A 144,179-nucleotide genomic window follows, 5' to 3' on the forward strand; every position below is an offset into this window, starting at 1 on the left:
TACGCAACATTCTACGAAGAGAATATGAAAAGAATACATACGGTGAATAAATACATACTAATAAATACGTAGTTAAATATATTTTTTTTGAAATATAGGAATAATAAATACCTCCAAAACCGTTTTCAAAAAAAAAAAAAAAAAAAACCTCCAAAACCACCAACCCTAATTCTACTACATCCCAGCGACTATTGTAAAACCTTAGTAATAAACCTGTAAACCTATCGCAACGACAATCAGCGAGCATTGCGTCACCACTCACCACCCACTGCGCTGCCACAAGTGAGTGTTTAAAAAAAAAAAAAATTCTTTTGGATTTTTGTTTTGAAATATGATGAAATTTGTTTTTAGGTTTTTGTTTTAAAGAATGAATTTGCATTAACACTAAGCAGAAAAAATTTAGTTGCTTGTTGTTAAATCTATTTTATTTGTTTCCTTCTTTGCTACATATATTATGCATGTTGTAAAAGTCCTCATCAATCATCATGACGTGAAATCTTGAATGACTTGAAGAAACTTCTCAACTTAGAATGCACTTTGAACTCATAGTACACTGTACAGAAAATCTATCATGATAATGTAGGGGGCAAATTAAAGTTATGATTAAGGATTTAATGAGGAACAATACGATTTTTTTTCCACTTATACGTATATACTATATTTTTTTTCCTTTTAACTACAATACTGTACTCATAAACATATAATACCATAATTTTGTACCTTTTAACTAATTTTTTTGAGAAAAGCTAACATGCATTCTCAGAATGCATTTTTTGCTAATCAAACGTGCATTCCGTGGAAGTACTTTTTCTATCTTTGTTCTCTTTTAAAAAGTGGCCCATTTTTGTATCCACCAAAAAAATTCACCCAACAGTGTTTATGACTCGGGAAATGAAACTCTTATTTCATTAGTGTATGAGTTTTCCAATTAATAGGGTATTCCAAACCCATAGTAATATTCTAAAAACCTATCAACCAAACAATAACAATCACTTTGATACTCATACCTTATGCCTAAACCCACCAACCAAACACACCCTAAGTATTATTGTTAGGGAATGAATTAACAAGCACTGCGGAAGCGGGTACGGTGATCGCGAATTGAGAATTATTGTAGGAAGTAATAATATGGGAGAAATATAAAATGACAAATAATGGAATATTAATTTTGGGGAGATTGGAAATATAACTCTCTATAATTATTGTAAAGGAAATATTACAATATATAAATTGCTAAGCTTAAATTGGAAATTAAAGAAAGCTAGCAAATGAAAGAAATCCTACGTGAGAATGAACTAGAGAGAAAGAAGAGAGAATTGATATGTTGGGGATGATTTGTTCTTGCAAAGGAGAGCCCTATTTATAGTTGCAGAAGAGGGCATCTGATGGTGGAATATATACTTAGAAATGGGTGTCCTTGTGATTGTGTGAGTTGGAAACCATGTGGAGTATGGGCAATAATCTGGGTAGCCATGTGAAGACCCATGTGCTGAGGAATGTGGTGAGTTGTGTTGTAAGGCAAATGATTTGGCCACATGTTATTGTTAACAATCTCCACCTTGGACAAATCCACCAGAAATTTAACAACTGGAACAACTAACTAAATTCAAGCAATGTTTGAATTTAGCAATAGGTAGTGGCTTGGTAAGCATGTCCGCTGGGTTCTCCAAAGTGTGAACTTTCTGAACAATGATATCTCCTGCAGCTACAACGTCGCGGATGAAATGGTATCTGACATCAATGTGTTTGGTTTTGGCGTGATATGTATCATTCTTGGTGAGATGAATAGCACTCTGACTATCAGAAAACACAGTAGTCTGACCCTGTGAAACACCAAGTTCCATGACCAAACCTCGTAGCCAAGTAGCTTCTTTGACACCCTCTGTTGCTGCAATATATTCCGCTTCAGTCGTGGATAAAGCAGCAATAGACTGAAGCGTAGCTTTCCAACTGATAGCACAATTACAGAGAGTGAAAATATAACTAGAAAGCGACCGGCGTCTGTCAAGATCACCACCATAATCAGAATCCACAAAGCCCATAATATTAGTAGATACAGAAGAATTCCTATCAAAAACCAAGCCCAAAGAAGATGTACCCTTCAAATACCGTAAAATCCATTTAACGACATTCCAATGTTCCTTACCAGGGTTATGCATATATCGGCTCACAACACTTACAGCATAAGCCAGATCAGGTCTAGTGCATACCATAGCATACATAAGACTTCCAACAGCACTTGAGTAAGGGACCTTTTTCATATAAGCCACATCAGCTTCTGACTTAGGGCATAATTCAGAAGACAACTTAAAGTGTGCACCAAATGGAGTAGACACAGGTTTACAATTTGACATATTAAATCGATCAAGCACCTTATCAACATACTTTTTCTGGGATAGAAAAAGTTTTCCAGCTTGACGATCCCTGTGTATCTCCATGCCAAGAATCTTCTTTGCTGCACCAAGGTCTTTCATCTCAAACTCATTGCTTAGTTGAGACTTCAACTTAGTAACAAGAGAAATGTCAGGAGAAGCAATGAGCATATCATCAACATAAAGTAATAGATAGATAAAAGACCCATTAGAAAATTCTTTAAAATAGACACAGCTGTCATATTGGCTTCTTGAGAAACCTTGCCCTAACATAAAAGCATCAAACCGCTTATACCATTGCCTTGGAGCTTGCTTCAACCCATAGAGTGATTTCTTCAAGCGACAGACACAATGTTCCTTTCCAGGAACTTCAAACCCCTCAGGTTGATACATGTAAAGTTCCTCATCAAGTTCTCCATGTAGGAATGCAGTCTTTACATCAATTTGCTCCAACTCCAAATCAAACAGAGCAACAAAAGCAAGTAATACACGTATAGAGGTATGACGAACAACTGGAGAAAAAATCTCATTAAAGTCAATACCTTCACGTTGATCGAAACCTCGAACAACCAACCGTGCTTTCCACCTTGCTTTCTCAACCCCAGGGATGCCTTCTTTCATCTTGTAAATCCACTTGCAACTCAATGAGCGTTTACCTTTAGGTAACTCTACCAGCTCCCATGTCTCATTCTTGTGAAGACTTTCAATCTCCTCTTGCATAGCAACCAACCACTTGGACAAGTTGGCACAGGAAATAGCCTCGGAATAGCAAGACGGATCACCATCAACCTCCTGTGCAACTGAAAGTGCATAAGCAACCAAGTGGGTTTCATCATCATACCTAGCAGGTTTTGTAATTATCCTCCTAGGTCGATCTTGAGCAATAGAATACTCCCGTTGTGGCTCGACGAGAGGTGCGGTACTAGTAGATGCATCATCATTGACAATAGTAATATTATCATTAAGCCTAAAATTGAACTCCACCTTCTCTCCAGTACCCTGCTTATCACCTGTGCTGGGTACAATAGAATCTTTTCCAGAAGAAAGTAATGCATTTTCATCAAAAGTGATATCTCGACTCAAAATGATCTTTTGAAAATCAGGAGACCATAGACGATACCCTTTTGACTCAGAAGCATAACCAAGAAAAATGCATTTGATAGCTCTCGGGTTTAATTTACCTGTACTAGAATGAGCATATGCAGGACATCCAAAAACTCTTAAGATAGAGTAATCAACAGGATTACCTGACCAAACTTCTTCTGGAATTCTGAAATCAAGAGAAGAGTGTGGAGATCTATTTACCAAGTAACATGCAGTAGAAACAGCCTCGGCCCAAAAATCACGCCGTTTCCATAACCCAGCATTAGAGAGCATACAACGAGCTCTCTCCAGAAGAGTCCTGTTCATACGTTCTGCAACACCATTCTGCTGGGGTTTACCAGGCAAAGTCTTATGCCTTGCAATTCCATTGATTGCACAGAACTCATTGAAATCTAACTCACAGAACTCCAGTCCATTATCTGTCCTGAGCTTTTTGACCTTTTTCCCTGTCTGAGTTTCAACAAGTATTTTCCATTTTTTGAAAGTAGAAAATGCTTGTTTTTTGTGTTTCAAGAAATAAACCCAGACCTTACGAGAAAAATCATCAATAATAGACATAAAATATCTACAGCCTCCTAGAGATTGGACCTTAGTCGGTCCCCATAAATCAAAATGAATATATTCCAATACATCTTTGGTACGGTGTGTAGCAGTAGAGAAACTAACCCTCTTTTGTTTCCCAAAAACACAATGCTCACAAAATTGTAACTTTTCCGTACCTGAATTTCCCAAGAGGCCTTGCTTGCTCAGGATATGCATGCCTTTCTCACTCATATGCCCCAGACGCATATGCCATAGTTGAGTGAGATCTGCGTCGTCCACCGATGATGAGACTGCTGCTGAACCTGTCACAGTACTGCCATGCAACACATACAAGCTTCCAGAACGAGAAGCTTTCATGAGAACAAGAGAGCCTTTTATCACCTTTAGAACTCCACCTTCAGCTATGTACTTACACCCCAGAGATTCCAAGGTGCCCAAAGATATCAGGTTCCGTTTTAAGTCAGGAATATACCGAACATTGGTAAGAGTCCTAACAACGTTATCATGAGTCCGGATCTGAACACTTCCAATTCCACTAACCTTACATTGGGTATTATTACCCATCAAGACAATTCCACTATCAACTGGTTCAAGAGAGATGAACCAGTCTCTATGAGGACACATGTGGAATGTACAACCAGAATCCAGAATCCACTCAGTTTCGCTCCGTTTGCTACCGGAACTAACAGATAACAAAACGTCACCCTCTGAATCACTAGCAACAACACTCGCTTCTGCGGATTTCTTTTCTCTCTCTTGTTTATTTTTCAACTTAAAGCATTCAGACACATCATGTCCATGCTTCTTACAGTACTTACAGGATTTGTTGGACTTACGACCTTTGGACTTAGATCTAGAATTTTTACTAGTTCCCCTTGTATCAAGTGAACGACCCCTAACAGTCAAACCCTCGCCTTTCTCCTCAGATTTAATTTCTAAGTCAAATTTTTCTTTGGACAACAGATTTGACTTAACATCATTAAAAGTAAGGGTTTCCCGTTTACCATATAACATAATTTCTTTGAAATGCTTATATGATTTAGGGAGAGAAACTAGTAACAAAACAGCCCGATCCTCATCATCAATCTCAATATCAATATTCTCCAAATCCAATAAAATTGAATTAAATTCATCTAAGTGAGAATTGATAGGAGTACCTTCCTCCATACGGATTGTGTACAACTGCTCCTTCAGGCGTAACGTATTTGCCAGACTTTTGGTCATATAAAGCGAATCCAACTTGGACCATAAATCTGACGTAGTCTTCTCACTTACTACCTCACGTAGAATTGCTTTAGATAGGCACAATTGAATTGTTGAACGTGCCTTGTCATCCAGATCTTCCCATTGCTCATCTGTCATTGTAGTCGGCTTCTTGTCTTTCCCGGCTATTGCTCGTTTCAAACCGTTCTGGGTTAGAACGGCTTCCATCTGAACCTTCCAAATGGAAAAGCTAATTTTCCCATCAAACTTCTCGACATCAAACTTGGTGAGAGTTGACATCTTTGAAAATAATTCTCAATTAAACCGCTCTGATACCACTTGTTAGGGAATGAATTAACAAGCACTGCGGAAGCGGGTACGGTGATCGCGAATTGAGAATTATTGTAGGAAGTAATAATATGGGAGAAATATAAAATGAAAAATAATGGAATATTAATTTTGGGGAGATTGGAAATATAACTCTCTATAATTATTGTAAAGGAAATATTACAATATATAAATTGCTAAGCTTAAATTGGAAATTAAAGAAAGCTAGCAAATGAAAGAAATCCTACGTGAGAATGAACTAGAGAGAAAGAAGAGAGAATTGATATGTTGGGGATGATTTGTTCTTGCAAAGGAGAGCCCTATTTATAGTTGTAGAAGAGGGCATCTGATGGTGGAATATATACTTAGAAATGGGTGTCCTTGTGATTGTGTGAGTTGGAAACCATGTGGAGTATGGGCAATAATCTGGGTAGCCATGTGAAGACCCATGTGCTGAGGAATGTGGTGAGTTGTGTTGTAAGGCAAATGATTTGGCCACATGTTATTGTTAACAATTATGAATAATTGAACTAAAATTAACTTCAATCTAGCCTTGGTTAATCGAATTAGACAAACAAAATGGGACAGAGGGACTACGATTGGTTTGGGATGCACAAAACAAAAGGGTTTGGGATGGTGTGGTTGTGAATCCAAGGGAGGTTGTGAGAACTGCTTTGGCATATCTTAGAAATCGGAAAAGGGTGCGTGGACAGCAGGATGAGGGGGCCGAGGGTGGAATAGGTGGTGGCAAAAATTAGAAATTTGATGGATTCTTCGTGACCACCATGGGAGATTCGTTGCAGCAGGGGCCAGTGGGCATGAGAGCGGTTTTGCCTACACAAGCTAAAGCGTTGACAGTGCGAGAGGCTCTAAGTTAGTTGAAGAATAAAATTGGGATGATATTATTATGGAGACGGATGTTCAAATGCTTATTACTTACTTAAGAAGTGACAACTTGTCACCTTATAGCTTGCTGTTATTACACTTCGGTCATTTCCATTAATTGTTTTTGGGGAGATTTTGGAATAGTAAAAATTAGGGAGGGGTTTTAACAAATGTGATGGAAGATTTTGAAGAAATTTTTCTCCTGCAATGTGCTGGATTTTGGTAGTGAGGGTGGGCCCCACTGTGGGAAGAAACCTGGGCGTAAATATATTTTTTTAATTTCTTTTTTTTTTTTTTCAGTTTGGTATTTTGATTTTTTTCCTTTTCTTTTTTTTCCTTACTCTCATTTTCTCTTTCTTAATCATTCCTACAAAATCTCCTAAAAATTCCACCACTATTGAGAAAGGCCTTAACATTTAAAATTTTGTTGTAACATAGTGACTAGATAAAAGGTTTAACAATGATTATTGTAACAAATATTTAGAATTTCTTTCAGCAATATGCCTTATTTTATTGATTGCTCTTATATTTAGTTTCATCAAACAGCTTATTATTGAAGGCAGAAGTTACATTTACAACACCACAACTCTACCAGATGACTTATTGAGTGGTCTCTCAGAGGACTGGACATATCTCCTCCAAGCTGCAGAATGCAAAATGAATCAGAATAATCGCTCTGCATTTCGTAGTTACAAGATTTCTATATAATCTAAAGAACTCTCACCTTTGTCCCAGGCACTCGATGATATCCCCAGTGAGTGTGGATCTCCTCTTGTTCTTGAATGCAAGGGCTGCCGCATTTCTCAGTAGCACAGAGCCAGCGATACACCCTAGTATTGTAGGATTCGTGACCGATTCTCCCTTAGCAGCAGCTTGCTGGCGTGCCCAACATAGAAATACAGCAACGCTGACAGCAATAGCAATGAAATATGTGTAAAACCAGCAAAGAGCAAAGTTTCAATTTGGCTATTTTCTTCTTCTCTCAAAATGTTGAATCCCCAACCCCAAGGGCCTCCCACACCCCGGTCCAACAAAGCATGTGAGAGGATGTTAATCACAGTAACTCAATGGCTCAGCACACAGGGCCAAATGACGGTGTGCATAGCCCCGGTCCGACGAAACATGTGAGAGGATGTAAATCACGGTAACTCAATGGCTTAGCAGATAGGGCCAAATGCTTGTGTGCACAAGGGATCTACCCACTTTGGGCATTATCCCCATACTGCCGCTGCCGAGTTTCGAACTTTGGTCTCTTCTCCCAAATATTGTCTACTAAACCAGTGAGCTAAACCCGTGCGGGCAATTTGACTATTTCTATGTTGGCTAAAGGGAAATGAGGATTGGACGTGAGAGTTGAGACGTCATATATGTCTCAGGACCGTATGCTAAGTTATACAATGGGGAAGAAGATGAAGATTACCAACCTTCCTGAAAGTATATCACCCTGGCCACCACAGCGTCGAGGGGAGCCATATATGCACACTGAACTAACTGCAAGAACCACAAGGAAATATATATGGGGGATGAATATTTTATGATAAGTTGCAGAATGCATAGTAGTATAGAAGATACCAGTCAACCAAATGAAACTTCACAAATTCACTACCTCACTAAGAGTTTAAAGCATGAAATACCTGTTTTACCATCGCTGATTAAATCAGATTTTCCTTTCCGTAAAATTGTCACGCCACCAATCCTGAAAAATGCAGCATGACATTGATAATCTATATGAAACTTTGGATAGAGATGAATCTGCACAAGCATCCAACTTAATAGGTGATTGGTCTGTCTCAAAACAGGGTTAAAAGATAACAAAGATTGCACAATGTCAATCGAAGATACTGTATCACTACTCTTTTCAAAGTGGAACAATGGTTTAGGCAGCAACAAGCCAACAAGGTTTTAACATCTTCAAATTACAATAGGAGGGGCGAGGGGAGAGGGCATAGTTCTTCTCCTGAAGTGGTACCTTAACCATATTACATTACTTGCAACTGATAATCCAGCATAAACATGCTTAGCTTCCGTAGGAGGAAAACAGTTTTTGCTCGGTTTTGATACAAAGATTTCATATAGGGATATCATACTATTAGGGAAACTGTTATTTCAGCAAACAAGGAAAGGGAGAACTTACCCATTAACAAGTGATTTTAATTGTTCAGTTCCATTTTCATCATTAACTTCAGAATTTAGCACACTTTGAACAAGACGTTTATACTCATTTATGTTGGGTGTCAGCACAGCCAAAGGATAGCCTCTAACCAGATCAAGACAATTTGTAACAAGAAAGAGTCCATCCTGAAAAAGAAATCGCATTCTGTAAGTAAATATCATCAGATGCAATACATTACAACATAATTAGGCTTTTGATAAAAAACGAATATGAAATATTTTCACTAAATTATTTCATACCCCATCTATAACCATTGGGACATCACAATCTCGTGCATGCTTTATGATGTTACTCACGCAGTCCTGAGAGAGGAAGTGAAAAATTCGAAGGAAGTCAACTCAACTACCCAACCGATGGAAAGATATCAATAAAACAGTGCATGGATAATGAGAAGAATCCTTTTGTAGGTACCAAACTAATAACACCATATGATTCCAAATTGAAACTTGCAGTGTGAGATTTCTCCTAATCACAAAAAAGTTCTAAGATTCCTGTCTAACTCAATCAGATGTGTCTGCTAGGGAAGATGAGATTAAATATCCTACTATCTGTTCCTTCTGTTCTATAAGAATTAGCAAACATATTAAAACAGAACTAGTCCTTTAAAACAGAATAATGGGCCTGCAAATTTATCTCCCTTAGATGCAAACATATTAAAACAGAACTAGTCCTTCAGGTTTATCTCCCTCTAATGTATACACACTAAAACACTACTAGTGCTTAATGTTCATTTCTTCAAATTTCATATTTTGATTAATACTCTGTATGTGCTTTTATGCCCAAATCTATTGGAAATTTCAGCTCCAATCACACTACATATGCCTTACTTTGAAGAACTTTAACTTAAAAGATAAATGGTAGATGTAGGGAACAACCAATAATCCAAGACTGTATTGGAATTACAATATCTAATTATGTTTGCAGCCAGATATGTATAGCAGAAAACTAAAGCATCAAGGTAAATGAATAGACCAACATCACATCATGAGAAATGGATCTCTTCCAAGACATGTACAGCAGAAAACTAAATCATTAAGATAAAAGAATAGACCGACAGCACACCAGGAGAAATGGATCCCTTCCGAGGCCTGGACCAATAACTAGGCAATCAAATCTCTCCATCCATTTATCCACCTCTGCAATCACTTTGGCTGATATAGAGCTTTTATCCTCATCCCTGGGAGAGTTCATTCAAAAATATCAGAACACTAACAAATCTTCTCCTTCTTCAGAGGTAATTGTGGAGTCAAAAAGGGAAAAGCACCAGGTTGGTATTAAAATCCTAAAACACATCAAAATTTGCAATCAGTTAGTAAGTATTTAAGACTCACCTAATGCTGTAAGATTCTTCTAGAATAGGATGTACAATTAACTCAGGACTGTAGCTTTTTATAACTGGAGCAGCATCTTTTGTGCAAAATACATGAGACAAATCTGCCCCCTGGTGAAACAAGTAATCAAAGCAAAGTAGCTCTCAGTTACAATTTGACAACCTTGTTGCAACAAAGTAAAAATAAAGAGTTTTGTGAGACATCTATAATACAGTTATCAAGAGAAAGGAGTGAGATGCTAGTGGGAGTGGACTAACAATTTTCAATGCTGAAATAGCAGAAAAGTATGGCGCCCCAGTGTACTCACGACACCCACCTACAACAGCTATCTTACCTAATTGGCAAACAGAGATAAGGCATTAATGATTGGCGGCACGAATCAACAATTGATCAAGTGCAATTGCAATGAAATAAAATGATGTCTCCTCTAAGTCTCTAACACATCAATGCCCATAACTTTCCAGTGTAATAAAAACATTATAAAACCATATCAATGATCTCAAATTTGATATATATTAAAAATATTTAAAAAAAAAAAAAAAAAAAAAAAACATGTTTCATACTTCAGTATAACCATATTCCTGATTCATGGAAATGAGATTTTAAAAAACCTTCACCCTAATTAGTTCATAATCCTATTGGCTTAATGTCATGCTTCTATCTAGACACCCTCCATCATAAAAAAAAACCCTAGGCAACTAGCTATCTGATTATTAAAGACCACGCAAATGCAAAACAGATAATTATGCAATATTCACTTATGAGATCAGAATTGTAGCTTAGAAGCCAATGCTTTCCACAAATCACAAACTCAGGAAACAACAATTCCATTTTAAAAAATAACATATCAATTTTCAAAGCATATATATGTAATTCCATGCCCGTGTCTCTCTTCTATTAAGAATCATAAAAAGGACTGCAAGAGAATTCACCAGCTTGGCCTTTGTACTTAGTTGACTCGAGATTTGGGGTTATTGATCTTAAAACGCTGACAGCATCGACCTCCAAGCTAGCCCCAATGCTCACTACAGACTGCATTCTAATAGTATTCTGATAGCCACAATTCTTAGCTTTCCCAGCGTAACCCCCCAAACACCTTAGCAAGAACTGCAGCCTTCTAGTTACAGCTGTTGAATTTGCCAGCGTTAAACTATTTCCAAATCAAAAGCTTCAGAAAATCAATGCAAGAACACAAAACAATGAGTGCACTACTTTACTAAATTCAGAATATATTCACGGATAGACATTATGAGTCGGCTCTGATCGAAAAACGAGCAAAGGGAGCTTACAGAATGCGGATTCCGGTGGCTGAAGAAAGAAAGGTGTGAGCTTTTCTTAAGTTCAAACTTCAAAGCGGTGGTTTTGTCTTCTCTGGAAATGCTCAACTGTTGATGGTTTTGGAATTTAGGGGTTTGGAGATATTATTATAATCAGCACCTTAGAAGTTCCAATTATTTAGAATTTATTTATTGAGTTAATAATAATGTTAGAGACTTTTTTTTTTTTTTTTTTTTTGTTACAAAGGCCACAGAATTCATGTAATAAAACAGTCCAGAGCAAGATTATTTATTACTGATGTAAATTGTTAGAGACTTTTAATATTGTCAAAGACCTTCTTCCCAATTGTAAGGTTGATGTAAATTTTTTTTAGTGATTACGTGTATTAATTCTAAAAAGGTAGAATTGCATTTGTTGTAATTTGTCTGTCAGAATTGCAAAAGTAATTCTAACGGCTTTTATATTTATTATTATTATTATATTATATTACTATTATTATTATTATTATTATATTATTATTATTATTAATACTTTGTTGATAAAAATAAAAATAAAAATTTTAATAAAAGTTGATGTGATAGTGGGGTTATTTTTGAAAGATAAGAGAAAGTTGCATGAGTGAAGAGTGAAGAGTGAAGAGTGAATAGTGAATAATTATAAATTTTGTGATGTGACATTTTGAAAAATATAGAAGATTGTTAAATACAGATAACATTGGCTCTGTTTGACAGAGCTTATTTTAAGCTACTAAGATAATGTTTTCAAAAAAAGCCAGTAGCTTAAAATAAGAGTGTATTTTGAAAAGCTACCTTATATAACTTTTCAAAAATAAGCTAGTGGTTTTTTAACTTTTTTTCATTTTTATTATTATTATTTTAAATAAATGACATCCTAAACCCCTCTCAATTAAAACACTTTTGGCATTTTCTCTTCAATAGGTTTGAATGTCACATCAAAAGGGAAAATATTATAGGTGAAATTTAGGAAGGAAATAAAGTATTTTTCTTGAGTTAACAAACAAAATATTCCTCAATTATGTCGTAATTATTAATTTAATACTCAACTATTATTTTTATAAGATTAAATTGTCAATTATGTAAATTTTTACCCATTTAGTTCTCTGTTAATTTCATTTTTTTAGTTTAAAAATAATATAAGAAATTTTTTTTTGAATATGAGAAATAAATACTGATAAACACACTTATTTATTCCTGTTTTTTTAATCATTTCTCTAATAGAAACAGAAAAATAAGAAAATAGAGGAAAAAAAAAAGAAATGAAAAAAAAAAGAGAAATGCACTAAATATGCCCTAAGTGCAAGATTTATAAAATGACAATCACATCCAACTGATCGATTGATGAGACTATCAGTAATTCATTAATTCAAACACAATGGAATAACATAGTCCTATATGACTATGGAGACACAAAACTCTCATGTACAATAGGAAGCTAAGTCAAGCTATTCTAGACCACACATATTAACTAAATACAAAATATAAATATTAACAAAAATATTATTCACACACCCCCTCAAGGGCAAGGTTGGCAGTCGACAACATTGAGCTTGTCCCGGAGAGTGCTAAACCTAGGAGCAGGCAAGGGCTTCGTGAAAATGGCTGCCAGTTGGTCTTTTGTAGACACGAAATTCACCTTGAACTCACCTGAGGCCACCTTGTCACGGACAAAATGATAGTCGATCTCAACGTGCTTCGTTCTCGCATGAAAAACTGGATTAGCAGCCAAATATGTAGCCCCGAGATTGTCGCACCACAGAGTCACAGAATTGCCCGAGTGAAGGCCCATTTATGTTAATAGCAAAATAATCCATGTTACCTCAGCTGCCACATCGGCGGGCCACAGTGTGTTGCTTGCGAGAGAGCCAGGAAATGAGATTCGTCCCGAGAAAAACTGCATATCCACTAGTTGACTTCCTGTCCACCGGACACCCGGCCCAGTCCGAGTCTGAAAAAGCATGAATGTTCGAGGATAACGACGTAGACAAGCGTAATCCGTAGTTCAAGGTACCCTTGACATAACACAACACACGCTTGAGCAGGCCCTAGTGATCATCGGTCGGCGAATGCATGAATTGACACAAACGGTTGGCTGCGTAGGATAAGTCAGGCCAAGTGATTGTTAGATATTGTAGGGCCCCAACTATTCGACGGTACTGTGTGGGGTTCTCAAACAGGTTTGAAGATGGCGAGATGGCCTGAGTGACCGCAACTCGAGTAGCTAAAGACTTGCAATCAGTCATACCTATGCGAGTCAGAATGTCAACCATATAACGACGTTGAGACAAGACAAACCCTTCATCCACACGCAAAGTTTCAATGACAAGGAAGAACGCTGGTGAGCCCAGGTCCCTAATCTTGAAAGTGGACAATAAGTGGCGCAACAGGCTATCAATCAACAGGGAATCATTGCCCATCATGATGATGTCATCCACATAGACTAATAGGAAAACTCTCGAGGTGCCATCGAAATAATGGAACAACGAAACATCAGTCTTTGACGCTAGGAAGCCTGTAGACAGCAAAAAATCATACAGGCGTTTAAACCAAGCCCGCGGTGCTTGCTTGAGCCCATATAGCGACCGCCGTAGGTGGCAAACATAGTCCGGGTGCATGGGGTCCTCATACCCGGGAGGTTATTTCATAAACACTATTTCTGGTAAGTGTCCGTTGAGAAATGCATTATAGGCATCCAACTGTCGAAGACTCCACCTATTTGAAACTGCAAGAGAAAATAACATGCGCACCGTAGTCAATTTGACCACGGGACTAAATGTGTCAAAGAAATCCTCACCAACCACCTAGTTAAACCCCTTGGCCACTAGGCGGGCTTTATAGTGCTCAATTGACCCATCGGCCTTACGTTTCATGCGATAAACCCACTTGCAACCAATGATGTTCATGTGAGGTTTGGCCGGTACTAGCTGCCAGGTGTTGTTATGAAGACGGGCATTGAACTCCTGGTCCATGGCCTTACGCCACTATGAGTGCCCTACTGCTTGAGAATAGCAGGTTGGGTCAACCGATGTAGTAAGGGCATAAAATGGTTCGCTCGTGCCACGAGTCATGTGACGTAACCGCATTGTATGTCCCCGTTCTTGCGGATTTGGTGGTACTCGGACCGTAAATCCAACTTCGTGAAAAAACGTGTCCCATGTAATTCATCTAACAGCTCGTCAATTACCAGAATAGGGAACTTGTCCTTCACCATTTTGGCGTTTAGTTCACGGTAGTCGATATAGAAACGCCAAGTGCAGTCGTGGTTGAGCACCAACAACACAGGTGAAGAATATGGCGATCGGCTGGGCCTGATTCCAAGGGCCATCATGGAATCGCATTGGCACTCGATTTCATCTTTTTGCGCCTGGGGATAGAGATAGGGGCGAACGGACACTGGGTCCGCGCTCGTAACCAACGTAATGCGGTGATCGCATTGGCTCCTAGGCGGTAGTGCCAAAGGTTCCTAAAAAAGGTTAGAGTAATCAGTCAGGATGTGCTTCAAGGCATTAGAAATGCTCACTTGGGGTTGTAGGGCATTGAGCAAACGACCGGAGGGAACTTGTTCCCCTTGCCATGTTACAGGCCGGTCGCCATACGTAAAGGTCATTGTTAAAGCGGTAAAATCCCACAGAATCGCACCCAAAGTGCAAAATCAATGCACACCTAATACAATTTCGAAACCTACTAATGGAATAACAAATAAATTAACAGGAAAAGAATTGGAGTCTTTCTGAAGTTGGACATCCTCGCAAATTCCAAGTCCCGTGACTCTTTCACCATTTGCCACCACCACCTGTAAAAATAGACATCTGTGAATAATTAACCCCAATCGCTTAGCCGTTGTAGAGTCCACAAAATTGTGGGTACTTCCAGAGTCAATTAAAGCAGTGATTGGTCTATTATTTAATAGTAGGTTCACACGCATAGTATTGCCATTTCCCGTGCCCGTGATCACGTGTAGGGATATCTCTGGTCGCTCCAAATCTGTCTGGTCCAACTTCGATTGGTCTAGAACGAAAAGGTCACCATCAGTAGAGGGAGGCGCGATGTCGTCAATCACCAACAAGAATAGGTGTCGGCAATTATGCGTTGGAGTCCACCTCTCGTCATAGTGGAAGCAGAACCCATTGGCGCGTCTCTACTGGTACTCGCTTCGAAGAAGTCGACGCTCAAGAAGCGGGTTGCTCGACGGGCCAACGCCTCTCGTTCCTCCAGAGAATCACGGTTGGGAGTGCGCAGGTCTGGGCGGCGTCGCGATGGAGTGGCTGCCGGCCGAACTCGAGACAGAAATCGCCGGCGACTACGACTACCTAGGTCGCGGAGCGTGGTGTGTGGACAGTTGTGACTGGGACTGGTGCGACCCACCTGCGAAAGAGGAAGGGGAGAAATAAGGGTTAGCAGCTCTTGAGGGCGAAAACCAGTGTTATCCACGCGAAAAGGATCAGGCAAGATTCATCACGACATCCAGGTTGATAGGATGCACGTTTTCGACGTCAATGCGCAACTATTCATCGAGACCCGCGGTGTAGAGGTCCACCTCTTGGTCTTGGCAAATCGTTGTGGTGTGGACGAGAGTCTCTTGAAACTCGTCGGAGTATTCCTCCACCGGACGGCCATGTTGACGAATGCTAGTGAGGGTGTTTCCCCGAAGACTAGGGCCAAAGCGAAGGTAGTATCTATGCTTGAACTGCTGCCACACCATGGCCGGTTCCTCCAACTCCAGGCGAAGATGCCACGATTGCACCACTCCGGTAAGATGGAACACAACCAAGCTCACGAACTCACCAACCGGGGTGCTCTGCGCCTTGAAGAACTGCTCGCAACGATGGAGCCAACCCGTCAGATCCTCACACCCATCGCAACGTGGGAACTCCAATCGGGCGAACTTCGGCGTCGTCGCGGAAGGAGTGGCCGGCGACCTTGTTGCTGGCGCATCCTCGGGTGGAGGACGACTCCTGTTTTGGCTGCCAGAGTCGTCAGTTGCTGGTCCTTTTCCGGCCAGCAGCTGCCGTAGCATCTACCGGATCTCACCCTGCTCCGTTTGCATAGCTACGACAGCAGCTTGTAGAGCTTGGACCGATTCGGCTGAGGCGTAATCACTCATGATGTCAGGCTCTGATACCAAATTTGTTGTGTGATTAGAGGCCTGGGAACGCGTCACTGGGCGATGTACAGGGCTGGAGGGCCTAGCCGGGGGGCGGGGGGAATGGGGGAAGTTTTAGAGCTTTTTCTACCTATGGTTGCTACTGTGAAAACAAGAATAAGAAAGCAAAGCTGAAGAAGTTTTGGAGTTCTTCCTCTCCCAGATTTCATTAATTCAAATCACAGTTGTCTCGTGAAAAACCTCTAAAACCTAAGCTTTAAATACTAAAAGGAGAACTGTAATAAACGGTAACAAGCATAAAAATAGGGGAAAGATAACAATAACGAATTCAAAAACAATTATAAATAGCTTATAAAGCAGGCTTATGAGTTGCCCTGTGTCGTTGGTATGTTTTCCCAACGAATGCATCATATTCATACAATTGAGTTTTCAGGAGTTTACTATAAACTTCTATATATTGTGTTAGAGAAGGATTGTTTAAGAATGTCAAAGTTAAGAACTCAAAATTTTTAATTAAATTGCAAAAGAGAAACATTGTTACTGCCTTATGTAATTTGTCAAGAATAATTATTTTTAAAGGTTATATTGGTAATCTCGCTTTTGTGAAATTACGCAATCAAGGAATTAAAATTTGGTTACATTTCATATTGAATAAATTTCACTTTTGATACTCCGACTATTTTACATGAATCACATTTGATTTTTCACTATTAAAATTTTATTATTAGATGCATGAACATGTAATTTGTATCATTTTTTGTCCTACCATTCAATTTCATTGCCAACTATTATCATATGTGCTCCTTCACGAAGAAGTAAATGCAGTGTTCTTTTAGACGAAGCAAATGTAGTGCTCCTTTTGAAATGAGCACTTTTGACAATAGTTGATATAAAAATTGAACGGCAAAATAAAATGTGGTATAAATTACATAAACATGAACCTAATTAAAAAATTTTAATAGTGAAGAACCAAATCTGTTCATGTATAATAGTAAGAATCAAAAGTGGAATTTTTTTCTTTCATAATACAAATGTATGATGTATGATAAAATGTACTCCGTATGATGTGTTAACATTACCAAACAGCCCATATATCCAACGATAAATTCACCTTCTACCGCCGCATCACAGTCTATTCTCTATAGTTCACTTCACACCATTAACTGTTGATCACAAACGAGAAGAAGCAGAGCATTAACCATGGCGACGGCTATGCTGAAACGGACGACGATGGTGAAGTCAATGGTCAACAGGTTGAGGTCATACGCATCGGTTGCAGTGGGTTCGGACCTGATCTCGGCCGCACCCAATGCCTCTCTCCAGAAAGCTCGCTCTTGGGACGAAGGCGTTTCCTCCAACTTCTCCACTACCCCTCTCAAAGACATCTTCAAGGTCTCTCCTCCCTTAAACGGAGTTTTATTTTACTACCTATATTGTGAATATCACTTCTTCTTCTGCTATCTAGGGTTTCTGATTTGGTTTGTTAATTTTTGTTTTCAGGGCAAAAATGTTGTTATCTTTGGACTTCCGGTACGTTTTCTTATAAGAATTTTGATCGTTTTTCTGCTATTGATATCGTGTAGTTGTCATTTCTAGATAATAATGTAATATATGCCATTTGTCCATTTCACGGTTTGGGTTGGCAAATGATCCATCTGGGATTTTTTTTGGTGACTAGGGAAACCCTCAGCCAGTTCATAAACCCGTCTTGTGACCTTAGCTTGCAAAACACCACAAATAGGTAAATGAGCCTAGGTTGTCATAGCTGAAGGTTTAGATTTGAACTCATGACCTTGTGGTTACAAGCTTGTATCCTTAGCTATCTTGTCTGGGTTACCCATTCACCTGGGATTTTTGGAATTATGAAAAAGGGGTGGGAAAACCAGAACAATGAAGAAGGATTATTGAAGAAGAAAGAAGAAGAAGAAGAAGAAGAAGAAGAAGAAGGGGAAGGAACACAAGTAGTGTTATTGTAATAGAAAATGACATCATCTTGCAGTAGGTTCTACTAATTCAAGATATTGCCACATGACTTAAGCTCAAGTACTATTTTAATATTCATCACTGGATGTTGTATTTTTGTACCCTTCATAGAGTACAACTTTCCAAAATGAAGGATCTTGATCAAAATTCACCACTTTTTGGGTTAGGAGGTTTTCAGTTTGTGCCCAATCATGGTTCCAGCGGGTAGGATGTAGGATTTACCTTCATGAACAGTGTCTTAGGGTTTTGCTAATGTTAGTTCTTTATTTCAAGTTTCAACTAAGAAGAAAAAGGCACACTTTACGTTGATTCTTTGTGGGAAATGATCGTGCTTAACGAAATTAAATTCTCTTGTAGCTGCAGTAGTATTTTGGATTTGTTTTAGTACCAGAAAGGGTGTGACCACTGGTTTTCTCATACTGTGATAAATTTGCAAATTTCAAAGTAAATGTTTTTGCACTAAAAAAGAACTGCACTTGTACCTTATTGGATTTTCTTATTCCATTCCTTATTAATTGTGGATTCTTAGTATGTGGATTGTAGGAGGTCTTGTTATGAAACTATCTGCATTATTAAGGCTCAAAAAGGGAAAAAGACATGCTACCTTTCACTTACCCCGCAAGCCCCTCCTCCTCCTTTCTTATGGATCAGAAACATTTAGTATGAAGTTGTATCATTTTCCAGGGTGCATACACCGGAGTTTGTTCAGCTCAACATGTGCCTAGCTACAAGAATAACATTGATAAGTTTAAGGCCAAAGGAATTGACTCGGTGGTCTGTGTAGCTGTCAATGACCCATATACGATGAATGGCTGGGCAGAGAAGCTTCAAGCAAAAGATGCTGTAAGTTACCTATTTGAGTTTCTGTCATGAATTGCTTCTAGAAAATATTATAAATTGTAATCCAATAAGTTCTGCTCTTCTACAGGAACTTGAGGCATTTAAGCTCTATAATATTTACCACATGTTAGAAATTATACATGGCTATTTCTTGACTCTAAATCCACAAGTTCAGTGCTAATAGCATTGAGTTTCCACTTAGTTTTTTTAGCAATGCTTTTTGAGTCCTAGTTCGGCAGGCACTCAATTGATTCGTTTCTTTCTTTAGGCCAAGAGTCTAAAGCTGTGATGTTAGGGTTGATAAGTGGTCCTTACCCACATATGTATCTGATCATACATGCATTATATATGTATTACAAGTAATTAAATTACAATACAATAAATTATACAACAATAAAATAAAAAAGGAGGGTTTCGATTCGAGATTTTAAAACATATCTCTCCATGGCACCAGTACTAAGTACACTATGTTCGGGGCTTTAGCAGCAGGTCTATTGATAGAGATTAATCGGTTTTTTCTGGATGCATTGACTTTCCCCCCCCCTTTTTTTTTTTCATTCTAGTTATTTATATGGGAAGAAAAGAAGACTAGAGATACAATCAAGTATCCTTGAGTAAAACTTCTCCCCTCTTTTCTCTTTTTTCCCTTTTTTGATAAGGGAAGAAGGAGAAAGAATAAAGGTGGAGTCAAGATTCGGGCTCAAGGTCGATTTCAATGAGTATTCTATTAGCTGAACACATTATTCAAATATTCTGTTACCAAGTGCTGTCAGTGTCACATCTTCTAGTAGTTTAGTTCTCCAGAAACTTTTCATTGAAGTAATTTATTTTCCATCAAAATAAGGCTTTATCTAATGTGCATCTATTTATCTGATCTAGTTTGAGTTGGAATATATATATGAATGATTGAACAACCTGAAGCAAACTAATTCACTTGACCCTGCCCATAAGTGAGAATGAAGATGTTTATTCATGTTGTGTAGTAATCACTAATCAGGTTTGATGATTTATGATATTGTTGTACAGATTGAGTTCTATGGTGATTTTGATGGGAGTTTCCACAAGAGCTTGGACTTAACAATTGACCTCTCTGGTGCTTTGCTCGGAATACGATCCCATAGGTATAAAATGAGTCTTTAAATATCATTTTGCATCGTCTGTCCTTGGACTAATTTGACAACTGCTTGCCGATGCACTCCAGCATTTATAATATATGAATGTATTCTACAGGGAATTAGCTCCCATAAATAAAATAAAATAAAATAAAAAGAGGACATTCTAACTCTTCTTTTCATTACTGAACAGGTGGTCTGCATACATAGTTGATGGACAGGTCAAGGTTCTCAATATTGAACAGGCTCCATCTGATTTCAAGGTATCTGGTGGAGATGTCATCTTGGGACAGATCTAGAGTCTGTTTTATTTGCAGTTTTAATTAATAATGAGCTTTTGTCTAGTCATACGGAAGGGCAAATACTGGTCTATTCTTCTCCCAAATTCCTAACTGTCCCTTGGCTTTGTAAATGCAATGCTTTGGTATTCTCTGCTAAAGCCTATAGGGTTCCCAACTTTGTTGCAAATAATCACCATTTATATGAAGAAAAACATTAGCTAGTTGAAACCAAATAACTTGATGCTTTGTACAACTGCATATTTAGGAAAAAAGGTGAAACTGTTCTAAAACTTTGGAGAAAAACCAGGCATCTCCAAGTTATTGAAATAACAACAATATGGAGGTTCTTCAAGATTTAAACAACTGGATATTTTTACTACAAAAAATTTGTATACCTGCCCCCCAGAACCTTCAGGGTTGACTTGGAATTATGTTGGAGTCTTGGAGAATAAAGGGGTTCTATTAGTCCTTGTAGATGACTACCAATTATAATTTATAAACATCATGCAACTTAGAAATTATACACTCTTGCTGAGGTTTTCCTTTCTGCCTAAAGTTTGAGGTTCCCTTCCCATTGCGTAGCATAGAGGACCTGAAACACCACTACCCTTATTTGAGCTAAGATCAAGTCGTTCAGCCATTTTGGCCAAACCAGCAATGCTTACACTCATCTCACGCTGCACTTCTCTGCCAAGTTCCTTGACAGAGTTATTATTAGCTTGTAATTTCCATTTGAACCTTTGCGTGTTTTTAGAGAATGATTCATTGTACCTGCGCAAATCACGAGACCTTTCAGTGAAAGAAGAAAAACAATATATTAAAAAGAAATAAAACCAAATTGGAACTCCTTTACCTGGGTGAAGCAGCAAACAATTTAGATTTTATAGACACTGGAAGGTGAAGAAACTCAGATGGGGTTTGTTTCTGGGGATTCTCAGGTGATGGTTTGCTGAAAAAGAAAAGATTATGGGGGTGTTTGGTAAATAGCTATTAGCTGATTGAGTTAGTGAGTTTCACTAGTTGATGACATTAGTTGATTGTAGAAAGATGTTTGGTAAATTGGTTGTAATCAACTATCAGATGCAAAATGACTTTTTCAAAGAGTTGATAAAAAGCTAATTTGAGCAGCTTTTTGAATTTTAGTGTTTTGGAGCAATAAGTTGTTACAAAAAGCTATATAATCAAACACTTATATTGGATGTTTAATCAAGTCAAACAACTAATAGTGATCAAATAAGCTAAAATTGGTTGATAAGCTAACTATGTTACCAAACGGAGCCAAACAACAAAAAGGGCAGAAATTTTGCAAAGGGAAACAGTTAAGAGAATGTCATCAAGATGAAAGCATGTGTATGGGTAAGACAGTCTGCAACATTCATAAATTATTGCATTTGATAACCTACCAAATATAGTATTAAGAGCATATGTGGAGTGATGAATGCAAGAGTGATATGTTAGTACAAAACAGAGTTGATGGGCTAGGTGGTTAGAGCATACCCGAGGCCAACTGAACCACCTTTGTAGACAGCAGCACCAGATGCTACATTTGCAACAGATGAAACACCTGAAGAAGATGTAGATGAAATCCCAGAAGCCGGTAGACCATTCCCAAATTCGTCAACTGGCCTTTGAGTCACTTGGTGCCTATCTGAACTAGCTCCAACAGGAAAAGATGCCTGACCAACTCTTGAAGATATCTGCCGTCTCCTACTGTTACCAGAACATGCTCTGTTGGTAACACCTGAGCCTGAGGGATGGTGCAGAATCCTATCTTGAAAATCAGAATCATCAATGTGAGAAGCACCCTGGAGAGGTAATTCAAGCTCAGTTGAAATGTTGCAAAAGTAATCAACAGATGCATAGATTTTTCTCTCAAATCTTACCACATCAACCAGATTGTTGGCTTCATATACTTCAGGAATTCTATGCACAATGTGCCTTGATGTTGCATTCCTCTCAAACTCCACTGCAGCTAACAGTTCTTGGCTGGAAAGTTAATTTAAAGAGAGAGTTTGAAAAGACATCAGCATGATATTGAAAGTGTGATGCACAATTTTGTTCACTCAAACAAGAATATGATTTGTTGGGCAAAGGCCAGTGAAGAGCCAAGTGGCTAGGGGGATTGTTGGGCGGAGGCCGGTAAAGGGTCAAGTCTGCCTCTTGAAAATGTGGTGGCGGTATATAAGGAAATAAAGTTGCGTCTTCGCTGTGAACTATAACTTTTGGTGCAGTGGTAAACACTAATATTAACTATAGCTTTTGATCCTAACATGATTGCCTCGAGTATCATGACATTTTTGCAGCAAAGCATTTCAAGTACCTGGCAGAATCCTTGAAGACAAGCTGCCTACAACAAATAGGGCATTCTTTGCTTCTTTGAGACCTGAACAGAAAAGAGACAAGTAAAATGAAATAACTATCACACTGAAATAATAGCTATCCGACTAGTTAGTTTAAGCTGCAATAGTCACAAAGCGAGTATACAAGGACTTGATGAGAATATTTGAGCACAACCTATGTTTACAATGATGGAGCCTACCATTCAAGTATACACTGCAAATGATAGCCATGCGTACATTCGGCGACCTGGAAAAGAAACCAGCATAATAGAGAGGTGAAGCTAACTCCAAATAATACAAAATTTATTTAATCACAGATTTCCTTGCAAATAAATACACAGGACAATTGATATTTAACCAATGTAGAAACATAATTAGACTTGATACAATGAAGTGAACATAAAAGATGATTCAGTACCACCTAGAAAATGATCTGTGCAACCTTTCTTCACCAGAGTTTGAGAATTTATTTCCCCCATTGATTTTCAGAAACAATTTAACAAAAATGAAAACTTAGATTTACGTACGGAATGTAGCTTCCATCGAGAAATGGAGAACGTACAGTGCGAGGATCGCGGCAGCTGAACGGCTCCAGACAAATACTGCAGTCGTCATCACCGGAGACAGCAGCGACGACGAATGACGCCGGCGGCGCGGCACATTCGGACGGAAGAATCAGATCATTTGTCATTGCTCACAGAAAGAATAGCAGAGACACAGGAGAGAGAGAGAGAGAGAGAGAGAATGATGGAGTAACGAAAGAAAGGCGCGGAGAGACGGATGCGGGTAAAAACGTGGAAGAAAGGATATCGGAAAGAAGAATTGAAGAAACAGGAGTAGAAGGCGCAGGAAACTAATCCGACTAAAATTGTATCAATATTTGATTATTTCATTAAGATTAAAAGTGTTTAATGAGAAAATAAATGAAGTTCTTTCAATAAATTTGATTAATTCTTTCAATGAAATTGTAGACCAGTTCAACTTTTCTTATTTATTAGCACTAGTTGAAAAACTGACTAAAATTGTATCAATATTTGAAACTATTAAATCATAACTATAACTTCATTAACTTTTCTTATTTATTCAGAGAAAGCATGAATCTCTCTGATAATGACTTTTTTATACGTAAACCAAAATTAATTGTTCCTTTAACATATCTCAAGACTCTTTTTAGTTACTCCCAATCCGAGGTTATAGGAGCATGCATGTGTTGACATAATAGATTTACTGCACGTCTGCAAAAGATAAATTTGGACGCATGATAATCAGATACTATAGTGCTCCTGTCAGACTTCTATATTGAGTAGGATTCTCATATAGATATGTACTAAATGGAATAGATTTCGAAACAGGAATATGAGTAGATAAAGCTTTACATTCTGTCATGCTAGCCCTTTTCAGAATATCAGTCATGTATCTTTGTTGTGATAACACTATACCATCGTCATTTTTAATTGTCTCAATACCAAGAAAGAAACTAGGTTTACCAAGATCCTTAATCTTAAATGCAACAGATAGCTTGGATAATAGATGAGTTATAAGATTAGGATTACTTCCCATGACAAGTATATCATACACATACACCAAAAGGTATACATAGGTAGAATCTCGAGAGAAATAAAATAGAGACACATCTGTTTTTTATGCTTGAAAGCCAACAGAGAGCAAAAACAAGTGCAAACGATTAAACCATGCTCTAGGAGCCTACTTTAAACCATATAAAGATCGTTTAAGTAGGCAAAGGTGTTAGCCCGGGCACATCTTGTCCACGAACCGCAAGAGAAGATGTTAAGTTACGGTACTCCGGACGTAAGCCCCGAAATATATATAAATTCATCTCGTCTAAACTGATTGGGCGACCGACCAAAGCAAGATCCTCCATTACTACACGGGCACGACCAAGATAATCGGTTACAGAAGAATTACCTTGTTGAAGAGATTGAAGTTCGCCAAGAAGATGAAGTGTCCTAACACGAGATGAGGATGTAAGAGACTGTTCTATCGACTCCAAAATTTTTTGTGATGTCTTGCGGCCAATCGCAAGGTGCATAACCTCTTCTAAAAGAGAGGAAATCAACATGGACATCAAAGCTTGGTCATGACGAAACCAAGCTGCATGAGCTGGATTGGCTTGTGGCACTGCATTAGTGTCAGTGGTTGAAAGTAAAGCATCCGGACATGAGTGAGTACCATCAATAAATCCCATCAACCCATGTCCCTGGAGGAAAGGCACAACTTGTGTCCTCCAAAACAAATAATTTCTGTGAGTTAGTTTAATACAGATAAAGTGGTGAGCAGTAGAAAGCGAATTAACACCCATAGAGACAGAGGATGTAACAACAACATTTGAGATAGTCCGTTTAGAGGAGGAATTAACAGATCTGTTGGCCATAGGAACAAAGGAAACGAAAGAAAAGGAAGAGGGAAGATGAACCCTGGTGATGAAATAATTATAAATGGACCCAGAGCGGGATAATACGGAACTAACCAAGTTCTAAAAACCAAGATCGGACCCAGCCGACCCGAATGGCCAAGCTCCGCGCTTGGCCATTGGGTTGGCCAAGGCGGACCACACCGCGGGGTCGGCCAAGGCGGACCTCCTTGCGGGGTTGGCCAAGGCGGACCTCCCCGCGGGGTTGGCCAAGGTGGACCTGCCCGCGGGGACGGCCAAGGTTGACCTCCCCGTGGGGTCGACCAAGGCGAACCTCCCCGCGGGGTTGGTCAAGGCGAACCTCCCCGCGGGGTTGGTCAAGGCGGACCTCCCCGCGGGGTCGGTCAAGGCGGACCTCCCCGTGGGGTCGGTCAAGGCTGACCTTCCCGCAGGGTCGGCCATCCTGGCTGGGGTTGACCACCTTGGCCAAGGTTGGCACTCGATCGAGCCCCGTGCTCGGCCAAGTGAAGGGTCTTCGCGTTGGTCCGAGTCTTGCGGCGTTTGTTGCGGTCCAAGGCGGTTGTAACTCCCCACCATCTTCTCCGGGGTAGTTAGGGTCGATTTAGAGTATAAAATCACTCCATTGGGTCTTGTTGAGGGGGTGACCTACACAATGTGTCTGAAAGATTACTCTTGTCTTGTTATTACACTAGTCTTACCATTGTAATAGCACTTTTTACCATTAATACAATATTATCTCCGTGATGTACCCTAATTGTCCAACCATTACAACATTCCTTGTTAATTCTTACCTTGTCTAGTCTTTAATCTTATCGGGTTTATTAATTCGGGCCACCCCGGGTTAATTAAATCCATCATTTGTGCTTTCTTTGAGAGCTTGACGTCAGGCTTGAGCGTGTAAATGATAGCCTTATTATTATTTATTATTATTATTGTTAATGTATTTAGTCAAAGTCTAATAACTAGTCTAGAGTCTTAATCTCTAACCTCCTTGTGATGTAGGTTAGGTTAGCTGCCTAACTCTATAGGACTCTGTATTGTTTTCTGAATTATTGATTGAATACAACTCACGTTACTTTCATCTGGTATTAGCTAGCCAAAAACTTAAGAGTTTTTTTTTTTTTACGATCCTTTTTTTCCTACCTTTCACCATGTCGACAAACTCCTCTGAAAGAACCATTAGTGCCGCCACCCCGGCTGCTCCGGCCGGCACAACCAACACCCTCAACGCCGCTCACCATTTTGTTTCGCTGAAACTCACCTCCAAGAACTACCTTTTCTGGCGAACACAGCTTGTTCCCTTCCTCTGCGGACAAGGACTCCTAGGATGCCATCATCGCTACTCCATCAGTCTCGGATGCCTCCGCCACCACTCCGCCAGAGATGACACCCAATCCGGCTCATGCCGCCTGGACGCAGCAGGACCAATCCATCCTCTCGCTGCTGATTTCATCCCTCTCCGCCGAGGTGATGTATTTGGCCGTCGGACGGCATACTTCTCGTGAAGTATGGGAATCCATCACCGTAGCGCTAGGTTCCTCCACCTAGGCGAGATGCCTCAACCTCCTTGGTCAGTTCCAGAGCCTCCGTCAGGGCGGCAGCACGACGGCGGAGTACGTTGGTCGTGCCCAGCTGCTCGTGGAAGATCTAGCGCTTGCCGGTCGACCCGTATCCTTGGATGAATAGAACTTATATGTCTTCCGAGGCTTCAGACCGGAGTTCCGGCCAATGGCATCATCTCTCACGGTATCTGGTAATCATGTCTCTATCCCGCAGCTTGCTGATTATTTGCAGGCTTAGGAGTTTATATATGCGGATGAGTTCACTCCCGAACCTACGGCAATGGTAGCAGGTCGCGGAAGACGTAACAATGGAGAAGGCCATTTTGGTGGTCGACAAGGCCAAAATGGCGGCCAATGGAGCGGACGTGGGCGGCAAGGGAGAGGCCGTTAGGGTCGTGGTCGCGGCAATGCACCCTGGTGCCAAATCTGCCGGTCGCACGGCCATACCGCGCTCTACTGTTACAAGCGGTATACCGCATCGCCGGTACCACAGGCGAATGTCGCATAGACCGTCGCTGACGCGCCGCCCGCCTCCATCGTTGATGGGTGGTGCCCGGACACTGGAGCCACCGCGCATGCCACGCCGGAATCCTCAATGATGGTGCAGTCTGAAACCTACGGTGGTGATGACTTCCTGCGCGTGGGAAACGGCTCAGGTTTGAATATTTCGCGAATAGGCCATGCAACAATTCCTGTTAAATCTAAATCCCTTAAATTGTCCAATATTTTACATGTGCCCGATTTGTCAGTTCCTCTGTTATCTGTTCAACGGTTTGCAACTGACAACAATGTCTACTTTGAGTTTCATAAGGATTTTTTCTGTGTGAAGGATTGCAATGGACCAAGAGTTCAATGCCGTACTTCACAACAACACCTGGCGACTCATACCGACAGAACCACACATGAACATCATAGGGTGCAAATGGGTATACCGCACCAAGCGGAAAGCAGATGGGTCAGTGGAACACTATAAAGCTCGCTTAGTCGCAAAGGGCTTTAATCAAGTAGCAGGAGAAGACTTCTTTGACACCTTTAGCCCAGTTGTCAAACCCACAACCGTTAGAATACTATTCTCCTTTGCCGTGTCAAAGAGGTGGGTTCTACGACAACTTGACGTACACAATGCGTTTCTAAACGGAAACTTAACTGAAACTGTTTACATGAAGCAACCACCGGGCTATGAAGATCCAAATCATCCTGGTCATGTGTGTCACTTACAGCGGTCACTGTATGGTCTTAAACAGGCGCCACGGGCATGGTTTCACCGGTTACAAGATTTCTTACTATCGGCTGGGTTCCAGGGCTCGAAGACAGACGTGTCACTTTTTCATTACACATCTGGCTTGTCACGGGTATTCTTGTTGGTTACTTGGTTTACGTCGACGACATTATCATGCTAGGTACTGATGCAGGTCTGGTTGACACTCTTGTACACCGCCTGTCTACCGTTTTTAAGATCCGAGACTTAGGGACTCCGGCTTTTTTCCTTGGGATTGAGACAATCCGCGACAACGACAGTATCATCTTATCACAGCGGCGATATATGGGGGAAATTCTTACTCGAGCTGGCATGGCTGAGTGTAAGTCATTGGCAACGCCGGCTGCCCTTTCTCACCCGGTCACAACATCAACTCAACCATTTGACAACCCTACTCAATATCGACGAATTGTAGGTGCACTCCAGTACTTAACCATCACTCGCCCCGATTTATCATATTCGGTGAATAGGTTGTGTCAGTTTATGCACTCGCCAACTGATGACCACTGGGGATTGCTAAAACGTGTGCTACGGTATATCAAGGGTACTCAGAATCTCGGCTTACGTCTGTCACCTTCTCAGTCATGTGATATTCAGGCCTACTTCGACTCAGACTGGGCCGGTTACCCGCTTGACAGGAAGTCGACTAGCGGCTATGCAGTGTTCCTCGGCTCTAATCTTGTCTCATGGGTGTCATGCAAACAGCGTACAATCACTAGGTCCTCCACCGAAGCAGAATACAAGGGGCTTGCCGATGTTTCAGCAGAAGTCACATGGGTTGTGTCGTTATTGCAAGAGTTAGGTCTCCACAGCGGCCATCCAGACACTCTCTGGTGTGACAATCTGGGTGCCACTTATCTTGCCGCAAACCCAATCTTTCACGCACGAACCAAGCATGTCGAGATTGATTACCACTTTGTCCGGGACAAGGTGGCCTCAGGGGACTTTATCGTTAACTTTGTTTTTACGAAGGACCAACTGGCGGACATATTTACCAAGCCGCTATCAGCGCCACGGTTCACCAGTTTGCGGGACAAGCTCAATGTCTGCCGCCCTTGCGCTTGAGGAGGAGTGTGAATAATAGCCTTATTATTATTTATTATTATTACTGTTAATGTATTTAGTCAAAGTCTAATAACTAGTCTAGAGTCTTAATCTCTAACCTCCCTGTGATGTAGGTGAGGTTAGCTGCCTAACTCTATAGGACTCTGTATTGTTTTCTGAATTATTGATTGAATACAAATCACGTTACTTTCATCGAGCGTGCTATTTTTCCACTAGCTATGGAAATGTCAGGATCTAACTCAAATGGGACGGCGAGTCGGCGAACAATCCCCTTAGGGCCGGCCGGAGACCTTAGGGGCCAACTCAACAACAACTGCCAAGTTCGGTCAAACACCCCTCCACCTCCACCTCCAGCCTCGGGCTTTCAAGAGGGGATGACCACGCTTCGACAACTTAAATGAGGGTATCACAATCTACCCCCCTTAAAAGATGTTTCGTCCCCGAAGCATATCCACCTCAAAATCAACAAGGAACTTAATAATTTTTTTTCCTAACACTTCCATACCAAGTCCTTAATAAAATCATTAAATTCAATACTTTCCTCAATCATAGGACTTCAAAAATAAATAATTAAATTCTACTAAAATCACCAAATCAAAATATCTAATTTTTAGTAAACATAAAATATTACCTCCAAATTTCACCAAATCATATAACATCACCTGCATGTATTAGAAATCAAAACAACGTGCAACAATAATACTATGTCACACATTCTCAACGCGATATTCAAAATTTCAATTTTCCTAGTCAAATTTATTTCCAATGTCCCAAATGTTCACAACCTAAGTTTTCAGAATTCCATAACTCAACTCCTTATATGCCCAAAACAAGGATCTCACACCCTAAGCTCTGATACTAACTTGTAACACCCCCATTTTTCAACACCAAATTTTGCTTCTTTTTTTTTTTTTCAATTTAAAACTCATCCAGAATGCGAAAGCTTATAAAACTTAAATGAGGATATCACACTCGACCGACCTCCTCGATTAAGGTCTTAGCTAACCTCACGAAATGAGCTCGGTCGACCTCACGATAAGGTCTCAGCCGAGCTCCCCACCACGGGCTTGGCCGACCTCCTCGATTAAGGTTTTGGCCGACCTCATGAAATTGGCTCGAGCGACCTCATGATTAAGGTCTTAGCCGACCTATTGGGTCAAAAGTTAAATGACTTCGACCTAAAACTACTAACACCCTATGCGTAGTACGAGGTCCGACCTCGCCTACCACCGAATGGGCCAACCTCTTGGTCAATATTTCTTAGCCAACCTCATTTAAACGGCTAATACCCTAGGGGCGGTACGAGGTCCGACCTCGCCTATCGTCGAATGGACAAGGTCTATAAGTTAGAAGCCAAAAGGCTTTAACTTAAAACGGCCAAACACCCTAAGTGCAATAGAAGGTCTAACCTTGCCTATTGCCGAATAGAAGAGTCCCAAGACATAAGGTCGAATGGTCTCGATTTAGGACGACTAAAAGCCTAAGGGGCGATACGGAGTCCCACCTCACCTATCGCCGAACGGAAGAGTCTCTAAGTGTAAGACCGAATGCATGGTCCTGACTTAGAACGACTGGCACCCTAAGGAGGGTACAAGGTTTGACCTTGCCTGCCATCGAACAGGTGTGCTAAGGACTAGGGGTTGAGGTACTTTGATCAAACGCCAATACGAAAAAGCAAACAACAATGACAAACGCAAAGAAAGAAAATACATAAAAAAAAAAAACTAAGACGACCTCCTTAGGTCAAAACTATGTCAAGCTTCGAGCTCGACCCGACTTCCTTAGGTCAAGCCTAAGCCGAGCTCCGAGCTCAACCCAACTTCCATAGGTCGAGGCTAAGCTCAAAGGTCGGTCCGACCCCTTAGGGTCCATGATCAAGTCGAACACAAGCTCAAAAAAACCTCAAGGTGGTCGGACACGCGAAACCAGGTAAGGTCCGACCTCCCTAATTAAGCTAATCTTGAGCTTATCCCAGGGAGCTCAAGTTAGAGAGTTTGTTCGAAGCGGAGCCCAAATCTTCGCATTTGTTTGAGGATTGGACCTCAAGTTTTAGAGGTCATCCGAAGCGAGGTTGGACCTCAAGCTCTAGAGATCATTCGAGGTGGAGTCCAAGTCTTTGTCTTTGTTGATGTTGGACCTCAAGCTCTAGAGGTCATCTGAAGTGAGGTTGGACCTCAAGCTCTAGAGGTCATCCAAAGCGAGGTTGGACCTAAAGCTCTAGAGGTCATCCGAAGTGAGGTTGGACCTCAAGCTCTAGAGGTCATTCGAGGTTGGACCTCAAGCTCTAGAGGTCATCCGAAGCGAAGTCCCAGTCTTCGTGTTTGTTGAGGTTGGACCTCAAGCTCTAGAGGTCATCCGAAGCAAGGTTGGACCTCAAGCCTTAGAGCTCATCCAAAGTGGAGTCCAAGTCTTCGCATTTGTTGAGGTTGGACCTCAAGCTATAGAGGTCATCTCAAGGAGCTCAAGTTGACGAGTTCCTCTCAATGTGCTCAAGTTATGGAGTCCGAATTAAAAGAGCCCATCACGGAGAGCTCAAGTCGAAGAGCTCGTCCAATAGCTCAAGATGAGGAACTCAAAGGGAAGAGCTCAAGGTGAAGAGTTCATGCTTAAGAAGGTCGGAGCAAGAGTACTCTCTTTCGCTGACGACTTCTCGAAGCTTAGAGAGTGGGAGACTGATGATCGAATAATTACCAATGGACCTGGAGCGGGATAATACAGAGCTAACCAAGTTCGGAACACCAAGACCGGACCCGATCGACCTGGATGGCCAAGCTCCGTGCTTGGCCACGGGGTCGGCCAAGGCAGACATCCCCGTGGGGTCGGCCAAGGCAGACCCCCCCACTGGGACGGCCAAAGATGACCTCCCCGCAGGGTCGGCCAAGGCTGACCTCCTCGTAGGGTTGGGCAAAGCGGACTTCCCCTCGGGGTCGGCCAAGGCGGACCTCCCCGCGGGGTCGGCCAAGGCTGACTTCCCCGCGGGGTCGGCTAGGGCGGACCTCCCTAGCCGAGGTCGGCCATCCCGGCTGCGGTTGACCACCTTGGCCGAGGTCGGCACTCGATTGAGCCCTATGCTTGGCCGAGTGAAGGGTCTTCGCGTTGGTGTGAGTCTTGCGGCGTTTGTTGCAGTCCAAGGCAGCTGTAACTCCCTACCATCTTCTCTGGGGTAGTTAGCGTCGATTTACAGTATAAAATCACTCCATTGTGTCTTTTTGAGGGGTAGGCCTAAACGATGTGTCTGAAAGCTAGATTACTCTTGTCTTGTTATTACACTAGTCTTACCTTTGTAATAACACTTTTTACCATTAATACAATATTATCTCTGTGATATACCCTAATTGTCCAACCATTACAACATTCCTTGTTAATTCTTACCTTGTCAAGTCCTTAATTTTATCGGGTTTATTAATTCGTGCTACCCCGGGTTAATTAAATCCATCACCTAGCTAACTGATGCTAGATGAGAACTGTAAATTGTATTGACAGAACTTGATTACAAGAGTACACGCATATATATATATATATATTGGTTCAGGTGCGGCCGTGCTCTCCCGTGCGGCCGTGTGGTCACACACCACTCAATGTTACGAAATACACCACTCAATGTTAAGAAACACACCACAATGTTAAGAAACACACCACAGTGCATATTTGTGTGGTGTATTTCTTAACATTGAGTGGTGTATTTCGTAATATTGAGTGGTGTGAACCGCACGGCCGCACCTAAACCTGACCCTATATATATATATATATATATATATATATATATATATATATATATATATATATAGGGTTGCACTCTCGTGCGAACTCTCGCCCAGGTAGGAAATGAGAACGCTCCACAACCGTCCATGTGTCCAGATCAATGAATCAGATGCAATTTTAAAAAAATGACGCGGTGGCATTTTCGTAAATAACTGGAACTTTGGTGCACCTAGTTTCACTTAAAAGTGCACCTAGTTTCACTTACAAGTGCACCTATTTTCGCACCTATTTTCACTTACAAGTGCGAATAATTTACCTTGTTAATATTCATGCACCTATTTTCGCAAATATTTTCACTTACAAATGCAAGTAAATTTACCTTGTTAATACTCATGCACTTGGGTGCAACCTAGGTGCACCTAGTTTTAACATAGGTTGCACCTAGTTATAACATTAGGTGCACCTAGTTATAACATTATGTGCACTTAGTATTGATGCTCACTGCACAATTCACTTGCACCTGTAATACATTTTACTTGCATCTGCAATACATTTTAGTTGAACTTGTGCAAGTAATTTACTTTGTTAACATTCATGCACCTAGGTGCAACCTATGTGCACCTAGTTATAACATTAGGTGCACCTAGTTATAACATTGGGCGCACTTAGTATTAATGCTCATTGTACAATTTACTTGCACTTGTAATACAGTTTACTTGCACGTGTGCACCTATTTTCACTTACAGGTGCAAATAATTTACTTTGTTAACATTTATGCACCTAGGTGCACCTAGTTATAACATTACGTGCACCTAGTTATAACGTTATATGCAACTACATTCCGGACACGTGGCGCGCTGTGGTTCGTCCGCAGTTCTCTCCTGGCGGCCAGTACGCACCTGAACGCGATCCTATATATATATATATATTGAAAAACTTAGACTTCCGTGTCCTAGGTCTAAGATTGAAAAAGAGTCTTCCAACTATTAAATCTAATTACTAGATTTGTTAGATGACCTTTAACTATTTGCTGATCTAGTGCCGCAAAACAAATATAGAGTATTAAGCAGTTAATGTGTAAAAAGATAGTAAAGCAGTAAAAACACCGAGAATTGGTAACCCAGTTCGGAATCTCAATTCCTACGTCTGGGGGGCATCACTCTGATTGCCCAACTCTTCATTTATCAATTCTGAAAATGTACCACAAGTTTACAACTCAGGGAGTTTCACAAATATTTTTCTTTTTAGTAATTTTAGTAACAATCTCCCCCTTTGTAGCAAGTTTCTTGGCAATTCACAACAATCTTCCTAAAACATCAGTGATAGTTAAAAACAGCGTTCATTCAAAACATAGTCCCAAAAAAAAAAAAAAAAAACAGAATCAAACAACCAACAAAATATGAAGATGATTATATCATCATACAAAACAAAAGGACCATAAACTAACATGAGACCCTATTACAAATAATCCATTGGCAGAGCAGGTGGGGTCTTCAGACTATCTTCTTCAACAAAAAATTACTCAGACTATCTTCTTCAGCAAAAAATTACCAAGTACTAAGTAACCGTAGAACCATAGTAGTAACCAATGTTTAGAAGGTTGTTCCTACTCCCCCTATTGCCAGGAACTTGTGAATCTGTAGCCACAAGACTCCTCAGCAGGACCAAGTAGAAAAGGCAACCCAGGTATTAAAAAAGAATCAATCAGATTCTGAGGACTCATCCTCCTGGCTGTTTGCAGTGGAATCAGCTTCAGGTGCAGTGGTTGGATTAGTGGGTGTTTCAGCGACAGTAGCAGTCATCTCTTGGTCTCTCAATCTCAATTGTTCACGTAACTGCATCTCAATTGTTCTCTTTTCAACAAGTATCTGTATGATCGTGTTAAGATCTCTGATGCTTTTATCAAGGTGTTGGGCTGTGAGTTTGTTGGTAAACGGTGCATTAAGGTTCAGAGCTGGGGCTGAGCTACTTGCATGTTCTGGGAAGATGTCAAGCACATGAGTTCCTTGTTTGAGTCTGGCATCAATTGTTCTAACTCGTGGGGCTTCCATAGGCTCATTTGGCTCAGGTTTGAATCCTTGTGAACGCAGTACACCGTAGATTGTGCAGGGGAAATGTAGTTTCACTTTGCTTTCCTTTGACTCTAGTTTCCTGAAAGAGGCCACATGTTTGAAGATTATATCGCGTAAATCAATAGGAATACCTCTTCCGATTTTGTAGATCAAGGTGGCCATAAGTAAGTTTAATCATGCTCTGTGTTCATTCGGCATCCAATTTGTCATGGCTATTTTGTGTAGGATTGCATACTTTGTTGTCAAGGATTTTGCAGGTAACATGTTGATTTCTGCAGGCCAATAGCTGTATGTTCCCCCTGTAATGACCTTTGTGATGGTGTTTGCTCCAATGACCGGGTCCTCAATATCACTTGCATCAATATCCAGATACATGTTGATGGTGCGAGTATCAAAACTGTACTCATTTCCTCTTAGCCAAACTCGTCCATATTGTAGTGATCCAGCCTCCTTGATGCTCTTCATTAGGTTGGCATAGAATTCCTTTATGGCTATAGGTGGGTAGCTCCTTTGGGTTGTGACAGACTTGACAAGATTCAGCTTTTCGAATACTGGCATGAGTTGACACTCAGACTTGAACTTTTCAACATCAAGATACCTTTCGCTCAAGATTTTCCTTTTGTTTGTGGAGTCCCATCTTGCTGCATACTCATCAGATATGAATTGAGGGGTGATTATTTCAAGGGGTGTTACAGCAGAGACATCCGGCTGGCTTTCAGGTTGTTGAGTTGGAGTGGTGTTCTTCTTTCTCTTCTTACTTGCAGTGGTTTTCAGGGGGACAGGTTGTTCTGCAATTGGCAGTTTTCTCTTTGTTTTTCGAGCTGGTGAGGGGGTTTCCTTTTCCTGTTGAGCTGTGGATGATCTGGTTTTTCGCCTTGTGGCAGGGGCAGGAAAGACTTGAATTTTTGCCACAGGATTTTTGTCAGCTAGGTCTTCTTGGATCTTCTTCTTTCCTTTAGCCTTTTCTTGGTTCTTCTTCACTCGTGACAAAGGCAGATTGTCTTCTTCATCAGTCGGTTCTGTAACTTGTATTTCTGGAGGATTTCCTGTTTCAAACTCAAAATCTAACGGAGAATCATCAATGGGGTTGGCAGGTGTTATTTCTGGATTTGGTTCAGATAGAGGTTCAGACCTAGTTTCGTCAGTATGTGAGTTTTCTGACTGGATGGGAAGAAGAGTTTCAGAATTTTGATGTTCAGGGTTATCTGTGTGTGTGGTTTGTGATGATGGTAGAGATAGAATTTGATCTTGTGAGGGTTTTGGATTCTGAGGGATGTTCAAGGGAATAGACAGTCTATTTGTGAGAGAAGTTGATCTTCGGTGTTCATCCATGATGTTAAACAGATTGAGTTTGGAGAATAGTGAAGCAGGAGGTTCAAGTTGATGGGGACCATATACTACGGCAGACTCTGGGACGACATTATCAGGCACAGGTGGATTTTTATCAAAAACAGACAGTTTATCAGGTTCATCATCTATTGGTTCTTGTTTTACAGAGACTAGAGGCAAAGGTTTTTCTACAGTGACATTTTCTGGGTTAGTTTCATCCTTAGTATCCGATAGAACAATTATATCCTGAAAAAATGTTAAAGACAGAAACTATGCTGTTCATGTATATTCATTTGTCGAATAAAACAGATAAAGAAGAAGGATGTTTCAGAATAAACCTCAAGATCCTTGGCCTTTGTTGTTTCTCCTTTCTCGAATGCAAGTGGTTTGAGAAATCCTTTCAAGTAGTCTAGTTGCTCTGCCCTCGAGTACCACGACTAGATTGGTTCTCCTCCCGGAGGCTTTATCTTGTTGTTGATTATCATGACCATCTCTCGGGATGCTTGATGTTGAATTTCAGAGGGATATTTGTTTGTGAGTCTGGAGAAATCAAAGTATTGGGTTTCATCTTGATCCATTGTAGAGCTTTGCTTCAATGTTCCTGGTTTCGTGTGAGGTTTGTGAGAGGGTTTGCAGCTTTGAGAGATTTGCAAGATCTTTTATTTCCCCTTAACGCAACTGGATTTTCAAAGGTCGAAGGACTCCATGATGACCTGCTTTTTCGGGTCACGTGATGAGGCATGAGGAGAGTGGGAGTCGTGCAGATTTGACAGTTGTCATTTCCGAAATTAATGCTATAGCCGTTTGGTCAGACGTGTGCACTGTTCTTCAGGGATTATATGCTTATCAAGACAGATATTAGTATAGTGCGTAGTAAAAGAAAATATAACTAAAAAATTAAAAGAAATAACCTAAGATGAGGACGAAAGGGTGTCCCACTTACTACACTAGTTCGGCGGACCATTACACAAACCAAGTTTTGATTTTAGGATGTTGAATCTGATTGGATCCAGTGCCTTTGTAAATATGTCTCCCAGTTGTTTGTCTGTTGGTATGTAGTGCAACTTAATGTCACCACTTTCCACAAGATCCCTGATGAAGTGATGTTTGATATCTATATGCTTAGTGCGGGAATGCTGGACTGGATTTTTTGCAATATTAATAGCGCTGGTGTTGTCACAGTGAAGATCAGCACTACTGAACTTTAGTCCATAATCGTTCAGCATCTGTTTCATCCATATGAGTAGAGTGCAGCAACTCCCAGCAGCTATGTATTCTGCTTCTGCAGTAGACAATGAGATGGAGTTTTGTTTCTTACTGAACCATGAGCCAAGGTTTTTGCCTAAGAAAAAACACCCTCCTGATGTACTTTTTCTGTCCTCCAGATTTCCTGCCTAGTCAGCATCACTGTATCCAAGTAGTTCAGTCCCTGAGTCACGCGAATACCATAGTCCATAATTTACAGTCCCCTTAACATATTTGATGATTCTTTTGACTGCATTTAAATGTGCTTCCCTTGGGTTTGCTTGAAAGCGTGCACACAAACCTACACTGAACATTATATCTGGTCTGCTTGCTGTTAGGTACAGTAGACTACCAATCATACTTCTATAGAGTTTCCCTTCAACAGGTTTTGAGTCGGAGTCTTTTGATAGTTTTACAGTGGTGGAAAGAGGTGTTTTAGCCTCCTTAGCAGAGTCAAGACCAAACCTTCTGACCAAGTTTTGGGCATATTTGGTCTGCGACAAAAACAGCCCTGTTTCCATCTGTTTTACCTGTAGACCCAAAAAGTATGTTAATTCCCCTATCATGCTCATCTCAAACTCCTTTTCCATGACTTGAATAAACTCCTTAACATTTGCAGGGGATGTTGAGCCGAAAACAATATCGTCTACATAAACCTAGGCCACAGTTATGTGACCAGTGGTCTTTTTGACAAACAGTGTTTTGTCTGCTCCACCGCGGATGTACCCATTTTTCAGAAGATATTGTGTGAGCCGTTCATACCATGCTCTTGGGGCCTGTTTCAGACCATAAAGGGTCTTTTTCAGTTTATAGACGTAATCAGGATAATGTGGATCCTCAAATCCTTTTGGTTGAGCTACGAAGATTTCCTCATTGAGAAGTCCATTCAAAAAAGCAGTTTTTACGTCCATCTGGTTCAGTTGAAAGTTCAAGATGCAGGAGACGGCCAGCAGTAATCTTACAGACTCAAGTCTAGCCACGGGTGCAAAAGTTTCTTCGCAAAAGTTTCTTCATAGTCAATCCCTTCAATTTGTGAGTAACCTTGTGCCACTAGTCTGGCCTTATTTCTGGCCACATTTCCCTATTCATCGGTTTTATTTCGAAAAATCCACTTTGTGCCGACTACATTTGCGTCTAAAGGGCATGGCACAAGATCCCATACCTCATTTCTCTCAAATTGAGCAAGTTCATCCTACATAGCCCTTATCCAGTCTTCGTCTTGGAGTGCTTCTTTGTAATTCTTGGGTTCAAATTTTCCAACCTTTTCTCTGTCATTTAAGATATAGCATCTGCTGCCAAAAATGCGAAAGTACTTCAAATTTGGTTTCCTTCCTCGCCACAGCTCATATGGTGTATGCGACATCCCAGGTCTAAGATACACTCTGTTGATTATATGACATGCAGTATGAACTGCCTCTGCCCAAAAGAACTGAGGAAGGTCTTTGCTGTTTATTAGGACTCGGGCCATTTCTTGGATGGTTCTGTTCTTTCGCTCAACTACTTCATTTTGCTGGGGAGTTTTCGGGGCTGAGAATTCATGACTGATTCCATTTTCGGAGCAGAAGTTCGATAAGTACTGATTTTCGAATTCCCTACCATGGTCCGACCTAATCCTCACAATTTTACCAATATGCAATCCCTTTTCTTTTTGCAGCTTCAAGCACAGTTTCTCAAATTGTTCAAAGGTTTCTGACTTGTTTCTGAGGAACATTACCCAGCAAAAACGAGAGTAATCATCAACACAGACAAAAATATACCTTTTACCTCCCAAACTTTCCACCTGTGTTGGTCCGATTAGGTCCATATGCAGAAGATCCAAATATGAAGAGGTTCCTATATGGTTGAAATGTTTTTGTGGGGTTCTGGTTTGCTTTCCTAGCTGACAAGGGCCACATACACCAGTTTCCTTAACTTTGAACTTTGGTACACCCCTTACACATTCATGACTTATGAGATGGTTCATATCTTGATAATTCATGTGCCTAAGTCTTTGATGCCAAAGATCTGTATTACTAGTGGTAGTGCTGCAACACAAAAGATTGGAAGACAGAATATAGCAATTGTCAGAGGATCTTATACCTTCCATAATAACTTTGTTCTGTTTGTCCTTAACAATGCATCGATCTTTCGTGAACCCTACATTCAACTTTTGGTCACACAACTGGCTGATGCTGATCAGATTTGCTTTAAGACCCTGTACCAGTAGTACCTTTGATAGTGAGGGTAGTCTAGCTACATTGAGGATCCCAATACCCATGATGTCACCCTTAATTCCATCACCAAAGGTTACTTGTCCAGTATATGGAATCACATTCTTGAGAAATTTTTTACTGCCGGTCATATGTCTAGAACAGCCACTGTCGAAATACCATTTTCCCTGCTCTTTTCTAAAAAACATAGAATAACAAACTAGATCAGATTTTCTTACCCAAACTTGACGACTGACTGGGGTGATCCATTTCTTCTGAAATTTGTCAGTTCTCTGGTCACTGTAGAATCTGTAACATTCCGGTCTTGTGTGTCCTTTCTTGCAGCAGTAATGACATGTTGGATTATATTTCCTCAAGATCTTCTGGTAGGTTTCAACATTTGTCCAAGTGCTAGTACCTGCAGGGACAAACTTAGTAGTAAAAGAATTTTGAGAGTTTCGAGTGTACCCCAGACCATTTCGAATGTTGGGTGCTCTTCCAGAGTCAAGGATTTGATTGAGAGTTGATGTTGTGTTCATCATTTGGATTTGTTTCTTGTAGGCTTCTAATTCTACTGAGAGCTTCATCACTTTGGAGTTGGACTCTGCTAGTTCAGCATTTGTATCAGCAACTTGTTTTTCAAGGATTCAATGTTCTTTTCCAGGAACTCATTTTTAGAATTTGTGGTTGTGTGAGTCTTTAAGAGAATATCTCATTTCTTGTATAGTTTGATGTAGGATTGTTCAAGTTTTTCATAAGGTATTTTATCTACATCTTCATGATCTGAACAATTATCCAAGTGCGAGTGAGATTCAGCCACAACTACAGTAAATGCTACGAAGTTTCCTGATATTTCTTCATCTTCATCTTGAGCTTCTTCAGAACAATCTTCATCACTCCAGGTTGTTGCCTTCATGGATTTCTTTCTTTTGAGGTAAGTGGCACATTCCACCTGAATGTGTCCAAAACCTTCACATTCTCTGCACTGAATTCCTTTGTTCTTATTTTTAACTTCCCCTTGCTGCCATTGATTTTGTCAAGTCAAGTTTTGGTTTTGACCGAACTGATTGATTTGACCAAAGTTCTTCTGTTGATTTGGATTTGATGATTTTCCGACGGTTCGAGATGAGTTAGACGAGGATGGAGCAGCACTGTTAGGTCTGTTTTGTTGATTCTTGCCTCCTCTGTTTCTTCGATTTATTTGTTTCAGAATCTTGGTGAAATTTCTTGTTATCATTGCCACAGATTCATCATCTAATTCTTCGCACTCTTCTTCTGAGTCACATTCTTCTGCAAAAAACGCAACATTTGATAAGACTTCAAGATACCCTTATTTCAGGCACATTTTAGGGTGTTTTATCGCATCTATAGCATCCTTACTTGGTAAATTATGTGCGTAAATGCTTGAAAATCACTAACTGATGCACAAAAGCTACTTTTAGCTTAAAAGAAGTAAAACAGGAGCCCTAGGAGCAAATTGGACCAAAAGTTGAGCTTAAAGAGCAAACCAGGCAAGAGCGGAGCCCCGGAGGACCAAGCTGGAAGGCCACACGCGTGTGAGCAGGCGTGAAAACTTTCCAGAAGCTTCCCACGCACGCTCACACGCATGTGAGAGGCGTGGAGACGGTGATGCGCGAATTTCAGCTAGGGTTGTCATTTCGGAGACTATTTAAACCCTTTTGATGAATTTCCAAAAGGAGGAGCCCAGAAATTTAGTTTTCCTTTTCTTAGTTTTTCCTTTGGAGAACTTTCTCCATTTTTCTTAGCTTTTTAGATAAGATCAATCTCCATTGTAGAAGACAACAAGCTTGGATTGAAGGTCTTCTTCTCTCTAGGTGATCTCTATTTCATTTCTATAATTTTAGCTATCTTGTTCCTGGATTAAATTAGCTTTTGCTTGCATTTCATATTATGAGTAGCTAATTTAGTCTAGGGATTTGGATTGTGTGATTGAATATTGCTTTTGTGATGATCTTATTTCTATATTTTGGATCTATGAGTTTGTGTTGATGGATTATCTATTCTTGTCTTTTGATTGTTGTTTTGATGAGATCTTGTTTGGATTTGGCCAATCTAGATGAGAGATTGAGCTCTTGACTCTTTCATGTCTTTGATTAGAGTTAGGATTTGAAGCTTGACACAATCAAAGTTCCTATGGACTTCTTAAGAATAGTAGGATAGTGTGTAGCTTAAGTGTTTGATAAAATTCCTCTTAGAACTTTGGATGCTTGAAGGCACTCCTAAGTCAAAGAAGCCTTAGTACACAAAGGTGGAAAAGGACTAAGACAACACACTCTTGAATAGACAATATCCTAGCAATCCTAATCCATGACCTTAGACACTCCACTATGCAATATTCATGAACACTACTTTACATATTCACAAAATCACTTTTACTTTACTACTCTCTTGCACTCAAACCAACCAAATGAACTACTCTCACTCACAAATCCACCCTTCACCACACTCGAATCCTATGCATGATCCAATCAAGTAAACTCTCGAACGTTTGACACACCTTGTAACACCCCAATTTTTCACATCTTGGATTTATTACAAAATCCTTAAAATATAATACGTTGCGGAAGCGTCTAACCAGCAGAAAACTGGGTGTTACCGCCACGCTTAGGTATCTCTCCTATACCCAAACGCACAGGCTAAACTTACAACATCAGAATACATCCAAAGTCCAACTTAATACAAGTGAACATAATTATTCCAAGGTGTCTATTCTAGGATCTCAACCTCAACCTCCATCCTATTCAGAGCTCATCGGCTACCTGAGCATACCCACGCTAGACTTCATCTAATAAGGTACACAATGAAGTGTAGTTAGCGCGACGGCTAAGTAAGGATATCCATGGTCACTTGAAAATAAACAAAGGTTTTCAAGAATAATTCTCAATAATAACAAGGCGAGATAACATTACCCATCAATCGCANAGCAGAAAACTGGGTGTTACCGCCACGCTTAGGTATCTCTCCTATACCCAAACGCACAGGCTAAACTTACAACATCAGAATACATCCAAAGTCCAACTTAATACAAGTGGACATAATTATTCCAAGGTGTCTATTCTAGGATCTCAACCTCAACCTCCATCCTATTCAGAGCTCATCGGCTACCTGAGCATACCCACGCTAGACTTCATCTAATAAGGTACACAATGAAGTGTAGTTAGCGCGACGGCTAAGTAAGGATATCCATGGTCACTTGAAAATAAACAAAGGTTTTCAAGAATAATTCTCAATAATAACAAGGCGAGATAACATTACCCATCAATCGCAACCGACCTGCAAACATTCTAACAACAAGCAGTTTCACTTATTCTCAGTAATTCAAACATATAACACATTCATTAATTCACCCGTGGGGTACACAACTCCCACCTCTAATGTTAGGACATCTTACGGTTAGCTCTCACACCTTGCCCGTGAAGTACACAACTCCCAACTTAAATTCACCCGTGGGGAACACATCACCCACCTTTAATTCGTACATGGGGAACACATCACCCATCTTTAAGTAACACGTGGGGAACACATCACCCACCTTTGATTCGTACATGGGGAACACATCACCCATCTTTAAGTAACACGTGGGGAACACATCACCCACCTTTGATTCGTACATGGGGAACACATCACCCATCTTTAAGTAACACGTGGGGAACACATCACCCACCTTTGATTCGTACATGGGGAACACATCACCCATCTTTAAGTAACACGTGGGGAACACATCACCCACCTTTGATTCGTACATGGGGAACACATCACCCATCTTTAAGTAACACGTGGGGAACACATCACCCACCTTTGATTCGTACATGGGGAACACATCACCCATCTTTAAGTAACACGTGGGGAACACATCACCCACCTTTGATTCGTACATGGGGAACACATCACCCATTTTTAAGTAACACGTGGGGAACACATCACCCACCTTGATTCGTACATGGGGAACACATCACCCATTTTTAAGTAACACGTGGGGAACACATCACCCACCTTTGATTCGTACATGGGGAACACATCACCCATCTTTAAGTAACACGTGGGGAACACATCACCCATCTTTGATTCGTACATGGGGAACACATCTCCCATCTTTAAGTAACCCGTGGGGAACACATCACCCACCTTTAAGTCACACGACTCCATAGCCAAAACTCACTCAAGTATATTTTCCCAACCCGCATACTTAGGTTAGTATTAGTCACATCACAGAAATCCAAGCATAGGAGTCATAATAATTTTCAAGTACAAATACTCTTCCAAATTAGTAGGATACCAAAATAATAATTTAATTTCCAAAAATATTCACCCGGATGCCCGTAGGCTTTCAAAATGTCACAACACTCAAGGTTAAAAACATCGGGGAAAAACCGGGTCGAAAACAAGTCGAAACGAGTCCGCGTCGCGCGGACTCGCGACTGGCCGCATCAGCGGACGCACGTCCGGACCGCGTCCGCTGGTTCGGCAGGCTGTGCCGAAGGCTGGGCGCCTACGGACGCGCGCGTCCGTGCCGCGTCCGGCCCTCTGCTGGGAGATTTCTGCTGGCGACACCCGAAAGATCGGGCCGTTAAAAATAGTTCCCGAACTCTTTTTCACTTGAAGTTTTTATGGTAGAACCCTAACTCATAGTACTTGATGTCCATAAAAAGTTTTGGTCATATAGGTCCACGAATTAACACAGAAAATTACCTTTTTGCCCTTGGTCCGAAATATTCTTCTCACTGGACCAGTTTTGGAGAAATGAGCAAAAACCATACTTACACTACTCCGATCATTATGAAATTTTATATGTAGGTTCTAAACGTGTTGATCTACATGTCTACAAAATTTGGAGTCAAAATGCCTTACCAATTTTTCCCAATAATTTTCGAAAGTCACTGCTGGAAACTAGTTTGGTTTTTACTCAATAATTTCACAAGTATAAATTTATATGGGCATGAATACAACCTATACATGCATAAAATAGCTGTAACATGTATATTAGAATTTACCAAAAATCAAAGTAAGGATTTTGAAGCCAATTTATAGATCCATAACATAACACATAATTATCACGTAAAAATTCCTAACCGTGTAATTTCCTAGCAATTGTTTATATTCAAGTGATTGAGCCAACTTAAGGGATTCCTTACCTTTGTAGAAACCTTTAAAAACCGTACTAGTTGATGGTGCCTTCCTTGGATTCCTTCACCAAAGATCCTAATAAAACACCATAATACAATGTTTTCATAAATCTTAAGTCTAAGCTTAAGTCTTAGGAGGGATTGAACCGAACAAAACCGAAGTTCTTACCTAGAGTAGAGTTCTTTGGAGTTGAAGAATTGCCTAAGGTGTTCTTAGATCACAAATAAGGAAGACTAATATTTTTCCTCCTCTTCTTCCTTGTGTTATGCTCGAAAAAGGGGGTGTGTAGGAGAGAGGATGATCATTAATTTTTGCTTGAAATGGAAGTAACAAGTGCAATGCCTCCATACCTCATTAATGCTAACATTAAATGATCCAATCTTGACTAAGATTTGGTTGCCACTTGTCATCACCCCATGGAGTCCTTAAGAAGATCACAATTAAATTGGCCAGTTTATGGTTAAATCAGATGAATGTTCGGAGGATTATAACTTAATTCGGGAAAATTCTAATACCAAAATTATCGTAAAAATATTCCCGTCGCAAATCACCAATTTTGGGAATTTTCCGGTAATCCGCCAAATTTAGGTTAAGAGTCCGTAACAATTTATCCCTTACAGTCCATTTAAGATTTCTCTTGAGCTAATCAAAAATTCAGGTTTAATCGTATAATACTTAAAAATCCAAATTCTAGAAAATTCGAACTGAATCTATATCCTTAAAATTTTCTCGATTCGTGACCGGTACGTAGTTCGCAGCTTATCGATAACCAATCCTAAAAAATTATTTCGAGCACCGAACAGTCTTCTCTTAAACGTCATAGCTTAAAAAATTTTACATCAATATTCTCGAACCTTAACTTTGTCGAAAAAACCGAGGGGTTACACACCTCCACGTCCCTCCTTCGAGACCGACACTCGGGGAGTCACAGACTTTCCGTTTTAACATAAATATCTTTTGACGAATCAACCCCTCACACAATACTCCAACCCTTGTCAACATTCTTACCCCTTTTTGAGTTACTGTCTTGCGATAGGATATCCATTTCGTATGTCCTTAGATTGCTCATTAATTCCGCAACAGATTTCGTTTCCCAACCTACGCTCTCTTGAATTGCAGTGACTTTCATCCTGAAGCATACAGGGAGGGATCGAAGAATCTTCCTGGCCAGTTTATCCGAGGAGAATGGTTCCCCCAATACGGCAGCTTCGTTCTTCAATTCTTGAACCCTAGTATTAAATTCAACAATGGTTTCTTCATCTTTCATCCGTAATTATTCAAATCTGGTGAGGACTTGTTGCATTTTGGTTTGTTTGACAGAGGAGTCTCCTTCATAAAGTTTTTCAAGAATTTCCCAGGCATCCTTTGCAGAACTGCATCCAGCAATTAACCCGAATTGATCCTCATCAAGCGATCCAGTAATTGTGTTCAGTGTCTTGTTGTTATTGTCACTATTACTAATTTCTTCGGCGCTCCACTGTTCAACAGGAGCAAGAATTTTTGACTTGTCTTCTTGAATCCTTTTGGGGTGAGTCCACCCATGAGTGACGGCCTTCCACACATTCACTCCTTGTGCCTGAAGATAGATCTTGGTTCTCGCCTTCCAGTAGGCATAATTTGTACAAATCAGTTGAGGAGGTCTTGTTTGCCCTTCCATATCTTCTTTAGGACACACAGCAGCTAATCTTGAGAAGAATGGTTAGTAACAAGGAAAACAGAGAGATTCAAAAGAGATTCAAAGGATCATTATCAAGGGAAAAACCTTGAGGTTGTGCTCTGATACCAAATGAAAAACTTAGACTTCCGTGTCCTAGGTCTAAGATTGAAAAAGAGTCTTCCAACTATTAAATCTAATTACTAGATTTGTTAGATGACCTTTAACTATTTACTGATCTAGTGCAGCAAAACGAAATAGAGTATTAAGCAGTTAATGTGTAAAAAGATAGTAAAGCAGTAAGAACACCGAGAATTGGTAACCCAGTTCGGAATCTCAATTCCTACGTCTGGGGGGCATCACTCTGATTGCCCAACTCTTCATTGATCAATTCTGAAAATGTACCACAAGTTTACAGTAGAGAATCACGCGGTAACTCTAGAAATCTTCATCATCACCATTCTAGAGTTCAACCTTGAAGAGTTGAAGAATACTTGATCTCCCGATCTTCTTGAATTGAGGCTCCCCCTCAATTATAGCACAACTGGCGTTCAGAGTGATTGCATGCCCAAAACTTCATGAGGAAGATGCATCTTGAATCAAAGGTAAGCTTTGCCAAGATTTATTGTTATCACATATGAGGAAACTTTCACACTCAGATCTTTGGTATACTCTGGAAGAATGACCAGTCATATCACTGGAAATTTTTCCTCATATATATCTTGCCCAGATTCGGTTAAGTTTGTTAAAGCCTTCGTAACTGACTCTGATTCCTCTTCTTGTCTTCCTTGTCTTGGTTCAGTGTCTTCTGAGTCTTCTGAGCCTTTTGCTGAACTACAGGAAACCTAATACATCACAAGAGAACCTGTTTTTGAACTATCAGCTGAACTAACAAAGTTGTCACAAGGACTTGTTACAACTCAAGGAGTTTCACAAATATTTTTCTTTTTAGTAATTTTATTAACAAGTATATATATATACATATATATATATATATATATACAAGGAGAATCATATGAAGACTAAGATAAGTAGTCATAATCTGACTCAAATACATAGAGTCCTAATACTCAGTACTCGACCTTTGCCACCCCTACGAGTGTGGTGTATGATCCTACACAGCACAGGTCATATTACTACCCAGTCCAACCTGTAACAATGAATGTCAAATCTCTTCCTACTTACAATTTCCTGTTTGAATACCACCCAATACAGGATTTTCAGGTGCATGAGTCTTCTAGTCAAGCTAGAATGACTAATCAATTTGGTGAGGAACAACATTATAATGCATCGATGATGTATGACTTTTTGGATGAGACAAAGCAACATGCTTTGCGTAGGTATGAATGAAATACATAGGGCAACTCGTTCGAGCATAAAATTTTGGATTAAGACATTTAATAGACTAAGTGGTAATTTTTTTAAGTTTTAATGCTTTTATGTTTATTGATTTATTAAGCAATTTATTTTTTGAGTGCATTGTATAGTTTATTATTAAAAAACGAAGTATACAATGCGTATATTTACAATAGTTGTGATTTTAAATTTATAATCCCGATGTTTCGTAACAATTGGGCAGGCGTGTTTCATAAAAATTGGGCAAAAATTGTCTGGTGGTACTATTGTGATTTTAAATTTATAATCTCGATTTTATAATCTCATTGCCTCGTAAAGTACATAGTAGGTATTAATATATTTTGATTTGACATCAAAGCTAATAAGTTTCTTCATTGTGGCAGCTCATAAAACTTCATGAAACAATTGTGCATGTTTTCTTTTAAAAAAAATTGTTGAGGCACAATCGAATTGAGAAATAAAATAATCTACTATTACATTCAATAGTAACAATCTTTTTAAAATAAAAGATAAAAGGACACGGTTATTCAAGATCACAATAGTTATCATATTACATATATCGTTATTTTATTACAGATCGTCGTCCACAAATACAGAATATGTAATATAATAAGAGAATAAATTTTTGCTCATTCGTTCGAATTCACAATAGTAAAAAAAATAAGCGTGTAAATTCTTCGAAGTTGACAATTAAAGAACACCAAATAGTTTTTCGTGGTAGCCTTGACACGATATTCAAACAAATGATTGAGAGCATGGAATGATTGTTTGTAGTTGGGGTCACAGTTATTGAAGTGCACAGTCAAATTTCCATGTATAACTTGTACTTTGTCATTATCCGAAGGTGTGTCGAAGATGAAGCAAATAAGGCTTATGGGTCCCAAAAAAATTCAACCACATCAATAAGTAATGCCCTGCATCCTGACAATTCATCTAATCCAACTTCTAGAGGAATACTCGACATTGTTGGAACGAAAATCAAATCTAAATCATAAAAGATTCAAATGAAGTGTTAATTGCGTATATGGATTATAACATAAGTAAGAATTTAAAGGTTCAAAATTGACTTACTAGTGTGGGAGGGCATGTGCTCACCACCATTGCCTTGAGCATCAGGGAGTTGAACATGTTCTTTATTTCGGAATACATAAAATTCAAATTTGAAAAAACCAACGTGTCGAAAAATAATTTGATCGCCTTACTGAATATTATTTTTGGAGAAAAAAAACTTGAATCTCGTTTGAGAAATTCATGGTTTGAACTTGTACCTCCTATGGCTCATTATTTGCATGAAAGAGTTGAGTCGTAGCATTGACATGCTGAATAAAGTGCTTGTGCATACATACTGGAATCATAATGCGGTCATCCATATTAACTGTTGTTATAAACCAAGCAATCGTAGATATACTTGGTTCATTATAATGCACCCATGATTTTGTGACCCAACAATCTAGTATCAAAACAAAATAATTAACAAATAATTAATATGTAATTCATGGGAAATGATTAGTATATGAAAATTGTTATACTGACTGCAAAAGTTAAAGTATTGGACTTTGAAATGAATTTTATATAAATCGATTATCTGCAATTTAAAAAGTGTTAGTTGAAACATGTTTTTTCAAGTACTAAAATATTAAATATAATTATATAAACAAAAGATTTTGATGTAACCATATGATATGTTGTAACAGAAATTAGTTGGCGCGTGCTTGAAAGTTTCGATGAAACGTTCAGTAGTACCCGGGTTAATGATGTCATTCGGGAATGTAAACTCAAATCCTATTACACCTATTAAAAGTATCCACACTTGACCAGGGAGTTGAAAACTCCAACTGCAACCATGCTCTCTAACATGGAAGGACATGCAATACTTCCGTCCATATATTGTATGAACATAAAATTCAAGTACTTCACGGTTGTCATCTGTGTAACGTTTCATTATAGAGAATGATTTAAAAATATCCATTTCTTTTTACTTGATGAATAATGATTGAGAAACCAAGATGGTGAGTTGGTGAAAATGTTTGTAGGAATTGTAGGGATTTGGAAAAACAAGTGTGTCATATATATAGAGGTCACATAGAGTGGTGTGTTCAAATATTATTTATTTTGAAAGCATCTATTTAAATTCTTCTATGATCGAATCAACTTTCATGTTGTGTTCATGATTTTCACGTGCTAACTCATCCTATACACGCCACAAAATCACCATGGCTTCATATGATTTTGAAGTATCTCTCACTGCATTTGAAGTGTGTGAACTGCAACTTGATGCACTAGCATTAAGCGACGAATCTATTTGATTTGCTACAAACTTGTCAAAAGCTCGAGCAGTTTCCTCTTTAGATGCTAATAACTTGTACAAATTATCACTAATTTGATGAACTGACCTTTTGGTTCATTCCAATTGCCATATACTCCTAGATGACGTCCAACGAAAATAATATATGTTTTCCCTTGTAAGACATAAAAATATGATTAGAAATATGCAAAAATGTTGAAACAAAATTCTATTAAATTATATTAAATGTAATTACCATATTGATGGTTTTGAAAATCATCGAAGAACAGTTTAGAATGAGATTTGAATTGATTGAAGTGCAAAATAATTAGATTGAGAGATGACAACTATGTCAGTTTATATATCAATGCTGTAGACTATGAAATTAGTAAATTACTAAACACTCCCTAGTAGATTACATGGAAAAACAAAATTAATAACAGTTGTATTTTCAACACCACTTCTCTATATATGTATGCAGTGAAACTTCATTTCACATTGCAAAATTAGATCAGGACATGCCTCTGAATTCCTGTGGGAAGTGTGTACGTGAAAAATATGATATTATTGACCAAGAGGGTGTGGTAATTTAAAAGTAACATACCTCCATGGGAAGCATGTTTGCTATAAATTCTAAATTTACTACAATTTCATATTTGATTTGATAGCATTTTCTATTTGATTTTAGCATTTTTATGATCAATATCCATGAAAATCAGTAATTTATATTTGATGATTTTATATGGATAATGGATTTGGAATCAAATGAAAGAATGAATCCATTTGTGTATGAACTGTCCATGTAAAACATATATGTTAGTTGCCATGTGCATATGTCCAACTTAAAGAAAAATATATTATTTGGGCTATGTACATGCTATTCAACTGTCCATGTATAATGCCCGAAGCGTGCTAACTGTTTTAGAAAAGAGCAATTCCAGCATACAAAACTCGCTAAAGAAATATATACACCATAATGTGTCATTAAAATACAAGAAATATAAGGCGAGTTGAGGGTTTTCCGTAGAGACCCAATATTGGTCATGGCATTATATTTCGCCTTTCATAAAACTAGCAGTAAATAAATCAGATATGTAGCCAATAGACATAATTATCACATATTTTATATGAATAGTTGGTTACTTATATGTAAAATTCCTGATGGATATTCGCAAAAATGTGATAAACAAAAATCACAAAAATAAGTAAGTTACTAACTATGATCTTTCCTACAGTCAATAAATTGACTAAAAGTATTTTCTCCCCAAGAAGAAAGGAATAAAATATATTCATATGCCTAGAAATGGTATATGTGATTGTGAAACTCAAATATTGTTTTCTAGAAGGATACCTATAAATCCCTCTTGAAAATATCTTAATCATATCCTCCAGTAGATTAATTGTCATCCAAATATCTCGAAGGAGATAAAAGATTCATTTAAACTTAAGAGGATACTTTAAGACTCGAAGTCCACTGCTTCAAAATTTAATTTTGGAGTTAATTCCATTTTTTGTTCTAGATTTATAGGGGCCAGTCCACTTCTATCCAGTTTTAGTCTTAGTATTATTGTGGTGTGACCATTTTTGGTCCTCTGTTAACAAAACAGTTTAAATATTGTTAAATACAAGGGCATTTTAGTCTTCAATTATGAATTTTTCCAAAAACAATAAACATAAAAATATAGCGGGTTAACTTACTTTGTATAAAAAAAGATCAAAATGTCATTGTATTTAACAATATTTCAATGATTTTGTTAACGGAGGACCAAAAATGGTCATGCCACAATAATACTAGGACTAAATGAGGATGTTTTAATAAAAAATGACTAAAAGTGGACTGTCACTTATAAATCTAGGATCAAAAATGGAATTAACTCTTAATTTTGTATACCTTTTGGACAAAAAATCCCTCAATTGCATTTGTAATGAGTTGACTAAGCAATATTTAATGATTCTCCTAGAATCCTTATAAAACCATATCTTGAATTGACATTCAATTTATATTGTGAACCAATTAAGGCTTTAAGCATTTTAAACAAAGTTGAAAAAATCGCTAGGCGCCTAGGGGGCGCCTAGCTCCTAGCCCGCCTTTTTATTTTATTAAGTTATTAATTATTAGTTATTACTTATTAGCCCGATTTCGGCCTTTCTCGACGCGGTCGGGCGCCGCCTAGCGCCTAGGCGCGATTTTTGCAACCATGAGTTTAAAGCCTAATGATAATACTTGTTCTAACAAGTATTATTGGTTCCATTAATTAAAATGTGTTTTATCATAGCAACTGATAAGTCAAGAACGAAATGAGAGATTATAGATTATACACTTAACTATATATATTAATTATTTTTTCATTATATTTTAGACCAAATACGTGCCAAGGCGATGCCCACTATCCCACCATCCTTGTCATTTAATAAACTACAAAGACGACACCGTTCTTGGTATATTGATTTCTTTTCACCTTCAGCAGTAAGAAACAATATACATTAACTTATGCATTCAACTTTACTCAAAAGGATATTTTTATTTATTACTAACTTCTTACAATACTCTAGCATGATATCTTGTGTACATTTTCTCAGCCATTTCGACGTGTTCAGTGAGACCCTAAAACTAATTGTTGGAAATCGAAAACTAGAGCTCTACTTCGATGCAACATTATTCACAGAACAATTGGAGGAAATAGCAACATATTTTCAAATTAATGTAATAGATGATGTTGTATTATATATTTATATTATTCAATATACAAGACAACGCTCTACTAATGATGTTGATTGGTAACTATAATGTTGAGAATATTTATCCATAGTCAGCTGAATATTACATTCATGACAACATGTATGGTAAACTTAACTTGTTAAATGAATAAGTATTATGAGCACAACAATTTATCAATTTCTTTTATTTGTAAGCATATTATTATTATTATTATTATTTTTATTTTTAATTTTTACGTAATAAGTAATATTATTTTATAAATATTTTGACTATAAATTGTTTATTATTACTAAAGTAATCATAAATTATTTTATCTTATTAAATTACAACTAAATAATACTCCCTTTGTCCCATTTTACCTGTCCTATTTACTATTCATTGGCCAAACCAACTTTTTCTTCATTGCTTATTTTCTTTAGTAACTTTTTATTATTTTTAAATTTAATTTTTTGTGTTTAATAGTACTTTTTTGTGGGTTTTAGTCTTAGTGGAGGTGATATTGACTCTTTAGGAATTGGGATACTACATTATAATAAAGTTAGCAGTATTAAAAAAAATATTTTGAATCAATTATTATTAAACACTAACTAGTATTTTCGCCCGTGCGTTGCACGGAATGTATTTGCTATATTATGTTAAGAATATTTAGATCGATATACAATTATGTAAATTATAATATCGAATATTATATAGTGCAATTGAAGAATTGAGTTTGATCGATTATATTTTCTAATGTTATCATTGCTTGACTTTGAGCAAATAATTGCCCAATTAATAGCTAATGTGTGTATATATGTATCCAGTACTGAAACTTTAGACATTTTATATATCAATGTTTATGATTTGTATTAATTGGGCTAATTATCTCGTTGTCCAGCAACTTATTTATAGAAATTATTTATACGGATGATATATTTTCTATGTAAATATATAGCAATTTTTTCATCTTTGTATAAAAAGAAAACATAATAGTATGTATATCAATGTATATATTTTGAATTACACATTATTGAAAACCTTTTTGTATACGACATTGGTAGTATATTATATATTGTTATTGTAAATTTGTATACTTATTTTACATCACTAATGAAGTAAATTATCTATAATTATAGTTTTTTAGGGCTTTATTTCAGAATTACTGGAATAAAATATCCAGAACCTTAATATTTCATGTATTATAAGATTCTAAAGCAGGTATGTATAGATTAATTCTGTTTTTTTTAAGTGTACAGATTAACCTTATTTCATGAATGTTTGATTTGTGGGCATGTTTTATTTGTTGTGTATTTTTGCGTAACAGTTGGGCTATATAATGTGTTAAAAGCTATAATTCTACCTAAACATGTCAAATTTTGGCTCTTTAGGTTATACTTTATTTATCCTTAGAGTTTTATCTGTGTAATTAATTTGATTAATTTTTTTAACGTGTTATAGTTAGACTTTTTAGAGTAAAATAATGATGTTTGCAAATAATATGTAATCGGATGAAAACTGTATAGCTTGGAATTAAAAAAAAAAATATCTACATTGGATAAGCTAATTTATTTATTAACATTTAAAAAATAAATTTAATTTTTTTTTTAAATTGTAAACATAGAGTTCTAAAATTATGAACATGAACCCGAGTCCACCTTGCAAGGTGGACCCGGCAAGGTGGACCCGGGTCCATAGTATAATTACCCACCTCTATCACTACCGTTCCTCCATCTCACTCAATCTGAAAAATCAATTTCGCTCCTCTCTCAATTTACCCGTGCAATGCACGAATAAAATTTTTTTTATTATATAATTAGATAATAAAATAAAAAATGAAATTATAAACAATTTTAATATTTGAAAGTGTACATTTATCTGATTATAAGATTAATGCAAAAGTATTACTCAATTAAAATGACTTGTTTGTCTGCAATTATCTTGAAATAATCTATGTGTAATTATATTATTACTAAAATAAATATGGTTAAAGAGAGAAATAATTTAATTGTAATTGTTATAAAACTAAATACAACAACTCATGTTTAACTTAATTACTATAATACGTAATTATTAACCAATTATTATTAGGTTAATTATACTTTTATACCGTAAGTATATTTCTTTTCACCATATTGCCTTTACTTTTTTTACTCATCCTCCATATCTAAATGAATTAATTTTAATTATTATAAAAATAAATTCAACAACCCATGTTAAATTATAATTATACTAACATTCACGTGCCAAAGGCCTTGTGGTCAACAGGCTCAATAGTATTCAAAAAAAAAAAACATTCACGTATTTATTAAATTAATATTAGTCAATTATGCTAATATCTATGAAATTAATTCCTTAATTACCATAATAATTATCAAATAATTAAATTAATATTGTACAATTATATTTTTATACCTTAAGTATAACAATATATATAGAGAGATTACCATAGTAAGAATATAAATGATTGTTTATTTTGTTCTCTCTCTCTCTCTCACACACATATATAATTAAACAATTAATTGTAATTATAAAATAAAATCCAACACCCATGTTTAATTGTAATTATAGTTTTATTCTTTAAGTATAAAAATATATATAGAGAGAGAGAAGCATAAAATTACCATAGTAATTACACAGAATAATAAGAATAATAATTTATTTTTTACATTCTTATAGTATTATAACTTAAGTATAAATAAATAAATAAAATATATATAACCATAAAAGTATCATAATAATTAAATGGAAGAATGTGGATATAATTTATTTTGTACTAATAATATTATACCTTAAATATAAAATAAGTATATTAGGCAATTTTGTTAATAGATAATTAATATTTAGGTACATTAATTTCATCAGTTATTTAGAAATTAATTTTTTGTAATAACTCTATATTTATTAGTATAATTTGTGTATATACTTTAGGAAAATATTCATAATTAAAAAGATGATATAATTTAAAAAATAAATTATTAATTAGATTGCCTAATATAATTGTCTTACTAATTGATTACCATGCTACTATAATTCATATATTTTAAGTCTTTTTATAACCAAGCTAAATACATATCCTTAATAATTAAGATAATTAAAAATAATGTGTCTATAGTACAAAAGATTTTATAATTGACTTAATAATTAAGTATTAGTTTTTATTGCCTAATACAAATCGACAATTATTAAATCAAAAATCAAATACAAAAATGTTCTAAGGAAACATTGGATTTTACAATTAAAAAGTGTGCTATTGTTTTATTGATTTCCAAAAACATCACCGGTCAAACCCCTCATTTCTTATGGTTGTCACCGACTTCTTTGCATATCTTCTTCTCCGGCTCTAGATGACCTTGTTTAGCAACTCCATCAACACCATGTGTTCATACTGCGACAAATATTTCATACACATACATAAATCAAAGTATAAACATTGAGACTAATATCAAAGTATTAAAACAAAAGCAATCTTGTGCTACAACAAATAATTATTATCATAAAATCGATATTGTAAAATGATATTGTAATCGATATTATAATGGATGCAACACCAATCCATTCTATTTACAGGACGGTAGAAGAAGAAAATGATAGAGCCGCCAAGATATGATTTCACAAAGAACAGGAAGAAGAGACAGACAGTGCAAAGAATTATGATTTTCAAAATCAACAATCCATTGTATTTATAGGTAGAAATGGTGAGAATTATAAATTTGTTAATTTTTCAAAAGGGAATATAATTAATTACTTAACAAATTTAATTATTAATTCTAAATGAAATATTTAATTAATATTAACAATATATTACCAATCACCGATTAATATTAACAAATCACCAATCACCAATTATATATCACTAAGTTTGGGCGGGAAAATTTGGGAGTAAGATATTATTTTTATATATAATATAGATTACAAATAATTGTTAATTACATATCACTTTTCAAATTATTATGTACTAATTAACTAACTATTATGTTTTATAAATTATTATATATTATTAGAATTTACATTTTCTATTGATTTCTAAGTAGAATTCTCTTAGTTATTATTCATATTCTTATAATTATAATAAATATGTAATACAATTAGGAATAAATCAACTTAATTATGTGAATTTTATCTATAAATTTATCTAAATATGTATATGAATAGAGATGATATTAACCATACGAAATTTTAATTTTATTTTTGTATGCTATAAAAATAGATACTTCACCAAATATATAAAAGTCTAACTATATTATTATATTGTATATTTTAACATTTTTTTATTTTTTTTCTATTTTTAAAAAATTTAAATTCATAATAACAAAAAAAAAATTTGTGCATCACACGGGTATAACACTAGTGAGTTTAACAACATCATTACTTTCAACCGCATATTACTACCTTTTTCCAATTATAAATATTATTGCTACAATACTATACAAATACTCGTATAATACCATATATAGTTTATTACATTTAACTAATTTTTCCTAAAAAAAAACTAACATGCACTTTGGGAGTCCGTTTTTCTCTTCATGAAAAACGCATTCCCTGATTTCTTTTTTCCCACTATGCACACTTTTCATCAAAAGCATCATATTTTTGTATCCAGAGAAAAAAAACACCCCAACCGTGTTTATGATTCGACTTGGATATGGGGTGGTTTTGGCAATTGGGGTTTTTTTTTGAGATACAAAAATGGGACACACTGTGTTGGAATACAACGAGAGGAAAAACAACACTTTGGGTGTGTTTTTTACTTTTTCAACATGCATCTCTTGAGAACATTTTGATATTTATTTTATTTTTCCTCAGGCATACTACGGTACCTCACGCGAGGACAATATGGTAAATATATACAAATTTATACATACAAGACTTACCTAAACCTATAGTAAATAACAGAAACCCTAAATGTTATTTTATTTCCATCCCATCTTATTTCTTCTCTCTATTTCCCATCTTCTTTTTTTCTTTCTATTTGTTTTTCCTTCTTGTTCTTTGTTCTTATTCGTTGTATTGTATTGCTCCCTTGTGGACGACGTTTTACAACAGCAGCAAAAGTCGTCAACAATGGAAAGCGACGAACGACAGACGGTGGCGGCTTGTGCACTTTTACACTTTTACATCTATTATATCTCTTTTATTTATCAATCACGTAACTCATTTTATACGGTAACATTTTTAAAAATTAATTTTTCATGTATAACTATGACTTTTTTTTACTCTTATTTTTAGCTTGCAATGATAAAAAAACATTTGTCCGATATTACTACACGCACTATCACATGGTTTAGTATTCAAATTATGTCGCGAATAACAATGGTAATTATATTAATCTAATTTTCTTATTATTATGTGTTTCTATATTTTAATACATTCAATGCAATTATCTTTTATACATTTAATACATTTTTTTTCTAGAAAATTCTAAATTGCATGGTGGATCAATAGGAATAGAAGTTACTGTTGAGAACATACACTTCACTACAGGAACTTTAGATTTCATGATATAAAATGATTTATATCTTAGAGATATTGTACTTTTTAAAGAGTTAATACCCAAAATGGTCCCTCGACTATAGGCAAATTCACAAATTGGTCCTCGACTATTGATTGAATCCAATTAAGTCCTTAACTTTTCAATTTTTACCCAATTAAGTCCTCTGTCTATTTGACCGTCTGTTGACCGTGATCTCCAAGGATATATGGGTAATTTCACAATCAAAAGCTCAAATGTCAATTCTTACCCAAAAAAAACAAAAGAAAAATATTTCTTCACGGCGCTTTCTTCCCTTTCTCTGCAAAAATTTCCCTTTCTTCCGTTAAACACTTCCCTTTCTTCATGCCGCTGTCTCCGATCATATCCAAAAACCTCTAGGGATCCGGCGGGTCATCAATCGCAACCCGCAACCCGCAACCCGCAACCCGACTGCGGCGACATCGGGTCTAAATCTCAGTGCATACAGAGCCCGAAATGTCGGTAGTGCCACAGCGACGCCATTGATGACTCCTGCTTCTCCAAGTATGAAGCTTCCCGATTTCCCTCCTAGGTCCTCTTTTGACCTAATTTCTTCCCATTTTTGTAAAATCATGTATCTGGTATTGCATGTTTGTGAAATTAGTTCCCCTATCAGATTACTTTTCAATGCTCTGGTAAATATTTTGAGTTCTATGCTTTACTGTGCAAGGATTACAAAGACAGAGAGAGAGAGAGAAAAAAAGAGAGAGAGAGAGAGGAAGAGATGGGGCAGAGAGTTAGAGCTGTGTATTTGTGAAACTGTATGACTCTAGCAAGGCGGTGTTGGTCGTCGTGTTCTGCGGCGCCAACACGACGTTCCTCTGTCTGGCGTGCAACGCCAAGATCCGCGCGGTCAACTAGCTTGCGTGTCTGGGTCTGCAAGGTTTGCTTGCAAGCATGCCTCGGTCAACGTCACTTGCTTGCAAGGTAGACGTCGCCACCCTCTACGTCACGTGCAACCGCGATATCCACTCTACGAACCCACTAACCAGTACTTCAGTAACGAGTCTGATAACCAAAATTCAGAAGAAACGAAGGTGGTGTCGTGGTTGATCCCTACTCCGAACAACGCCAAAGGAGTCGATTTGGAGGGATCCTTACCGGCGGTGGAGATTATAAACCACGCCACCGGATCTAAGCCGCCGTTCATGTACAACTTCGCCTCTCAATCCATCAGCTAAAGCATAGGTTCTTTGATTGTGAAATTACACATATATCCTTGGAGATCACGGTCAACAGACGGTCATATAGACAGAGGACTTAATTAGGTAAAAATTGAAAAGTTAAGGACTTAATTGGATTCAATCAATAGTCGAGGACCAATTTGTGAATTTCCCTATAGTCGAGGGACCATTTTGGGTATTAACTCCTTTTTAAACATACTAGTTTCTTCACTTCTGAAACTTTTTTATACTACGACTACAACATCGCTACCTACTTCAACAACGAAATGAAACTAGAGCCAAATCGTTATGGGGACTACATAACATCTCGGCATTATGACCATACACAATATATTATACATTTAACTACACATATTAATTCATTTTTCATTATATTGTCAAGGCGATGTCCGCTATCCCACCATCATTGTCATTTAATAAACTACAAAGACACACCGTTCTTGGTATATTGATTTCTCTACACCTTCAATGGTAAGAAACAATATACACTAACTTATACATTCAACTTTAGTCAAAACGATGTTTTTATTTACTAACTTCTTGTTACAATACTCTAGCATGATATCTTGTGTACATTTCTCAACCACTCTGACGTGTTCAATGAGACCCTAAAACTAATTGTTGAAAATCGATAACTAGAGCTCTACTTTGATGCAACATTATTCATGGAGCAACGGGAGGAAATAGCAACATATTTTTAAATTAATGCAATAGATGATGTTGTATTATTCAATGCCCCCCTTTTTTTTTAACTCCTCCAAATGTTATAAAATCTCATCCCAATTTTTGCGTATGAAAAGCTTCCCAAAAAATCACTCATACTCTTATCTCTGCCGTATGAGAACAAAGAAATTTGCAATAGTTATATCATGGACCCGGTCTACCTTGTAAGGTGGACCTATCACAATTTACATACTGAATATTCACAGTTAAGGGTGTCAAGATGGGTCGAAGCTCGCGGATAAGCCCTAAACTGCCCCCACGGTGGGAAAAGTTAGGGCCTATAAATTTTTGACCGCACGGGCTGCGGGCTGACCCGCAGACTTTTAAAAAATTAATATATATATTTTGAACATTTAGTTGTAAACATTTAAAATATAAATAAATTATATATTAAGCAATGTTGTAAAAAGTGTTAGGCGCCCGATTAGTTATTATATATATATATATATATATATATATATATATATATTTTAATTTCTTGCCTACCCATGTGGCATGCATTAAGGTGGATGACAGATAATGATCAGACTGATCCCACACTCCCACCAATTTGTCTCTAGTCTAATCACAAGTCACAAGGCATTAATTACTTTTGTCTACCAATTTACATTTGTCTCCATTCTTCTATTCCAAGGTCATTACTATTCATTTGTCTCCATTCTTCTATTCCCAAGGTCATTACTATTCATTTTCATCTGTTCTTGTTCATTATGCGAATGAGCGAATCTATTATTCTCCGTCTACGTCCTCACCGGAGACATCATCACCAGTTTGGCAGTTCATGCAGATATTGATCTTCCAGTTCTTCTCCGGAGACATCATCACCAGACGACTTACCATCAACTCTTGGTATTCCAGATCTGTGTTTCTTCTCCGTCGACTTTCGCCGTTAGTAGACAAGCAAAGACAGCCAGAGAGCATTTCTTCTCCGTCTGCGTCCTCACCATGCATCCATCGACTTCTTCTCTATCTATAGCTCTGTCCGTCTCCGTTCAAAAAAAAAAAAAAAAACTGAAACGGTGCGGCCTGCTCGGCGGTCTAGGCGGGTGGCCGCGGAGGCCGATTCCAGCCTTCCTCGACGCGGCTATGCGGCGACTAGCGCGATTTTTGCAACCCTGATATTAAGATGGCCCAAGTACACATAATAATATTCCTAGGAACTACCTGGACCGTTAAACGGACAGAGAAAAACTAGTGGATTTACCAAAAAAATGCGCAAATTTTATCGTGGACCACAGACCACCAAGAATTGTGGTTCAAGTGACAAAACGACGTCGTTTTGATTAATGAAAATAGACGGATGAAACTGCCTCCATTCCGCGCAACTACATTATCAGTTCAATACAATTGCAGTTCCAGACAGATGAAACGATCCCCGACAACTGTAGTATCAGTTCAACACAACTGTAGAATCATTTGAGATGAACTGTAGTATCAGTTACAGACACAACTACAGTATCAGTTAACACAAATTCAGTATCAGTTCAACACAACTACAATATCAGTTCAACACAACTGTAGTATCATTTGAGATGAACTGTAATATCAATTACGGAGATTTACAGAAAAACGACGTCGTTTTGTGACCTTGGTCAATCATTATTGAATGGACCAGGATCCACACAGCTGTGTGGACAAAAAATAAAAAGTACATTATTTTTGTACTGAAGGTACAGTATTTTTGTACTATAAGTACATTATTTTTGTACTGTAAGTACATTATTTTATGGTACATTATTTTTATACTGAAGGTACATATGTACCTTCAGTATAAAAATAATGTACCATAAAATAATGTACTTACAGTACAAAAATAATGTACTATTTATTTTTGGTCCACACAGCTGCGTGGACCATGGTCCATGCAATAATTTGCCCACCGTGGTCCTCAATGCATTGAGAACCCAAAAGTACTGAGGAACTTGACTGCGGTACGACCCAGGTTGAATATTGCCAATCATTATTGTGTGGACCATGGTCCACACAGCTGTGTGAACCATACTATCAAATAATGCACATTCAATATAAAAATAATGTACATTCAGTAAAAAAATAATGTACATTATATTCAAGGGATGTACATTATTTGTGTACTGAATATACATTATTTTTATAGTATAAAAATAATGTACATTTAGTACATTAAAAATGTACATTTTATCATGGTCCACACAGATGTGTGGACCATGGTCCATACAATAATTTGCCGAATATTGCATAAACGGGCTGATGTATGATGTACCCTAGCTACTTTAGTACTTCTTATACTCGGGTCGGATCTGTTTTAAAAATTAAAACCCTAAAAACCCTCTCTAGTTGTCCCTCGCGAAATTGAGCGACGTCGAAATGGGAAAGAAGAGAACCGAAAGAGAAGCCGAAGTAGAGCTGGCTCAAAATGCAGGCAATATCAATAAGAACGATCTTGAGCTCAAGCTTGTTAATGGCGACCGCGATGAGAAAAGAAGGGAGAAAAAGAAGAAGAAGAAGAAAGAGGAGAGAAGCGAACGAGTAGTGGAAGCACAGGATACAGAGAAAAGTAGACCTGAGATTGAATCAGAGGTTGTGAATAGTGATTCCAAAGACAAGAAGAAGAAAAAGGAAAAATTGAAGGAAAGGAATGACGCCGTTTCAAATGAACTGCCTACAGTCTCCATTGCCCTCCCTGGATCCATTATCGACAATGCACAGTCCTTGGAACTGGCCACCCGAGTATACTTCAAACTCCTCTTTCAATTCACAGCTTTAGTAGTATCTCAACGTAGAAATGAGAATATATATGCGCATATTCACACATTGACATCTTTATCAAGTATTAGAAGTTATTTGGTTGTTTGCCTCGGGGAGAATAGGAGACGAGTTTCTCTAAAATTTCCTCTTTTTGGTTCATTCTCGTCCTCATTTGTTTGGTTATGGAGTGTTTACGAATCAGCGCTTGATACTGCTACTTATTCATTGTTTCTTTTCTTTTTATTTTAATTCTTTTTTTTGTTTTTTATTTTTAAATCTGGGTTAATTTATGCAGCTGGCTGGCCAAATTGCTCGAGCTGTAACCATTTTCAGGATAGATGAGGTGATTTTCCAGTCTCCATGAATGCATTAAGTTCACTGCATATTTTACTTGTATATAGGAGTGATTATGTCTATTGCTATCTTGTAATGAATTGAGGTGATTAAGTCTGAGAAGAAATGTAATTTGCTAAATTTCAGATTTTCAGCACTAACATGAGTTAAAGCTTTGTATATACAGGTTGTTGTATTTGACAACATGGGCAATTCACAAGATAGTTCTGGTGTACTTTCAGAGGATAATTTAGATGAGAATGAAAGTGGTGCAGCATTTCTTTTGATGATTTTGAGGTATATGGAGACACCACAGTATCTAAGAAAGAGTCTGTTTCCCATGCATAACAATTTAAGATTTGTGGTGCGAATTCTCTTCTTGAATTACAATATGGATGCAATCTGTGGGTCTGTATATAATGTACAGACTTATTTTTTTAGCAACCTAACTTGATGTGGGTCTTTATGCGTTTTCTTTGTTGTCAGGGTTCATTACCCCCACTTGATGCCCCACATCATTTGCGGAAGCATGAATGGGCTCCATACCGAGAAGGTAGCATCCAAAGATAAAATCATTACTATTCGCCCAACACACAGACATGTTAATTTGCCCAATTCCTAAAGATTCCATCTTTAGACAATTCCTTTTCCCATTTTATTTTCATTCTTTCTCTGTTCTTTGAGTATGTTCTGATCGTTGCATGCATAGTTCTTCCTATTCGTGTTTATGCCCTTGTAAATTGTGTTAAAATGTTCACTATATGGTTCACTCTCATAGTAGTATTTATGCCAAAATGACAAACATTAATTAATTTTATTGTCATAGTTGTTACTTCTGTTCTAATTTAAATTATTTATCAATGGTTTTCCCTTCAATTTATTCCCCCAAGATGAGATAAGACTTCTCCATGTATTATTTATCCATAACTAAAGCAACTTTTATTAAAGAAAAATATATTGCTTCTCTCAATTTGGGGCTTTGGTTCACTGTACCTAGTGAAAATAATTTTTTAGTACTATCTGATGCAAAGTTGGTCTGTGATCATTCAGGGCATATCCTTATAAGAAAGCACAAGGTTTTGAAGTCATAAAATGCGATAATTTGACTCTCTAAGCATTCCCCCTCCCCCCAATGGGTTGGTAAAATATGCATATTTTGTAAAGTAATCCAACCTCAAAATTGGGCAAAGAATTTTTTATTTTACTCTTTATTATTTTACATATTATGATGGTATATGTGATATGTCATTGTTACACAAGTTTGTGCAAAGTTTTATTCATATGATGGCTTACACTTGATCTCTGAACTTCAGGTAAGTTTTCTGTTGACAAGGTTAAATGACTGATGGTAGAACTTTGCACATATCTTGTTTTCTAATATTGTCATTGTTTACACAAGTTTGTGCAAAGTTTTATGCATATGATGGCTTACACTTGATCTCTGAACTTCAGGTAAGTTTTCTGTTGACAAGGTTAAATGACTGATGCTAGAACTTTGCACATATCTTGTTTTCTAATATTATCATTGAAGTTCTAGTAAACCAGTACCCTATTAGGCTATTAGCAAATCAATTTCATCCCTTATGCCTTTTTGGCATCTTTGCCAAATGGTGATTGCTGATCTCATTTGCATCTTACTCTGAGGCAAGTTGCTTTGCATATAACCCCTTTGGATTATCTCTTTTCAGGATGTCTATCTTAAATAAAAGATAATGATGGTTATCCATATCCTGAGCAATCATGAATGTCGATTTCCCTTCCATATCATTTCATGTTCTATATCATTTGGGTTTAATGAGGTCACATGATTTGTTGGCTTCAACAACATATAGTGAGAAACTGAGAACATTCCATCTTTCTGTTGCAAGGTGTCACACTAAGGGATCGGCATCCAAATTCTGGAGGAACACTGGTCGATGTGGGGCTTAGCAAGGTATTTCGATTTTTGTTTTCCATTACCAAATAAACAATCATATTTCAGTCTTCTGATACTTTTCTTCTGGTAGAGATATTTGGTCTTGAACTGTAGCAGAATTCTTTTTCCTAAACCTTTAGCGGTCTTCTGCTCTGCAATTTAATTTGGCTCATGATGTTTTGAAGCTCCTCATGAATCTCCTATCATAATCAGGCTGCAATTGCCTTAATGGCAGGGATCTTTTCAAAATATACAATATCTTTTTGTGCTTTGGGATGGGATAAGAAGCATTTTTTTTGTGAATGAAATAACAGACATGCTTTGAACAACTCTGAAGAGTTTTAACCTTCTTGCCAAACCATAAAGTTCTTTGGGTGAGCCAGCTGCCAGCCTTACCTGCCACGTGTTGGATGACGATGGATTCTCTTACTAATTATTAAGATAATTAGATGGCATATTAATATTATTTCATCAGTAGAACTAGAACATTTTTGTTCTTTGTCATTTGGCTTTTTCCCTCTTAGGCCTTGTGTGCTACTGAATATTTTGTTTTGTTTTGTTTTTTGTATGCATGCTGTCACTTGTTATCAGTGAATTAGGGAAAGACTATGGATCGGAATGCTAATTGCTGTTGGGAATTTTTTTTATAATTTTGCTGTGATTGAATGTGTATATTAATTGTTGAATCAACATGATGTGCAGCATGTACAGATTGATCAAGTCATTGACCCAGGTAAAAGGGTGACAGTGTCAATGGGAACAGACCGTAATTTGGATTCAGGTATCAGAACTGGATTAAAAAAAATGAGAAATGATGAGGTTTTATTATTATTATTATTATTTTTAAATCTTCATTCTAAACAGCACTGGAAATCAATATTTATGAATTATTGTTTCTCTAGTAATTATTCTAAAATAAAATGCAAACCAGCTCTATATCTTAAGACACACTATTAGATTACTTTGTATATAAATGTAGAGAAATGTTATATAGTACATATTTTATAAACAGTATATACATATTTTATAAAATATGTACTATATAACATTTGTAAAATAACCATATTTGTAGTACATTTATGGATTTCCTTAAATAATTGTAATTTCTATGCATTTCATATATACTTAGGCCTATAGATATATCCATGCACTACATGTAGATGTCCATTATACGTGCATCAGTGAAAATGGAGGGTGAGGTTGTGGGAATGATGAGCAGTGTAGGGAGAGGGGAGGATAAAGGGAACAAGAAAGAGTGAAGGGGAAGGGAGGGAAGGGGTGAGTAAATACATGGAGCTTATGGGAGGGACAAGAAAGAAGTTTTAAAATCGGATTCTCAAATAAAAAGCTGGAATTGGGATGCCCATTCTGGCTGCATCTTCATTTCTAACAACTAAAAATAAACAAAGAATGATGACAACTTTGTTTCTATTCCCTCTTTTCAATCCCTCCAACTGACCACACCTATAATTCTAAAAGGTTTAGAATAGGTGATGTGGTTGAGAAAAGCTTAGGTAATTTAGAACTTATTTCCTATTGTATACTGGGATCAGCTTTTGTGAAATGGGTACTGTATATTATCAGAATAAAATTAGCTTTTGTGAAATGTGTACTATATTTCCTATAGTAATAACTCATGTGCCGTTCACAGCCTTGAATCACAATATAAAATTGATGCTTGAAAACACCAATTCAATTTCGTATTTTAATTTTCAGACCTACCACACCAAGTTGTTTCTTCTTCCACACCAAGGGAAGAGGCAGGGATGTATTGGGGTTATAGAGTGCGGTATGCTTCCAATATTAGTTCAGTATTCAAGAATTGCCCGTATAAGGTAAAGGTATTGTACTAAAGTCAGATTTTATGTGTGCGTATTATCGTCCATGATGTTAACTTAATATTTCATACATAGGGAGGCTATGATCATCTGATTGGTACCTCGGAACATGGTATTACTATCAAGTCTTCTGAACTTAGTTTGCCATCATTCAGGTAACCTTTTATTCCCTCAATCCCTCATGCAGTAGCTAGAATTTGCCAACATGTTAACCATTCACACCATCAGTTGAATATAGCTACATTCCTTTTTTTTTTTTTTGAAAAGAAGGATATAGCTACATTCCTTTTACTGTCTGCAAATTCAATTTTCATGTTGACATCTACTTGAATATACCTGCTTAATGGTGCTTTAAGTTTACTATGCTAGCATTCTTTTAATCTAATCAGATACATTTTATTGGTGTTTTTCAAATTTAGACACCTATTAATTGCTTTTGGTGGGCTTGCGGGCTTGGAGGAGTGTATTGAAGAGGACAGTAGTTTAAAGGTATCAGAAAGAAATATATAAGTTTGGATTTTTGCGAGATTTGAAGCATATTATGCCACCAAGGGCTTTTGACCAGCTAAAATCTATTCTTGCTGTACCTGGCTACGTGCAGGGTAAAAATGCGCAAGATATATTTGATCAATATTTGAACACATGTCCACATCAAGGAAGTAGAACAATCCGAACAGAGGTGCTTTAAAAAAAACAGTTCTTTATTTCGTGTCACGTACTTGTTTATATTGGGATTGTAACTCACCCCATCTTTTACCAACAGGAAGCCATCTTGATATCTCTGCAGTATTTTCAAGAACCAATCAACCGGGTTTTGGGAGAGAGCTAGAGCACTGAATTACGGGATCCTCAGAAACTGCTAGAATGCATACTCTTTTTGTATATTGAGTATAGCAAATTCTGCAGATCCTGAAAAGCATCGGAGTATTTTAAGAACCTATCAACCGGCTTGGTCATCTCCTACTGAGAGGGGTTAGTAGCCAATTTCACCCTTCCGCATTAACTGTTGTCATCTAAACATAGTATCAGGCTGCCACTGGATTGAGCTTCTTTTTTAGAAAGCTTAATTATGCTGTACAATACTCAGAAATTTTGCATCATCAATTTTCTCTTCCTCAAATATCGACACTCTGTTTCTTAATTCACACATTGAAGATGAGACAAGCTTGTAAATCATGGTCTGAAGTTGGGAAAACTGGAAAAGAGAAGATTAATGAAATTATAGAAGTACCTTTCACCTTAAATTACTTACATTACTACTATTATAATACAAAGGGACAAGCATCTTGGTAAAAGAGGATGATAGTTATTTTTTAAAATATTATCATTTAAAAAAAAGAAATTTAGTGGTAGGCACATAGTACCTTTGCAGATTGTAGAATTTTTTACTAATCAAAGTACCTTTACATAGTTGTGTAAACCACGGTCCAAAAACGATGTCGTTTTGCACATTTTTTTTGCGCGACTCACTGTAATATACATTTTAATAACTCATAATGTATATGATTTTTACACATTAAATACACTATTCTAACACATAATGTATATTATCTTACCCTAAAAGTTTCATTATTCATAATGTTCATTATTTTAAAACATAATGCACATTATATTATCCTAGAAGTTCCATTATTCGAACAAGAAGAGCTGGAAGGGAAGTCGGACGGTAGGACTGTATTGCTCAAGAGCATGATCTTTCTTTACCGGAAAGAAGACACATAATGTACATTATTCTAACGTATAAAATTTAGCGACGTCGTTTTGGACTGTTGTCCGCACAAGAATTTGCCTGATGGCATTGTGTTGGGCTAGGTTGAAGAGTTCTTTAAACTATTACCTTGGGTTGAAGTGGCAAATTATACCATGGACCAATGTCTACTCTGCATTGTGAATCTTTGTTTAAAATGGCATTTATATTATGTGTGTACAAGTAACAGATTATGTGTTTGTAAATAAATTGAATGTACATAATAGGTTAATTACATGCACATAATATGTTAACTATAGAGGCATATACTCCGTAATATGCAGTTAACATATTATATGCTTTTAATTTATTTACAAATATATAATTTATTAACTAAAGACACATAATATATTAACTGTGGACATATAATTTATCGATGGTATAATAATTGGAGTTGTACACTAAGGAAGCGGTTCATTCAAACACTAGAAGTAGAATTTAAATCGAAAACATGAGTTTTAAGCATGAGATTAAAATTTGAACCTGCGTATACAAATGGGTCAAAAGTAGCACTTGAAGTGTAGATATTAGCAGTTTGAATCTGTGTACATGCTTTTGCAAGAACAGTCTCTCCAATGGGCCTAACCAGGACTTGAACAAAAACAAAATGGCAAATTTTACTGTCGACAATTGTTTAAAATGATGCCGTTTCGTTTAATGGAAAGAAACGACATCTGTTTAGTCGTTCCGTCCAACTAATTATATTTTTATGACGTATACCATTTCATTTTATATACATTTTAATTTCATTACGGTACAATTAAAGTATCATTTTGATTTAACTACAATTTTATTTGACATTATACACTCAATATGTGAGATCTGTTATTGAATTTCATTTTATACATACTCTAGTTTTACTACAATACCACTAAAGTATAATTATAATTCAACTACAGTTTTATTGGACAATATACACTCAAATATGTGAAACCTATTATTCAGTTCCATTTTATATATAATGTAGTTTTATTACAACATAACTAAAGTATCATTTTGATATAATTACCGTTTAATTTGACAATATACACTCAGTATGTGAGACTTGTTATTTAATTTCATTTTATACATATTGTAGTTTCATTATTACAGTACAACTAAAGTATCATTTTAATTGATTTAAAAAAAAAGTATCATTTTAATTCAATTACGCTTTCATTTGACAATATACAATCAATATATGATGCATGTTATTCAGCTTCATTTTAGATAAATTAGTATCACTACAGGTCTACAGCACAACTAAAGTATCATTTTGATATAACAATAATTTCATTTGATATACACTCAATATGTGAGACTTATTATTCAGTTTCATTTTATACACTATAGTTTAATTACAATACAAGTAAAGTATCATTTTAATTCAACTACAATTCCATTTGACAATGTACACTCAATATATGAGACATGCTATTTAATTTCATTTTATATACATTATGGTTTATTACAACACAACTAAAGTATTATATATTCTAATTCAACTATAGTTTCATTTGATATTATACACTAAATATGTGAAACATGTTATTTAGTTTCATTTTATTATGAGTACATCATAAATACGAGACTAGTAACGGCCGACGTTTCCGTTTCTTTTTGCTTAAAACAATGACGATATTTTTGGACTATGATGGTCCATACAATTATGTGGACCTTGGTCCACCGTATAATAATTGAAACAAAATTGAGTCTTAGTAAAAGTAATTTTTTTTGTTCGGTAGTAAAATGAAATCAAACTCATTACTAAAATTATTATTTCAACATTTACAAGCTGAAGTGTGTGTTTGGAAAGTCGAAAAATGATTTTTGGAAATCATTTTTAGGTTTTCAGTGTTTGGTAAAGAGTGGAAAGTGTGAGTAAAAGGAAAATGAGTGTTTGGTCAATAGAAAATAACCCCATTTCTTCTTTCTTCTTAAAAAAAAAAAAACCTCATTTTCTTGAAAAATGACTTCTACTCTTTTAGGGGAAGTCATTTTTCGATTCTCACACCAATAATACACCAACACTACCACCACCACCACCACCGTCGTTGCCACCACCACCACCACCACCACCACACCACTACCATGACCACTACCATACTACCACTTATTATTATTATTATTATATAACAAATAACACCACACTACCACCACCACCACCACCAACACTTTGCTTAGTAATCTTTGTTCGTAATTGTGGATTGTAAAACTTTGATTATTTTGGTTGGTTATTTTAATTTTATTATATTTAAAATTATTATTATTATTATTATTATTATTATTATTATTATTATTATAAATGTTATATTCTTAAAAAAATATTATTAAAATGTTTAATTATACAATTCTGCTTATTTTCTGGAAAATGAACCAAACACACCAAGACATTTTTTTTGCAATGCAACCTAACATTTTCCTGGTTTCTAAACACACCCTAAAATCAAAATCAAATGTAAAAGGAAAAACAAAAATTCAAAGGTTAAAAAAATAATGGCAATTGTTTATGCAAGGGAGATCGAGGGCACGCATAGATGAAGAGTGGAAGGGATGGGAATGAAGTCATGGCACGCTTGGTTCACAGAATAGGCTTGGGATGGAATATAATTTTCAATAATAGGCCTATTTCTTTGTTTGGTAAAATTAAAACTTCTATTCTCGAAAAAAAATGTTCATTGGAATGACCTATTCCCCTTGCAAGGGGAATAGAGATTCCTAGCCCCTAAGTATTAGGCTATTTCTGAGTTATCAGGAATAGGCTAAAGTTGCTATTTCCAATTTTATCCCAAACCGCCCCTATATTATTATTTTTTTGAAAACAAACCAAAAAAATTTAACTAAAACAAATGTTCAATACAAGCAAGAATAGACAAAATCCAACAAGTAGGATTAGTTTGCGAACTAGCAACTCTAGCTAAAGTATGAGCACACTTATTCACTGATCTAGGAACGAACTCAAACGATTCAAAGTGTCGACTTAACTCCTGCTAGTGACGATATAGATATTGATGATAATGACAATATTGATGCTAGTGACGATATCGATCGTGACCTTGATACGGAGCTGGAACTGCTAACTTGGATGAATGCGCTAACTATGGATAAGGAGATGATGGCGGAAATAAACCGATTGTCTATCACCCTTCAATTCGAATTAGCAAGAGCAATTAATGTCTCCTTGCATAGTATGGATCCCAAACATTCATGATCTGGATGTGAATGAGTCGAATTACTTATCCCTCGATCTATTAGTGAACCATCTCTCCAGGGATTGTGAAAGATGTTCTACTAGAAATATTCTTGTTATTGCTTCGACTCATATTCCCCAAAAAGGCACCAATAGTACAACCTGCCTAAGACCAATAAGACCCCGAACCATTTAACAAACAACACACAGTCTAACAATCTGAGAAGAGCTTGATCTTAGTATAACCTTTGTCCTGTACCCACAAGAGGGCCTCTTTAACAACCAAGGCTTAAGCTAAATGAACATCATTCATGCATCGAAGAGAACCATTCCGGGCTGCCAAAAAATTACCATCGGAACTTATAACCACACAACCAAAGTACGCATGATCAGGATTTGAGAATACTGCCGCATCCACAAAGACCCTAACTTAATCCCCAGGACCAACAACCCCAGTTTGCATTGCATGCGTAGATGTACTCAGCCTGTGTTGCATTCGGCAAACTCTGCCAAGCTTCCACATTACTCTGAACCTCATGCACAACACTCATCAATTGCCAAGACTTATTATTCCATACAGCCTCATTTCTTGCCTTTCAAATACTCCACCAGACAGTAACAACATGTAACTTAAATGTGTAAACTGTAAAGCATCCAAGCTGCACAGTCATCCCCTATAACAGGGATAGAGTCGTCCATTATTATTATTATTATTATTATTATTATTATTATTATTATTATTATTATTATTATTATTAGTTTGTTAATAATATAACTTCAAAAATAAATTATTATATAATTTCAATAATGTTTATTTTACTTTAAATTTAAATTTTGTATTTTTATATTTAATTTAAATAAATACTTTTATATTTTTAGATTTTTTGATAATTTTGAAAATAATATCTATTTTACTTCAATATATTGATGCCTAAAAATATACAAGGCCACTTATTTGAGATGAGGAATACCAAAGACCCTGTGGTCTAATGGCACTTGGTGTTCCGGAAAACACTCTCACATAGATGATGGGAATGAGTTTAAGTCTCAGTAGAGGCAAGAGAAGTGGGTTCCACCAGAGTCAGTGGTATTCGAGGAGTATATTTGAAATCATGCAAAGGAATTTTCTTTTTTAACAACACTAGTATTTTCGCCCGTGCGTTGCACGGAATGGATTGTTATAATATTTAAAGAATATTTGGATCAATATACAATTATATATATTATAACATCAAATATTATATAGCGCAATTGATGAAATTGGATCAATATACAATTATATATATTATAACATCAAATATTATATAGCGCAATTGATGAAATTGATTGGATCGATTATGTTTTCTGATATTTTCCTAGCTTGAATTAGAACAAATAATTGTCCTATTACCCGTGCGTAGATAAATTTTTTTATTTTATATTGAGATAGTAAAATAAAGATGAAATTATAAAAAATTTCTAATATTGAACGTGTACATTTATTTGATTATAAGATTAGCACAAAAGTATTACTCAATTAATTGAATAATATATGACTTGTTTGTCTAAAATTATCTTTAAAAGATCTATAAGTAATATGACTTATATAATTTACTAAAATAAATATGAGAAAATGAGAAATAAATTAATTATAATTATTATAAAAATAAATTCAACGACCAATGCTTAGCTTAATTACCATAATAATTATTAGGCAATTATTATTAGTCAATTACACTAATATATGTGTAATTATACTTTTATAGTTTAAGTATATTCATTTTCAACATATTACATTTAGTTTTATCTTCTTCCTCCATATTTGAATGAATTAATTTTGATTATTATAAAAATCTAACAACCCATGTTCAATTTTTTTTTAAAGTTTAAATAACTTAGAGTTTTCAAAAGGAAAGTATAATTATTATTATAGTTTTTAAATAATTTTCAGTCAATTTTCAGTCAATAGTTTTAAAAAAAAACAGACGTCTCCGGCAGTTCTTCTGTTTTTTTAGTTATTAGTGCTGATTGTTATGTGTAAATTAATATTAGGCAACCTTATCTAGGAAAAATGAAAAGAATTACGTAGTTTATTTACCTAATTTCCGTTCCATTTTTAATTGATGATGTAGAATATTATTATTGAAATATTTCCATATCATTTTTAATTTTCGTTCCTTTTTTAATTTGCCTTTAATACTGTTTAAAATATGCCTTCATTATTGATGATGTATAATATTTTCCTTTTTTAATTAAAATGCAATGATCTGACCATTTCCTTTTTCATTTTAGTCAATTATGGATTTTTTTTTTATTTGCAGTCAATTATTAATATTCATTTCCTTTTATATATTCATTCAATTAGTAATATCAGATTCATTTTTAGTCGATTATTCTTTTTTTTATTTTTAGTTAATTAGTCAATTAGAATAATAGATCCACTAATTAAAAAAAAAAAGAATAATAGATCCACGGGTATTTTTACCTAATTTCTGTTCTATTTTTAATTAATGATGTAGAATATTATTATTGAAATATTTTCATTCCATTTTTAATTTACCTTTATTATTTTTTAAAATTTAAAATATGCCTTTACTATTGATGGTATATACTATTATTATTGAAATATTTCCTTTCCATTTTTAATTTACTTTTACTATTGATGATGTAGAATATTATTGTTGAAATATTTCCGTTTCATTTTTAATTTCCGTTCCATTGTTTAAATTTGTGAAAGATTTACGATTTAATTGTGATTTGATTTATTCTATTGTGTAATATTATTGTGAAAAATTAAAATGCAATGATTTGACCATTTCCTTTTCCTTTTTAATTAATTATGGATATTTTTTAATTTCCAGTCAATTATTAATATTCATTTCCTTTTCCAATTGACATAATTTCTGTTATCTTTTCCATTTTTAATTTTCAATCAATTATTAATATTCATTTTATTTTCCAATTTACCTAATTTCTGTTCCATTTTTAATCGATGATGTAAAATATTATTGTGAAATATTTCTATCATAATATAATTACCATAATTACTAATAATGAATTATAATCAATTATAATTAGTATTATTTTATCATAATAATTACCATATTACTAAAATGCCCCTGCGTTTGGGCGTGAAATTTCGGAGGATGATATTGCTTTTATATATAGTATAGATAGTATAGATTATTATTAATATTATTACTATTACTACTACTACTACTATTATTATTATTATTATTATTAAATAATGGTGCAATAGTATATATATATATATATATATATATATATATATATATATATATATATATATATATATATTATTAATTTTAAATAATATTTTTGTCTAAATGGTTGACATTACAAAAATTTAGAAAGTAAAGTAATTAAGGTAATAACATTATTATTATTATTATTATTATTATTATTATTATTATTATTATTATTATTATTATTATTATTATTATTATTATTATTATTATACTGGATAATTTAAGACCAAAATCATTATTTGATCATAATTTTACAAATAAAGTTTGCAATTTTCTTGTTTATAAATAGGATTATAACCAATAAACATAAACACATAGTAAAGTATGATTATTTAAGAGAAATTAATTTATAATAAATGCCTCTAAATTTTGGGGCGAAAACTTGGTACAAATTTGTGGATTTAGTGCAGAAGGAGAAAAAGTTGGCTCTATTTTTCAAGGTGAAACCCGATCAGGCCTTGGAATCGTTGAAGTCTCATCCAACTACACCTAAAGAGAGCAATACATATCACTTTAGGCATCACAAATAAAAATGTATCACCGAACTCCTCCCTTTCAAACACAAGGGTATTACCTTTAGACATCTCCATTTTGATTCCGGCCACTTGTGGGGATCACGATCTTTAATGCCAACAATAGTTCCAATAAACCTAAAAAAAACCACCCCATAACGCTCATAATATTAGTTACTGGTCTAGTATTGATAAGAAGAAAAGACACATCACCCTCAACAATGCTAACACATGTGACATACCTCTGTTCAGGAGCTTCTTCCCCTTCAAACCTCATTTCAAATCTCATTCCTATGGAGTAATTGTTTTTTAGAGACTCCAGGTCATATGAAATGATAAATTCAGTTGGGCTTGTCCTGTAATATATGGTGATATATATAGCACAAAAATTGTGAAACAAAGGGTCCTCTCAAAGGAAAGTGTAATTAATTTTAATTGTAATAATAATTGATTGCTAATTTTATGAAAATATATATGGTTGATTAATAAAATCAATGATTTTACTAAAATAATTTTGAATTTAATTTTACAAAATGCTCCTGTTTGGACAAGAAAAATTGTCCAGGCACTTCTTTATATATATATATATATATATATATATATATATATATATATATATATATATATATATATATTACCAATATATCACCAATTAATATTAACAATATTACCATAATAATACTATAGATGAATGAGATTGGTATGTTCTTAGCAATTGACTGATTTTATGAATAAATATATATGGATAATTAATTAATAAATTAATAAATAAATAAAATAAGTGATTTTACTAAAATGCCACTAAGTTTGGGCGGGAAAATTTGGGAGGAGGATATTGTTTTTATATATAGTATAGATTTGCATAATACGAATTGTTTTATTTCAAATTTTGTAAAATAATTCGATGAAATGTGAATTTTTTTTAACATCGTGAATTAATTTGTAATTTGATAAAACGTGGGCCCACTTTAACATCAACTAAAGAAAATTATGTTCATTTATCAAAAAAAATTCTTTGCAAAGACCTTTATTATTTCTCAAAGCATCATACAAAGCTTCCAAAAATGCTTTATTATTTGGGATGGGACCTTCCAATTGATTGTATGATACATCAACAAATAATAAACCCAAGCACTGGGCTATACTTGAAGGAATATATCCCGATATATTATTATGAGATAGGTTCATAATCTGTAAAGATGTAAATCCTTCAAATTGTGTTTGACTAGAGAGTGCGTTGTGACTGAGTCAAGACTTTCAAGCAATTTCATGTTTCCCATACCATAAGGAATATCGCCGACAAACATATTTCTGCTCAAGTTCAAGTCTATTAACCCTTGACATCTTTCAAAGTGCTTTGGAATCAAACCAACAAAACTATTTGCAGCTATGCTGAAAATTGAAAGCCCAGATAATTTCTCAATTTCAAGTGATATGTTGCCAGAAAATTTGTTTGTATCTAGCTTAAGAATAGTTAACCGTACCAACTTTTCCAAACTCTTGGGAATCATTCCAACTAATTGATTTGATGAGAGATCAAGCAAAACAAGTTGGGATGCATTGTATAGGTTTGTTGGGAGTTTTCTAGAAATTTTGTTGTTTGACATCTTCAAAGCAGAAAGTTTTGGGCAATTTCTCCAATTAGAAGATAACTGACCATGGAAAGAATTGTAACTCAAATCAATAAGCTTCAGATATATCTCCTGAGAATTTGTTTCCAGAAAGACGTGCTCTGATAAGAGAAGTGCAATTTTCCTAACCGTTTTAGTGAATGAACCAAGCATAAATCTCAACCTACTGAAGCACAAAGATGTGGTTAGCTCGAACCCACTCCCATCATCCATGTGGGAGTGTAAACCGGGACACAGGGTGCCACTAGACCACAAGGTCTTTGGCATGAAGTGGTTATATGATAACTCAAATATGGCTAAGAAAGTAACATTGTTGAACTCGGAAGGAATGACGCCAGTTAGTTTATTTGTAATAAGATTGAATTCTGTTAAATTTCGTAAATTTCCAACTGAAGTAGGGATTTGACCGTTGAGATTATTTAAACTCAATCCCAATTTAACAAGAGAAGTTAACAATTCAATTTCTTGAGGTATTGGGCCTGAAAGTTGATTTCCCCATAGATAAAGGGTTGTTAAATTTTGCAAGTTTCCAATTGAAATAGCGATCTGACCAGTGAGATTATTGCTAGACAATTTCAAATCAACAAGAAAAGTTAACAATCCAATTTCTTGAGGTATCGGACCTGAAAGTTGGTTTCCCCGGCCCATAGATAAAGTGTTGTTAAATTTTGCAAGATTTCAATTGAAATAGGGATTTGACCACTGAGATTATTGCTAGACAATTTCAAATCAACAAGAGAAGTTAACAATCCAATTTCTTGAGGTATCGGGCCTGAAAGTTGGTTCCCCCCATAGATAAAGGATTGTTAAATTTTGCAAGTTTCCAATTGAAATAGGGATTTGCCCAGAGAAATTATTATTAGACAATTTCAATTCAATAAGAGAAGTTAACAACCTAATTTCTTGAGGAATGTGGCCTGAAAGTTAGTTCTTATACAGATGTAGAGTTGATAAACTTCGCAAGTTCCCAATTGAAGTAGGGATTTGACCTTTGAGGTTGTTTGAGTTCAATTCCAAACTAATAAGATAAGTTGACCCAATTTTTTGAGGAATGTGACCTGAAAGTTGGTTCTTATAAAGATGTAGAATTGATAAACTTCGCAAGCTCCCAATTGATGTAGGGATTTGCCCAGATAAATTATTCTTAGACAATTCCAAATCAATTAGAGATGTTAACATTCCAACTTCTTGAGGAATAGGACCTGAAAGTTGGTTTCCCCATAAATAAAGGGTTGTTAAATTTTGCAAGTTCCCAATTGAAATAGGAATTTGCCTGGAAAAATTATTATTAGACAATTTCAATTCAGTAAAAGAGGTTAACAATCCAATTTCTTGAGGAATGCGACCTGAAAGTTTGTTCTCATAGAGATGTAGAGTTGATAAACTTCGCAAGTTACACCAATGAAAGGGTTGGTTCTTGGAGATAGGAGAAAGATATCTCCAAAAACAAAACACTATCTTTTTTTTTTTTTTTTTTTTTTTTTTTTATTTTTCTTTTCGACGTTGCATTATATTCAATGCAACGCCCACGCCAATACCTTTAAAAAAACAATTATTTTGTTTTTTTGGCCTTTGAATTGCAACAGCCAAGTCTCTCCCCTCTCTCTCTCTCTCTCTTGTTTTAATATATATAAATTGTTAAATTTTGGCAGTTGGTTTTCTTTTTTCAGAAAAATTTTGGCAGTTGTAAAACTTTGTTCTTCTTTTTCGTTTTTTGTGTTTTTTTTTTTTTGTAAGTTTTTTGAAACATTTTTAAATTTAAATATAACAACATAATAATTGTAATTATAATTTTTATAATAATAATAAATAAGAAAATAAATAAAATATAATGGAGTAAAATTGTGGGTCCAAAAAAACCTAGGAAAAACTTAAAACTAATGGAGAGAAGGGTTTTTGAGATTGAGTGAGATAGTGGATAATAATGTGGATGTTTGGACCCACAAAAAACTTAGAGTAAAAACTCAACTATTGAGGAAGGGCCTAATGAGAATGGCCTTAGCAACTAATATTACATTTTTACTTGCATTCTTTAATTTATTTGTAAATGAGTAGAGTTATGTAGTTATTTTGTTGATATGTATATATTATCATTAGTGATTGTCAGGGCCAGTCCAAAGGTTTTATAGGCCCTTGGGCGAAATTAAAAAAAAAAGGGTCCCTATATGAAAAATTTGTTTTCGGATGATCTATTTGTTTACTTATTTTTTTTTTTTTTTTTTTCACTTTCGGATGAATGTTTTTTAGGTAACATTCTATAAAAAAATTTACTATAAAATCAATCTTAACAAAAAAAAGGAACAAAATCAGCTGACACTTATATGAATCAATCAATCTGAATCAATCAATCGAAAATCTTTAAGTATTTGAGTGGTTGGTGTGGCATAGGCGCGACCGGCGACCGTTATACTCCTGGGCGGCGTGAGCGGTGGGTGTGCAACAACGTACGTCTCTGATCTTTCAGTCTTTGTGAGTTCAGTTCTCGACTTTCAGAAACAATTAACCCTATTTTTTTTTAATATATATAATAAGTAATATACTGTATATAATTATATGTAATACTCTGTATATCTTATGGGCCCCTATAGAGATGGGCCCTGGGCAGGTGCCCACCTTGAACCCCTCGGGACCGGCCCGGGTGATTGTACATATATGCATTTCAATAAGTTCATGAATACCTATCACTTCAAGTGATTATTGGAACAATAAATCATCAACATCATATATATATATATATATATATATTGTTTGTCGAAACAGGAAACATACAGGATGATCAAAAAGAACATTGTATGGATTGCAAATTAAAGGTACAACATTTTCACATTAAGAATGAGGCCACAAGACATGCCGGAGATCGATGATGCTGTAAGTTGTGCTGAACTTAACGAACAAGTTAACTTCTGCTTTCTCAACCAGGTATGGTCTTGCTAAAACCTTTGACTTTGGTAGCTTAATTGTGTGCTTCTATGTCCATGTTGTTCACCGATGCCTAAGGTATTAATTACATGCATAATTCTAGCGGCCATTAGGTAAATGTGGTATGTAGTTAAGTATATTTGTATATACTCAAAGGAAACTGGCTAAGTTTTTAGCTATATATGAGAATGAAAATGTTTCGATATCTCAAACAAGGAGTTCTTGATGCCATTGTTGTTCACAATAATGCTTCTGATCGATCTCCAATCGATCCCTCAGCTAGCAAAAGCTTCTCTACTTCATCACTGGCATGGAGGGTTGATTGCCTTGCCTGATGACACTAGCAAAGTAATTATATATTGTGAATCACACAATTAATTAGTTATTATAACACATTATGCATTATGCATTCCAACTCACTAGGTATAGTAAATATGTATGCTACGGTACATACATAGTTAAATTGTACTTTCAGTGGATCAATTTGTATTGAATTGTTAAGTCAATTTGTATATTCAAAAGCATATTAAATAACTTACTTGTTAAAGAGTGGGGAATAACCAGGCAGAGATCTCAAATGTAAGTTCTTGATGCCATAGTTATTGATGATCGAACTAGTGCTTCTTCATCCAATTGAACAAGAGACATACAAATATATGATATCAAGTGTTAACAACTCTCGAAGTCCCATGGGTAGTTGATTTGAGGATGAAAAAATAGACATAATGAGGTCACCTGGATGTCCACCCATAATGACTTCTAGTGCCAGCACTCCAAAGCTATACACATCACATTTTACGGTGGCCTCTATAGTATAAGCAAATTCTATCGTACCAACAAAAGAAATTGAAACAAAATAAGAAGAAAGAAGAGAGCATGTAAACTAGATTAACTATGTTTAGCATGGGTGAAAAATAATGGTGCACCTGAAGCAGCATAACCAAATGTTCTTGCAAATCAAGTCCAATTTGATGAATTAAGACTCAATTTTCTTGCCGTGCCAAAACCAGACACATGAGCTTCATATTGAAACCTGTAGCAAGTTGATTTTAGGATAAAATATATTAGCAATACTGAAGAAATTTGCAATTAAGTTTTTGGACATATATATATATATGCCATTGTTCAGGTGAGTCCACCCTTTGATCTTATGTATAAGTGTGGACAAATTTGAGTCATTGAATGCTTGAGATCAACTATGCAACTGAAGTGCACAGTTGCAACGAAATCTAAACCATATATTGATCTCAAGCTTTCAGTGACCCATATTTGTCCACACGGACTAATGGAAAAAAGGGTGGACTCATCTGATCATAAATATATATATATATATGTGTGTGTGTAAAAATTTGTGTGAGATCGTACAGGTTTTAATCCGTGAGACGGATCCGATCTTTGATTAATGAGATCAAAAATCATATTCATTAATAAAAATTTGACCCATTAATTAAATATTCGATCCATCTCATGTCCCACAGCAAGTGTTACCCAAATATATATATATATATATATGCAGGCATGGCGGCTGAAATATTTAACCTTAGCTTAATTTATAGTGAGTGCTAATTACCTCTAAAATAGTGAAAAAAAGCAGGGACGATACCGACAACGGAGATGGCTCCACCTAATTGATCCCAACAACAAGCTAAGCTAAGCGATTCATGTATAATGACCCTGTTTGGTAAATAGTTAGTCTATCCGTGTTTAATTAATCAATTTTTTATAACTTTAAAATGCTAAAATTTAAAAAGTTACTCAAAATAACTTTTTTCAAACAATACATTTCTACCCTTAGCTAACGGCATTTACCGAACATAGCGAATATAATTCGCGATCTACATCTTAGCTTCCCTCAGCAAACTAAGCTTCTGATGATCTCCACTTCATCACTGATATGGATGGAGGGTTGATTGCCTAGCTAGCCTGCACAGATTAGTAATGACACAATATAATTAAGCAAAGTAATTATTATATTGTGAATCACATAATAAGTTATTATAGTACATTATGCATTCTAACTTAGTAGGTAAGTCAATACATTATACATAGTTAGAATGGTATGCTAGTGAATTTGTGTTGAATTGTTAAGTCAATTTGTATATTCAAAAGAAAATGACTTACTTGTTAAAGATCCATTGAGGGATAACCAGTCAGAGATCTCAAACGTAAGTTCTTCATGTCATAGTTGTTGACCATCGAACTGGTGCTTCTTGATCCAATTGAACAAGACAGATACAAATATATGATATCAAGTGTTAACAACTCTCAAAGAAAAGCTTTTCTATTATATTGTAACTAGCAAATGCATGTATATACTCATACCACCTCCTTTTTTTAAATTTTTTTATTGGTGTATGTGGGCCGGGCGGGGGGTGGTGTTATCTTTCTTCCTCAACCTGTCACATAGAACAACATTAATGCTTTGATACAGACCTGTGCTGTCAATCAAGATTATTAAACTCCTCCAGTTTGGCTACAATTCAATTAGGTTGAACAAATAAATATTGTTGGGTAATGACCATCGATAATTAACTTGGACCACAAATGGCAACCATTTAAAAATTAAAGGATCACGAGTGATCAATTTGAAAGTTTTAGATTAAACGTGACGAAACTAATATATTCGAAAGACCTCATATGACATTAACTGAGAAATTTTATAATAAATATAATTAAAGCTGGTAGCTCTAGATCAAAATTTATAGTACTATAAACTTCACATACATACTCGGACTGACATGAATAAGACTTCTTCAACCTACCACCTCTAGGGAGTAGGAAATTCAAGACCGAACAATTGGCTTATTGTGATATGTGGAAGTGAATTTGAGGAGGAATATCGCCTTTCTTTGCTTAGCAACACACAAACCTGTTGCATGCTTGGTCGACATTGTGGATTCATATTTAAACATGCAACTGCTATCTTCGCAACCAAAATCAACTCTTCCTCTTCTTGCTTTGTTGGAGTAGACAGTCGAGAATCAAACACATCTTTTAAAAGTAGTATTCCATGGGCGGTTGAGATTGGGGATGAAAAAATGGACGTAATGAGGTCACCTGGATGTTTGCCCATAATCACTTCTAGTGCTAATACTCCAAAGCTATACACATCACATTTTTCAGTGACTTCCATAGTATAAGCGAACTCTACCAACAAAAGAAATTGAAATAAAATAAGAAGAAAGAAGAGAGCATATAATTAAACTGAATTAACTATGTTAAGCTTGGGAAAAAAAATAATATATGGTATACCTGGAGCTGCATAGCCAAATGTTCCTGCAAATGAAGTCCAATTTGATGAATGAAGACTCAATATTCTTGCCGTGCCGAAATCAGACACGTGAGCTTCATATTCACAATCAAACAAAATATTCTTAGCTGATATATCCCGATGTACAATAGATGGTAAACAATCATGGTGAATATACGATAAAGCTTTAGCCACAGCTTTGACCACATTTACCCTCTTCATCCACCCTAATTCCATGGCCTTTTCATTATCATTTAATATGTGTGCTAGGCTTCCCCCTTCCAAGTACTCATAAATTAAGAATGAATTTCTCTCACTAGCACAAAAACCATACAGTTTCACAATATTTCGATGCCTAATCTCTGTTAAAGTGCAAACCTCATTTGAAAAACTTTTGAGTTCGCAATTTTCATCTCCTTGCGCAATTACATTATTAAACCTCTTTATAGCAACAACTTGGCCACTTGAGAGCTCAGCCCTATAAACACGTGCATGTCCTCCTTCACCAATGCAATATATTGAATCAAAATTTCCGGTTGCCTCAATGATATCTTCATATGCTATCTTTCCGTCAAAATTCAATATTGCCAACACATTTTTATGAGTAATTGCCCTTGGCTTTACTATAACATGGCTCTTTGATCGAATGATCAATAGGACAACAATGCTAATAATCATAAACAAACTCCCAAATGTTAGTAGTATAATTAAGAGCAAATTTCTTCTCTGATGATGATCTCTTTGATTGTTTGAGGAGCAAGGCTCGAAGCCAGAATGGTTCCCGCAAAGACCTTTATTATTCCTTAAGGCATCATATGGAGTTTCCTGAAATACTTTTGTGTTAGGGATGAGACCTTCCAACCTATTGTATGATACATCAACACATATCAAACCCAGAGATTGGCCAAGGCTAGAAGGGATATGTCCTGACAAATTGTTGTGTGATAAGTTCAATATTTGCAAACTTGTTAGTTCGTCAAATTGGGCTGGTATTTGACCAGAGAGCATGTTGTGACTTAAATCAAGACTTTCAAGCGATTTCATGTTTCCCATACCATAAGGAATCTCCCCAACAAACATATTTTTACTCAAATTCAAGTCTATTAACACTTGGCCTCTTTCAAAGTACTCCTCCGGAAGTAATCCGGAAAAATTATTTGAGGCTATGCTAAAGTTCAAAAGTTGAGGTAATTTCCCAATTTCTAGTGATATGTTGCCAGAAAATTTGTTGTTGTCCAACTTAAGGATAGTTAACAATGTTAGGTTTTCCAAAGCCTTAGGAATCATTCCAACTAGTTTATTTGATGAAAGATCAATAAAGCTAATCTGAGAGGCATTGCTAAGATTTGGTGGTAGTTTTCCAGAAATTCTGTTCATCGAAATCTTCAAAGCACCAAGTTTTGGGCAATTTCCCCAACTGGAAGATAGATGTCCATAGAAAGAATTGTTATTCAAATTAATGTAGTTTAAGTCCGGGTAAACTCCGAAATTTTCAAAGATGTCTCCTGAGAATTGATTGTTTTGAAGATGCACTCTGAGAAGAGAGGTACAATTTTTCAATGTTTTGGGAATCTTTCCTATAAAGTTATTGTTTTGGACAGCCAAATGTTCTAGTGAATGACCAATGCACAAATTTTCAGGCAATTGACCAGTGAGGTGATTATCTGATAAATCAAAGTCAATTAAGAGAGTTAAGTTATTTAACTCTGAAGGAATGTTTCCATTCAGTTCATTATACCTGAGATACAATGATGTTAATTTCCATAAGTTCCCAATTGAACTAGGGATTGACCCTGTGAGATTATTTGAGTCTAATTCCAAATCAACAAGTGAAGTTAACAATCCAATTTCTTGAGGAATATGACCTGAAAGTTGGTTCTCATGAAGATGTAGAGTTGATAAACTTCGCAAGTTCCCAATTGAAGTAGGGATTTGACCAGAGAGATGATTCCTAGTGAGATATAGGGTTGTTAAATTTCTTAAATTCCCAATAGAAGTAGGAATTTGACTAGAGAGATTATTTTGAAACAATTCCAAATCAACAAGAGACGTTAACAACCCAATTTCTTGAGGAATGCGACCTGAAAGTTGATTCTCATATAAATGTAGAGTTGATAAACTTCGCAAGTTCCCAATTGAAGTAGGGATTTGCCCAGAGAGTTTATTATTAGACAATTTCAAATCAATAAGAGAAGTTAACAACCCAATTTCTTGAGGAATGCGACCTGAAAGTTGATTCTCATATAAATGTAGAGTTGATAAACTTCGCAAGTTCCCAATTGAAGTAGGGATTTGACCAGTGAGATTGTTTGAGTCCAATTCCAAATCAATAAGAGAAGTTAACAACCCAATTACTTGAGGAATGTGGCCTGAAAGTTGGTTCTCATAGAGATGTACTTGAGGAATGTGGCCTGAAAGTTGGTTCTCATAGAGATGTAGAGTTGATAAACTTCGCAAGTTCCCAATTGAAGTAGGATGTAGAGTTGATAAACTTCGCAAGTTCCCAATTGAAGTAGGGAGTAGAGTTGATAAACTTCGCAAGTTCCCAATTGAAGTAGGGATTTGACCAGTGAGATTGTTTGAGTCCAATTCCAAATCAATAAGAGAAGTTAACAATCCAATTTCTTGAGGAATGTGGCTTAAAAGTTGGTTCTCATATAGATGTAGAGTTGATAAACTTAGCAAGTTCCCAATTGAAGTTGGAATTTGACCAGAGAGATTATTTGAGTCCAGTTTCAAATCAACAAGAAAAGTTAACAACCCAATTTCTTGAGGAATGTGGCCTGTAAGTTGGTTCTTATCCAGCTGTAGGGTTGTTAAATTCTTCAAGTTACCAATTGAAGTAGGGATTTGACCATTGAGATTATTTAAGCTCAATTCCAACTCAACAAGAGAACTTAAAAACCCAATTTCTTGAGGTATGTGACCTAACAGTTGGTTCTTCCAAAGATAAAGAGTTGTTAAATTTTGCAAATTCCCAATTGAAGTTGGGATTTTTCCAGTGAGATTATTTGAATTCCCAATTGAAGTTGGGATTTTTCCAGTGAGATTATTTGAACCCCCAATTGAAGTTGGGATTTTTCCAGTGAGATTATTTGAACCCAATCCCAAATTAACAAGAGATGTTAACAATCCAACTTCTTGAGGAATGTGGCCTGAGAGATGATTCCTAGTGAGATATAGGGTTGTTAAATTTCTTAAATTCCCAATAGAAGTAGGAATTTGACTAGAGAGATTATTTTGAAACAATTCCAAATCAACAAGAGACGTTAACAACCCAATTTCTTGAGGAATGCGACCTGAAAGTTGATTCTCATATAAATGTAGAGTTGATAAACTTCGCAAGTTCCCAATTGAAGTAGGGATTTGCCAGAGAGTTTATTATTAGACAATTTCAAATCAATAAGAGAAGTTAACAACCCAATTTCTTGAGGAATGCGACCTGAAAGTTGATTCTCATATAAATGTAGAGTTGATAAATTTCGCAACTTCCCAATTGAAGTAGGGATTTGCCCAGAGAGTTTATTATTAGACAATTTCAAATCAATAAGAGAAGTTAACAACCCAATTTCTTGAGGAATGCGACCTGAAAGTTGATTCTCATATAAATGTAGAGTTGATAAACTTCGCAAGTTCCCAATTGAAGTAGGGATTTGACCAGTGAGATTGTTTGAGTCCAATTCCAAATCAATAAGAGAAGTTAACAACCCAATTCGTTGAGGAATGTGGCCTAAAAGTTGGTTCTCATATAGATGTAGAGTTGATAAACTTAGCAAGTTCCCAATTGAAGTTGGAATTTGACCAGAGAGATTATTTGAGTCCAATTCCAAATCAAAAAGAAAAGTTAACAACCCAATTTCTTGAGGAATGTGGCCTGTAAGTTGGTTCTTATCCAGCTTTAGGGTTGTTAAATTCTGCAAGTTCCCAATTGAGGTAGGTATTTGACCATTGAGATTATTTGAGCTCAATTCCAACTCAACAAGAGAACTTAAAAACCCAATTTCTTGAGGTATGTGACCTAACAGTTGGTTCTTCCAAAGATAAAGAGTTGTTAAATTTTGCAAGTTCCCAATTGAAGTTGGGATTTTTCCAGTGAGATTATTTGAACCCAATCCCAAATTAATAAGAGATGTTAACAATCCAACTTCTTGAGGAATGTGGCCTAAGAGATGATTCCTAGTGAGATATATGGTTGTTAAATTTCTTAAATTCCCAATAGAAGTAGGAATTGGACTAGAGAGATTATTTTGAAACAATTCCAAATCAACAAGTGACGTTAACAACCCAATTTCTTGAGGAATGTGGCCTAAGAGATGATTCCTAGTGAGATATATGGTTGTTAAATTTCTTAAATTCCCAATAGAAGTAGGAATTGGACTAGAGAGATTATTTTGAAACAATTCCAAATCAACAAGTGACGTTAACAACCCAATTTCTTGAGGAATGCGACCTGAAAGTTGATTCTCATATAAATGTAGAGTTGATAAATTTCGCAACTTCCCAATTGAAGTAGGGATTTGACCAGTGAGATTGTTTGAGTCCAATTCCAAATCAACAAGAGACGTTAACAACCCAATTTCTTGAGGAAAGCGACCTGAAAGTTGATTCTCATATAAATGTAGAGTTGATAAATTTCGCAACTTCCCAATTGAAGTAGGGATTTGACCAGTGAGATTGTTTGAGTCCAATTCCAAATCAACAAGAGACGTTAACAACCCAATTTCTTGAGGAAAGCGACCTGAAAGTTGATTCTCATATAAATGTAGAGTTGATAAATTTCGCAACTTCCCAATTGAAGTAGGGATTTGACCAGTGAGATTGTTTGAGTCCAATTCCAAATCAACAAGAGACGTTAACAACCCAATTTCTTGAGGAATGTGGCCTGAGAGATGATTCCTAGTGAGATATAGGGTTGTTAAATTTCTTAAATTCCCAATAGAAGTAGGAATTGGACTAGAGAGATTATTTTGAAACAATTCCAAATCAACAAGAAAAGTTAACAACCCAATTTCTTGAGGAATGTGGCCTGTAAGTTGGTTCTTATCCAGCTGTAGGGTTGTTAAATTCTGCAAGTTCCCAATTGAGGTAGGTATTAGGGTTGTTAAATTCTGCAAGTTCCCAATTGAGGTAGGTATTTGACCAGTTAAATTCTGCAAGTTCCCAATTGAGGTAGGTATTTGACCATTGAGATTATTTGAGCTCAATTCCAACTCAACAAGAGAACTTAAAAACCCAATTTTTTGAGGTATGTGACCTAACAGTTGGTTCTTCCAAAGATAAAGAGTTGTTAAATTTTGCAAGTTCCCAATTGAAGTTGGGATTTTTCCAGTGAGATTATTTGAACCCAATCCCAAATTAACAAGAGATGTTAACAATCCAACTTCTTGAGGAATGTGGCCTGAGAGATGATTCCTAGTGAGATATAGGGTTGTTAAATTTCTTAAATTCCCAATAGAAGTAGGAATTGGACTAGAGAGATTATTTTGAAACAATTCCAAATCAACAAGTGACGTTAACAACCCAATTTCTTGAGGAATGCGACCTGAAAGTTGATTCTCATATAAATGTAGAGTTGATAAATTTCGCAACTTCCCAATTGAAGTAGGGATTTGCCCAGAGAGTTTATTATTAGACAATTTCAAATCAATAAGAGAAGTTAACAACCCAATTTCTTGAGGATTGTGGCCTGAAAGTTGGTTCTCATAGAGATGTAGAGTTGTTAAACTTCGCAAGTTCACAATTGAAGTTGGGATTTGACCAGTTAGATTGTTTGAGTCCAATTCCAAATCAATAAGAGAAGTTAACAACCCAATTTCTTGAGGAATGTGTCCTGAAAGTTGGTTCTCATACAGATGTAGAGTTGATAAACTTAGCAAGTTCCCAATTGAAGTTGGAATTTGACCAGAGAGATTATTTGAGTCCAGTTTCAAATCAACAAGAAAAGTTAACAACCCAATTTCTTGAGGAATGTGACCTGTAAGTTGGTTCTTATCCAGCTGTAGGGTTGTTAAATTCTTCAAGTTACCAATTGAAGTAGGGATTTGACCATTGAGGTTATTTAAGCTCAATTCCAACTCAACAAGAGAACTTAAAAACCCAATTTCTTGAGGTATGTGACCTAACAGTTGGTTCTTCCAAAGATAAAGAGTTGTTAAATTTTGAAAGTTCCCAATTGAAGTTGGGATTTTTCCAGTGAGATTATTTGAACCCAATCCCAAATTAACAAGAGATGTTAACAATCCAACTTCTTGAGGAATGTGGCCTGAGAGATGATTCCTAGTGAGATATAGGGTTGTTAAATTTCTTAAATTCCCAATAGAAGTAGGAATTTGACTAGAGAGATTATTTTGAAACAATTCCAAATCAACAAGTGACGTTAACAACCCAATTTCTTGAGGAATGCGACCTGAAAGTTGATTCTCATATAAATGTAGAGTTGATAAACTTCGCAAGTTCCCAATTGAAGTAGAGATTTGACCAGTGAGATTGTTTGAGTCCAATTCCAAATCAATAAGAGAAGTTAACAACCCAATTTCTTGAGGAATGCGACCTGAAAGTTGATTCTCATATAAATGTAGAGTTGATAAACTTCGCAAGTTCCCAATTGAAGTAGAGATTTGACCAGTGAGATTGTTTGAGTCCAATTCCAAATCAATAATAGAAGTTAACAACCCAATTCCTTGAGGAATGTGGCCTGAAAGTTGGTTCTCATAGAGATGTAGAGTTGATAAACTTCGCAAGTTCCCAATTGAAGTAGGGATTTGACCAGTGAGATTGTTTGAGTCCAATTCCAAATCAATAAGAGAAGTTAACAACCCAATTTCTTGAGGAATGTGGCCTAAAAGTTGGTTCTCATATAGATGTAGAGTTGATAAACTTAGCAAGTTCCCAATTGAAGTTGGAATTTGACCAGAGAGATTATTTGAGTCCAATTCCAAATCAACAAGAAAAGTTAACAACCCAATTTCTTGAGGAATGTGGCCTGTAAGTTGGTTCTTATCCAGCTGTAGGGTTGTTAAATTCTGCAAGTTCCCAATTGAGGTAGGTATTTGACCATTGAGATTATTTGAGCTCAATTCCAACTCAACAAGAGAACTTAAAAACCCAATTTCTTGAGGTATGTGACCTAACAGTTGGTTCTTCCAAAGATAAAGAGTTGTTAAATTTTGCAAGTTCCCAATTGAAGTTGGGATTTTTCCAGTGAGATTATTTGAACCCAATCCCAAATTAATAAGAGATGTTAACAATCCAACTTCTTGAGGAATGTGGCCTGAGAGATGATTCCTAGTGAGATATAGGGTTGTTAAATTTCTTAAATTCCCAATAGAAGTAGGAATTTGACTAGAGAGATTATTTTGAAACAATTCCAAATCAACAAGAGACGTTAACAACCCAATTTCTTGAGGAATGCGACCTGAAAGTTGATTCTCATATAAATGTAGAGTTGATAAACTTCGCAAGTTCCCAATTGAAGTAGGGATTTGCCCAGAGAGTTTATTATTAGACAATTTCAAATCAATAAGAGAAGTTAACAACCCAATTTCTTGAGGAATGCGACCTGAAAGTTGATTCTCATATAAATGTAGAGTTGATAAACTTCGCAAGTTCCCAATTGAAGTAGGGATTTGACCAGTGAGATTGTTTGAGTCCAATTCCAAATCAATAAGAGAAGTTAACAACCCAAATTCTTGAGGAATGTGGCCTGAAAGTTGGTTCTCATAGAGATGTAGAGTTGATAAACTTCGCAAGTTCCCAATTGAAGTAGGGATTTGACCAGTGAGATTGTTTGAGTCCAATTCCAAATCAATAAGAGAAGTTAACAACCCAATTTCTTGAGGAATGTGGCCTAAAAGTTGGTTCTCATATAGATGTAGAGTTGATAAACTTAGCAAGTTCCCAATTGAAGTTGGAATTTGACCAGAGAGATTATTTGAGTCCAATTCCAAATCAACAAGAAAAGTTAACAACCCAATTTCTTGAGGAATGTGGCCTGTAAGTTGGTTCTTATCCAGCTGTAGGGTTGTTAAATTCTGCAAGTTCCCAATTGAGGTAGGTATTTGACCATTGAGATTATTTGAGCTCAATTCCAACTCAACAAGAGAACTTAAAAACCCAATTTCTTGAGGTATGTGACCTAACAGTTGGTTCTTCCAAAGATAAAGAGTTGTTAAATTTTGCAAGTTCCCAATTGAAGTTGGGATTTTTCCAGTGAGATTATTTGAACCCAATCCCAAATTAATAAGAGATGTTAACAATCCAACTTCTTGAGGAATGTGGCCTGAGAGATGATTCCTAGTGAGATATAGGGTTGTTAAATTTCTTAAATTCCCAATAGAAGTAGGAATTTGACTAGAGAGATTATTTTGAAACAATTCCAAATCAACAAGTGACGTTAACAACCCAATTTCTTGAGGAATGCGATCTGAAAGTTGATTCTCATATAAATGTAGAGTTGATAAATTTCGCAACTTCCCAATTGAAGTAGGGATTTGCCCAGAGAGTTTATTATTAGACAATTTCAAATCAATAAGAGAAGTTAACAACCCAATTTCTTGAGGAATGCGACCTGAAAGTTGATTCTCATATAAATGTAGAGTTGATAAATTTCGCAACTTCCCAATTGAAGTAGGGATTTGCCCAGAGAGTTTATTATTAGACAATTTCAAATCAATAAGAGAAGTTAACAACCCAATTTCTTGAGGAATGTGTCCTGAAAGTTGGTTCTCATACAGATGTAGAGTTGATAAACTTAGCAAGTTCCCAATTGAAGTTGGAATTTGACCAGAGAGATTATTTGAGTCCAGTTCCAAATCAACAAGAAAAGTTAACAACCCAATTTCTTGAGGAATGTGGCCTGTAAGTTGGTTCTTATCCAGCTGTAGGGTTGTTAAATTCTTCAAGTTACCAATTGAAGTAGGGATTTGACCATTGAGATTATTTAAGCTCAATTCCAACTCAACAAGAGAACTTAAAAACCCAATTTCTTGAGGTATGTGACCTAACAGTTGGTTCTTCCAAAGATAAAGAGTTGTTAAATTTTGCAAGTTTCCAATTGAAGTTGGGATTTTTCCAGTGAGATTATTTGAACCCAATCCCAAATTAACAAGAGATGTTAACAATCCAACTTCTTGAGGAATGTGGCCTGAGAGATGATTCCTAGTGAGATATAGGGTTGTTAAATTTCTTAAATTCCCAATAGAAGTAGGAATTTGACTAGAGAGAGATTTTTTTGAAACAATTCCAAATCAACAAGAGACGTTAACAACCCAATTTCTTGAGGAATGCGACCTGAAAGTTGATTCTCATATAAATGTAGAGTTGATAAATTTCGCAACTTCCCAATTGAAGTAGGGATTTGCCCAGAGAGTTTATTATTAGACAATTTCAAATCAATAAGAGAAGTTAACAACCCAATTTCTTGAGGAATGCGACCTGAAAGTTGATTCTCATATAAATGTAGAGTTGATAAACTTCGCAAGTTCCCAATTGAAGTAGGGATTTGACCAGTGAGATTGTTTGAGTCCAATTCCAAATCAATAAGAGAAGTTAACAACCCAATTCCTTGAGGAATGTGGCCTGAAAGAGAAGTTAACAACCCAATTCCTTGAGGAATGTGGCCTGAAAGTTGGTTCTCATACCCAATTCCTTGAGGAATGTGGCCTGAAAGTTGGTTCTCATAGAGATGTAGAGTTGATAAACTTCGCAAGTTCCCAATTGAAGTAGGGATTTGACCATTGAGATTATTAGAATTCAATTCCAAATCAACTAGAGACGTTAAAAATCCAATTTCTCGAGGAATGTGGCTTGAGAGTTGGTTGCGCCATAGATAAAGAGTTGTTAAATTTTTCAAGTTCCCAATTGAAGTAGGAATTTGACCAGAGAGATTATTACTGGATAATTCCAAATCAATAAGAGAAGTTAACAGCCCAATTTCTTGAGGAATGTGGCCTGAAAGTTGATTCTCATAGAGATGTAGGGTTGATAAACTTCGCAAGTTCCCAATTGAAGTAGGGATTTGACCAGTGAGATTGTTTGAGTCTAATTCCAAATAAATAAGAGAAGTTAACAACCCAATTTCTTGAGGAATGTGGCCAGAAAACCAATTTTGGTAAAGAAACAAAGTTGTTAACTTTTGTAAGGCATACATCTCTTTAATTAAAGAAATTCTTCCATGGAAATAGTTGTTTGAAAGATCAATGACTTGCAAATAGATTAATGATGAGAAATTCATATCTCTAAGCATACCTTTTAACCCATAACTTGTAAGGTTTAGGCTTGTAACGCTTCGACTGTCATCACAAGCAATACCTGTCCAATTGCAAGGATTGCTACCAACAACCCATGATGAGAGTAGTGATTGGCTTATGAGGTCAAGACTTGACTTCCATGTTAAAAGAGTAGCAAGGAATGGGAATTGTTTGTAAGGAGGCATTGTGATTTTGATGAAGGTATATCAGGGAAGTAGTATTGTATTATATATATATATATATATATATATATATATATATATATAGTGTTACGTTGGGTGCATATATGCAATGAAAATGATAGAAAGAGGAAGGGTTTGTGTGTGGGTTGGGGGGAGGGACACCCATTTATATGAGGACATGAGGATTTTTTGGACTGTTAGATCTTAATTTTAGATGGTTGTGATCTTTTATTTTATTTTGGATTGGATTTTATATTCCTATAGCTGTTTTAATGTATGACTTCTTCTTCTTCTTCTTTTTTCAATTAAGAAAGATTAGTAGAGAAGTCAATTTTACGTAGTACCATGCATTACTCTTCATTAGTTACTCTAATATTCAATTCTGACACGACTAAGTCTAGATATAAGAGATAGGTGGGAGAAGAGGAGAAGAAATAGTAGTTAAATTCACAGTCATATTTATTTGTTATCCACCAACTAGCATTGATGAGCTATTGAATGACAATGTCAATACTTATATAATTTAATTATAACGATTTGATTTATGTTCCACTCCAAAAGAAATCTTGGTTAATTCAATATAATTTAATTATAACGATTTGATTTATGTTCCACTCCAAAAGAAATCTTGGTTAATTCAATTCTCAAATTTTTTTGAGTACTGCAATCTAACCTATAGGTAGTATTTGCTCAAACAATATGATAATGCCAACATCCTTGATTGGGATAGGACTCGAACCTGAAACCTTCCATTTGGAATGGTAACAGTGATGCTATCAGACTACAAGGTACTCTCAAATTTTATATTCTGTATTCTCAATTTTTTAAATAAAAAAATTACAACGTGAGCATAATACTCTGTACTCTGTAGTTTTAAATTTTCTATTTTCTTTTCTCAAATTTTCTATCTCCTTTTTTTTTTTTTTGTTGTTGGGTTTCCTCTCCAACAATTAAATATGAGAAAGTTATATCAATTTGTAATGAGAAGCAGTGCTAGCTTTTGGTGTTGCGAATAGTATCAAAGCTTTGAGGATCATTAGCTCGAGGAAAAATGACATTTCTTTTAGTAGTCCGTTATGACCATTATTCACCATATAAATTTAATTATTTTCAAATTTTTAACGAAAAGAGGATTTGTTAAATACCTTGTGCTTAGATGGCAGATGGCTTTCCCATATGAGAGATCATGAGTTTGAGTCTCAGTAGAGGTCTTCAATAGGTTGTACTACAATGTAATAGAGTTCTTTTTTTTTTTTTAGGAATACAATGTAATAGAGTTAGTTGTATTTAAAAAAAAAAAAAAACCAAAAAGAGGATTTAGTATTTGACATTAGAACTTTTTTAAAAATTGGATTGAATTTGAGTATTTAACATTTAGTTAAGAATTTAGTGACCGATCAACAATAATAAAATGAAAGTCGTGCTTGGATCCTTCATTTATTACATTTAAGTTTTTTGTCCAGGCCAACTACCAAAAAGGACATGTTGTAACTTGTAACCTCTCTAGTGATGACTTAGGCTCCATTCTAATATTTTGCCATGACCAAGTCAAGTCTCAAGAGATAAATAAATTAGCCTACACGGACTTTAGCTTCAGTATTTGAGAGAATAAGAAGGTAAATAAATAATAAGTAGCAATTGTAGTTTAAGATCATGTACATGCATGAACATACAATAAAAATGTTAAAATGCTATCGTTTTTTCTTAACATGTAATTCAAAAAAAAAAATACAATGTTATCGTTTTTTTTTTTTTTTTAAATTTATCATTTTATGTGAGTGTACACTTTCATATTGATACTTTCAAAAGAGTATTAACTCCTTATGGTGGGTAGTATGCATGATAAGCTTTGTTTATCTTCATGATACTTTCTAACTTCTATTTATATATATATATATATATATATATATATATATATATATATATATAACAACTTATGTCAAGCTAATTTTAAATCTCATATTTTTTTCTTAACAACTTATGTTAAGGTAATTTTAAATCTCATATTTTTTGCTTAAGAATCATTAAAGTAGGTAAATTGTGAGTTGTCTCATCAATCCTCACATTTTCACCTTCTCCGTACATAAATAAAATAGTAGTAGTAGCAGTAGTAGTAATACCAGTAACAGTAGCAGTAGTAGTAATAATATATAACTAAAATTATAATTAAATAAAAAAGGTCAAAAAATTTAAAAAGTATGCCTAAAGCTTGTAAAAATTAGTTTGCAAGACTTTTTTTGGGTGACTACAATCTAACTTATACATAGTATTTGTTCAATATGTTTATGCCAATATCCTTGATTGAAATGAGACTATAACATACGACCTTCTGTTGGCAAGACTTGCCAAACTTGCAATTTCGTTAAAAAAAAAAAAACCTAATTTAGTAATAATTATAGTGGTTTTTCTCAATTTAGTCTTAAATGACTTTTGGTGCTTAATTAGGTCCTGAATTTGATAGTATTACCTAATTGACTTCTTTGCCTTTATTGACTATTAGAATCAATGACTAAATCGAGAAAAATTACAATAGTCAAGGACTAAATTATTGGGTAAAACCACTATAGTCGATGACTAAATTAGTATTTAAGTGGAAAAAATACAAAACTATCCAACATATGGCTCAATTAGGTAAAATCATCGAAGTCTAGGACCAAATTAAACACCAAAAGTCATTTAGGATTAAATTTTAAAAAATCATTATAGTCAAGACTAAATTGTGTATTAACTAAAAAAAAATTTAAAAGATTAATAATAATAATAATAAATTGCCATTGGGGATGGTCTAATTATATTGGTAGAATGGATAATCACATTGACCGAGTCAACTTTGAGAGTCGGGAAAAAATCTCCATAGCCTTCGTATCTTATTTAATTTATGCCAAGGACCTTGTGGTCCAGTAGCATCAAACTCTTCCATTTATACAGAAGGTGGTGGGTTTGAGTTTCAGTAAAGTCAATACTGACTCTTGAACAGATACTACATTCTAATAGAGTTAGTAGTATTAAAAAAAAAAATCTTATTTAATTCAATTTATTGAAAAGGAACATCAGTAGAGAAGTCTATTCTATAATTATTATAATATTTTGATATGACTAGATCACAAACATTATATTATGGACCATCATATTATTGACATAAATTTCATGTTTAGTATATTAAATGTTTATTTTATTAAAAGCTCATCTTTATTGTACTGGATGTTATTTTTAAGTATATTGTCTAAAAATAAACCTTCAGTACAATACTAATAAGTTTTCAATAAATTAAAAAAAAACATTTATTAGCGATTTACATTAAAATGTAGATCATGGTCCATATTATAAGTTGCCATTAGACCCACCAACTTGCATTGATGGATGATGCCAATGTTTAGCTGGGGAATTTAATTGTGACAATTTTGTTAGTTTTGTATGCTGTCCTATCTATAAATGAATAAAAAATCACAAAATTTCTTTTATCTTCCCAACAAACAAATATCACCATGGCTCTATTTGGTAGAGCTTATACTGTATTTTAAGTTATAAATAAATTATAAGCTCAGTTTAATAAAACATAAGATGTTTAAAATAATACTCCATAGCTTATTTTGAAACACTACACAATTAGTGTTTCAAAATAAGCTAACCGCTTTTAAACTTTTTTTTTAAATCGTTATTAATTTACAAAAGAAAAAAAAAGAAAAAAAAAGACACAATCTACTATTCATTAATCAAATCCTAATATCTTAATTTACCATTTTATGTCATTTTACACTTATCATTTAATTTAACAATTAATTTTATCACACACTTAATTTCAATTAATTAGCTTATTAGCTACTAATTTTTTAACTTTCAACTTTCACCTAACTTTTCAGTTAGACATGTCAAACAAAGTCCATATATCGTAAGCATGTATTACAACAAGCAACCACATGTAATTACCTTTAAAATGATACGGAGTAGTCTTTTTCATTATTTATCGTTTTAGGGGAGACGATTTCTATATTATCTTAAACTAGCAAATCTATAGTATTTTTTTAATTTATCAATTAAAATAATAATGGGTTAGAATATAAATAATTGCCATTGGTTGCTCTATATATTGACTTTGGATTTTGCATGATATATGCCTAATATTCCAAATAATAATATTTTTTTTCCTAATTTAGAGACTAATTCTTATTGGTCGCTCTATTGTAGTCATGGATGATGGAAGTTGTCTTTAGGATTGAGGACTTGGTCTTGACAGTATGTATCTGACAACAATGTCTACTAAATTGTTGTACAAATTTTCACATAATACATACAATTGGTGAAAACAAATGCATGAAAAGTTTGGGGATCAAATTCGATGTGAGCATCACTTGGAAGACTAGACTTTGATCCTCATTTTTAATCAGTTAATTTTAGCGATTATTTAACATTCTTGCATGAATTTAATTATGTTTGTATTTCATGATATTTTCAACTAATTAACAGTAATATTATAAGATGTTAATATGTTATTATATAAAATCACCATGCATGTACACCAAATTAATTAAATATGTCATTAAATTAAACTTTATAAGAACAATAACACATATATTGATCACTATGGATTAAAAATATTCAAATTAAACTTGATGAATACTTAAGTAAAAATCCTGCTACATAAATTGATGAATGGATAAACCATGAAAAAAAGAACTCATAATAAAGAAAGTGAAACTTTAATTAAATCAAAGTAGGCATGGAATTAATAAAAAGAATAAAGAACGAAAATATAGAATTAATATATGCAAAAGAAGTTGAAGTCAATGTTGTTGTGTGCCCTTTGGCCGATATTTAATTTCTTTCTGCCAAAATGGCACAGAATGAAACTACTCTCACTAATTCACACTAGTAAATTTATCATTTCATGGAATAATCATGAGGCCAGCTGGGTTAATTCCTCAATTAATTGGAGAGGAAGTGGATGAGAACTTGTATATCCTGGAATAAATATAGCAGATACGATACACAGTAATATATACAATAAGAAAGATAGGAATAAGAAACACAATACACCTAAGACTTTAGAGCCCTAACACTCTCCCTCAAGCTCAGGGTGGACCAACAATCTGCAGGTTGCATCGTCACAAAGAAATGCAAACCGCGGTGCCGAAATGGGCTTAGTGAAAATGCCAGTGAGTTGGTTTTTGGTTGAAATGAAGTTAACATGTAATTCACTTCATCACTTGAAGCCACCTTATCTCGAACAAAATGATATATATAATCAATCTCAATGTGCTTCGTTCTAGCATGAAATACGGGATTAACACACATATTCGTAGCTCCAAGATTGTCACACCACAACTTGGACACAAAGATTGAGCAGACACCAAGCTCCCGCAGCAACGAGACCACCTAAGCCACTTCAGCTGCAACATCAGCAAGAGCCTTATATTCAGGCCTCAGTAGAAGACCGGGCCACAATGCATTGTTTCTTGCACACCCACAAGATCAGGTTGGATCCCAGAAACACAACAATGCCACTCGTAGATTTCCGAACTGCAGAACAGCTAGCCCAGTCAGAATCACCCAAGTTTTGTGCGCTGTTTACCAGGTTTTTAACCCTCGCACTGAACTCAGATACTGACTCAGTTTCTTCCATTCTCAGACTTTCATACTTGGTCATGAACAATTGATGACCAATTGTAGTTTTGACACTTTAGCAGATCCTGTACCTTCATAATGATTCATAAGTGCATCCCAAGCAACTTTTGCAATATTTGTGGCTAAGATCAATACAAATTGATCTGGTCCAAGTGCATTATGAATAGCATTCATAGTCCTACTGTTTTCTGATGATCGTTTCTTTTCGTCTGATGCCCACTAGCTAAGGAATTGTTTCTTCTCTTCGTTCTCGACCATCATCATAGGTGGAGTCCAAGCATTTTCAATGGCATCTCAACATTCTTCATCCAAAGATTTGATAAAGGCTTTCATCCTGGCCTTCCAATAAGCATAGTTGCTTACTCCTTTCAACAATGGTGGTTGTGAAATTGAGGCACCTTCTTCCATTCTGCAAAACATACTCGAGTATCCCTAGGGTCTCGCTAGCAAATTAAGAGACACTGCATTGATACCAATTGAAATTATGTAATGTAGATATGTAATATAATATAAAGCAATTTAAGAAGCGCCAAAATAAGTACACAGTTGAATTTGATAACGCAGTTGGAGAACACTTCCTAATCTGTGGGGCCACGCCCAAAAACTTTTTCACTTAAACTCAACCCGCTAGTTTTAATTTTACAATTATAAGGTTCAACGAATTACAAAACTAGGTCTACCATCCACCTATTTAAACATTAACCTTATAAAACAACTCTATGAAAAAGTTACACGTACAATTTGAACTAATTCTACCAATTAAACAAACTGTAACCAACTTGAATTTTAACACAGCTTGTACTGATATAACTTGGAGCTAATTTCTCCGGATAGTACACCAATCTTTCCCTGTATTGAAGTTTCTTCGCAATACCTTCCTGACTATATATCTATATTTGAAATTCTGGAACTTCAATTTCTTCATTATCAAAATGACTATTTATAGTCTTGAATTTTCCCTTGATCCCTTGATTTATGTACGCATATTGCCACGATCATCATGCTTCGCACGTCAACCCAATGGAATAGCTCAAGTGGCAAGTGAGCTAGCTCTCTTTGCGGGAAAGAATTACGGAAGAATTTGGGTTCAATTTCCATCCCTCTAAGCCAGCTCATGTGCCTCTCGGAACGAAATCATGCTTCGCATGTTCCTTCATTTTCCCTCGATCACGTAACAATCTCATTTTATGTTCTTTGACCATGCAATTGATTTCCTTATTTTCCTCTACACATTCTCCATGTAAACATATAATAATAATAATAATAATAATAATAATAATAATAAGGATCTGGAATTCAAGCAGCCATAATGTTCAGAACAATTACTAATTAATGTAATGAATATGAATATAAGGAAGATTGTGAAAAAAGGGACGGACAAATAATCGGTAATTCATAATTTTGAATAAAATATACAGGCTCTAATTTGACTATTAAAATTGCACTATAAATACTCTCAAAAGCAAAGAACAATTATACTATTGAATATATTTTTTTATTCTTTTATGCTATTTGTCATATTTCTCCTTATTGTTTAGTAATTCTTTTATGCTATTTGTCATATTTCTCCTTATTGTTTAGTAATGGAGTTTGTTTTTGTCTCTATCTCTGACATATCCCCCAGGATAAGGAAAAGCTCTTTAAGGCTCTGGTTGATGCATTAATATTGTTATTTGTCCAGAGAATATCAACGTTCTACGCTCAATCAACAAAGTTGTTATTTGTCCAGAGAATATCAACGTTCTACGCTCAATCAACAAACACTCAAGTGTTTTTTTTTTTTGAGTTCTACTGACTCAGTTACAATGTAGTATCTGTTCATAGCTACTTTATAATTCAATGCATTTTATTTTGATTTGATGAACAAGTTCATTAAAATAAAAAATTTAATTAATTTGATTCTAGATTCAAAATTAATGGATTATAAAAAATGAGTGTTTGAACGTGTAATTTTAGATTTCGATTTAACTACAGTAGAAAATTTAGGTCCCAAAATTTTATTTTTCTAGAGTAAGAAATTTGTCAAATGCAACATTCGAATGGTGTTTAGGAACAAATTATACTCATGTACTGAAAACGGTGGAAAGTAACAATCTCATAAAGTAACACAATTCAAAAAGTAAACCTTAGGAAGGTTAAGTATCCAGAGAATGTAATGAATAGTTACTTCCGGAAAGTGTAACAGAAAGTTATGGGAGTGTTTGGTTATTGGCTTATAAGTTAAATTTTAGCTTATTTGATCAAGTTTAGCTGTTTGACCAACCAATAAGCTATTTTGAAGTGTTTGATAAATGGCTTATTGGCTTTGGCTTATTGGGCCAATAAGTTGAAAATTGAAAAACTAATGAATGTAGTTTTTTGTATCAGCTGGTTGAGAATAATGGGTATATTGACTATTTTATCTTTTGAAATTAATGAGATTTACTTTTAAATGGGTGGTGTGTTTGTTATTTTATTATTATTATTATTATTATTATTATAATAATAATAATAATAATAATAATAATAACAACAACGGGTGATGGGTTTGTCATTTTTAATAGTAATAGAAAATAAATACGTAATAAAAATTGTTTTAGAATACTCGTATAATTTAATAAGAGTTAAATAAACAAAAATAATTAACTTACGTCCTTAAAAAAGTATAGATGATATCCAAATTTTATAATTATTTATTAATAAGAGTTTATCTTCTTGTTATATTTAAAGGTTGAAATAATATAATACACTCATACCTTTAAATGTCATTTTACATTCAATCAGCTACTAATAAACAGTTAATTTACCAAACGGTTTTTTATAACCAGCTAATACAACTAGCTGGACAAACCAGTTAACGCAATTAGCCAATAAACTACTAGCTAAACCAACCAGCTATCAGCTATAAGCTATCAACCGTTTGCCAAACACCCCCTATATCTGAATAGTCCAAGTCAGAGACCGGAAAGCTAAACAATTCAAGATCGAAATATTGAAAACCGAATAGTTGAAGACTTGAAGACCGGATAGTTGAAGATATGATGACCCCATTCATGGTCGAAAAGTGGAAGTGTCAAACCTTAACTGGAAAGTAGTTGGGATCGAAAGGCCATGTAAAACTAACTGGATAGTTAGTTGTAGCCGAAAAGTAGTAGGATTGACTATTTTAAAGTCAAATTCGATAAGCTGATGTGAAAAGTGAACTTCCGAAAAGTAAAAGGATTACTTTACGGACGACCATAAGAATGTTCACTAACAGAGTAGTGAACTACCTCAACCAAATAGTTATCAATAAGAATGTTGCCAAAGTTTCTTAAAGTCCTAGCTAGGTACACATCCCAATGAGGATTTCTATAAAAAGCCAAGACAAAAAGTTCAACATAGAAAGCTAAGGTTTTAGGAGCAAAAGTGAAGTAACGACTAGGAAGTCTGACAAAAGCAACCTACTACTACAAGAACCATTATTCATTGCACAAAGGATAAAGACTATTTGAAATTTATTTCCTTCCAACAGACAAATTCAAATGTGTCTATAAATGCCCCAATTCAAGTGTTCAAAGCAATTTAAAAGTTGACTAGTTAGAGAGAAATAACTCAAATTCTACATCAAGATTGAAGACTTTGGCAAAGCAAGAAGAACTCACACTAAGTCAATATTGTTGGAGATTAGAAAGAACAAACTTTGTGTTCAACCAACATCATCTCTACTTTTGGAAGTAGAAAGAGGATGAATAACAAGGGTTGCCTTGCGAAATACCTAAGGCTTGTAGCTGGCTTTGTAACCAAAGCACAAGCACTCTCTTTTGTACTAAGACAATAGTGCAAACCTCTTAAGGAGTTCTAGGAGAAGAGTGGAGTAGGCTGAGTTAGCTGAACTACTATAAGTTTTAGTAAGTTTAAGTTCGCTTAAATTTACTATATTTGTAAAAATCTATGAAGTCTATTCACCCCCTCCTCCCTCCCCTTCTAAACTTGATCCCCAAACCCTTCGGAACCAACAAAGAGTATATATTCACAATAATTGAAACTTTTTATCATTAGCCAGTTGGCAACCACCCTGAACACGTCCAATGGGTGCGATTGGTGCGAGAAACACTCACCGACGTTTTTTTTCTTTTTCTGGTGGGACCCACTTTATCCAGAAAAACCTCCTCCCTCTACCAGAACCCTCCTATCCTCTCTCCTATTTCTTTCCCCTCCACCTCACCCAAAAATCTATAAAAACCTTTGTTGGGTTGCGCTAATGATATCTCTTTAACTACCTATGAATTTGATGACCGGAACACAAGAGTACAATTATTATATTGTGGACTATGGTCTACCATGCACATGGTAGACTAAATCCAGATTATGTACATGCAGTTAATATATTATGTACCTTTAGTTTTTCTTTTTAGAATTACATAATATGTTAAGTGCATGTACATAATTTGAATGTCGTTTTGAAACAAGATCAACAATAATGCAAGATGGATCCTGATCCATGATATAATTTGCAACAAGAGTATTCTTTTATTCGCAACCCAAAATAGGAAAAATAAAATAATAGGTTTCAAATTTTTTAAACATATGTCTCACTTTCTTTTAAGACTTGTTGAAAATATGTAGACAAATTCACACTAGTTAAAGAGATTAGTCGGGATATTGAGAGATATGTGTGGTTTTTCATCAATTTGATTATTTTTTGAGAAATTAATTGTAAGAAATGTGTTTGTTTAAAATGATTTTGTTGAGAAATTAGTTAATATGTTTAGTATTAATTTGAAAACATAATAATTAAATTATCTTAAAAGTTATTTCAAATATTTGATTTATTTAATCTTTTCTTAAATATTTCTTAAAATTTTAATATACCCTTATTACAAATACACACACATATATACTGCTAGTGGGGGCCAAAGTCAACATGTCACAAGGTTGTCTAGTTTTTTTTCGTCTCCTCCTGGCTTCAATCATTAGAACCGATCGATGTGTTTCCCTCTCGTTCGATGTCTTTTATTTTCCAAAGTTTTAATCGCCAAGTTTTTCAGTGACATCATGGATGTTCAAGGTCTTATTACTAGTTGCTCAGAGATATGACTCCAAGAGGAAGATGTGGGAGTTCGACTGGACAAGGTGGTGGTAAATGAGAGTTGGGGTGAATTAAACGATAAAGCTAGGGTGCATAACCTTTTAGACGGTCACTTCTAATCACTTAGCCTTATTTCTGGATATTTATGAGAGGGAGGTATGGGGTAGTGGTAGGAGTTTTCGCTTTGAAAATGCTTGGTTATTGGATGCAGGATGTCGTGACGTGGTGGAGGGAGCCTGAGTACAGTCAATGGGGGAAGACTTTTAGAGTAGACTTTAGGGCTGCGGTTGAAGCAAGGGAGGGGGGGGGAGGTTAAAGATTCCATAAAGTCCCTCAAGAAGGAGATGAACTCTCTTAAGGGAGGATGCTTTTTTTTTTTTTTTTTTGGAACCAAAGGGTCAAAAACATTGGCTCAAGGGGGCTGACCGTAATACAAAGTTCTTTAACAAGTATACCTCGAATCGTAGGAAGAAGAATATTATCCTCAGAGTGAGGAAGGGTGGAGGGTACCGAGTTGAGGTCAATAATTTTAGAATATTTCAAGGATATTTTTCTCATCCTCTAGGGGACCCTGGGACATTCCATGTTGACTCTCTACAAGCTTGGGTCGCTCATGACCAAAATACTGTTCTTCTCCGCCCTTTTGAGCCAAAGGAAGTCCATGGTACTTTATTTTATATGGGACTTGATAAGTCCCTGGGTTTAGATGGCATGAACCTTGGATTTTATCAACATTTCTGGGATTTGATTGGTGGGGATGTCACAAATTTTGTGCTAAAATCGCTGAATGAAGTCTCGTTCCCAGATGAGCTCAATGATGCTAATATTGTATTGGTCTCGAAAAGAATTGTGCCTGAAATTGTGGCTGACTTAAGACCGATAGCGTTATTTATAAAATTAGGGCAAAGTCGCAAAGATGGTTGCCAACTTCATGTAGACAATGTTGGAAAACATTATTTGTGACTCCCAAAGTGCTTTTCTGCCTGGCAGATTGATTACAAATAACATATTGATTGCCTCCAAGGTGGGACACTACCTAAAGAGAAAATAATTTGGGAAGTTGGGATGGGCAGCTCTAAAGTTAAATATGGCCATGGCCTATGGTTGTATGAAATGGTTTTTCTTGAGGTGTATGTTGCAGGGGAACAATTTTTATGTTAAGTGGATCCAACTGGTTATGTTATGTGTTTCACCAGTGAGATATATGATCCTAATTAATGGAAGCCCAAGTAAGTTCATCATTCCCTCTCGGGGGCTACGACAAGGTGACCCGTTATCCCTCATATTTATTCATAATCTATGTTGAGGGACTATCACTCTTATTGCAGGATGTACAGGCTAAATGTTCTATCCATGATTGTATCGTGGCTTGGGGAGCTCTTCCTATTACGCATCTATTTTTTGCTGATGACAACCTCTTGTTTTTTACAGAGACAAGTAGGAAACAATGGAGTTTAATTAAGAGTTGACTACAGACCTATGAGACATTTTAAGGATAAATTGGTAATTATCACAAGTCAAACATTTCCTTTAGCCGCAACGTTAAGAATTTGTGAAGGCCTGAGGGGGCTGTGGCTAGTGCATTGGGGGTTACCCAGGCTAATGACTTTGGCAAATATCTAAGGCTACCCTCTATGGTGGGAAGAAAAAAAAAAGGTAATCTTTGCATATATTAAGCAAAAATTAAGACACAGATTTGGGTTTTGGAATAAAAAGTTACTATCAAAGGCAGGTAAGGAAGTTTCGCTTAAAAGTGTGGCTCAAGCCATGCCTAGCTACTCTATGAGCATTTTTCTCCTGCCAAAAAAGTTCTATGAATCCTTGGAAAAATTAATGAATAGGTTTTGGTGGGGTAGTGGTGGTAGGGCTAGAGGTATCCATTGGGTAGCTTGGGACATAATGTGTTATCTTAAGAAATTTAGGGGACTTCGAGATTTTAATGACTCTTCTTGGTAAGCAGGGATGCCACTTTTTGACTAATCTTTCTTCTTTGGTGGTGTTGGTTTTTAAGGCACGTTATTTCCCCAAGGTTTCTTTCTTAGAAACAAATCTAGGGAATGATCCAAGCTGGTGTGGAGAAATATCTTGGCCAATCAGGATCTTGTCAAAAGTGGTAGCCCGCATAGAATTGGAAATAGAATAACCACCAACGTTTAGAAGCACCCTTGGCTACTTGATGATACTGATCCTAAAGTCCAATCCTAGAACCCCATCTCAATGACTTAAAAGTTGCAATCTTGATTGACCAACAGTTTTAGAAATGGATCCCGGAGTTGGTTCAGGATATGTTTGAGGCAAAGGATGCTAGTTTAATTCTTAAAACCCCTATTAGCCTCGGTTTGGAGGATATTTGGTACTAGCACGAAGACATCAGGGGTAATTATACAATTAAAGACGGCTATAGGAAGCTACAAGAAATTCCCACGGTAACCACTTATGTTTGGAGCAAAATTTGGAGCCTTCACATCCCCCAAAATGGAATAATTTTATATGGAGAGCTCTCACTGTCATACTTCCCACAGCATGCAACCTACGTCGAAGAGGAATGGAAATACTGCCAAATTGCCTGGTCTATGGCTTAAATGAATAATAAACCATCCATACCTTATGTTCCCTCTCATTTGCATACTGTATTTGGATAACCTCGCAATTGCCTACTCTAGATGTGAGTGAGTTGGACTTCATGCAGTGAGTATCATTTCTTAACAATGCCAACAACGTGACAACTGCGAAAATGGTAGGAGTTCTTCATGACATCTGGAGGGCAAGGAATCATGCTCTTTGGGATGGTTTTGTGCCTTCACCAATTGCTATCTAGAAATCTTTGGATGCTTACTGGAATGCTTGGGCGGCCATGCTCCTTACGCAGTTTCTTTTCCAACGATGGGACCTACGCCACCCACCACTGGAGTTCAATAACAAATTCAACATGGTCTCATCCAGAATTGGATATGTAGAGTAGACGCAGGACTTGACATGGAGAAGGGAGTAACCGCGTATGGTTTCATCTTCCTCACCAGCGACAACAAGCAACCTCCTTCAAAGTATACAAAATGCAAATATTATGGAGGCGCTGGCAGTTCAAGAAGCTCTCTTGTGGATCAAGAGTCGAGGTCTCACCAATGTTCGTGTTGAATTATATATCGCATATGGTTTCGTCTTCCTCACCGGCGACAACTTTCTCAAGGCGACAACAAACAACCCCCTTCAAAGTATACAAAACTCAAATATTACGGAGGGGCTGGCAGTTTGGGAAGCTCTCTTATAGATCAAGAGTAGAGGTCTCACCAATGTTCATGTTGAATTATATACCGCGTATGGTTTTGTCTTCCTCATCAGCGACAACTTGTTCAAGGCGACAACAAACGACCCCCTTCAAAGTATACAAAACCCAAATATTACGGAGGCGTTGGCAGTTCGGGAAGCTCTCTTGTGGATCAAGAGTCGAGGTCTCACCAATGTTCGTGTTGAATTAGATAGCTTAAACTTATTAATTCCTTAGATCGGTCATATGTTTTGTTGTAAGTCATGCACGCTTAACCATAGAGTTCTTTGGCTATTTGGTTGCGATATCCTACTTAAAAATCAATTGGTGATAAGTAGGTGGACATTAACCATTTAACCGCATCCCTCCATGGTAAGCGACAACGTCAAGTCTTAAATTGAGTAGGGGCTGAACTCGGCCAACCCGGCCGACGCCCAACAATTTTTCTTCCTAGCACATGCCATAACCTTTGAACACCAAGCCTAGTTGCGCAGCATGCCTGGCTCGATCCTTAGCCTCCGCGCCCATCATCTCCTTCCTGGACTAGAGTTGGCCCGACTTACGCCCATATCCATCTAGGACTGGACTCGACTTTCATATTGCCATCGATTCGAACCCGTGACCTCGACTCTAATACTAATTGATGGATCTCAGTGCTGCATTATGCTTACCCATCCTGTGACTGTTGTAAGTCAAACACGCTTAATCATAGAGTTCTTTAGCTATTTGGTTGTGATATCCTACTTAAAAGCAATTGGTGATAAGTAGGTGGACATTAGCCATTTAACCACATCCCTCCATGGTAAGCCACAATGCCACGTCTCAACTTGAGCAGGGGTTGAACTCGGCTAACCCGGCTGATGCCCAACAGGCTCGAGTGCCCATGCATGTAAACATCTTATTAGTTTTATTAGTGACTGCAAAGTTAGTTGCATTGAGTTAATTCCAGCAAAGGTCCTCTAACTATAGTGATTTTCCAAATTTAGTCCTCATCTTTTAATTTGGAAAATGTGACACTTGACTATTAAAATCTTTCCACCATTGGTCCTTCTGTCGCCCTAGCGTTAGTTAGACGTCAAATTAAGGGGTAAATTTGTCTTTTCACAGTCTAATTGTCTTCTTCCTCACCACTATTATCTTTATTTGCAGATAATATTTAATTTAACAAAATAGCTTGGGTATAACATCTTTTAAAAACATCAGATCAACTTACATTTGTGTAGCATGAAAATCTTTCTCATTGTCGCCATCTCTCCCTAACACTTTGACTACCATCTTCTTTACCTATGTCTAATTGCAAATGTTTCGCTTCTGTCATATTCCTATCATTTATACTTGAGGGAAAATCCACTGCTAAAGCATTTCATTTCTACTTTTTTAAAAAAGCATTAAAATGTAGTCCTAAGGTGAAATGAGGCCTTTTTCTTTTAAGCAATGACATTGCACCCAACAGGAAAATCGGTGTAATCAATTTCTAGCACAAGGGACATACGAGTATACAATAACCCATCAATTGACTCCACCATCCCTATTCTAACTTCTAAGTAATTGTTGGTACTTTAGAGATTGTCCCTTTTTTTGTCCTTCAAGGGACGACGTAGATTTCTAATACCAATCTTGAAAACTTTAGCTCGTGAGCGAAGCTTATATTTTGCATCATAGAGCTTTGCAAGGAACCCCTTATGATATAGGCACAGAAATTGACAACCTTCTTTTTATTGTCAGCATATCTATACCACTCAACCATTGGAGCCAATAACTTATTCATTTGGGCATTTGTATGGGTTTGAGTAGCATGAAACATTCTAAAGCATGGTTGTGGCCTTGTGGGTCTAGGTCTCTATCTCTCTTAAAGAAGTTCAGTTTTTAAAACTGTTTAATACACTACTTCAGGGTAGTTGTGACAAACACTTTTGCCACTAATCATTTTGCCACCAGTAGCAGTATATTGAAGTGTGAAATACACAACTCTACGGCACAAGACATGATCAAGAAACATAATACTACCTTTAGTTATGTGTTCAATAAGAAGGTTCTCATTATCAAGCTTAAGCATACACTTCTAATAACAGAACTCAATCAACTACCTTATCGGTTTTACTGCATCTGCGCTAGGACAACCCCTTACTCCAATCAAAATGTGACCACAAAACGAATATTATCCATTTTCCTAGTCTTATATGGCCCACTTGTAAGAACGAATTTTGGCCATGAAGTATTTCCCTAATGTTCGAATTCAATTCCCCTTCTAAGCTATTCCAAATGACATCACTCTTTGAAGGTCGATAAAATTCCAGCCGAATTAATTCCTAGAATTCCAGCCACAGCCTCAAGCACTCCATCTCTAGTATTGTGACTAAAAGAAATACTTGATTATGATAGTTGACAGCTTGGCACGAGAACATCTCATAGATAAGCAAACACTACTTTTCTTTCGCCATTTCCTACATATTAGCCTTAAAGAACAGAAGAGTATTTTCAGCAAATAACAAGTGGGAAATAAGGGGAGCCCCACGCGACACCCTACACCCATGAATATGCCCTTTAGTTTGAGCATCCTATAATAGTAACGAGAGACCATCTGCACAAATAATAAATAGATAGGGGATAGGATCTCCCTATCTCAGTGCCGGGAGCAAATGATAACCTTACTTGGCTTACCATTAACTATAACCTTGTATCTTATTGTAGAAACACAAAGCATGACAATTTCAATCCATCTTTCCTCAAAACCTAAACCCCGCATCATTTGTCTCAAACAAAAAACCATTCCATGCAATCATAGGCCTTAGCCATGGCAAGTTTGAAGGCTTCCCATCTAATTTTACCCCGATGTTTCCTCCTAAGGAAATGACCAACTTCTGAAGCAATTAGAATATTGTCAGTAATTAGCCTGCCCGACAGAAAAGCACTTTAATTTGTGACTCGAAAATGATCTCTTTCAACAAAGGTTTCATACAGTTGGCTACCATTTTTGCTGTAACTTTATAGACCACATTACACAACGCAATTGGCCTCAAGTCAAACACTGTTTCAAGCATTACATTTTTTGGGACTAATACAATATTAGCATCATTAAACTCATTCGTGAAGGATACATCTTCAAGACACTTTAGGAAAAAAGAGGTGGCATCCCCCCAACACATCTCAAAAGTGCTGAAAGAAAGCAGAAGGGTTTATACCATCAGGTCTAGGCGATTTATCTGGGCCCAAGGAGAAGAAGGTAGCTTTGACTTTTTCTGGTTCAAATGGATGAATAAGAGCAATGTTTTGGTCATTGGTGACACAAGCCTAGAGCGAGTCAACATTGAAGATTCCCAAATTCCTAGCAGAAGAGAAAATATATTCATAGTAGCTCGAAACCAAGGAATTCAACCGCTCTCCCTCCACCCAATTACCTACTCCATCCCTCAGCCTAAGTTAAAGTTTGTTCCCCTCGGGCAATGTTGTTTAGCTCTCTACTTCTAGAAGGATTCCTCTTGAGCCAACGTAACTCCAGTCTTACATCCAACTCCCTAAATCTCATCAAAGAGCCATCGTCAAACTATCCCCTCAAAGTGTTCATCTCCTTCTTTAAAGTTTGGATCTTGGCCCCAAACTTAGCAAAACCCTCGCCACCCCACTTACTCATTCTTTCTCCACAAAAACAAAGCATGTCTTGAAATCTAAGGTCCCCTGACTAGCCCCAAGCCCCCTTCCCCCCAACCACCTCACGGCAGCCCTCATCTAGTAACCATGTGTATTCAAACTGAAATATCTTAATATCCCCTTTTTCATGTGCGATCATAAATATACAAGAGTGAAGTTGAGTGGTCTAATGAAATTGTCTGGATATTGATGACCCTAGCCTTATCATTTAGCTCCCCCCCCCCCCCCATTCCCTCCTGCGAGTACCCTATCCAGCCTTTCCTCCACCCAATCCCCCGTACCACTCTCACGTTCCCAAGTTAAAAGGTAGCCTTCCATAAGAAGTGTAACTAACCCACACCCATTTAATACCTCCCTAAAACCCTCTATCAGACTATTCGGGTTTGGGATACGCCCCCTCTTCTCAGATTGTACCGTGAGATCATTGAAATCCCCTAAAACCAACCAAGGGTGTTGTGGTTGGTTCCTAAGGGTCCTAAGAAAATACTAGACCTCCCTCCTCTTTATCCTTTTAGGGAAGCCATAGTAACATGTCATTCTCCATTGACCCCTACCTGAAAGGGTAACCTCTAGATCGATGTGATTTTGCAAGAAGCTGAGCGAATTTGCCATATTATTTTTCCTCCACATGAAGGCAAAACCACCCCTAAATCCCACACTATCCACACAAAAATAGCCCTCAAAACCTAACCTCTTCTAGATTTAATTAGCCTCCCTACAAGTTCTCAGTACAGGTTGCACCGTCTCTCCCATTATTTTGTGGCTAGGACATCTATCATTATTGGTTAATCCCGGCCCCTTCTTTTTCATTCATCATTGCATAGGATTTTCTCATTTTTCACCAGCCATATGAAGCTTCTGATCGTATTCATGACTTTAAGTTTCACGTTGGGTCATACACATTAGTACAATTCAATTTTTCCTTGTGATATGCAAACTTGACTTTGAATTTACATGATCTATCATGCATCCAGATGATATCATCTTTATCTTCATCTCTTTCACTTAGTGTGTAAATTTCTAGTTTGTCTCGAGTTCCAGTTAGTAGGCATGTTTGATGAGTAAAATGGTGATAGTAAAAAGAGGGTGAAAATGTCGTTCCATTGAGGATTGGAGCTATGGCACGTACTTGTATGAATTGTAAGATTCTAGATACTAATGTATTGAAATTCAGAAAGATCCAAGCAAATTATGACTAAGTATGGAAAATAAAAGGAATGCATATTAAACAACGGATAAACTATATGTTAAAAGAATGGGTCCATATTAGGGGTATTGCTATCTTGATACACTAACAATCTCTGAATTAGGGGAAAACAATTAACCAAGGGATTATTGGCAATGCACATAAGAATTCAAGTTCAAGCTACTTTCGCAATCAATAAACAAGAATTAGAGTAGGATTGCCCACTTTCATGATGCATCAATCTTAACCTTTGAAACACACAAGCATTATAAGCCCCCAAATTACCCTTATTCTCATAGTAGGAAAATTGGGTTTGAAATTGGTTAGGCTTGAGTCTTACATCCAACTTTCATTGCTATAAAAGTTTCTCCAAAGCAAATCAATAAAAGTTGTGCAACAATTACCAACAAGAAGAATTCATAACCCAATTCAAACATAAACCCTAGGAGAACAATTCATCCCCTCACTACTATAGAAAACACTTTTAACGTCGATTTTTTAGCACTTTTAACGTCGGTTAAAATTCAACGCCAATCTGGCAGACATTGTATATAAATGATACAACGTCAATTGTAAAAACTAACGCCGTATGTATTTTTAAATTTTTAAAAATAGTCTACGACGTTGGTTATTAAGGATAACCGACGTCGTTTAGTTTTTTTTTTAAAGGATATGACGTCGGTCATTAAGAAAAATCGAAGTCATATCTAATTATTAACAAAATGAAATAAACGCAAAAATCGACGTCGTTTATTATTTAAAAAAAATAAAAATACATACGGCGTCGGTTTTCCTAAATAACCGACGTCGTATGTGGTTTTTATTTTTTAAAAATATTTTTATTGTCGATTGGTTATTATTAACCGAAGTTGTATGTTTATTATTTTTAAAAATAATAATTATACCACGTAAATAGAATGGGATGACCCGATGTAAACCTCCAGACAATGTTATGTGATGGTGTGATTATTTCTCTTTTTTTGAGAAGTGGATGGGCAGAGCACTTTATCCAAAAGAAACAATAATTTATGGGTAATTCTATTTGTACCACCCAAAATTCTATTTACACCACCTTAATAGGTTTGATAGCTTTATAGGTGGTGTAAATAGAATTTGCTATTTGCACCACCTTCATTAAAGTTGGTCAAACATTATGTTTTCTATTTAAAATATTTATTATTTATTATTTATTTATATTTCTAATTGTGATAGTATAATAATTTTGTCTATAATATTTTGTAATTAAATATTTGAGCAAATATCAATTTTGGTGCCACGACTATTAGCAAAATGACAATTTTAGTCCACATATTTAATTTCTACCAATTTTAGTCGACTATTAGCAAAATGACAATTTTAGTCCACATATTTAATTTCTACCAATTTTAGTCCCACGACTATTGTTTTAGTACCAATTTTCATCCACGACTATTGTTTTAGTGCCAAAATTCATCGTGTCGGTCACCCATTCGTTTAAAAGTGCAAAAATCTAAAACTGTTAAGGGTATTTTCGTCCTTTACAACTTAATATTCCAATTTGAGCATGAATAAATGGATTTAAGTCCTAAATTCGATCAAAATTCACAATTATTCTCCTTATTTTACCTTAATTTGAGGAGGAGAACAATGAATTATTATCAATCTTAGGGTTACATCTCTTTATTCATACTCAAATTAGGATATTGAGTTGAAAATGAAGAAAATACCGTTAAAATTTTTAGATTTCGACACATTTTAAATGGATGGATGATCGGCGCGATGAATTTTGGCACTAAAACAGTAGTCGTGGAACCAAAATTGGTACTAAAACAATAGTCGTGGGACCAAAATTGGTATTTGCTCTTAAATATTTAAAATATTGATTTTTATTATTATTTCAAATTGTGATAGTATAATAATTTTGTGTATAATAACTTTTAATTATTTTATGTAGTATCTAACGTTTTATAAATTTTCATGATATTCATTATAACTCAAATATTTTGTATGCATTATTTTATCTTATTATAATAATACAATAAATTAATTTTAAATCGCTAAAAACGGTAAAAACACATTAATATCATAATAAAATATAAAAAGAAAAATACCATTCCATTTCAATCCAATATAGCATTCTCATGAGTACAACTAAAGTGTACATACTCATTGTAAGTATTGATCCGATTCACATATGGAGTAATCCATGCATCTGCACAATCATATTTAAAATAAGCCCATTGTGGAGCAATAGTAGGCATTGGGTACCCTCCTGTCAATGTTACGTTAACATAATGATTATTATTAACTTAACCAAGGGCAATTGCTACATGCTCGTACCAAGGTGGTGGGCTAGATCGGAGTGGTAAATATGTCATACTACCAGCCATAATCAAAACATGTAGTATCACATTGTATCTGAAAGTAATTAGTACACCCATCTCCAGCATAGTCATCCAATGCTCAACTGGTGCAATCTTATCTAATTCAAAAAAAGAGTTATAGATGGTATACCATTCTTGATGTCCGAACATATTGGTATATTCCATCTTGTGAGACTCTAATTTTTCCATCAAATTAGATCGAATTTTGAACCATTTATCCTCCGAAAAACCAAGACAGGTAGCTACCGCTCGAAATCCACAATTTCCATTAGGTCTCACATCTTGCACTTGCATTATGAAAGGATGAAATATAACTGGAAGTTGATGAATATATGGATGTAAAAAAAAAATGTCTATCACCTGAAGTTGGTACAACTGAACAACTATTCCAAGCTGGTTCTTGAAACTGAAAAGCATTTGGCTCGAAAAATCTCGATGCAGCTGAAAAACTATGTCTACCAGGATCTTGAGTGGACATAGTTGGATGATCTTGAGTTTTTCTGAGAGATTTGCTCTTTGAAGTGGGATGCCCACGAATATTTATTTGCGCGGTCGGCTCACGCACCAAAGTTGTAGATGCTGCAATCATCTCACTCAACTGTCTCAATATATTGAATTTACCCATTCTTGATTGTTTCTTGAACTGATCCTTAAATATATGAAGCTCATGCTCAAAACCAAAAATCATCATTGATAATACAATTCATTAATAATGTTTGATAGAATATAATATAGATAATACAAATGAATTTGGATATATGATAAAATATATTTCATACGAATAATAACTTAAAATACCTCATAATGTCGTTGGCTTTGATTTTAATCATTGTAACTAAAAAAATGACTTTGATTTTGGTCATTGTCACTAAAAAAATGGTTTTGATTTTGATCATTGTAACTAAAAAAATCTTATATCCAACCATCCATGGCTTATAGATTGTGTGATACATATACAAAATAGACACATATATATAGAGCCATATGAGTTCAGTTAGTATTCTCTGCCGCCTAAATTACCAATAATTTCATCTCACAAATAACAATGTTGACTAAGAAATTTAATTACACGAAAAATTAGGTATTGAAATTAGAATTAAAAAAAAAAGTATTGAAATTAGAAATGTTATTTTAATTAAATTAAATTAAATAACTATTTAACAATTTAAAAAAAATTAAAAACAAAAAAACAAAAAACAAAAACAGAGCAACCCATCCGGCTAGGGGTTACTCTGTTTTGTTTTGTTTTTTTTTTGTTTATATATTTTTGTTTTTAAAATTTTAAATTGTTATTCAATTTAATTTAGTTAAAATAATATTTATTCCATTCCAATACTTTTTTTTTTTTGAAAATTCTAATTCCAACACTTTTTTTTTGTGTAATTAATACAGTTGAGTATGGTGGTGTAAATAGTCAAATTTATACCTTGCTATTTATATCACCTATAAAGTTATTGAAATTTACAATCTTTTATGAATTTCAAGATTATTTGCACCATTGATGGTAGAAATAGCAACATCCTAATTTATATCTCCCCTTTGCAGATCACTCTTGAATACATCAACAACAATAGAATATTTTTTTTTAAAATAAAACAATAGAATATTAAGCATTACAACAACTTGCTAGTTGAATTTTTGCAGAGCAGTGTTCTGAGAAAAAATAGCAAGAATGTTGAAACCTACCACCAAATAAAAAGGGAGTAGAAATCAGTGCAGCACCATTGACGATGTCGAAACCCACCACCTTGTTTCTTGACTCCATCTCCTTCCGGTTCACATCTCCATTCTCTCTTCATACCCACATAATATTCCACTCTCGTAGACGCTGGTATAGATCTGGTATGGATCAGCGTAGGAAGGAGAAGGATATTTGGGATTTGGCTAAACTGATTTTTAGGCTTGAAGCCGCATTGGTTCTCTTGGGACAACCTTTTATTATCTACACCTGGATCTCCATGGCTTTTGAAAACAAAACCAAAAACCATATCATTTGCAAAAAAAAAAAAAAAAAAAAAAAAAAGGGTAAGAGTAGGTTCATGCCTGGAGAGTTTAATTCCTTTCAATTCCCCTTTTTTGGACACTATCTTTAATAAGATGGCTAAGGCGCTCAATGCAGATAACAAACAGATAAGGAGAAATAACGTCTCCCTGTCAATTTCTTCTACTAGATATTATCTAATATAACTAGTATTTTCGGCAATTATATTTAGATCAATATACAATTATATAAATTATAACATCGAATATTATATAGCGCAATTGATGAAATTGGTTGGATCGAATATGTTTTCTGATGTTTTCCTTGCTTGAATTAGAGCAAATAATTGTCCAATTACTCGTACGATGCACGAATAAATTTTTTATTACATATTTAGATAATAAAAATAAAGATAAAATTATAAAAAGTTCTAATATTGAACGTGTACATTTATTTGATTAAAAGATTAGTGCAAAAGTATCACTCAATTAATTGAATATATGACTTGTTTGTCTACAATTATCTTAAAATGATCAATATGTAATATGACTTATATAATTATATTATTATTCAAAATATGGAAATTGAGAAATAATTTAATTATAATTATTAAAAAAATTCAGCTTAACTTAATTACCATAATAATTATTAGGCAATTATTATTACTCAATTACACTAATATATGTGTAATTATACATTTATAACTTAAGTATATTCATTTTCACCATATCGCATTTAGTTTTTTAATCCTCCTCCATATTTGAATGAACTAATTTTAAGTATTATAAAAAATCTAACAACCCATGCTTAATTAATTTTTATAAAGTTTAAATAATTTAAAGTTTTCAAAGGAAAGTGTAATTAATTTTATTTTAATTTTTAAATAATTTTCAGTCAATTAGTAATATCCCTTTCATTTTCTAATTTGTCTAATTCCCGTTACCTTTTCCATTAGGATCTTTTTATATTTTCAATCGATTAGTAAAATCAGTTTTCTTTTCCATTTTATCTTTACTATTATTTGGGCTGGATTTCACCAAGGATGATTTTATTTTTATAAATAGTAGTATAGATAAGTATTCGAATTATTATTATTGGTGTAAATAATAAGTAATAACTTATTTTTTTCTTATAAAATTATGTAGAATTTGTTTCGATAATTCTCACAATTATAATGGTTTAATTATTCTCAGAACTTGGGAAATAAATTTTTGTTACCAATTGAACTTTATTAATTTTTTTACCAATTAATTAATAATATTAGTTTGTGCGGGAAAGTTGAAGGGCGGATTTTACGTTTATTAATAGTATTGATATGTGAATATAAAAACAATATTACCAATTAATAGATATTAGTTAATTGAGTACAAAAATTTGGGTGGGAAAATTAAATAGGAGGATTTTACTTTTATATATAGTATAGATTAAATTTGACATATCTATTTTTTATTTAGATTTTTTTAAAATTTTAATAGAATATACATACATACATACATATATATATATATATCTTTTTTTATATATAAGTTCTATTACCATTGAATTACCATATTATTATTTAATGACTTTAAAAAGGATAGAGATCTATACATATAGCAATATAATGATGAAAAATAGAATTACAAATAACAATGAGATTGCATTTGATTTATTTTAATTTTATTTTGCACCAAAATTTACTTTTATGCACATGAAAAGTTTGAAAAAGAATTATTTAATTGTCGTACGTAATTTAACTATAGAATTAAAAAAGATATATAACTAAACTTGAACCCAATTAAATTATTTTAATTTTATTATTTTTTGAATTGAAATTCAAAACAAATAAAAAAATTAAAAACATCTATAATATTAAAACATAATATCTAATAAAAGATTTCAATTCTATATAAAATAATTTATTTTTAATTAATTTAGTAGACTTAAAATAATAACATGTTAATTTCAATTCTATATAAAATATTAAATTAAATAAAAGATTTCAATTCTAATAGAATTTAATTATGTAAGTCCATGTTAATTTTAATTATATATTGCAATAGTATGGTAAAAAATCAATCTACAATATTTTAAAAATGAACCAATATTATATTAAAATGAATATAATATAGTGATATAATATAATTGTATGTTAATTTAATACATTAAAAAAAATATCAATATAGGTGTGATTTAAAAGTTTTTAATTATAATTTTTTAATGATATACTTTTATATATTAATTTTATTTGTATATAAAAAAATTGAACTTACAATGAATAAATAAATAAATAAATAAATAAATAAATAAATATATATATATATATATATATATATATATATATATATATATATATATATATATATATATATATATATAAATAATGATGCCTCCCTTCTCTCTCTAAAACCAAACGCCTATCTCTGGTGCTCAACTTCGGCTTCCACCACTAGCCTCCGGCCGGAGCTCTAATGGAGTTTTGAGCCGGCGGTTTTGATCACCTTCTACGTTTTCTCTCTCCTTTCTTCCGCCCCGACCACCGTTGCAGCTCCGTCCGCTTCCGACCACCGCCGCAGATCTGGCCAAACTCCATCCCGCCGACGCTGTTCTCTTCCTCCTCCTGTTGCCATGCCGCCACCGTCCTTCCCCTCTACCACCACCCTTCTCCGGCCAACAGCCACCGCGTCCCACCACCACTGTAGCCGGTCACCACCACCTCCCTCCTTCGCAGCCAAACCCCTGCCTCCCACCACTGCTCCCCGCCGCACAAGCTTCTTCCTCCCTCCTTCGGTTTTCTCTCCCTTTGAATAAAATAATAGTAGGTAGGTATTGGGGTTTGTGTTTGTAATATTGAACTCCCATCCCTACTTTGACTTTACCCATTTTTTATTTTCTCTATTATTGTGTTTTCCCCTCGTTACTTTCACGAGTATTTTCCTCTCGTTACTTTCACGAGCTTTTCATTTTCTTTAGCATAAATCATTTAGTTTCGTTTCGGCAAGTGTTGATCTTATCCTGGGCAACGAGCAAAAAAGAATGATGACAAAGACCCAGATCTTTGATGAAGCTTTAAGCTCCTTGAAGGAACATAGCTTCCTAGTTATGAAACAGTCTATGATTCAAGTTTTCTATAGCATAGTTAGAAAAGTTGTTTCTATGTCTGACTGTAAGGAATGGTTTACCATTTCATTGATCGTTGATGTAAACGTTTTATGTTATGAATTAATGGAATATCTACGTTTACTTTCAATATATATATATATATATATATATATGATGGTTTTAACGGATCGGGTCCACCATAAACCGGATATAGGATGCCGGGTCTAACAGATTAGAGCCCAGCGATTACAAAAGTGAATATGAGAATCGAACCCGTGACAGGGGGTTGAAAGTACGAACCCGGTACAACTAGATCGTAGTACTTGCTGTGTTCAGATGTGCCTTTCATGGACAACCGAGCCCCCCATTTATACTGAGCCACCCCCCTCCTAATCGTCCACGTGTACGCTCCGAGATCTCACCCCGTCCCTCGCGCCACATGGTCCACGCACACCGCACCACACGCTGCCAACGCCTCACCGCACGCCACACCCGCCTGCCCCCGCGCCGCGTGACATGGGCGCGGAAGGGGCGCCAGGCCGCGGCACGGCTACGCACCCGGTGCGCCAACCGCGCCGTGGCCAGGCGCTGCCAGCGCGCCCATTGGCGTCCCCTAGGCCACGCCGGCGCCGTGGCCGGGCGCTGCCAGCGCGCCCATTGGCGCCCCCGAGGCCACGCCGGCGGCACCCATGGCCGGCGGAGGCGTGTGGGCTACCTGGACCTACCTTGCCTGGCTGCCTGGCCCATCGTCACAAGCCCAATTTGCTCAAGCCCACACCCAATATCCCCATCACGAGTCCCCCACTTCCTTTAGGTAATTTATTCCTAAATGAAGTAAGAATAAGTCTTTGATTCACAATCGGAATATTCAAGGAAGGCCCAGATTTCAGGAACCACCTCCCTTATTTAAAGCTAACTCCATCCATCCAGTATACCACATCCTGAACCCTAAATCCCCCATACATTCCCACACCCTCACCTAATACTCCCAACGGTCGTGCCGCCTCACACCGCAACACCGCCGGTCGCGCCACACCACCAGCCCCGGTCCACCATCGCAATCGCACCGCCACACCGCCGTCCATCTCCGCACAGCGCCCGCGCCGCCTCGCCATCGCGGCCGCCACACCGCCAGCCGTTGCCGCACAGCGCCCGCACTGCCCCGCCGCAGCCGCACAGCCACACCGCAGCCGCACAGCCACACCGCCCACTGTTGCCGCGCAGCGCCCGCGCCGACACACCGCCCGTCGCACCAGCCAGCACCCGTGTCGCCCCACGTCACGATGCAGCCGAACAACTCCTTCGGACAGTCACCTGCCCGAGCCGCCCTACCGCCGGCCGTACCTGCCGCCTCCCCGCGGTCTCTTCTCGCCTCACCGCCACAGGACATACCCCGCCCCTTAACATCCAACGAGCCTATGATTATCTCGCCTCCCAACACAGGTTTGGGATCCTTTGGGATCACCCGCTCACTCTTCACCCCTATGCAAGCCATGCCCACGATCATGGACACCCTCTCAGGTCTTCCCCAACGCACCACCAGGCCTCTGTCCTTGTCCAGTACTCCTCTCCCGTTTTCCACTCAAGGTCGCAGCCTAGATCCCACAGTCTCTCGCGGTGTCCGGTCAAAACTCACCCAGCCGGAGTTTAATTCCTTAGATGAGTGGTTGGGCAAGGGGTGCAGATGATGGTCCCTCGTGACAATCAGAATATGGTTGAACCTCCTGACAGTTGGGTCATGGCAGTCAATTATCATGTGATCCAGGGGGGTTTACAATTCCCACCCCACCCTCTGACGCTAGCGTTTCTTGCGAGCCACAACATTGCGCCTTGTCAGCTAACTCCCAATGGGCATAGATTCATCACCTGCTTCATCACCCAGGTTAAGGTAGCTCCTTCCCTATCCCTCTTATTGCACGTATTTCATGTGAACCAAAGCGGGCCCTTCCTCCACCTTCAACCAATGTCTGGGTATTCTTTTGTGACTTCCCTGCCGTCCCTGATTAAGAATTGGAAGGAGAAATTTGTGTACGTAAGCTACAACCCTGGGGCAGCTGGATATGGCTTCAGCACTACATGGGTTCAATTCGTTTCTCCCTTTACACCGCCTTCTTACGAGGGCTTGGACGCAGACCGAGCCAAACTGTGCGGGGATGACCCATTCGACCATCGGAGATACCACGACCCCTTGTTGGTGAATCAGCTCAGCGATGGCCCTCCTTTACATGAGTGTTCTCTCCCCTTTTTTTTGTTTACGTGAATGTGTTCCCTCTACTTTTTTTTATGCTAATCTCGTGTGCCACGCAGCCCCTGTCTCTAGTACTCTAGTATGCTCCGGGTGTACAATACTCGGGGTAAGACCACTTCCTCACACACGCAATTGGATGATGAGGAGTCCTCAGTAGGTGTGATGGCTGACCCCACCTTGGATGGCGTGGAGTCCGGTGCCATTTTTTCTCCCTCACGTGCAGCACCACCTCAGGTCATCACCATCAACAGCCCCAATCACGCTAGGGTCGATCGCCCCTCCGGGCCTCCTCCCGGGTCTGCATCGATTGAATACGATCCCCATGATCCCCTGCTCGCGAGGGGCCACAGCGGAACCTCTCGTCCTAGGCCACTTCACCCTTACTACCTAGATCATATCGACTTCATACGTCGCGGGGTGCGAGAAATGGTAGGGGCAAGTACCATTCGCATAATCCAAAGTCTAAAATATACATATTACATAAAAACAAAACAATTCAAACACAAAATTAACATAGCGATCCAAATTGTAAAGTAATATCTTGTTCATCCACCATACCCTCATCACGAATCAATATTAATTATTATTATTTATTATTATATATATTTAAAAAACCGAACGGTTTTCGGTTCGGTTCGGTAAAAAACCGAACCGTTCGGTTTCTCTATATTAAGTACCGACCGGTTCTTTCGGTTTATACAGAACCGAACCACTTCGGTACGGTTCGGTTTTACCGAACCGAAGTGCCCACCCCTACCTGCCCCTACTCGGTTTTGGATAGACAGCAGTCCCATGGACGCCTTGAGTTCGCACTTGGTGGGAGATTTGATGAATGTGAGTACCCTTTGTCTGATTCCTTCCCTTGTTTAGAGTTTTCTGATCCTAACCTCCCATTTTTTTTAGGCATCTATGCAGGCTATCGGGCTTCAACAACGCTTGCAGGAGGCTTCCCAAGACTATGTCGCCTCTGAAGAAGCGCTTCGGGAGCTAGGAGAGCGTCATCAGCAACTTCAGGTGATGCATGAGGCAACGTTGGAAGAATTGGATGCCCTCAAGACTGCCCACACAGCTTTACAACTTGCTCACTCGACTCTCCAGGTAAGTGTTTTCCCGTACCACCTGGCGAATCCTATATGGTCCTTCCCAATTTTGTGCCAATTTGCCGCCTTGTAGGGGTTTACTGGCCTCCCTTCTGCGTAAGACTAGATCACCCTCTTGGAGGTCCCTCGGTCGTGCCCGCGAATCGTGGTAACGCTTTACCGTTCTTTGATATGCAGCCATATTTCGGCCAGCCGTCTCCCTCCTCTCTTCCAAAAGGCTTAACTCCACTCTCATGCTTTCCTCATTCTGCCCAGGCTAGTAACGCTCGCTTCTTTCGGTGGGTATGACGGATTCTAAAGGGTTTCGAGCCTCGCACCCATATGTCAAGGCGAAGGGGGTTTCACCGATGGCCTTTCTAGGGGTGGTTCTGTATGCCCATAGTATAGTGGGCAACTCCTTGTACCACGCAGATCCTACGGTTTCTACTCTCTTTTTTATGCCGTCTAGGAGGGTACGGTTCACATTTTCTACTTGTCCATTAGCTTGGGGGTATGCTACTGCAGCCTTGACGTGTTCCACCCCATAGTATGCGCAGAAGCGAGCGAAGTTTTTGTTGTCAAATTGTTTCTCGTTCTCTGATACGATTTGCAGAGGTACCCCAAACCTTGTGAATATGTGCTTCCACACGAACTTTCGGCATTGATATTCTGTGATCGAGGTGAGGGGTTCAGCCTCCACCCACTTGGTGAAGTATTCCACTACCACTATTATGAACTTCAGGCCGCCCACACCTCTGGGAAAAGGCCCTAACAGATCGATACCCCAACGCGCAAAGGGGATGGCGGATGTCACCGGGGTATAGTAAGACGCCGGTCGCCTTGGGAGTATTGCGAAGTGTTGGCATGCGGGGCACTTCTTCACATACTCTAGGCGATCAGCCCTTAGGCGAGGCCAATAATACCCCTGGAGGATGATTTTTCGGGCCAGGGTCTTGGCACCCTGGTGGGCCGCGCAGACCCCTTTGTGCATCTCAGCGAGTACCTTGTCTGCCTCGGCCTTAGTCAGGCAGCGGAGTAGCGGCCCCCCGAAGGATAGTTTGAACAGGTTGCCGTCTATTATTTGGTACGACGGGGCCATAGTCATCACTTTACGCGCCCTCGTCGGGTCGTTTGGGGTAGTCCCGTGCTTTTTATAAAGAATCATTTCTTGCATCCATTCGTCCGGGGTGGGGTGGATGACCCATATTTCTTCCCTCTCGATGTTGGGCGCGCTTATGTCAACAGTGGTGATTATCTGGGAGACATATCCCAAATGGTCCTCCAAGCCTTGCGTGACTCGAGATAGGAGGTCGACTTCTCCGTTATCTACTCTAGGGCTTTGAACCAACTCCCATCGCTCGAAATCGGCCAATAACCTTTGTACCACTTCCTTATACTGTCTCATCCGGTTCTCTCGAGTTTCGAATTGGTTGTTGACGTGGCCCACCACGAGCCTAGAGTCGGATCGGATCGTCAGGCTACTCGTTTGGAGTGCTCTGGCCAATTTCAGCCCTCCTATCAAGGCTTCGTATTCTGCTTCGTTGTTGGATACCGGGAAGTTAAATCTAAAGGCTTGGTAGGCCTTAAAGCTTTCCGGGGATATAAGTACTGCCCCGCCCCCGCAACCCCTCTTACTAGACGCCCCGTCAGTGTACATTTCCCAGTCTCTGTGCTTTCTGTCTGATTGGCCTGGCTCGTCAGGGATGGTGCATTCCACTATAAAGTCTGCCAATGCTTGACCTTTTATAGCCGCTCGTGGGCGGTATTCCAGGCTATACTAGGTGAGTTCCATCGCCCACTTCACCATTCGGCCCGAGGACACCGGATTTCTTAGGATCGACCCTAAGGGTTGGTCTGTCAGCACTACCACGTGGTGTGCCTAAAAGTAGTAAACCAATTTTTGTACGGTTCGGATGAAGGCGTACACCATCTTTTCAAGGGGAGTGTATCTCAGCTCGGCGTCGTGCAGGGCTTTGCTCACGTAATAGCTGGGCTTTTGGACTCCTATTTCCTCCCTTAATAGTACCGAGCTGATGGCGGCTGGCGCTACCCCCAAATATACATACAACACCTCGCCTTTCTCTGGTTTCGACAGGACGGGTGCCGATGCTAGGTATGCTTTGAATTGTTTGAAGGCCTCTTGGCATTCAGGGGTCCAAGCGAAACCATGTTTCTGTTTCATCACCTAGAAGAAGGGCAGTGATTTTTCCGCCAGTTTTGACATGAATCTGCTCAGTGCAACCAACTTCCCGTTCAGTCGCTGGACCTCCTTTTCTTCATCTTCCTTCGCTATGAATATCTGGTGATACCCCTTAAACGCATCCATGAATCTGAGTAGTTGGCATCTGGTGGTTTCATCTACCAGCTGGTCGGTGCGGGGTAGGGGAAAGGGATCCTAAGGGCAGGCCTTGTTGAGATCCATGTAGTCTACGCACATTCGTCACGTGGGGGGTTTTGGGGCCAGCACGACGTTGGCTAGCCATGCCGGATACATCACCTTTCGGATATGGCCTATCGCCAGTAACGTGTCTACCTCCGCTTTCACAAAGGCTCTTCAATCAGCCGACAGGTGGCGGCGTTTCTGCTTAATGGGTCGGAAACTCAGATCCATTGCCAATTTGTGTGTGATGATGGAGCGGTCTATGCCCGGCATGTCTTCCGGGCCCCAAGCGAATACTTTGGAGTATGCCCTTAGGACGGCCATCACCTGCTCCCGTAGCTCGGGGGTGAGTCCTTTGCCTATTCTGACACACCTGTCGGGGCGACTTGGGTGTAATGGGATTTCTTCTAGCTCTACGACAGGTTTTGGTCCGGTACTTCTCTCTCTCTCTCTAGCTCTACGGTATGGACCGGTAGGGAACCTGCCATCAGTTTTTCACAAGCCGTGATATAACATTTTCGGGCTAGGTGCTGGTCTCCCCTAATGATCCCCACCCCTGTCACCGTATGGAATTTCAGACACAGGTGTTCCATCGAAATGAGTCCTCCTAAACCGACCAGCCCTGGTCTTCCCAAGATGAGGTTGTGAGCACACGTCACCTTGACTATGACGAATTCCATGTGCATTTCTCGAACGTGGGGTGGGGTGCCCAGCTCGACCAGCAAGGTTATCGATCCTTCTGTTTCCACCGTGTCTCCTGTGAACCCGGCCAGCGGGGTCTGTATGGGTGTAAGCTGGTCCTCGCTGAGTCCCAGCTTTAAGAACACGTCATGGTACATGACGTTGACGCTGCTTCCGGTGTCGACCAATACTCTCTTTACGCAAGCGCTGTTAACCACCATTGAGATCACGAGGGCGTCCTTCGGGGCGGTTGACCTCGCAGGAAGGTCTTTGTCAAAGAACCAGATGGGCTCCCGTCGAGGCCTCTTCGTGGTCGGTCGGTCATCGACGGCTCCTACGAAGGCCTGTTCCCCCAAGGCTTCCCCTCCGAATATGACGTTAATTACTGGTCGATTGGATTCGTCTCTATCCTTTTCTTTCCCGTTTTGCGGTATCTGGGGTGTTGCGCCCCTTCCCCGTGTGTCCCTTCTGGCCATCTTGTCCCAATCTATAAAGTTTCCTAATTTGCCAGCCTGTATCAGTCTCTCTATTTCTTTCCTCCACGCTTGACAATCATTCGTGTTATGCCCGTGGCAACGATGGTATTTGCAATATTTGGACATGTCCGCCCCCGGGGTGTCGGGGCGCGGGTCTGGTGTTCTCACTATGTGACACTCTTCTACGTAAGCCAATATGTCGTTTGGCGGGGCTCTCAGAGGAGTGAATGGCACCAAGTGAGGCGTCTTGCCTGAGGGGGGTGCAGGTGCCCAAGGTGGAATACGGGGACCGACGTGGGACTTGTTCCCCGGGTTGGTTTTCCTTTCTTCACTGCCCCTCCAGGGGTGGTAAGTCACGCTTCCCCCGGACTTTGATGACCCTTCTGTTCGCGACCTCTAGCTCCCCTCCTCCTCTAGGTATTTTAGGCGGTTCGCCTCCTCCGCCTCCGCATAACGGTCGGCTTTAATCATCAGCGACGTGTAGGTCCTCGGCGTCTTGCGGCGTAGGCTCTTGTATAAATCCCCCGCTCTCAAGGCGGAGATAAACATGACAATGGCCGACCTGTCGTCCATGTCGTCCACTTCGGCCTCCTCAGTCCTCCAACGGACAAGGAATTCCATTAGGGTCTCATCCTTTCCTTGCTTTAGGCTTGCGAGGTGTGTGAAATGTTTCTTACTTCTCCTCCCCCGCATAAAGCAGGTGATGAATTTCATCGCCAATTCATGAAAAGAACCTATCGATCCACCAGGTAGGTTGGTGAACCAACGCTGAGCTCCTCCCGCCAGTGTGGAGAAGAAGGCTCGGCACATGGCTGCCTCGGACGACCCCATCAGCATCATAGCGGCCTGGTATGCCAATACGTGTTCTTGCGGGTCACCGATTCCATCGAACCTTCTCACATTGGGCGGTTTGAAGTTAGGTGGGAGAGGTTCGCCCATGATCCCCGGGGTGAATGGCGGGGTGATTGTTATCTTGGGTACGACTGGATGGTCACCCAACTCCTTCCACCGGATCAACTCTTCCATCTTCGCGTCCATTTTGCAGACCCAGTCCTCGCGGGGATTAGTCTGACGGTTAGCCCAACGTTCCATCGGGCGATAGACACTTTCGCCTTCTCCTTCCAAACTAATATCCCCCGATACGTGTCGCTCCCGCACGTCCGTCTGGGAAGGTCGAGGGACTATGAGGTCCTGTCTCCTTCCATTAGGGGGTTCTGTCGCACTAGGTTGGTTGCCTTGTGCGGCGCGGTCCCCGTGTCTCCTGCCCTCTGGGAGGGTAGGATGCTACTCCGCTCGAACTGAGACCAATACTTCGTCTCTTCCTTTGTTTCTCCTAGGGGCCCGGGCCCCTGGCTGTTCGTTAGGTGGGACAACCATTGTACGGGTGTGATTCAAATTGCGGAACAGACTTAGAAATTTGACTTGACTTGAAGGACTAAACCTTGAGGATTTCGTATATAGAACACGTACTTACGTATATATATATGATGGTTGGTTTCAACGGATCGGGTCCACCATAAACCGGATATAGGATGCCGGGTCTAACAGACTAGAGCCCAAGCGATTACAAAAGTGAATATGAGAATCGAACCCGCGACAGGGGGTTGAAAGTACGAACCCGGTACCACTAGACCGTAGTACTTGCCGTGTTCAGATGTGCCTTTCATGGACAACCGAGCCCCCCATTTATACTGAGCCACCCCCCCTCCTAATCGTCCACGTGTACGCTCCGAGATCTCACCCCGTCCCTCGTACCACGTGGTCCACGCACATCGCACCACACGCCGCCAACGCCTCACCGCACTCCACACCCCTCACCGCACGCCACACCCGCCTGCCCCTGCGCCGCGTAATATGGGCGCGGAGGGGGCGCCAGGCCGCGGCACGGCCACGCACCCGGTGCGCCAGCCGCGCCGTGGCCGGGCGCTGCCAGCGCACCCATTGGCGCCCCCGAGGCCACGCCGGCGCCCCACCGGCGGCACCCATGGCCGGCGGAGGCGTGTGGGCTTCCTGGACCTACCTTGCCTAGCTGCCTGGCCCATCGTCACAAGCCCAATTTGCTCAAGCCCACACCCAATATCACCATCAATATATATATAAAGTTAAATTGAAATAAAATATTTTGCACCAAAATTTACTTTTATGCACATGAAAAGTTTGAAAAAGAATTATTTAATTGTCGTACGTAATTTAACTATAGAATTAAAAAAGATATATAACTAAACTTGAACCCAATTAAATTAATTTAATTTTATTATTTTTTGAATTGAAATTCAAAACAAATAAAAAAATTAAAAACATCTATAATATTAAAACATAATATCTAATAAAAGATTTCAATTCTATATAAAATAATTTATTTTTAATTAATTTAGCAGACTTAAAATAATAACATGTTAATTTCAATTCTATATAAAGTATTAAATTAAATAAAAGATTTCAATTCTAATAGAATTTAATTATGTAAGTCCATGTTAATTTTAATTATATATTGCAATAGTATGGTAAAAAATCAATCTACAATATTTTAAAAATGAACCAATATTAAATTAAAATGAATATAATATAGTGATATAATATAATTGTATGTTAATTTAATACATTAAAATAAAAATATCAATATAGGTGTAATTTAAAAGTTTTTAATTATAACTTTTTAATGATATATTTTTATATATTAATTTTATTTGTATATAAAAATACTGAACTTACAATGAATAAATAAATAAATAAATAAATATAAATAAATATATATATATATATATATATATATAGCCAGCACTTTGCCCCATAATTGGGTCGGCCCGGTGCGAGCGCGGATTAGTCTGAGTATGGTACGGGCTTAAAGGTGCCTCCTGTTAGAAGGGCCTGCTCAGGACACCTCGTGGACCTTCCAATATATATATATATATATATATAGGATTTGGATCCAGTGAGATCACCCTAATTAGACGAGATAGTGAGATTAGATCCTAATCGTCCTTTTTTTTGTTTAACGGTTGTGATTAATTGGCACTTGTTTTATTGAGTTTGGCGCTTGAAATTAATTAGAAAGAGGGCATCAATGTAATTTCCTTATGTGTGTGCATCATTAGAATTCCAAATTCCGTGTATTTTGTGTTATTACCTTCTGGATGTTGATACAAGGGGTTTTGGGGTGTAATTAATACGATTGGTTTACAGGCTGTATTATCTTCGCCGTTCAATTTCTCTTGCTGACCATCAGCTTCTCGTCTCTCCCTAGAGCACTTGACGTGTGCATGTGGGAGAAGAAACATGGCTGGTTCTTCTTTAAGGGGATTTCTTCTGCCAATGGTCAAGGTATTTCGATGTTCTATTGTTTTGATTTGTTGTTAATCAGCGGTTTGGGGTTTTTGTTAGGGTTGGATTTTTTCTTTTTGGGTGGGTTTGGCTCTGGTGGGGGATCTCGGTTCTGTGGGTGGTGTTATGTGTTGTTTACGGGGGTGATTTTCATGGCGGTACGTGATATGTTGACTGGTCTAGGGTGCGGCGACGGTAGATGGTGCCTTGTTTTGTTCTTTGTTCATATGTTTCGGAGTGTGATTAATTTGTGGGAATTGTGTTTTAGATTGTGACATTGTTGCTTGAGAATGGAGCTGATGTGAATTCCAGGAATTAGTGTGGGCAGGTATGTGATTTGGGTCTTGTTTTGATGGTTGATCAGTGCCATTTCTTAAGCTAATGCATGGTGATAGTTCTTTTGGTGGGAGACCAGCTCTAATTCTTATTTAAGATTCTTGAAATTGATGGGTGTTTGAGATGAACTGGATTCTTGAATTTTTATTTTTTTTTTGGTGACGATGCACCCAGTACTGAAGGTTTGTAGGGGTAAAACCCGTCTTCTACTCTAACTAGTAAAGGACCACTATTAGGTAAATTAACCGGTTTCCATAGCAGATGATTCTTGAATTGTTTTTGTCAGACAGTATTGATGTAAGCATGTAGGTATGGCTACTGGGAAGTTGTTCAAACTCTTCTACTCTTTAGATGCAATGTGAGTTTGCTAAGAATTTTGAGTAATTAAATTCTGATATTTACTTATGTGTGCTTGAATTGTTTGTGAAGATTGCTACAAGTATAAAAATCAAACTTGCAGTTTATAAAAGATATGTATTCCTTAACTATAAAAGAAATTGCATAGGTTATATCTTTGCATAATTCAATCAATTTATGATTTTGCCCCTGAATGTGATTAAAATAGCGGCCAAATTTTGTCCAAATACTAATGTTTTGGCTTGTCCCATCTACTGTGTATTTTTGTTAGTCATTGCTTATTAAGGGGCTTGCGTGTTAGTAATCATGTATGTGCGTTTTAATGCTACAATTCTGCATCCAGTCTTTGTGTATTAAGCTCTGAGCACAGAGGTGATGCGTGTGTGCGCAATCGTGTGTTGTTTGTTATTTTTGGGCTCTTGCGTTGCTGCATTTATTTTTATTGCCAAAGCATATTTCAGTGCGCATCAACATTGTGGGTTGTGCGAATCAACCATGTGGCATGTGTGTGTCTGAAGTTGGGCGTGTGCATTTCATTATGGGTGTGTGCTTTTAGGGTGTTGGGGTGCACATTTCAGTCGGGGTTGCGTTCTGGGGAATTTGTTGTGCTTTTTTGTCCTCTTTTCATTTTAAGAGTTTGTTTGTAGAATATATGGATGCAGGCATAACTAGAGGGGTAAGCACCAACTTCTTATTTGATTGAGGAGGGGCTATTTTCCTTCCCATGTGTATTGTAGTAGGTCAATGTGTGTAGTGATGCATATCAGTTGCAACTCTGTGCAAGTGGTTGGATTTTGGTAGTATTTTGTGGTTCATTGTAAAGCATCAACTCGAGGTGCATGTGTGCGTGTGAGGCATAGCATCGGTGCAAGTAGAAATTCTAAATAGTATGTGCATTGTGTTTGATTGATTTTAAAGTAACGTCTGATTTGTGCTTGAGATGCTTTGTATGTGTATGCAAGTAACAATGTTGGGGATGTCAAATCATAGTTCAAGATAATTCGTATTTTGAGGACTTTGTCTATCCTCTTATAGCATTACTACGTCGTTTCCAACAACGTACAAGTCCCTGATCATGATCTGATTGAGGAGGATGCAAGGGGATATATTTTACACATATATTTTAGATATTAGAATACGGTCGTATTATCTTTGTTCAGTATTTTTCGAAATTATGTAATTAATTATTAACTTTTATGCAAAGTTTTTTTTTTTTTTTAAATTTAGTCTTAATAAAGGTGTTTCTATGCATTGAGATTTGTGCACTGACTCGTATATTGTTTAACTTTTTTTTTGTGTTAATTATATTTTGTGTTTCTTTAATGAAGTTGTTGGTGTGCATATTTTATTTTTTAGTTTTATAGTTCGTATTTATCCTGGTTCATGTTTCGTCCTGCATTTCAGATAAAAAAAATATTAAACTCAACAACCTCTGCCATATACATTTGTTTACGTTAAGTTTATCTTGTATTTCAATTAGTAACTTGCACACAATTTTCTGCATTGAAGCACACACCTATTATTTAGTACAATGTGAACCGCTAATCAGCAAAATGCACACACCTGTTTGTGAATTTGCACACACTAATGGTAGATGATACGCATACTAAAAAACGTATATAATTATGAAGGTTTTACTATGTAAAAATAAAAACGTTGCACTATTATGCCAAAATGCATGATAGTAAGTACACATTATTATAATTAGGGTCGTATGGCTAGCTTCATAGCCGGCTTTTGGCCACATTATTACACACTACTATGTTTTTTTTGCACACTCATGGATGGATACGCACAATGCTCAATATTATTCCATAATATTGGGGACGCTCAGAAAAATACACACACCAATTTGCGTGTTTGCACACATATAGGGTATGTCGTATGCATACTAAAAAAAAAAAACGTACAACATGATTCTTGCATTTAATAATTTTTTTAATTTTTTTAATTTTTAAAAGTTTTGATTCCTACCATGTTGCACACACTAAAGTGCACACACCAATACCAGGGTCATCTTTTAGAAATGCACATTGGGTTAGAAAACGCACAAACTATGCTACGTATATGCACACGACATAACAGAATAAAATAATTACTGAGTGTGAGAAACTCATTTATATCAATGCAGTATTAAAAAATAACACCCACGGTACGCACTCTCACTTCATACGTCGTCATTTCTATTCGAATTCCAAATTAAATTCCCATTTAATTTGTGGTCATATGTTGTAATCTCCATTCCGGTGAAACGCACACACCCCTGGCAGCGTTTGCACGCGCAATTAGTATGTGGCATGGCTCAAACTCAGCAATATGCACACACCCCCCGCTATAAATGCACACACATAGCAGAAACAAAAAACCAAAATTAAAATAGAAATTATTAAAAACATACCGGCAAAGCTATTAGCCATGGAAGTCTCTGTTAATCACTGCGACTAATTCGTTCACTTTTCTCACGATGTGTGTTCAAATCAGACAAAGCATCCCATAAAACTTCTACTTGGTTACCATGATTAGGATTCCTTAATATATGGGAATTATTATGTTCAATTATTTTCCTATTATAATACATTGTAATCAAATTACAACTCTATCCTTTTCTATTAATTATGTCCTAAAATAATTCATATTTAAATAGTAATCCTAACCATTCATTCCAATTTAATAAATGACTCAGATGGAATCTCATGATCTCATTTTAGATGGTGATCTCATTGGATCCAGCCCCTATATATATATATAAACTTAAATTGAAATAAAATATGGTAGGTACTTGTATTGTATATACTTATATTGTATAACAAATACAAAAGCAGTAATAAATAAGACGTAATTCCGTAGATGGAAATAAAATTTGAAATTGAATTGCAACTTTCAAGTGAATTGCAATATGGAAGGTAATGCAAGCCGTAATTAGGTAATATGATTTAATTTTGTTAAGTATTGTAATATTATGTTGATTGATTTCAAATTTCAAACTAAATTTTTTGTCTAGAATTGAGGGAAAATTGCGCTCCTGTTTTAATATAGACTAGTAAATTACCCATGCGATGTACGGATGAATTTTTTTTTTTATTATGTATTTAGATAATCAAATTAAAGATTAAATTATAAAAAATACTAATATTTGAAAGTATACATTTATTTGATTATAGATTAGTACAAAAGTATCACTCAATTAATTGAATATTAATTGAATAATACATGACTCGTTTGTCTGTAAATATCTTGAAACATTTGATATTAAATATGATTTATGTAACTATATTATTATTAAAATAAATATGAGAAAAAAGAATAAATAATTTAACTGTAATTATTATAAAAATAAATCCAACGGCACATATTAGCTTAATTACCATAATAATTATTAAAAAATTATTATTACGCAATTATAATAATATTTGTGTAATTATACTTTTATACCTTAAGTATATTCCTTTTCGCCATATCGCCTTTATATTTTTCCTCCTCATCCATATCTGAATGAATTGATTGTAATTATTACAAAAATAAATCAAAGGGCTCATGTTTAATTTTAATTATACTAATATATGTTTAATTATTATTTAATTACTATAATAATTATTAGTTAATTATATTAATATTTGTGCTATTAATTCTTTAATTACCATAATAATTATTAGGATATTATTATTTATTCGTACAGTCGAATCAACCGTGTCCTTATTGTCACGCAGTACTGTAGACATTTATTTTATTGAGTAAAATAAAAGTTGGAGCCATTATGTGCATATTTTTTTATTATGTTGCTAAAACAATAAGATATAGTTGGAAGATGTGAAATTGGTAAGGTTATATAATTCTGAAATGGATGAATTATATAATGGTATTGAAATTGATTACATAAAAATATATTAGAAAAAGTATAAAAACAGGCTAATCAATGGAAAGAAAATGGTTTAATAATATTATGTGTATACTAATTTGTAGTATGGAACATTAAGAGTTTAATTACAATTAATTCATTATTATTCCTTAATTCTTTAATATATATATATATATATATATATATATATATATATATATATATAATACAAAAGTATAAAGCAATTTAATAAAATGTGAGAAAATGACTTAATTAGTAATATCTATATAGTAATTTATCTAATTATTGACTTAATTACCATATATAAAAATCTAATAAAAGGTGTAAAATTGTATAGTAATATTTTATGTATACACTAATCAGGTCTGGTTTATTATTAGATTAATTTAATTAATTCCTCATTTCTTAATATTATAGTATACTAATTTTAGATACTAATATGTATGCATGTTTTATTATGTGGCTAAAATAGTGAGATAAATCGGAAGATGTGGAATTGATAAGGTTATATAATTCTTTAAATGCATGATTTATATAGTAGTATTGAAATTGATTAGATAAAAAGTATATTAGGAAAAATATAAAAATCAACCAAATAAAAGGTGAAAATTTGGTTTAATGAGTAATATATGTATAGTAATTTGTGTAATTATTGGTTTAATGAGTAATATATGTATAGTAATTTGTGTAATTATTGGTTTAATGAGTAATATATGTATAGTAATTTGTGTAATTATTGAATTAATGAGTAATATATGTATAGTAATTTGTGTAATTATTGAATTAATTACCATATATAATATCGTAATTTGTGTAATTATTGAATTAATTACCATATATAATATCTGTATATTAATTTGTCTAATTATTGATTTAATTAACAATATAATTATTAGTCAATAATCATATTAAAATCTATTCAATCAATTCCATAATTAGAAAAATAATAATTCCTTAATTACATTTAATTTATACAATTAATTTCTTAATTCCTTAATTAGAATAATAATAACAATAATAATTGTAATTAAAATTAATTAATTAATTGTATGGATTTTTTTTAAAATTTATTTGCCATACAAGATTCGTTTATATTAAAATCTATTCAATTAATTTTTTAATTAGCAACAATTCCTTAATTATATTTAAATCTATTCAATTAATTTTTTAATTTTAGAAAGTAGTAATATCTATATAGTAATATGTATCATTATTAGTTTAATTAGAATAATAATTATAATTATTTGTGTACTAAAGTCTGAACCATAATTAGCTTTATTACAATTAATTTGTTAATTTCTTAATTATAATTGTAATTAGATTAATTCCTTTATATATATATATATATATATATATATATGTATGTATGTATGTATGTATGTATGTATGTATGTATGTATGTATGTATGTATGTATGCATGCATGCATGCATGCATGCATATATGTATGTACCTTCAAAAAATATATGTATGTATATAGTAATATATGTATAGTAATATGTATAATTATTAACTTAATTAGAATAATAATTATAATTAATAGTGTACTATGAAGTATGGATCATTATTTGCTTTATTACAATTAATTCTTTAATTCAATAATTAGAATAATAATAATTATTATAATTACATTTAATTACAATTAATTTAATAATTGTATGATTTTTTTTAAAATTTATTTGCCAGGATTCAATCATTTAAAAATATATTCAATTAATTCTTTAATAAGCAAAATAATTATTGCTTAATTATATTTAAATCTATTCAATTAATTCGTTAAATTAGGAAAATAGTAATATAGGTATAGTAATATGTATAATTATTAGCTTAATTAGAATAATAAATATAATTGTTAGTGTAGTAATCTTAAGTCTGACAATTATTAATAAACGAATTATACATTTTTTGTTTTTTGTTTTTTTGTTTTTTTTTGTTTTAATCTCATTTTTCACTACCTTTTAATGGGAGAAATTTTTATTTGCAATTTAAATTCACATCTGAGAACATTATGTTGTGATTCATCAAAACCGTTGAAATAGTTGTGTTTTCAATAACAATATTGTGTTATTTTTTGTGCTGTTGAAGAATAGTTATGGATTTGTGCGATCAGTACGTGTTGAGAAGATGAAGATTACTTTGAAGTTTAAAGCCATTTGCAAATGTAAAAGATGAAGATTGCATTGGAAAAGATGAATATGACTTGGAATGATTTGTGCGATCAGTGCTGAGATGATGAAGATTGCTTTGAAGTTTAAAGCCATTTGCAAATGTAAAAGATGAAAATTGCATTGGAAAAGATGAATATTACTTGGAATGATTTATNATGAGTAATATATGTATAGTAATTTGTGTAATTATTGAATTAATTACCATATATAATATCTGTATATTAATTTGTCTAATTATTGATTTAATTAACAATATAATTATTAGTCAATAATCATATTAAAATCTATTCAATCAATTCCATAATTAGAAAAATAATAATTCCTTAATTACATTTAATTTATACAATTAATTTCTTAATTCCTTAATTAGAATAATAATAACAATAATAATTGTAATTAAAATTAATTAATTAATTGTATGGATTTTTTTTAAAATTTATTTGCCATACAAGATTCGTTTATATTAAAATCTATTCAATTAATTTTTTAATTAGCAACAATTCCTTAATTATATTTAAATCTATTCAATTAATTTTTTAATTTTAGAAAGTAGTAATATCTATATAGTAATATGTATCATTATTAGTTTAATTAGAATAATAATTATAATTATTTGTGTACTAAAGTCTGAACCATAATTAGCTTTATTACAATTAATTTGTTAATTTCTTAATTATAATTGTAATTAGATTAATTCCTTTATATATATATATATATATATATATATATGTATGTATGTATGTATGTATGTATGTATGTATGTATGTATGTATGTATGTATGTATGCATGCATGCATGCATGCATGCATATATGTATGTACCTTCAAAAAATATATGTATGTATATAGTAATATATGTATAGTAATATGTATAATTATTAACTTAATTAGAATAATAATTATAATTAATAGTGTACTATGAAGTATGGATCATTATTTGCTTTATTACAATTAATTCTTTAATTCAATAATTAGAATAATAATAATTATTATAATTACATTTAATTACAATTAATTTAATAATTGTATGATTTTTTTTAAAATTTATTTGCCAGGATTCAATCATTTAAAAATATATTCAATTAATTCTTTAATAAGCAAAATAATTATTGCTTAATTATATTTAAATCTATTCAATTAATTCGTTAAATTAGGAAAATAGTAATATAGGTATAGTAATATGTATAATTATTAGCTTAATTAGAATAATAAATATAATTGTTAGTGTAGTAATCTTAAGTCTGACAATTATTAATAAACGAATTATACATTTTTTGTTTTTTGTTTTTTTGTTTTTTTTTGTTTTAATCTCATTTTTCACTACCTTTTAATGGGAGAAATTTTTATTTGCAATTTAAATTCACATCTGAGAACATTATGTTGTGATTCATCAAAACCGTTGAAATAGTTGTGTTTTCAATAACAATATTGTGTTATTTTTTGTGCTGTTGAAGAATAGTTATGGATTTGTGCGATCAGTACGTGTTGAGAAGATGAAGATTACTTTGAAGTTTAAAGCCATTTGCAAATGTAAAAGATGAAGATTGCATTGGAAAAGATGAATATGACTTGGAATGATTTGTGCGATCAGTGCTGAGATGATGAAGATTGCTTTGAAGTTTAAAGCCATTTGCAAATGTAAAAGATGAAAATTGCATTGGAAAAGATGAATATTACTTGGAATGATTTATGCGATCAGTGATGAGATGATGAAGATTGCTTTGAAGTTAATGCCATCTACAAATAGAGAAGATGAAGATTGCACGGGATGAAGATTGCTTTGAAGTTCAATGCCATCTACAAATGGAGAAGATGAAGATTGCACGGGAGAAGATAAACACTCTTAGAGGGATTTGTGCATACTATGCAATGCTTCTTGGTAGATAATCACATTGTTTGTGATTTTCCTTCCCGGGACAAAACTATTCTATTCCAGCCCTATGAGCTCATTGAGGATTCGCTTAATACAGTTTATCATAAGCTTAATAACGCCTTTGTAACTAATGTTGCACAGATTAATGTGTCAAAATTGCACTACTTTTTCTGGGTTATTTACTTTGGGTATGAGAGCAACAAGGGTATTATTTAAGCCTTCTTCCATAATCCTAATGTTACGATAATTAAGGGTATGCTTGATAATGGATTCCCCAATAACGGTCCAAGCTTTTTGATAAAAATTAACCAGACATCTTTGGCTCTAGCAAACAAAATATATTGGGATTGTGATGTTTGAAAAGCATTAAGGCAGCTCTAAGGAAAATCTTAGATGCTGCCCCCTTGACAATTTCAAACGATAATCTTCATGACACACCACACATCAAGTAGGGCACCGAAAATCAAACCAAAGGAAAGCTTAAAGCTCCATGTCCTCCACACCCTAAGTAGAGGAATCCGGTATCGTCTCACATGACATCTCATCCTCAGATATTTTTGCACAATTCTGCTCTTCAAATGTTGGGTCTGAAGGGTGTTCATAGTCCATGAAATCTAAGACTATAGTTCTTTGTAAAGAATTTCTATCTTCATTTGATCCAACCACCATTCTTGTTATCACCGCCACTATATGTTCCTCACTAATAACAACTTGATTATATTTCTTTTTAGTGACATTGGGTCTTTGGTCTTCTCTTATAACTATTCCACCATTATTAGCTATAGGTCTTATTTGTTCAAAGGTCACACTTGTGTGAGACCGCCTCACGGATCCTTATTCGTGAGACGGGACGGATCGTGTCAAAGCACCATGCAAATGTAATACTTATATCTGCAAATATCATACTTATATGCTCAAATATAACACTAATCAAAAATACAATTTTTGTTACTTATAAGAGAAAAAGTAATACATTTTTCATAATAAGTAGTGTTGACAAGTGCCCCTTACTAATACTTTTGAGGAAAAAAGTAATACTTTTAAATTAAAATGTAAAAGTATTGTATTTTCTCTTAAAAGTATTACATTAAGTAACAAAAATTTTATTCCTGATTAGTATTACATTTGAGCATATAAGTATGACATTTGTGCATATAAATGCTACAATTACATATTGACCCGACCCGACCCGACCCGTCTCATGGTGAGACTCTCTCACACAAGTTTTTGCCTTTGTTCAAACCTCAATTCACCCAAGATCTGTTTCTCATTAACTTGAATATTGGTCTCTTTCTTTTGCTATTTTTTTCACTCAATCTCATCCCAACATTTCCTTCCTTTTTTCCAACGCTATTAATATTTTCCTCCTCTTGTGTCTCGTCTGAATCCTCTCTGTCATTGGATTGAAGATCCTTCAAAACTCCATATCTTGACCATTCTCCATTTGCGTTAGCTTGTCTTGCTTCTGATTGTTAGTATTTCCTTTTCTTATTCCATACTCATTCACCTAATTTTCCTTCTTCTCTTGCCCATATAGTCAGTGTGTATTCTTTAGGGCCAACATCCATGGTCCAAAGCTATCTGTAATCTCCGGCCTGACTTCATCAACCTTATTGTTTCCCTCTTCATCATCTGAAATCAAGTCCTGATTTTCGATATCTTCCACCATGTCCCACACATCTTGTAGTATATTCTTTTAAGATTTCATTTGTTGCATTCACTAGTACAAAAAAATCCATACGTTACATCTGTAAAAGTGTTTTCGCTACACTTCTACAAGTGTAGCCTATGGTACTTGAAAGGGTAGGCTTTCCGCGGCACCGGTAAACCGGTGCCGTGGAAAGCATTTAATTTTCTTTTTTTTTTTTAATTAAATACTTTCCACGACACCTGTAGCGGAGTAGGTTCTATTAATATATATTATATTAAGTACTTTCCGCGGCACCTGCTCCGCTACAGGTGCCGCGGAAAGATTTTTTATTTTTTATTTTAATTACTTTACGTGGCACCCGCTCCCGCGTGAATTTTTATTTTTTAAATATTATAATTAAAATTACAAATTACTCAATTTTTTGTATTTAAAACCTGTGCAGCTGTACAGAATTTTTCAAACCCACCAAATCAACATCAAAATTTATAAAAACTAATAACAACAAATTAAACCTATATCTATCTATTCACAATGATATTTTCAAACCAACACCAATGACTAATTTCAAATTAACGAACACAAATAAAAATTTTCAAACAAACACAAATAACTAATTTTAAACCAACATAACTATTTCAAACCAACACAAACATCATCACAATATACTTCACAATTAATAATAAAAAACACAACATGCATCGCAGTAGCTATATATCAATTAATAACAATAGAGATAATAATGTTTATAAAACGAAATAAAGTTTAAACGCACTCTTCTAGAAAATATTTTGCCCACAAGTCCACAACTCTCGAACTTCTTCTACTTCGTTCATATAGTATGTGGTTTCTTCCAATGCCTACAAAACAAATTAATTAATCAAATTAGTCAACATATTAATTTATAAATTATAATTTAACTATACATATATATAGCTCTATTTAAATTACGTACCGTATCTAAACGATCAACCATTAAATACTTGGTAACGATATCATACATATATCGCATTGTAAAGTATCAACATTCAACACCTCCGGGTTGTTGTTGACAGTATAAAATATTGATATATATATTAGTTCATGTTAATAGCATATTAAAACCATAAAAAATTAAAAAAAAAAAATTAAGGTTAGTATATATCATATATACAAAAACTTTAATTTTTACTTTATACCTTGCATTTCTTCCAAGTCATACTTCTAAGACCTCGTCCATTTGTTGGAACGGATCGAAATGCCCTATATTAATAATATAATAAACACTTATATCAATTTATAAATAACATAATAACATTTGATATACATATATTAATAATAATAAAGTTTTTACTTACATATTCACATTAGGTTTGACTTCAAGGGTGCGCTCACATTTCAAAGGATCAAATACATACACCGTTTTTTTATGATATGCAAATCACGATCAATAACCAATGATTTCTACATTTACAAATATATATATTAAAATTCTAATATTAAAGACTTCAAATAAAGTTCTAAGTTATATAAAATAGTATAATAAAAGACTTACTGATTATGATACGGTGCCAATATGAATTGTTGATCCTTATGTGCGTCCATAACATGAATCAAATATGATGTAACGGCTTCACAATAGATGTCACTCCATACTGCTTACACAGCTTATTCAAAAACCTAAAAAATAACAAATCAACCAATTTCAATAAGCATAAATAGCAAATGTATATATTCTCAAATTTTTACAATCACAACACGGGCACGATATAAAATCCTCCGCCTTTTTACTTTTATTTTCTTTAGCATATTGTATGAACTCTTGAACCCCTTGTATATATTTGACTGTAGTGTGTTTCTCATGCATCCAACTCCGATCCATATCTGTCAATTGATAATACTATGAAGATCAGATATGGATACTCGATTATGGATGCATTTAGAAACGATATATACCTAGTTTAATTTATAACTAACTAATCCAAATCAATCTAATTCATCAAAATACTTAACTTATCAAATTGAGTCTAGCTAATTCATCAAATTATTAATATCTCTAAATACATATTTAATCAAGTACCTAATTCATCAAAATATATACCTAGCTAACTAATAATAATGTTTCTAAATACCTATTTAATCAAGTCTCTAATTTATCAAAATACTAATTTTCATAAAATATATTGTGCAATCATAAATATGAAAAATAAATCTTAAAAATAAATTTAAAAATGTATGCAATATTAATGGTCATTTTGTTAACTAATACGAAATACTGATTTATGTAATATCAAGAACTACCTTGTAGGGACCCTTGAAATAATTTTAAAATATTGTTATGTTTCAAGGCCCACACATCATTTTTCATGTATATTCTTTATCTTCTACATACATAAACATAATAATTAGCCCAAATGCTATGCCAAAATCTTCAATTTAGGTCAATGTATTCACACTTTAATTTGAAAATGTGTATAAACTATCCACATATTTGGGATAAAAAAGTACAATTTATATAAACCACATATTTAATTAGATTCATGTGTATTTATATACAATTCCAAAAATTTAAATAAATAATTCAAAATAAATAAACATACATCATTTTTCATGTATATTCTTTATCTTCTACATACATAAACATAATAAACATACATCATTTTACGCGGCACTGTAACCCCTCGCTTTTTCTGACAAAGTTAAGGTTCGAGAATATTGATGTAAAATTTTTTAAGCTATGACGTTTAAGAGAAGACTGTTCGGTGCTCGAAATAATTTTTTAGGATTAGTTATCGATAAGCTGCGAACTACGTACCGGTCACGAACCGAGAAAATTTTAAGGATATAGATTCAGTTCGAATTTTCTAGAATTTGGATTTTTAAGTATTATACGATTAAGCCTGAATTTCTAGTTAGTTCAAGAAAAATTTCAAATGGACTGTAAGGGATAAGTTGTTACGGACTCTGTACCTATATTTAGCGGAATACCGAAAAATTCCCAAACTTGGTGATTTACGACGGGAATATTTTTAGGATAATTTTGATATTAGAATTTTCCCGAATTAAGTTATAATCCTCCGAATATTCATCTGATTTAAGCATAAACTGGCCAATTAGATTTGAGATCTTGTAAGGACTTCATGGAGTGTTGACATGTGGCAAGTAAATCTAAGTTGGATTGAGCAATTAATGAGGCATTAATGGAAGTATGGCCTAGTTGCACTTGTTACTTGTAGTTCAAGAACAAAATCACACCAAGATCACCTATCTCTCTCTCATTTTCGGATTTTACACTTAGAGAAAGAAGAAGAGAAATAATTTTAGTCTTCCATTGTGATCAAGGAGCACCAAAATATTTTTCTTACTCAAGAATTAAGTGGGCTTTGGATTCGAGGGAAGATCTAACACTTCTACGGTTCTAGAAATCTTTTATTGAGGTAAGGAATCCCTTAAGTTGGCCCAATCACTTGAAGGTAGACAATTGCTAGGAAATTACATGATTAGGAATTTTTACATGAAAATTATGTGCTATGTTATAGATCTAAAAGTTGGCTCAAATCCTCTACCTTGATTTTTGGTAAATTTACTAGGCATGTCCATAGGTAA

At 35.9% G+C, this 144,179-nt stretch overlaps 5 protein-coding genes, 1 long non-coding RNA gene, 2 other non-coding genes and 1 pseudogene across 13 annotated transcripts; 5 read left to right on the plus strand and 4 right to left on the minus strand.

The window, feature by feature from the left end:
* Positions 1–6,913: 6,913 nt before the first annotated feature.
* On the minus strand, positions 6,914–11,346 carry LOC116017205 (ATP-dependent (S)-NAD(P)H-hydrate dehydratase-like). Of its 3 annotated transcripts, none has more exons than XM_031257751.1 (11): positions 11,228–11,346; positions 10,871–11,065; positions 10,196–10,272; positions 9,939–10,048; positions 9,670–9,784; positions 8,847–8,909; positions 8,569–8,732; positions 8,069–8,130; positions 7,859–7,925; positions 7,159–7,341; positions 6,914–7,077 (listed from the first exon to the last, which is right to left on the minus strand). In XM_031257751.1, exons 2-11 carry the CDS (start codon positions 10,974–10,976, stop codon positions 7,050–7,052), a joined length of 975 nt encoding a protein of 324 aa, XP_031113611.1. In that variant the 5' UTR covers positions 10,977–11,065; positions 11,228–11,346; the 3' UTR covers positions 6,914–7,049. The 3 variants fall into 3 exon arrangements, with proteins under 3 accessions (XP_031113611.1, XP_031113620.1, XP_031113604.1); XM_031257760.1 differs by having other exon boundaries at positions 10,871–11,106; positions 11,228–11,340; XM_031257744.1 differs by having other exon boundaries at positions 10,871–11,088; positions 11,228–11,337.
* A 6,108-nt stretch (positions 11,347–17,454) lies between these two features.
* On the plus strand, positions 17,455–20,786 carry LOC116016634 (peroxiredoxin-2F, mitochondrial). The gene is made up of 5 exons (XM_031256991.1): positions 17,455–17,729; positions 17,838–17,867; positions 19,005–19,163; positions 20,187–20,281; positions 20,466–20,786. Exons 1-5 carry the CDS (start codon positions 17,538–17,540, stop codon positions 20,569–20,571), a joined length of 582 nt encoding a protein of 193 aa, XP_031112851.1. The 5' UTR covers positions 17,455–17,537; the 3' UTR covers positions 20,572–20,786.
* Positions 20,762–23,622, minus strand: LOC116016609 (E3 ubiquitin-protein ligase RHF1A-like). Of its 4 annotated transcripts, none has more exons than XM_031256966.1 (7): positions 23,455–23,622; positions 23,093–23,139; positions 22,874–22,936; positions 22,437–22,539; positions 22,051–22,358; positions 21,407–21,502; positions 20,762–21,324 (listed from the first exon to the last, which is right to left on the minus strand). In XM_031256966.1, exons 1-7 carry the CDS (start codon positions 23,581–23,583, stop codon positions 21,072–21,074), a joined length of 999 nt encoding a protein of 332 aa, XP_031112826.1. In that variant the 5' UTR covers positions 23,584–23,622; the 3' UTR covers positions 20,762–21,071. The 4 variants fall into 4 exon arrangements, with proteins under 4 accessions (XP_031112826.1, XP_031112841.1, XP_031112817.1 ...); XM_031256981.1 differs by having other exon boundaries at positions 23,068–23,139; XM_031256957.1 differs by having other exon boundaries at positions 23,068–23,139; positions 23,420–23,622.
* Positions 23,623–62,540: 38,918 nt separating this feature from the next.
* Positions 62,541–68,316, plus strand: LOC116001744 (putative methyltransferase C9orf114 homolog). The gene is made up of 11 exons (XM_031241683.1): positions 62,541–62,968; positions 63,282–63,329; positions 63,507–63,683; positions 63,806–63,872; positions 65,188–65,252; positions 65,937–66,015; positions 66,951–67,069; positions 67,148–67,227; positions 67,492–67,561; positions 67,674–67,751; positions 67,836–68,316. The coding sequence occupies exons 1-11, from the start codon at positions 62,606–62,608 to the stop codon at positions 67,899–67,901; spliced, it is 1,212 nt and encodes a 403-aa protein (XP_031097543.1). The 5' UTR covers positions 62,541–62,605; the 3' UTR covers positions 67,902–68,316.
* Positions 64,606–64,669, plus strand: LOC116002585. Its single transcript, XR_004094513.1, has one exon. It is a non-coding gene; the product is annotated as a small nucleolar RNA snoR101 (small nucleolar RNA).
* LOC116002570 lies at positions 64,745–64,808 on the plus strand. Its single transcript, XR_004094510.1, has one exon. It is a non-coding gene; the product is annotated as a small nucleolar RNA snoR101 (small nucleolar RNA).
* Positions 68,317–82,931: 14,615 nt separating the features above from the next.
* On the minus strand, positions 82,932–84,925 carry LOC116010282 (MDIS1-interacting receptor like kinase 2-like). The gene is made up of 2 exons (XM_031249620.1): positions 83,551–84,925; positions 82,932–83,445 (listed from the first exon to the last, which is right to left on the minus strand). The coding sequence occupies exons 1-2, from the start codon at positions 84,923–84,925 to the stop codon at positions 83,066–83,068; spliced, it is 1,755 nt and encodes a 584-aa protein (XP_031105480.1). The 3' UTR covers positions 82,932–83,065.
* A 24,416-nt stretch (positions 84,926–109,341) lies between these two features.
* On the minus strand, positions 109,342–109,913 carry LOC116010291 (annotated as a pseudogene).
* Positions 109,914–130,221: 20,308 nt separating this feature from the next.
* On the plus strand, positions 130,222–131,922 carry LOC115997456. The gene is made up of 2 exons (XR_004093737.1): positions 130,222–130,358; positions 130,627–131,922. It is a non-coding gene; the product is annotated as an uncharacterized LOC115997456 (long non-coding RNA).
* Positions 131,923–144,179: the final 12,257 nt, after the last annotated feature.

Source organism: Ipomoea triloba, chromosome 1 (genome assembly GCF_003576645.1).
Source record: "Ipomoea triloba cultivar NCNSP0323 chromosome 1, ASM357664v1".
In the NCBI taxonomy this organism is placed as follows: Eukaryota; Viridiplantae; Streptophyta; class Magnoliopsida; order Solanales; family Convolvulaceae; genus Ipomoea; species Ipomoea triloba.

Coding starts and splice junctions, on each gene's coding strand:
- LOC116017205 (XM_031257751.1), bottom strand. CDS start 10,976: ATGCAGTCTGTAGTGAGCATTGGGGCTAGCTTGGAGGTCGATGCTGTC. Junction 9,785..9,938: donor GAAGAATCTTACAGCATTAG/GTGAGTCTTAAA, acceptor GAACTCTCCCAG/GGATGAGGATAAAAGCTCTA. Junction 7,926..8,068: donor AATCAGCGATGGTAAAACAG/GTATTTCATGCT, acceptor TGGTTCTTGCAG/TTAGTTCAGTGTGCATATAT.
- LOC116016634 (XM_031256991.1), top strand. CDS start 17,538: ATGGCGACGGCTATGCTGAAACGGACGACGATGGTGAAGTCAATGGTC. Junction 19,164..20,186: donor AGCTTCAAGCAAAAGATGCT/GTAAGTTACCTA, acceptor ATTGTTGTACAG/ATTGAGTTCTATGGTGATTT. Junction 20,282..20,465: donor CTCGGAATACGATCCCATAG/GTATAAAATGAG, acceptor ATTACTGAACAG/GTGGTCTGCATACATAGTTG.
- LOC116016609 (XM_031256957.1), bottom strand. CDS start 23,583: ATGACAAATGATCTGATTCTTCCGTCCGAATGTGCCGCGCCGCCGGCG. Junction 22,540..22,873: donor GTCTTCAAGGATTCTGCCAG/GTACTTGAAATG, acceptor TTAACTTTCCAG/CCAAGAACTGTTAGCTGCAG. Junction 21,503..22,050: donor GGTGGTTCAGTTGGCCTCGG/GTATGCTCTAAC, acceptor TTTCTTTTTCAG/CAAACCATCACCTGAGAATC.
- LOC116001744 (XM_031241683.1), top strand. CDS start 62,606: ATGGGAAAGAAGAGAACCGAAAGAGAAGCCGAAGTAGAGCTGGCTCAA. Junction 62,969..63,281: donor CCTTGGAACTGGCCACCCGA/GTATACTTCAAA, acceptor TAATTTATGCAG/CTGGCTGGCCAAATTGCTCG. Junction 63,873..65,187: donor ATGGGCTCCATACCGAGAAG/GTAGCATCCAAA, acceptor TTCTGTTGCAAG/GTGTCACACTAAGGGATCGG.
- LOC116010282 (XM_031249620.1), bottom strand. CDS start 84,925: ATGAACAGAATTTCTGGAAAACTACCACCAAATCTTAGCAATGCCTCT. Junction 83,446..83,550: donor ATTTGGCTATGCAGCTCCAG/GTATACCATATA, acceptor TTTTGTTGGTAG/AGTTCGCTTATACTATGGAA.